At 45.9% G+C, this 144179-nt stretch overlaps 3 protein-coding genes and 1 long non-coding RNA gene across 4 annotated transcripts; 2 read left to right on the forward strand and 2 right to left on the reverse strand.

The window, feature by feature from the left end:
• Nucleotides 1-24496: 24496 nt before the first annotated feature.
• Nucleotides 24497-57105, reverse strand: LOC138666560 (gastrula zinc finger protein XlCGF53.1-like). The gene is made up of 10 exons (XM_069754765.1): nucleotides 56492-57105; nucleotides 52632-52735; nucleotides 51950-52099; nucleotides 36144-36196; nucleotides 35703-35852; nucleotides 35442-35573; nucleotides 35235-35358; nucleotides 35054-35151; nucleotides 34765-34855; nucleotides 24497-26615 (listed from the first exon to the last, which is right to left on the reverse strand). The coding sequence occupies exons 1-10, from the start codon at nucleotides 57103-57105 to the stop codon at nucleotides 25924-25926; spliced, it is 2208 nt and encodes a 735-aa protein (XP_069610866.1). The 3' UTR covers nucleotides 24497-25923.
• Nucleotides 57106-85696: 28591 nt separating this feature from the next.
• LOC138663773 (uncharacterized) lies at nucleotides 85697-86185 on the forward strand. The gene is made up of 3 exons (XR_011318235.1): nucleotides 85697-85812; nucleotides 85897-85983; nucleotides 86147-86185. It is a non-coding gene; the product is annotated as an uncharacterized lncRNA (long non-coding RNA).
• A 3697-nt stretch (nucleotides 86186-89882) lies between these two features.
• Nucleotides 89883-91644, reverse strand: LOC138663769 (uncharacterized). Its single transcript, XM_069750109.1, has 2 exons — nucleotides 91074-91644; nucleotides 89883-90922 (listed from the first exon to the last, which is right to left on the reverse strand). The coding sequence occupies exons 1-2, from the start codon at nucleotides 91418-91420 to the stop codon at nucleotides 90037-90039; spliced, it is 1233 nt and encodes a 410-aa protein (XP_069606210.1). The 5' UTR covers nucleotides 91421-91644; the 3' UTR covers nucleotides 89883-90036.
• A 576-nt stretch (nucleotides 91645-92220) lies between these two features.
• LOC138663768 (oocyte zinc finger protein XlCOF8.4-like) lies at nucleotides 92221-137412 on the forward strand. The gene is made up of 5 exons (XM_069750107.1): nucleotides 92221-92280; nucleotides 116727-116880; nucleotides 117010-117189; nucleotides 117273-117396; nucleotides 134019-137412. The coding sequence occupies exons 2-5, from the start codon at nucleotides 116752-116754 to the stop codon at nucleotides 134894-134896; spliced, it is 1311 nt and encodes a 436-aa protein (XP_069606208.1). The 5' UTR covers nucleotides 92221-92280; nucleotides 116727-116751; the 3' UTR covers nucleotides 134897-137412.
• The last annotated feature ends 6767 nt before the right edge of the window (nucleotides 137413-144179 follow it).

A 144179-nucleotide genomic window follows, 5' to 3' on the forward strand; every position in this document is an offset into this window, starting at 1 on the left:
TGCTCAGGTGTTATAAGAGTATCTGAGCATGCTCGGGTGTTATCAGAGTATCTGAGCATGCTCGGGTGTTATCAGAGTATCTGAGCATGCTCGGGTGTTATCAGAGTATCTGAGCATGCTTAGGTGTTATCAGAGTATCTGAGCATGCTCGGGTGTTATCAGAGTATCTGAGCATGCTCGGGTGTTATCAGAGTATCTGGGCATGCTCATTTGTTATCAGAGTATCTGAGCATGCTCGAGTGTTATCAGAGTATCTGAGCATGCTTGGGTGTTATCAGAGTATCTGAGCATGCTCGGGTGTTAGTATAGTATCTGAGCATGCTCGGGTGTTATCAGAGTATCTGAGCATGCTCGGGTGTTATCAGAGTATTTTAGCATGCTCGGGTGTTATCAGAGTATCTGAGCATGCTCAGGTGTTATCAGAGTATCTGAGCATGCTCGGGTGTTATCAGAGTATCTGGGCATGCTCATTTGTTATCAGAGTATCTGAGCATGCTCAGGTGTTATAAGAGTATCTGAGCATGCTCGGGTGTTATCAGAGTATCTGAGCATGCTCGGGTGTTATCAGAGTATCTGAGCATGTTCGGGTGTTATCAGAGTATCTGGGCATGCTCAGTTGTTATCAGAGTATCTGGGCATGCTCGGGTGTTATCAGAGTATCTGAGCATGCTCGGGTGTTATCAGAGTATCTGGGCATGCTCATTTGTTATCAGAGTATCTGGGCATGCTCGGGTGTTATCATAGTATCTGAGCATGCTCGGGTGTTATCAGAGTATCTGAGCATGTTCGGGTGTTATCAGAGTATCTGGGCATGCTCAGTTGTTATCAGAGTATCTGGGCATGCTCGGGTGTTATCAGAGTATCTGAGCATGCTCGGGTGTTATCAGAGTATCTGGGCATGCTCATTTGTTATCAGAGTATCTGAGCATGCTCGGGTGTTATCATAGTATCTGAGCATGCTCGGGTGTTATCAGAGTATCTGAGCATGCTCGGGTGTTATCAGAGTATTTTAGCATGCTTGGGTGTTATCAGAGTATCTGAGCATGCTCAGGTGTTATCAGAGTATCTGAGCATGCTCGGGTGTTATCAGAGTATCTGAGCATGCTCGGGTGTTATCAGAGTATCTGGGCATGCTCAGTTGTTATCAGAGTATCTGAGCATGCTCGGGTGTTATCAGAGTATCTGAGCATGCTCGGGTGTTATCAGAGTATCTGAGCATGCTCGGGTGTTATCAGAGTATCTGAGCATGCTCGGGTGTTATCAGAGTATCTGAGCATGCTCGGGTGTTATCAGAGTATCTGAGCATGCTCGGGTGTTATCAGAGTATCTGGGCATGCTCATTTGTTATCAGAGTATCTGAGCATGCTTGAGTGTTATCAGAGTATCTGAGCATGCTCGGGTGTTATCAGAGTATTTGAGCATGCTCGGGTGTTATCAGAGTATCTGGGCATGCTCATTTGTTATCAGAGTATCTGAGCATGCTCGGGTGTTATCAGAGTATCTGAGCATGCTCGGGTGTTATCAAAGTATCTGAGCATGCTTGGGTGTTATCAGAGTATCTGGGCATGCTCATTTGTTATCAGAGTATCTGAGGATGCTCGGGTGTTATCAGAGTATCTGAGCATGCTTGGGTGTTATCAGAGTATCTGGGCATGCTCGGGTGTTATCAGAGTATCTGAGCATGCTCGGGTGTTATCAGAGTATCTGGGCATGCTCAGGTGTTATCAGAGTATCTGGGCATGCTCTGGTGTTATCAGAGTATCTGAGCATGCTCGGGTGTTATCAAAGTATCTGAGCATGCTCGGGTGTTATCAGAGTATTTGAGCATGCTCAGGTGTTATCAGAGTATCTGAGCATGCTCGGGTGTTATCAGAGTATCTGGGCATGCTCATTTGTTATCAGAGTATCTGAGCATGCTCGGGTGTTATAAGAGTATCTGAGCATGCTCGGGTGTTATCAGAGTATCTGGGCATGCTCATTTGTTATCAGAGTATCTGAGCATGCTCGGGTGTTATCAGAGTATCTGGGCATGCTCAGTTGTTATCAGAGTATCTGAGCATGCTCGGGTGTTATCAGAGTATCTGAGCATGCTCGGGTGTTATCAGAGTATCTGAGCATGCTCGGGTGTTATCAGAGTATCTGAGCATGCTCGGGTGTTATCAGAGTATCTGAGCATGCTCGGGTGTTATCAGAGTATCTGGGCATGCTCATTTGTTATCAGAGTATCTGAGCATGCTCGGGTGTTATAAGAGTATCTGAGCATGCTCGGGTGTTATCAGAGTATCTGAGCATGCTCGGGTGTTATCAGAGTATCTGGGCATGCTCAGTTGTTATCAGAGTATCTGGGCATGCTCGGGTGTTATCAGAGTATCTGGGCATGCTCATTTGTTATCAGAGTATCTGGGCATGCTCATTTGTTATCAGAGTATCTGAGCATGCTCGGGTGTTATCAGAGTATCTGAGCATGCTCGGGTGTTATCAGAGTATCTGGGCATGCTCAGTTGTTATCAGAGTATCTGGGCATGCTCGGGTGTTATCAGAGTATCTGAGCATGCTCGGGTGTTATCAGAGTATCTGAGCATGCTCGGGTGTTATCAGAGTATCTGAGCATGCTCGGGTGTTATCAGAGTAAGTAAGGCCAGTAAGTCTAACCTCTATTGTTGGTAAAATATTTGAAGGGTTTCTGAGGGATGTTATTCTGGATTATCTCAATGAGAATAACTGTTTAACTCCATATCAGCATGGGTTTATGAGAAATCGCTCCTGTCAAACCAATCTAATCAGTTTTTATGAAGAGGTAAGCTATAGACTGGACCACGGTGAGTCATTGGACGTGGTATATCTCGATTTTTCCAAAGCGTTTGATACCGTGCCGCACAAGAGGTTGGTACACAAAATGAGAATGCTTGGTCTGGGGGAAAATGTGTGTAAATGGGTTAGTAACTGGCTTAGTGATAGAAAGCAGAGGGTGGTTATAAATGGTATAGTCTCTAACTGGGTCGCTGTGACCAGTGGGGTACCGCAGGGGTCAGTATTGGGACCTGTTCTCTTCAACATATTCATTAATGATCTGGTAGAAGGTTTACACAGTAAAATATCGATATTTGCAGATGATACAAAACTATGTAAAGCAGTTAATACAAGAGAAGATAGTATTCTGCTACAGATGGATCTGGATAAGTTGGAAACTTGGGCTGAAAGGTGGCAGATGAGGTTTAACAATGATAAATGTAAGGTTATACACATGGGAAGAAGGAATCAATGTCACCATTACACACTGAACGGGAAACCACTGGGTAAATCTGACAGGGAGAAGGACTTGGGGATCCTAGTTAATGATAAACTTACCTGGAGCAGCCAGTGCCAGGCAGCAGCTGCCAAGGCAAACAGGATCATGGGGTGCATTAAAAGAGGTCTGGATACACATGATGAGAGCATTATACTGCCTCTGTACAAATCCCTAGTTAGACCGCACATGGAGTACTGTGTCCAGTTTTGGGCACCGGTGCTCAGGAAGGATATAATGGAACTAGAGAGAGTACAAAGGAGGGCAACAAAATTAATAAAGGGGATGGGAGAACTACAATACCCAGATAGATTAGCGAAATTAGGATTATTTAGTCTAGAAAAAAGACGACTGAGGGGCGATCTAATAACCATGTATAAGTATATAAGGGGACAATACAAATATCTCGCTGAGGATCTGTTTATACCAAGGAAGGTGACGGGCACAAGGGGGCATTCTTTGCGTCTGGAGGAGAGAAGGTTTTTCCACCAACATAGAAGAGGATTCTTTACTGTTAGGGCAGTGAGAATCTGGAATTGCTTGCCTGAGGAGGTGGTGATGGCGAACTCAGTCGAGGGGTTCAAGAGAGGCCTGGATGTCTTCCTGGAGCAGAACAATATTGTATCATACAATTATTAGGTTCTGTAGAAGGACGTAGATCTGGGGATTTATTATGATGGAATATAGGCTGAACTGGATGGACAAATGTCTTTTTTCGGCCTTACTAACTATGTTACTATGTTACTATGTTACTAGTATCTGGGCATGCTCAGGTGTTATCAGAGTATCTGGGCATGCTCTGGTGTTATCAGAGTATCTGAGCATGCTCGGGTGTTATTAGAGTATCTGAGCATGCTCGGGTGTTATCAGAGTATCTGAGCATGCTCAGGTGTTATCAGAGTATCTGAGCATGCTCGGGTGTTATCAGAGTATCTGAGCATGCTCGGGTGTTATCAGAGTATCTGGGCATGCTCATTTGTTATCAGAGTATCTGAGCATGCTCGAGTGTTATCAGAGTATCTGAGCATGCTCGGGTGTTATCAGAGTATCTGGGCATGCTCATTTGTTATCAGAGTATCTGAGCATGCTCGGGTGTTATAAGAGTATCTGAGCATGCTCGGGTGTTATCAGAGTATCTGAGCATGCTCGGGTGTTATCAGAGTATCTGAGCATGCTCGGGTGTTATCAGAGTATCTGGGCATGCTCAGTTGTTATCAGAGTATCTGGGCATGCTCGGGTGTTATCAGAGTATCTGAGCATGCTCGGGTGTTATCAGAGTATCTGGGCATGCTCATTTGTTATCAGAGTATCTGGGCATGCTCATTTGTTATCAGAGTATCTGAGCATGCTCGGGTGTTATCAGAGTATCTGAGCATGCTCGGGTGTTATCAGAGTATCTGGGCATGCTCAGTTGTTATCAGAGTATCTGGGCATGCTCGGGTGTTATCAGAGTATCTGGGCATGCTCGGGTGTAATCAGAGTATCTGAGCATGCTCGGGTGTTATCAGAGTATCTGGGCATGCTCAGGTGTTATCAGAGTATCTGGGCATGCTCTGGTGTTATCAGAGTATCTGAGCATGCTCGGGTGTTATTAGTGTATCTGAGCATGCTCGGGTGTTATCAGAGCATCTGAGCATGCTCGGGTGTTATTAGAGTATCTGAGCATACTCGGGTGTTATCAGAGTATCTGGGCATGCTTATTTGTTATCAGAGTATCTGAGCATGCTCGGGTGTTATAAGAGTATCTGAGCATGCTCGGGTGTTATCAGAGTATCTGGGCATGCTCATTTGTTATCAGAGTATCTGAGCATGCTCGGGTGTTATCAGAGTATCTGAGCATGCTCGGGTGTTATCAGAGTATCTGGGCATGCTCAGTTGTTATCAGAGTATCTGGGCATGCTCGGGTGTTATCAGAGTATCTGGGCATGCTCGGGTGTAATCAGAGTATCTGAGCATGCTCGGGTGTTATCAGAGTATCTGGGCATGCTCAGGTGTTATCAGAGTATCTGGGCATGCTCTGGTGTTATCAGAGTATCTGAGCATGCTCAGGTGTTATTAGTGTATCTGAGCATGCTCGGGTGTTATCAGAGCATCTGAGCATGCTCGGGTGTTATTAGAGTATCTGAGCATACTCGGGTGTTATCAGAGTATCTGGGCATGCTTATTTGTTATCAGAGTATCTGAGCATGCTCGGGTGTTATAAGAGTATCTGAGCATGCTCGGGTGTTATCAGAGTATCTGGGCATGCTCATTTGTTATCAGAGTATCTGAGCATGCTCGGGTGTTATCAGAGTATCTGAGCATGCTCGGGTGTTATCAGAGTATCTGAGCATGCTCGGGTGTTATCAGAGTATCTGAGCATGCTCGGGTGTTATCAGAGTATCTGGACATGCTCATTTGTTATCAGAGTATCTGAGCATGCTCGGGTGTTATAAGAGTATCTGAGCATGCTCGGGTGTTATAAGAGTATCTGAGCATGCTCGGGTGTTATCAGAGTATCTGAGCATGCTCGGATGTTATCAGAGTATCTGAGCATGCTCTGGTGTTATCAGAGTATCTGAGCATGCTCTGGTGTTATCAGAGTATCTGGGCATGCTCATTTGTTATCAAAGTATCTGAGCATGCTCGGGTGTTATCAGAGTATCTGAGCATGCTCGGGTGTTATAAGAGTATCTGGGCATGCTTGGGTGTTATCAGAGTATCTGAGCATGCTCGGGTGTTATCAGAGTATCTGGGCATGCTCAGGTGTTATCAGAGTATCTGAGCATGCTCTGGTGTTATCAGAGTATCTGAGCATGCTCGGGTGTTATCAAAGTATCTGAGCATGCTCGGGTGTTGTCAGAGTATCTGAGCATGCTCGGGTTTTATCAGAGTATCTGAGCATGCTCGGGTGTTATCAGAGTATCTGGGCATGCTCATTTGTTATCAGAGTATCTGAGCATGCTCGGGTGTTATCAAAGTATCTGAGCATGCTCGGGTGTTGTCAGAGTATCTGAGCATGCTCGGGTTTTATCAGAGTATCTGAGCATGCTCGGGTGTTATCAGAGTATCTGGGCATGCTCATTTGTTATCAGAGTATCTGAGCATGCTCGGGTGTTATCAGAGTATCTGAGCATGCTCGGGTGTTATCAGAGTATCTGAGCATGCTTAGGTGTTATCAGAGTATCTGAGCATGCTCGGGTGTTATCAGAGTATCTGAGCATGCTCGGGTGTTATCAGAGTATCTGAGCATGCTCGGGTGTTATCAGAGTATCTGGGCATGCTCAGTTGTTATCAGAGTATCTGGGCATGCTCGGGTGTTATCAGAGTATCTGAGCATGCTCGGGTGTTATCAGAGTATCTGGGCATGCTCAGGTGTTATCAGAGTATCTGGGCATGCTCTGGTGTTATCAGAGTATCTGAGCATGCTCGGGTGTTATCAGAGTATCTGGGCATGCTCATTTGTTATCAGAGTATCTGAGCATGCTCGGGTGTTATAAGAGTATCTGAGCATGCTCGGGTGTTATCAGAGTATCTGGGCATGCTCATTTGTTATCAGAGTATCTGGGCATGCTCATTTGTTATCAGAGTATCTGAGCATGCTCGGGTGTTATAAGAGTATCTGAGCATGCTCGGGTGTTATCAGAGTATCTGAGCATGCTCGGGTGTTATCAGAGTATCTGAGCATGCTCGGGTGTTATCAGAGTATCTGAGCATGCTCATTTGTTATCAGAGTATCTGAGCATGCTCGGGTGTTATCAGAGTATCTGGACATGCTCATTTGTTATCAGAGTATCTGAGCATGCTCGGGTGTTATAAGAGTATCTGAGCATGCTCGGGTGTTATCAGAGTATCTGGGCATGCTCATTTGCTATCAGAGTATCTGATCATGCTCGGGTGTTATCGGAGTATCTGAGCATGCTCGGGTGTTATCAGAGTATCTGAGCATGCTCAGGTGTTATCAGAGTATCTGAGCATGCTCGGGTGTTATCAGAGTATCTGAGCGTGCTCGGGTGTTATCAGAGTATCTGAGCATGCTTGGGTGTTATCAGAGTATCTGAGCATGCTCGGGTGTTATCAGAGTATCTGAGCATGCTCTGGTGTTATCAGAGTATCTGAGCATGCTCAGGTGTTATCAGATTATCTGGGCATGCTCATTTGTTATCAGAGTATCTGAGCATGCTCGGGTGTTATCAGAGTATCTGAGCATGCTCGGGTGTTATCAGAGTATCTGAGCATGCTCGGGTGTTATCAGAGTATCTGAGCGTGCTCGGGTGTTATCAGAGTATCTGAGCGTGCTCGGGTGTTATCAGAGTATCTGAGCATGCTTGGGTGTTATCAGAGTATCTGAGCATGCTCGGGTGTTATCAGAGTATCTGAGCATGCTCTGGTGTTATCAGAGTATCTGAGCATGCTCAGGTGTTATCAGATTATCTGGGCATGCTCATTTGTTATCAGAGTATCTGAGCATGCTCGGGTGTTATCAGAGTATCTGAGCATGCTCGGGTGTTATCAGAGTATCTGAGCATGCTCAGGTGTTATCAGAGTATCTGAGCATGCTCGGGTGTTATCAGAGTATCTGAGCATGCTCGGGTGTTATCAGAGTATGTGAGCATGCTCGGGTGTTATCAGAGTATCTGAGCATGCTCGGGTGTTATCAGAGTATCTGAGCATGCTCGGGTGTTATCAGAGTATCTGAGCATGCTCGGGTGTTATCAGAGTATCTGAGCATGCTCGGGTGTTATCAGAGTATCTGAGCATGCTCGGGTGTTATAAGGGTATCTGAGCATGCTCGGGTGTTATCAGAGTATCTGGGCATGCTCGGGTGTTATCAGAGTATCTGAGCATGCTCGGGTGTTATCAGAGTATCTGGGCATGCTCGTATATTATGTCCGGGTCCCTGCAGCTGCATGATTTCTGGCTGATAGCCTCCACAAGTGGGAATTCCATAACAAACAGGCAATACAACAAAAGATATATATGTTTTCCAGCTTCAAACGGACAAATGAAGATGGACAGGAAAGAAGGACGTCTTCCGGCTTTAGGTGTCTTTTTATTAAATCTAAACCCTGTAGTGTTATATTTATTTCCTTCCAAATTTTTTGCATTAAAGGACAGGACCAATATATGTGTGTGATGTTTCCCACACGGGAGACGGATCTCCAGCATAACTTCATGTCAGAGAGACCCAGGCGATGTAGGAAGTTCAGGGTTCTGTTCCATTTAGCTTGAATTTTGTCTTTGCTGTGGAGGAGATGTATTTGTAAATTTTCGATAACATTTTGGGAGAAGGAAAAGGGAATTTGGTAAGGAGATCCAGCCAAGACCACTGTGTAGTGGATGGAAATTTTACTTTAAATTGTTTTATAATATCAAGCATCAAGCATGGGTAATCGTTGTAGGACACCTTTTTGGTGTTTTTTTTAGCCTCTTTTGGCCATGACTCAAGTTTCCCCCTAAAAGAATTAACTCTAAGTTGGTATTGCAGCGCCCCAGAGTCCTGGTCGTTGCAGTAATGTCGCTCTTCCACCTGGGGGAGTGATGTTACGTCTGATGGCACCAAAGGAGTTCACCTTACCAGGTATCACAGCCACACACACACTTCACACTCCAGTCCACCAGGGGGAGCTAAGGGTTCTATTCACTAGGCCACTCCGCCACTCCTCACATAGGGTAAAACTGGTGGGTTGGTTAGGAAGTTAGTTAGTTCAGTGGAGGAGAGGAGAGTTCCTGGCTGGGGACCGACGAGGAAAGGTCTCCAGGTCGAGCTGTCTGGGGTGATCCCTGGTCAGATCCAGACTGAAGTCTGAGGAAAAGAGAAAGAAGGATACGGAGATGCGCCTGCAACCCATGCGGCAGCATCCTAAGAAAGGACAAGAAAGGAATTGTGCTGTAGTGAGTGAGACAAGAAGTCGTAGCAACAGGAGTGAAATATCGGCGGAAGACCAGCTAGAAGCAGGCTGCCTCCTTCCGAAGTGCAGACCCAGTGGCCGGAACACCGAGGGAGTAATAGACTCTATGCTTTATTTCAGAGACCGGCAGGGCAGTGAATTCCAAGTTGGCTGTCCGACCTAAACACCTAAGCAGACACGGTGGCAATTGTGGAGGAGGGGCATCACTAGGGTCCCTATAAAATAGCCTCAGGCCACCACCGTCATACGGGTTTGTCCTATCCATCTGGGGGACAGAGAGAGAGAAGTAACAACAGTGAGGACCTTATGGTAGCTAATGCAAGTAGGGACCTACTACGTTACTGTGCGCAAGGGGAAGGCTACTGATTTCCACCTGGATAAGGGGACCCTGGAATTGCTATCAGACCGGCCGAACCCTGCCTACCATGTTATCCGGCACTCTGGACTGTGGATGCTGAAGCCTTCAGTAAAGTTAAAGAGACTGCACCCATTGTGTCCTCGTTATTTGCTGCGCCTTACATCATCCACCATCATCATCTACACTTCTGGGAAGCCCTGGGGAAATACTTCACCTGTGGGAAGGTATACCATCTAGCTGCCATAATACCACCCCAGCAGACACCTAAGCAGCGTCGGTCACTCTGACCGAATACCACAGGTGGCGTCACGAACACTATCGTTATCTACGAACTCTGCCTTTTAGTTGGGCGCCCCTCATAGGGCCACGGTCCGGGTCGGGCCACCGTGACATCCTCGCTGAGGGAACTGAAGGACCCGGTACCAAGTACCCCATTGCCCTTATGTGGGGGCGATCCAAACTTTTACGTCACAAACAGGATGGACTTAAGCCTGAAAAATCGGGTCATGTGCGCCTAAGACCTGTGAATTTCTTAAAGACTGTGTATTGCTGTTTGCCGCCAAGAGTCCCGCCAAAACCTCCGCCATTACCGCACCACGAGGAGCGCTGGAGAAGGAGGGCGTGCCATGGGAGACCGCGAAAGTGGCACCAAAAGTAGCGACCGCCCCCTCTGACTACGGCTGCAGGATGACGCGCTCTGGAATGCAGGAGCTCAAACCCGAGAAAATAGAGGAGCAGCATGCAAGAGCGAGCGAAGGTCCCGGAGCAGAGATGGCTACCGGCGGGGAGCTGGGAGAGAGCGACCTGATTCCTTGCAGCCTCAAGTCATCAGAGGAGGACTACTCGGACATGCCGCGGCTAGAGGAAATCGATTTCATACAGCTATGGGTAGAGCAGCTGCATCGACTGCCATGGCACAACAGCTTTATGGCACCGAGGGAAGAGGGACCTACCCTATACCGGGAGAACACCCAGGTGGGGCTGATGGCCGGGCAGTCAACGGTTCCAGCATTCCGGACGACGGAGCGGAACGGTGCCGAAGGGACCATATCCAGTGCAGGTATGGAGAGCGCCAGCACCCCAGGGACCAGGCCGACTCCAGCGGCTGCTTGTCGCCCCGCATCTGACCTGACACCTGCGCTTCCGGTGCGATGGGGGGTAGTGGTGGTCTCTCCCCACCAGACTGGCATGGGATATATACAGGAGATAGAGCCACCAATCGGGGCCCCCGCCACCGGCAAAGATCATCGCCCCTGGGGACAGACTGTACTGTCTATGAGGTGCAAAAGGGGGACCTAATCACGTACACCGGCTACTGGACAGATGGCGGTTGGCGTGCACGGGAAGTGAGGAAGAGTGCCCCCTTAATGTTGTCACCCAGTGCCTGGCAGCCTGACTTGACCACCCCCGCAGCCACGCAGGACGTGGCAGCACAAGGTGATGCGATGACTGGTCTGCGCACCCAGACCGTGTGTCACGCACACGCCCAGACTGGTTGGCGCGGGCATACGGGGGTGTGGCCCCACTGGACCACAGACCAAACTTCCCTGGAAGGGGCGTAACTAAGTAGCTTCCTAGGTGTTCGCTGGAGCCTCTGATGGTGAGGTCAGACTTGTACAATAGGAAGCTACCAGGTGCCACTCCAGGGTGATGTCTGGCTGTGGCTGCTGATCCCACTAAGGAACGGAGCGGGCACGGCTGGCACTCTGGCTGACAGGCGGGCACGGCTGGGACACAGGCAGGCAGACGGGTACAACAGAGACACTGGCGGGCAGGCGGACACGGCTGGCTCTCTGGTAGGCAGGCGGGTACGACTGGAACATAGGAAGAACCGGTAGGGACCGGTCTGCAGGCAGGTATGTGAAACAGGTTGGAACCTGTTCAGACAGGAGGACTAAGTAACAAGTAGAGAAAGACCGCAAGAGCGGATGCAGAGCGAAAGCACAAGAGCTAGAACCAAGAACAGAAACGCAGGAGGCTGAGTACGAGTAGAAGGTGGAGCAAAGAGAAGAGAAGGAGAAGGCAGAGCCAAGGGCGGAGCCGCAAGAGGCGGAGCCAAGGGCGTAGATGCTGGAGGCGGAGCCAAGAGCGGAGATGCTGGAGGCGGAGCCAAGAGCGGAGACGCTGGAGGCGGAGCCAAGAGCGGAGACGCTGGAGGCGGAGCCAAGAGCAGAGACGCTAGAGGCGGAGCCAAGAGCAGAGACGCTAGAGGCGGAGCCAAGAGCGGAGACGCTGGAGGCGGAGCCAAGAACGGAGACGCTGGAGGCGGAGCCAAGAACGGAGACGCTGGAGGCGGAGCCAAGAGCGGAGACGCTGGAGGCGGAGCCAAGAGCGGAGACGGAGCCAAGAGCGGAGACGCTGGAGGCGGAGCCAAGAGCGGATACGCTGGAGGCGGAGCCAAGAGCGGAGACGCTGGAGGCAGAGCCAAGAGCGGAGACGCTGGAGGTGGAGCCAAGAGCGGAGACGCTGGAGGCGGAGCCAAGAGCAGAGCCAGAGAGCAAAGCCAGAGAGTGCGAAGCAAGGACCGAGTGCAGAGCCGCAAGAGTGCGGAGTGAAAGCAGACTGAGAACACAAGGAAAGACACAGCAGGGAAGGAAGCCACAGACAAGGAGACCGAGAAAAGACAAAGTACAGACAAGGCAATGGGACAAGACACAGGGACAAAGACACAGGGACCATGATATTCTGCCTCCTGGAGGGCGGACTACAAGATCAAGGCAATAGCACATAGAAAAGCCTCCAGAGAGGGAGAAACTCAGAGCAAGGCCAGGCAAACTCAGAAGTTAAACACTAACTGAGCTAACACATTGCACAGGCCCAGACCACAGGGTGGAGCTGCACTATATACAGGAGGCCTCTTGATAATTGGTCAGGAACTGATTAGACAGATGCACCTGATTCCTATAAGAACCAGAGAGTTCAGGCGCCGGCCCCCTATACACATAGCCATGAGGCATGCAGAGAGCAGAGACACAGAACATGGAGCTGGCATTAAACAGAAACCACATCATGGCCTGGAGCAGTGGGTAAGATTGTGTGAGAGATGTGAGGCCATGCTGTGATGCCAGCAGAGTTGTTACAGTACCCCCCCCCCTTTACGGCCCCTCTTCTTCAAGCCCGCCAGAATAACTTGTTAAAGAAGGATAGGAGCACACATAGTCCAGGCCAACATGACATCTTCAGGGTAGAATAAGGTAGGCGGGTCACCAGGAATCTCATAAAACAAAGTCTCTTGGTGCTCAACAGGGTTAGCTTCCACAATAAGCTGGACCACCTCCTTCAGGTAGACAGGTAACAGGGAATTGAATGCTGCTGTCTTAACATCTTCACCAGCCGGACACATGGAAACTGGAAGCCTTCTCATAGGATTCAACGTTTGCCCGACAGGTAGCAGAGATGTTCTTAGATACGGAACACAAGAAAAGTAATTAGAGATGAGAGAGGAGAACAACAGCTCCACCGGGTCAGAGAAAAATTGAGGTGAACAAACTTCTGTTTTGAAATCTTCACCAGTCGGCCACAAGGACGCTGAAGGTATCCACATAGGAACCATCTTCTGCCCGTTATCCAGAAGAAATCGTCCAAACGGCGGGGATGTTCCTAGGAACAGATTACAGGAATAGTCGTGGGAGATGTGTGGAGAGATAGTCACCGCTTCCCCATCTTCAGTGACGTTAGCACACCTTGACTCGACGACTAACTGTTTACTGGTATAGTCGCTGGAGATGTGTGGAGACATCGTCACCGTTTCCCCATCTTCAGTGACGTCAGCACACCTTGACTCGACGACTAACTGTTTACTGGTATAGTCATTGGAGATGTGTGGAGACCTCGTCACCGTTTCCCCATCTTCAGTGACGTCAGCACACCTTGACTCGACGACTAGCAGACCAGCTGAAGAAGATGACACTGCTGAGTGTCTTTGACGCATGGGAACCAGACACTTCTCAAAACTGGGTAAGTTCAAACAAAGCACTTTACTGGAACTCTTGACCAGAGCGGGTGGTAGAGTCCTTGGCTCAGAATGACCCATGGGCATAACAGACAGCATACGGAAAACAAACTTCTTCATGCATAAGGCTCCAACTTGGAGCTGTAGTTGTCCTTGCAGGACTAGACTGCTCTTTAGCAGGGCTCGGCCATTATCAGGCAACGCCCACACCGGGTTCTGGAGCTGTAGAACGGAGACCATACACTGACTCCGAAAGATAGGCAGCTTAAACACACCAAAGCTCCCAGAAGGCAGAGAAACAGTCATTAACTTTGACGGAGAGGAAGTACTCTCGCCAGGGGCAGCCTCTCCTACTGGCCCAGGGTTTTGGAGTACAGGCTTCACAGGGCAAAGACCATCTGAATGTTCTTTACAACCACAGGGATACCGTATTTCAATCTCAGCACCAGATTCAGGCTGCAGATTTGCCAGACCCCTTTTATTAGACCTCTTGGATCTTGCTCGGGTGGCCGTTTTGGCGGGTTGTGGAACAGATGAGTCTTGGACGGTCATGGACGGAAGTGACGGTTTACCTACCAGTTTCTTTAGTCTGGACCATCTCTGTGAGTTTGAAGGGGAAGACTTTTCAGGAGATGCAGTACTTGGCTCATTGAAGGTTTTACAGAAGGCCACCAGGAAGACCGGCAGATTCGAGATGATGGGGTCCCCTGCTTCCCAAAGGGGGTCGCACCACATCAAAGCATCTCCTCTAAGGTAGGCCATTAAGAAACCTACTTTCAACCAGTCAGTGGGGAATTGGGTAGCATGCCACTTGAAATAACGCAAGTACCGCTCCAGGAACACACGACATTGCTTTGGGTCCCCATAGTAGCATGGAGGATCTGCTGGCTTGGATTCGTCATTAGGAGCGCAGGCTTGAAGTCGATCAAACAGCTCATTAGAGATGACAATAGGGGATGGAGCAGTGAAGGACTGGCTTTCAGACTGGGTAAACATTTTCCTCGGAGGCCAATACTGGCAAGAAGAGAGTTCATCTTGCTCCGAGAGCGAAGGCACATGGGACTCAGCGGGGACCATGGCCTGTGCAAACTGTCACGCACGCGCCCAGACTGGTTGGCGCGGGCATACGGGGGTGTGGCCCCACTGGACCACAGACCAAACTTCCCTGGAAGGGGCGTAACTAAGTAGCTTCCTAGGTGTTCGCTGGAGCCTCTGATGGTGAGGTCAGACTTGTACAATAGGAAGCTACCAGGTGCCACTCCAGGGTGATGTCTGGCTGTGGCTGCTGATCCCACTAAGGAACGGAGCGGGCACGGCTGGCACTCTGGCTGACAGGCGGGCACGGCTGGGACACAGGCAGGCAGACGGGTACAACAGAGACACTGGCGGGCAGGCGGACACGGCTGGCTCTCTGGTAGGCAGGCGGGTACGACTGGAACATAGGAAGAACCGGTAGGGACCGGTCTGCAGGCAGGTATGTGAAACAGGTTGGAACCTGTTCAGACAGGAGGACTAAGTAACAAGTAGAGAAAGACCGCAAGAGCGGATGCAGAGCGAAAGCACAAGAGCTAGAACCAAGAACAGAAACGCAGGAGGCTGAGTACGAGTAGAAGGTAGAGCAAAGAGAAGAGAAGGAGAAGGCAGAGCCAAGGGCGGAGCCAAGGGCGGATACGCTGGAGGCGGAGCCAAGAGCAGAGACGCTGGAGGCGGAGCCAAGAGCGGAGACGGAGCCAAGAGCGGAGACGCTGGAGGTGGAGCCAAGAGTGGAGACGCTAGAGGCGGAGCCAAGAGCGGAGACGCTGGAGGCGGAGCCAAGAGCGGAGACGGAGCCAAGAGCGGAGACGCTGGAGGTGGAGCCAAGAGTGGAGACGCTAGAGGCGGAGCCAAGAGCGGAGACGCTGGAGGCGGAGCCAAGAGCGGAGACGGAGCCAAGAGCGGAGACGCTGGAGGGGGAGCCAAGAGCGGAGACGCTAGAGGCGGAGCCAAGAGCGGAGACGCTGGAGGCGGAGCCAAGAGTGGAGACGCTAGAGGCGGAGCCAAGAGCGGAGACGCTGGAGGCGGAGCCAAGAGCGGAGATGCTGGAGGCAGAGCCAAGAGCGGAGACGCTGGAGGCGGAGCCAAGAGCGAAGACGCTGGAGGCGGAGCCAAGAGCGGAGACGCTGGAGGCAGAGCCAAGAGCGGAGACGCTAGAGGCGGAGCCAAGAGCGGAGACGCTGGAGGCGGAGCCAAGAGCGGAGACGCTGGAGGCGGAGCCAAATAGAACCGCAAAGAGCGGAGCCAGAGAGCAAAGCCAGAGAGTGCGAAGCAAGGACCGAGTGCAGAGCCGCAAGAGTGCGGAGTGAAAGCAGACTGAGAACACAAGGAAAGACACAGCAGGGAAGGAAGCCACAGACAAGGAGACCGAGAAAAGACAAAGTACAGACAAGGCAATGGGACAAGACACAGGGACAAAGACACAGGGACCAGGATATTCTGCCTCCTGGAGGGCGGACTACAAGATCAAGGCAATAGCACAGAGAAAAGCCTCCAGAGAGGGAGAAACTCAGAGCAAGGCCAGGCAAACTCAGCAGCTAAACACTAACTGAGCTAACACATTGCACAGGCCCAGACCACAGGGTGGAGCTGCACTATATACAGGAGGCCTCTTGATAATTGGTCAGGAACTGATTAAACAGATGCACCTGATTCCTATAAGAACCAGAGAGTTCAGGCGCCGGCCCCCTATACACATAGCCATGAGGCATGTAGAGAGCAGAGACACAGAACATGGAGCTGGCATTAAACAGAAACCACATCATGGCCTGAAGCAGTGGGTAAGATTGTGTGAGAGATGTGAGGCCATGCTGTGATGCCACCAGAGTTGTTACACCGTGATTGCAGCCCCTGACCTGACTGTGTCTGAACAACTGATTCATGGGGTCGACATAGACGAGGACATATACACAGATCATCCAAGGCCAAAGGTTACTAGATCTTGTACCGGGCCCTGGATGCAGTGGCATCACTAAACCTCGGAGCCCTGAAAAACTGTACATAGTTTAAAAACATTCTTTTTTGCTTCAAAACCAGTTCAGGGTTAACATTTCAAGGGATCCCTTCGTTTACCCGGGATCCCTATTGTTTCCAGTTTTATCATTGCTTGGAGAACATTGGAATCATGAACTGTGCATGATTAGAACTTGTTTTGTACATAGCTTGCACCTTCTTAAAGGTGCTCTCTACTGGTTTTACAAGAAAGAAGACTTTGCGAAGAAACTGTTCCTGATGACGACGTGAAAGTTTCTATTGTCTTAAAGTTTATAACTGACTTGTTGATTGTTTGCACTACCTCAGAAAAGACTTGAGTTTTCCTCTTAAAGGGAATGTTTACTTGTTGCACCTTTCCAAAAAAGTGATGTTGCCTTAAGAAGTTAGATAGTCATAATGTTTTTTATATTGATAGTATGTAGCCAGAAAGTTAGAAAGTGATAAAATGTTTAATGATGTACTTTAAATAAAATTGAGGTTTTAGGAAGAAAGATGCAGTGGGCCCGTAGGGGTAGACAGATAGTCCTGCATATGAAGAAGAAAAATAAGGAACATGTTGATTTGCACACTAAGGGTTAATGATAGTATACCCTTAGAGGGTAATTGCACTTAGCAGATAGAATACCTGTAAGGGTAATTGCGTTCCATAGTAAGTTAGTAATTGTTTCTTTTCTACTTTTGCCTTAAAGGGTAATATGCACAATGTAAATATGTTCTTGTTTGTAACGTTCAAGTGTTCTCACCTCCCATAAAGGGGAAGCACTGTTAAATTAATTTGTTTTAAAGCATTTCAAAAATGTTGCATGTCTTTTGCTAACCCGTAATTGTTGTGTTCTTTTCCCAGCCTTGGAGTGCTGGATTTAACGGTTGGGGGGGGGTTGGGGTTAGTGCAGCGCCCCAGAGTCCTGGTCGTTGCAGTAATGTCGCTCTTCCACCAGGGGGAGTGATGTTACGTCTGATGGCACCAAAGGAGTTCACCTTACCAGGTATCACAGCCACACATACACTTCACACTCCAGTCCACCAGGGGGAGCTAAGGGTTCTATTCACTAGGCCACTCCGCCACTCCTCACATAGGGTAAAACTGGTGGGTTGGTTAGGAAGTTAGTCAGTTCAGTGGAGGAGAGGAGAGTTCCTGGCTGGGGACCGACGAGGAAAGGTCTCCAGGTCGAGCTGTCTGGGGTGATCCCTGGTCAGATCCAGACTGAAGTCTGAGGAAGAGAGAAAGAAGGATACGGAGATGCGCCTGCAACCCATGCAACAGCATCCTAAGAAAGGAATTGTGCTGTAGTGAGTGAGACAAGAAGTCATAGCAACAGGAGTGAAATATCGGCGGGAGACCAGCTAGAAGCAGGCTGCCTCCTTCCGAAGAGCAGACCCGGTGGCCGGAACACCGAGGGAGTAATAGACTCTATGCTTTACTTCAGAGACCGGCAGGGCAGTGAATTCCAAGTTGGCTGTCCGACCTAAACACCTAAGCAGACACGGTGGCAATTGTGGAGGAGGGGCGTCACTAGGATCCCTATAAAATAGCCTCAGGCCACCACCATCATTCGGGTTTGTCCTATCCATCTGGGGGACAGAGAGGGAGAAGTAACAACAGTGAGGACCTTAAGGTAGCTAATGCAAGTAGGGACCTACTACGTTACTGTGCGCAAGGGGAAGGCTACTGATTTCCACCTGGATAAGGAGACTCTGGAATTGCTATCAGACCGGCCGAACCCTGCCTACCCTGTCATCCGGCACTCTGGACTGTGGATGCTAAAGCCTTCAGTAAAGGTAAAGAGACTGCATCCATTGTGTCCTCGTTATTTGCCGTGCCTTACATCATCCACCATCATCATCTACACTTGTGGGAAGCCCTGGGGAAATACTTCACCTGTGGGAAGGTATACTATCTAGCTGCCATAATACCACCCCAGCGGACCCCTAAGCAGCACCGGTCACTCTGACCGAATACCACAGGTGGCATCACGAACACTACCGTTATCTACGAACTCTGCCTTTTAGTTGGGCGCCCCTCATAGGGCCACGGTCCGGGTCGGGCCACCGTGACATCCTCGCTGAGGGAACTGAAGGACCCGGTACAGAGTACCCCATTGCCCTTACGTGGGGGCGATCCAGTATCACTTGCTGGTTTCGAGAATGGACTAGTTGGAACCATCTACTAATGTTTATGGCTTTGTAATACAAGTGTATATCTGGTAGACTCGGACAACCTAACGACTTAGGCCGGGGTCACACTTGCGAGTGTAATGCGAGAAAGTTACAAAAGTTTGTCGCATCAATTCCTGGCACTGCCCCTGCTCTTGGGACTGGAGAATGCGGCTACATGTATTTCTATGCAGCTGAACACTCCAGTGCCGAGTGCCAGTGGCAGTGCCGGGTACTGATGCGAGACACTCACGCGAGTTTCTCGCATTGTACTCGCAAATGTGACCCCGGCCTTAGGGTGAGTAAATACCGTATTTTCCAACTATATGACACACTTTTCCCCCTAAATTTGGAAGGAAAATGGGGGTGCATCTTATAGTCCAAATGTAGGCTTACTGGGGGTTGCGGCGGTGGTGGAGCAGGGTCCCTTCTTCAGGAAGCTGGGGGGGCAGAAGTGTGGAGATGCTGCCGACCCGGTGTTGGCGGTGAACCGAGCAGAGTTTATCATTGGTTTCCCGCTGGCCATTTTCCTGAAGCCGTGGTCCAGTGGAGATGGTGCGTGCTCAGATTGGGATCTCGGTCCAGCCAAGATCTCAATCTGTGCACGTGCCACAGAAGGCTGTCATTTTCCAGAGGCTATGGGCTTTAGGGAAATGGCCGTCAGAGGTCGCACATGCCCAGATTGAGTACAAAACTAAACTTCCGAAAGGGAAGAGCCATCTGTAGGCCAACTTGTTGGCCCTCACAGTATCCAGGAGGGGTTTTTATCATTCTTCTTTTAGCTACGGTTGAGCGAGCTATGTCTTGGTATATTTTAAAGGAGGAATTATCATATAAGAGAGCAGTCAATTCCTTTCCTTTGGTAAGAATAGGTTTGTCCACAACACTGAGTAGGTCACAGATGATGTCCCTTAGGAGGTCTGATGTTTTCGGTTTAGGCCTTAGAGCTTGGTGGACTCTATTGTTATCTTTTCAGCTCTTTTATGGCCTACAATAGAAGTGAATATTTATTTTGTGAACTTGTCTAAAACTTCGGGGGTGTAGGTCTCGGAAATCCCCTTAATCCTTATGTTTTCCTCCTGCTTCTGTTTTCTTGATCCTCTAGAGCAGGGGTGGGGAATCTTTTTTCTGTCAAGGGCCATTTGGATATTTATACCATCCTTCAGGGGCCGTATAACTCCTCCCACAAAGTACATCCTGACTCTGGCACTGGTTTCAGGATGTGATCTTTCATTGCATGCACTTCAATGTTCAGTAGTGAACACTGTGTGTGTGCTAACAGAGCAAGAAGAAATTAATGATTGATATACAAATATCACTGGCGCTCACCACTATAGTCCACTCGACAAGTGGAGATAAATGGAATTAGCCCCCAGCTGCTGGTATCTCCAGAAATTGTGCCACTCCTAAAAATTACTAAAACCAGAAACCGCGCTAGGGTGACTAAAATGCCAGCACCTCTGGTTACAGAAATACCATCTAAAAACCACACATGTATAAAGCAATATAGTGTGAAGCACCCGACCAGGAATGGTAAACCCAATTACGAGTTGATGTGTATGCTGCCAAAACTATTGCTGCCTTATAGTACAGGAACAAACATGCGTGGATGTGTAGCCCACAAACGCTGATGGTGCCGCACTTGCGTGCTAAAAAGGATAATCAATAAAGACTCTTACCGAGTTGCAGATATTACCGGCAAATGTCCTGTGCTGAGCTGTGTTCCCACAAGGCAGCTTGGTGTAAGGTGCCAAGGGTCTTACGCAGCGTTTCCCGGCCTCAGTGACGGGTATAGAGGCTGTATAATCCTTTAGAAGGTGGCGGTCAGGTGGACACACATATGTTGGTGCTGACCGCAACCAACGTGGGGTATTACTGTCAAGTGCAGAGCCAGGGAACGTCCCGGCCGGAGGCGTCCCTGGTTACACCGATGCAAATGGCCAACGCTTACAAGCAGCGTGTGACGTCACAGACCTACGGAGCCCTGCTAGGGACAAACAACTACCGACGCGTTTCGAAGGGATGCGCCCTTCTTCATCAGGGTTGTCATTTGAGTCCTATAGGTCTGACATACAGAACAGATGCCTCAGCCAAGATTCTCAGAATAACTCAGTCACTCACTAAAGACCAAAGTGCTTGCTTGTTAGACCCTAAGCATGATAAGTTATGTGAGGTGCCAAGGGGAGAAGTACTAGAAAACAGATATGTTTCTCCCCGTTTCATTTCATATGTATGCTTCTCTGCTCTGGCTGTGAGCACAGCGGCCGGAAAGCAGAGCGGTGACGGCTGCCCGGCGCTCACAGCCAGAGCAGAGAAGCAGAGCGCCGGGGACAGACAGCGGTAGGAAAGTATGTAGTGGTTGTTTTTTTTACTTTAACGATGGTAACCAGGGTAAACATCGGGTTACTAAGCGCGGCCCTGCGCTTAGTAACCCGATGTTTACCCTGGTTACCGGCATCGTTGGTCGCTGGAGAGCGGTCTGTGTGACAGCTCTTCAGCGACCAAACAGCGACGCTGCAGCGATCGACATCGTTGTCGGTATCGCTGCAGCGTCGCTTAGTGTAACGGTACCTTTAGGTTGCACAAACTTCTTTCTTGTTGTGTAGGTTTATTTTGCAGTTAGTATCTTGTTGTTAGTTAGTGGCCAGACGGCCTTAGACGTTTTATTTCATGTTTGGCACGTGTAACATTGTACGGCAAATGTGTACAATAAATACACCTGACACATACCTGTGTGGAACTCGCTAGCCTGCTATTGTTCGTTGTGACTCCATAGCCACCTGCTTGGGCCAAAGCAGAGATCCCTGCTGAGCTATACAGGTCCTTCTCAAAAAATTAGCATATAGTGTTAAATTTAATTATTTACCATAATGTAATGATTACAATTAAACTTTCATATATTATAGATTCATTATCCACCAACTGAAATTTGTGACGTCTTTTATTGTTTTAATACTGATGATTTTGGCATACAACTCCTGATAACCCAAAAAACCTGTCTCAATAAATTAGCATATCAAGAAAAGGTTCTCTAAACGACCTATTACCCTAATCTTCTGAATCAACTAATTAACTCTAAACACATGCAAAAGATACCTGAGGCTTTTATAAACTCCCTGCCTGGTTCATTACTCAAAACCCCCATCATGGGTAAGACTAGCGACCTGACAGATGTCAAGAAGGCCATCATTGACACCCTCAAGCAAGAGGGTAAGACCCAGAAAGAAATTTCTCAACAAATAGGCTGTTCCCAGAGTGCTGTATCAAGGCACCTCAATGGTAAGTCTGTTGGAAGGAAACAATGTGGCAGAAAACGCTGTACAACGAGAAGAGGAGATCGGACCCTGAGGAAGATTGTGGAGAAGGACCGATTCCAGACCTTGGGGAACCTGAGGAAGCAGTGGACTGAGTCTGGTGTGGAAACATCCAGAGCCACCGTGCACAGGCGTGTGCAGGAAATGGGCTACAGGTGCCGAAATGGGCTACAGAGAAGCAGCACTGGACTGTTGCTAAGTGGTCCCAAGTACTTTTTTCTGATGAAAGCAAATTTTGCATGTCATTCGGAAATCAAGGTGCCAGAGTCTGGAGGAAGACTGGGGAGAAGGAAATGCCAAAATGTCTGAAGTCCAGTGTCAAGTACCCACAGTCAGTGATGGTGTGGGGTGCCATGTCAGCTGCTGGTGTTGGTCCACTGTGTTTCATCAAGGGCAGGGTCAATGCAGCTAGCTATCAGGAGATTTTGGAGCACTTCATGCTTCCATCGGCTGAAATGCTTTATGGAGATGAAGATTTCATTTTTCAGCACGACCTGGCACCTGCTCACAGTGCCAAAACCACTGGTAAATGGTTTACTGACCATGGTATTACTGTGCTCAATTGGCCTGCCAACTCTCCTGACCTGAACCCCATAGAGAATCTGTGGGATATTGTGAAGAGAAAGTTGAGAGACGCAAGACCCAACACTCTGGATGAGCTTAAGGCCGCTATTGAAGCATCCTGGGCCTCCATAACATCTCAGCAGTGTCACAGGCTGATTGCCTCCATGCCACGCCGCATTGAAGCAGTCATTTCTGCCAAAAGATTCCCGACCAAGTATTGAGTGCATAACTGAACATTATTATTTCATGGTTTTTTTGTTTGTTATTAAAAAACACTTTTATTTGATTGGATGGGTGAAATATGCTAATTTATTGAGACAGGTTTTTTGGGTTATCAGGAGTTGTATGCCAAAATCATCAGTATTAAAACAATAAAAGACCTGACAAATTTCAGTTGGTGGATAATGAATCTATAATATATGAAAGTTTAATTGTAATCATTACATTATGGTAAATAATGAAATTTAACACTATATGCTAATTTTTTGAGAAGGACCTGTATCTCCACAAATGGTTTTGAGAATGCGGGCATAGTGGCTGTTGGACTGTGACTGCAGATAAAGTGCTCTGTGTATGTCCTGGCTGAAAGCTCATGTGCTTTTGAAGAGCCAAGAGTCCAGTAATATGGAGGAACTAGTGAAACAGTTATTGCAGGCAAATGTGCAAATGTGCAACAACAGCAGACCAATACTTACTTCCAGCAAGCCCTGGACCAGCAAAACCAGATTCAGCAAGAGCAGTTGAATGCAATAAAGCAGGCTTTGATTCGGCAGCCCCGAGATGAGAGGGATCATGCACAAAGTGTTGCTGGTGCACGGAAAGCAGTACAAAAAACCCTGCTTAAAATGACTGCTGACGATGATGTAGAAGCGTATCTCACCGTCTTTGAACGTATTGCAGAACGTGAGCATTTACCGGTGGACATGTGGGCTGAAGTGGTTGCGCTGGTTGCGCCATTTCTGAGTGGAGATCCACAAAAGGCCTATTACGATTTAAGTGGAGTGGATGCTATGGACTATACCAAATTAAAAAATGAACAATAGCAGGCTAGCGAGTTCCACACAGGTATGTGTCAGGTGTATTTATTGTACACATTTGCCGTACAATGTTACACATGCCAAACATGAAATAAAACGTCTAAGGCTGTCTGGCCACTAACTAACAACAAGATACTAACTGCAAAATAAACATACACAACAAGAAAGAAGTTTGTGCAACCTTACTGTGTCAGCTTCCCAGACCAGCAGATGAGAGAGTGAGATCCCAGCAGTTCCTGATTATATCAGCTGAATCAGTCAGGAGTCAAAAGCTGGATTGTATGTGTGGAAGGGAAGCACCAGAGCTTTCAGGCTGATCACTAAAGAAACCAGGACCGGATTACAGTGAAATAAACAGCTTCACAATCAATACCGTGATACATATGAAATGAAACGGGGAGAAACATATCTGTTTTCTAGTACTTCTCCCCTTGGCACCTCATAGTTAGATATATTTTTTTCATTAGAAATATTAATATTTTACACATCTGAATCACGTCATTCGGAGATTTAGATGGAAACACCAATATAAGTGCTCAGCAGGGAGCGCAGGATAATTGTGATCCCAAACGTTATGCAAAATGTTCCCAATAAAAACATCAACTCAATGCACAAAAAAGCAAGTCCCCACTTAGGTCCGTTATCTGTTATCGGAAATATAGGGGGCTTCCATGTTACTGGTAACACAAAGGAATGGAAGGGGAAAAAGACACAAAACTATCATACACATATGAATATAAGTAAAAATAAATAAATATACACATTTGTGGTATACAAATCTATCCCTATAGGGTTATAGGCAGTGTAATCCTAAAATTAAGATACTGTATACGTGCTGGACTAAAGATGTAACATGATCCTTGGTAAAGAATATGAACAAAGACAATAAGGAAGAAAACCACGATAGCAATCAGAAGATACAAAATCGTGTTTTTATTACTGAACAATTTAATCAAGGTATCTCACAATGAATCTGCAACTAGGAATGAGCGGACCCGTGGAAGTTCAGGCTCGTTGGGTTCAGCCAAACTTGAGTCCATAGTTCGGCTGGATACCAGAACATGACCCCAGACCCAAACCCAATAGAAGACAATGGTGACCTAAACTGTGGTGCTGTAAAATGGTTGTAGTAAGGGCTAGGGAACTGTAAAAGGAAGAAAAATAGGGGTAACAGCAGGACAATTACCCTGCAAACAAATGTGGATAGGAAAATGGCTTAAAATAACATACAAAAAAATAAAAAAATAATCTTGAACTAGGAGGCGGAGGTCCATGTGGAGCAGAGCCTTGCGTGTAGTTTACTGTACCTGTTAATAAATAAATGAAAAAAAATGGTGTGGGGTCCCTGCTATTTTTAATAACCAGTCAATGGAAATGAGACAGCTGTGAGCTGATCATTTTATGCTGGGAAGGGGACAATAACCATAGACTCTCCCAGCCTATTAATATCAGCCCCAGCAGTCTTCTTTGCTATTAAAAATGGAAGGACCCTAAAAAATGACTTGGGGCCCCCTCTAATTTTAATAAACAACTAAGGCAAAGCAGACAGCTGATATTAATAAGCTGGGAAGGGCCATGGATATTGACCCCCTTCATATCATAATAAGTCCAGCCCTAAGACATACCTAGAAATGGTGCATCCATTAGATGTGCCAGTTCTGGCTCTTAGCTTCAGCTCTTCCTGATTGCCCTGGTGCGATAGTAATCGGGGTAGTGGAATTGCGGGGTTTATGTCTACAGCTGGTGCTGATATCAAACACACGGGTTAGCAATGGGTAGGCGTCTGTCAGACAGCCCCATTACTAACCTGTGGGCTTGATGTCAGTGCCCATTCTCAGCATAATAAGACCAGATCACAGCTTTCCTTGGCTGGTTATTAAAAATAGGAGGAACCTCATGTCGTTTTTTTTTAAATTATTTATTTTACACTGTCAGGCCAGGAAACGTGGTGCACTGGCTAATCACAGGCATGCCATTACTTGGCATGGCTGTAACGGAGCCTGAAGTGCCCACACCTTTAAGGTTTGTTAATTGGCTGCACTGCAGCCTTTTAACAAGCTTTATTAGGCTGCTAAACCCAAACAGTAACACAGATGTACAATAAGAAGTCCGTGTTCACCTCTGGACACTAGGTGATCGGTACGAACTCCAAACTTTACAGTTCGAATTCACTCATCCGTATCTGCAACTAGCAAAAAGGAGACACATACAGAGTAAGAACATACAAAATACATAGCGTATATGTATTTCAAGACTTCATTACTGATAAACAGAATTTAATTTTCAAGTAAAACATTTCCCACACTCAGGGTATTAAAAATGCTTCTCACCCTTTAATGTTTAACAAAAGTTGTTTTTAAAGAAAATATATTTCTTCTTCCTTATGTGACTTTTTTGATGTCTAACCAAATACGATTTACACACAAAACATTTCCCACAGTCTGAACATGAATATGGCTTCTCCCCTGTGTGAGTTTTCTGATGTGCAACAAGATTTGATATGTGATTAAAATCTTTTCCACAGTCTGAACATGAATAAGGCTTCTCCCCTGTGTGGGTTCTCTGATGTGTAACAAGAGTTGATTTACTTGTAAAACATTTCCCACATTCCGAACATGAAAAAGGCTTTTCACCTGTGTGGGTTCTCAGATGGATAACAAGACTTGAACTCTTAGTAAAACATTTTCCACATTCTAGACATGCATAAGACTTCTTCTGTGTGTGACTTCTCATATGTCTATTGAGAGTTGATTTAGACCTACAATATTCCCCACAATCTGGACATGAAAATGTCTTCTTTCCTATGGTAGTTATAACATCCTTTCTGTGATTTTTATTTTCCTTAATAGTCTGTGATGAATCAGAAGATAGCACCTGTTTAAAAGAATCAAATTGTAGATCTTTGCTGTCAAGCACTGAAGATACAGCTGGGATGATGCAATGTTTTTCATATGCGTCTTGTGGCACACCAAGATCGTATGATTGAAAATCTGAAGATGACAGAAGTCCCTCTGATTCCCTAATAACGTCACCTGCCAAAAATAATACTTTTATTACTTTTTCAATAATATATGTAAAAAAAAATTTAAATTGGTGACAAAATAGTTCACATTCTAACCGAAGGCCACAGAGCAAGGACCGGTAGATAATGATATCAGGCAACCAGGATATTTTCTAGCAGTTTTTACTCTCATTGTTAAAATCAGCATTTTCCTAGGTTCATGTTTCAGAGTGTTGATCACCACTATTTTGTTGTAAGACACTCAGTGGACGATCATAAATGAGCCTTTCAGTCAGTACAATTAGGGGTTGCCTGTTTTGCACAATCCTTGACCATAACATGCATTTTAGTGCTGAATGGAGGAGCAGTACATTTGTGTATGAAGAAGCTCTGACTTTGTAGAATGTGTAAAACTTGAATGGCAAATTAATTTGCAAAGTGGTTTAGTCGGCTACCACTTTAGCACTCCTCTATAATCTTGGTCTACTTGGCTGCTGTGATAATGTGCTCTGTACCGCACATGACCGTTGCATCACATATAAAGTGAGGCCCAGGGCCAGACTGGCCATCGGGCACTTATGGAAAATGCCAGAAGGGCCGGTGCCAGTAGTGGTCTGCTCGATCCCTGCACGCTCTGCTACTTAGCCGACTCCCCCCCGCCAGCGCGACTCCCCCCGCCAGCGCGACTCCCCCCGCCAGCGCTGACTCACCCCCCGCCAGCGCCGCCGCATTCAACTATACCAGCGTCATAGACGCTCCCTCTCCCATCATTCCCCGCCCTGCCTCTGACACTGCGGGTGCGCGATGATATGACCTGCTGTGTGCCGGGCAGACTGCAGCTACTGAGACCGGAGCCAGGAGCAGCGCTGGGCACAAGGAGAGGTGAGGATTGTATGTTGTTTTTTTTTTTATATATATATCAATGAGTGATAACTGGATTGTGGGGCTATTGGGGGGCGCTACATTACATTCTATGGGGGTTGTATTATATTCTATGGGGAGCTGTATTACATTCTATGGGGGGCTGTATTACATACTATGGGGGGCTGTATTACATTCTATGGGGGGGCTGTATTACATACTATGGGGGGTTGTATTATATTCTATGGGGGGCTGTATTACATTCTATGGGGCGCTGTATTACATTCTATGGGGGGCTGTATTACATTCTATGAGGGAGGATTGCATCATAATCTTTTATGGGGCTACATTATGTTCTCTGGGGAGCTGCATTATACAATATGAGGAGGGCTGCATTGTATTCTATGGAGGGGCTACATTATATTCTATGGGGAGCTGCATTGTGCTCTGAGGGGGCTACCATATATTATATATGCAGGGGCTGCATTATACTATATGAGGGGGCTGCATTATATTCTCTGGGGGGTTACATTATACTCGGGACTACAATATATTCTGTGGGGTGGCTGCATTACACTCTGGGGTGGCATCATTATACTATATGTGGGCTGCATTATACTGTATCGAGGACTATGGGGAATACATTATACTATATGAAGAACTATGGGGTGCATTATACTAAGGGAAGTGAATTGTACTACATGGATGACTATAGCGGTGCATTATACTATATGGAGAACTATGAGGAGTGCATTATACTATATGGAGGACTGAGGAGTGTATTATACTATATGGAGGACTGGGGAGTGTATTATATTACATGGAGGACTGAGGAGTGTATTATACTATATGGAGGACTGAGGCGCACATTATAATATATGGAGGACTATGGGGTGTATTATATTAAACAAGCAAAATGCTGCCTATTCATCGAGTGATTGGATTGTTTATGTGGGAACAGAAATCCTTGTTCTCAGCAGCACATCGCTGGTGTAAACTGTAGTTGTGCTGCTGATAACATAATACTGTATGGGAACAGATTAATCTAATTGTTCTGTTCCCTTCATTCTTTCTGAGTTGGTGTAAAGAGGCCGGGAAACAAGCGAACGACTTCAGTATTGTCGATCACACTCGTTTAGAGGCCTGAGATCAGCGCACGTAAATACAACAGAAATGCTTCGCAGGGAGACCAGGCAAGGATGATGACAGTTGTAGTTAGAACCCGGCGCATGGGAATAGCGCTAACTTTACTGCTCTTCCCAGCCTCCAAAGCATTTAATTCTGGTATGTGTAATTATTTTTAGGGTTGATGTCAGCTGCGTAATGTCAGCTACTATCAATCCCTGGTGTAAGTAATGGAGAGGTGTCTATCAGACACCCCCACTACTAGCCCAGACCTGGCGAGACCCAGCGATTCTGAAGAGTGGTGACAGTAGTAACAATACCGCTCTTCACAGGCGCCGAGCTCAGCGCAAGACCCGGAATATCTGAAGAGCGGTGACGTTACTGATGTCACTGCTCTTCAGAGTCACCGGGTCTCGTGCTGCGCAGCGGAACCAAAAGTGGCTGTAGTCAAAGTTTATGGAGCATCAGAATGAGGTTTCACAGCCTTTGGTCGTCTCAATCCCTTCAATATCTACGAGATCCAGTTATGTAGCTAAAGTAGCGGCTTTCTTGGTACTGCAACTAAAAGCAGTAAATAGGACTGAGCTGTAATGAGGGATACAGCTGTGATTATATGTTATATAGTCGTGTTACACTCCTCTCACTTCTTGTAACCTACAAGTGTACAAAGATATTATACAGTCACCATGTGACAAGTGGACCTGTGTAACTTCAAATGCCAGGGCTGAATTTTAGTCCCAGTCCGGCCCTGGTGAGGCCATTTATGAACTGCAGTGCTCACATATTTTATTATGGCATGCAGTCCAGTTCAGAAAGGCCAGAGAAGAGCACTGAAGCATTAGGGGCTGTGACTGGTGAGTAATGCTTCTCTTATTTACTTTTCACATGCTTCCCCCCAGCCGAGGGAGGTAATGAAAGTAAATTCTGCACCTAACATATAAAAAGTCTCACTATTCTAATGGCCCATTAAGTCAAAGCTGGCAGCACAGTAAGAGCCCCCCCCCCTGCCCATTTGTAAAAAAGTCAGAAGTAAATCCACTATGTATGTACAGGTGCTTCTCGCAAAATTAGAATATCATCAAAAGGGTGATTTATTTCAGTACTTCAATACAAAAAGTGAAGCTCATAATTATATAGAGTCATTACAAACAGAGTGACCTATTTCAAGTGTTATTTCTCTTTATGTTGATGATTATGGCTTACAGTAAATGAAAAACCAAAAGATATTATCTCAGTAACTTAGAATAATTAACAAAAAACACCTGCAAATGCTTCCTAAGTGTTTAAAAAGGTCCCTTGGTCTGTTTCAGTAGGCTCCACAATCATGGGGAAGACTGTGACTTCACAGATGTCCAGAAGGCAGTCATTAACACACTCCACAAGGAGGGTAAGCCACAAAAGGTCATTGCTAAAGAAGTGATGTTTTGGGGAGCCATGTCATCTGCTGGTGTAGGTCCACTCTGCTTTATCAAGCCCAAAGACAGCACAGCCATCTGCCAGGAAATTTTAGAGCACTCCATGCTTCCCTCTGGCGACAAGTTTTTTGGAGATGGAAATTTCATTCTCCAGCAGGACTTGGCACCTGTCCACACTGCCAAAAGTACCGATACCTGGTTCAAAAACAACAGTATCACTGTGCTTGATTGGCCAGAAAACTTGCCTGACCTTAACCTCATAGAGAATCTATGGGGTATTGTCAAGAGAAAGATGAGAGACACCAAACCCAACAATGCAGGCCAGATGAAGGTTACTATCAAAGCAACCTGGGTTTCCATAACACCTCAGCAGAGCCACAGGCTGATCGCCTCCATGCCGTGCCGCAGAGATGCAGTAATTGATGCAATAGAAGCCCCGACCAAGTATTGAGTGCATTTACTGAACATACATTTCAGTAGGCCAACATTTCGGATTTTAAAATTTTTTTTCAAGCTGGTGTTATAAAGTATTCTAATTTACTGAGATAATGACTTTTGGGTTTTCATTGGCTGTAAGCCATAATCATCAACATTAACAGAAATAAACACTTGAAATAGATCACTCTGTTTGTAATGACTATATAATATATGAGATTCACTTTTTGTATTGAAGAACTGAAATAAATGAAATTTTTGATGATATTCTAATTTTGTGAAAAGCGCCTGTACAGAAGTAATTTATTTAGCGGTGTTTGGCACGACCTCGAGTCATGGCAACTTAATGGATGAACGTTCTGGAAGAAGATTGATCTTGTACAAGCCTAGATAGGTCCACCAGGGTCTTCTCTCTGCTATTATCTTGATAGTATAAAGCCATCGGGTTGCTGCTCTTCCTCTTCGCCTTCTTCCTTCAAATCTCCCGACCATAATGTCCTTCTCCAGTGATTGCTCTCTTCGTATGATGTGTCCAAAGCAGGTAAATGGCAGCCCTGCTTCAAGTAACATTTTTGGTTTGATTTGTCCCAAAATTGGTTTGTTTGTTCTTCTTGCCATCCATGATATTGATAACATCCTTCTCCAGCACCACATTTCATTTTGAAGGCGTTTAATCTTCTTCTGTCTTGTTTCTTTATCGTCAAGGTTTCGCTACCAATTGTTACCACAGAAAAGACCAGACTATGTATGAGTTATACCTTTACTACCAGTGAAATGCTCCTCTATTTCAAGACTTTGTCCAGTGCCTTTATTGTTGATTTGCCCATAGCTATTCTCCTATTGACTTCTGGTGTTGTAATTGACATATCACAATTAACTTCTTGAAAAAATGTCAGTTACTTACTCATTCACCCTAATGGGTGGTTAGTTTTTAATATACATCCAAAAACGTTGGATATTTATTTTATACATTATGGCTATCTGAATTTAATGCTATTGGGGGCGAATGTTGAATGTATGAGTTATTAATATATCACAGAATATATATATGAATATCTTTTGCTGAATATATATCTATTTCATTATTAAAAGGAGATCATACTGTGTTTAATATATTCTTTGTCTGATAGCATTATGTAATCTACACCCCATAGTGTTTGGATTGTTAGTGCCTACTTGCCGAATCTTACATGCATTAATATGTAGAGCCTGTGTTTGCTGTGGAACGCATATTCAAGCATTTCCACAGTGGAACGCATGCCTGGAACGATAAATGAAGAAATAGTCCATCTTCACAAACAGATTCTTAATTATAGAGATGAAATCCATACACAGGACATAAAGAATCACGATGACAGGTGATCTAGCCTTAATATAATGCTCACCTCTACGCGTTTCAGGTGAACACTCAACCTTAATCATGATGGAACGCACAAGAGTCTGGCAGGGGATCAGCGTGGTGCGTGCTCTCTAGGGGATTATCAACACTCCGCATGTGCCCTGGAGTACATCAACAAGCATTCCAGTATAACTACTCTTAAGGTAAGTGATAAGGTTTATCTCACAACCCCAAACAGTTGTTCAACACCTTTAACTCCCTCCTCTGCCCCCCACCACTGCCCCCTCCGACTTCCTTAATCTCTGCTAAAGGATTTTGCCACACACTTCAAAAATAAGATAGACCAAACAAGGCAAGTTTTTGTTGTCCGACCACCACAACCCCATTGTATGCCAGACCAATGCCCTAACCCCATAACTTCCCTCCCCAAAATCACTGAAGGACAGCTTGCTCATCTTCTCTCCACATCACACCTCACCACTTGACCCCATCCCATCCCACCTCCTCCCCAACCTCACCACTACACTAATCCCATCCCTAAGCCATCTCTTCAATCTATCACTAACTCCTGGTACCTTCCCCTCTGCTTTTAAACATGCCACAATCACACCTATCCTCAAAAAGCCTTCCCATGACCCGAGCACTATGTCCAGCTACTGCCCCATATCTTTACTCCCATTTGCTTCCAAACTACTTGAGCAGCACGTCCACGCTGAACTTTCCTCTCACCTTGCATCTGACTCTCTCTTCGACAGCCTACAATCTGTCCCCACCATTCCACTGAGACTGCCCTGACCAAACTTACGAACGACTTACTTACAGTCAAAGCTAACAGACAATTCTCTATACTCCTCCTTCTAGACCTGTCCTCTGCCTTCGACACAGTTGACCACTGCCTCCTACTACAGATCCTCTCTTTCTTTGGTGTCAAAGACCTCGCCCTATCCTGGATCTCCTCATACCTCACCAACCGCACATTTAGCGTTTCCTACTCCCATACTACCTCTTCATCTTGCCCTCTCTTTGTTGGTGTCCCTCAAGGCTTTGTCCCAGGACCTCCTCTCTTCTCAATCTATACACTCGGCCTGGGACAACTCATAAAGTCCTATGGCTTCCAGTACCATCTATATGCCGATGACACTCAGATCTAAAGACATACTGATAGGGAATTTAGATTGTGAGCTCCATTGGGGACAGCGATGATAATGTGTGCAAACTGTAAAGCGCTGCAAAATATGTTAGCGCTATATAAAAATAAAGATTATTATTATTATTATCTACCTCTCTGGCCTAACTGTCACCTCTCTGCTGTCCAGAATCCCAAAGTGTCTATCAGCCATATCCTCCTTCTTCTCCTCTCGCTTCCTCAAACTCAGTGTGGACAAAACCGCACTAATTATCTTTCCTCCATCTCGCACACCTTCCCTACCTGATCTATCTATCATAATAAATGAAATCACACTTTCCCCTGTCCCGGTAATCCGCTGCCTCGAAGTAACTCTAGACTCTGCCCTGTCCTTTAAACCACACATCCAAGCTCTCGCCACCTCCTGTCGCCTCCAGCTCAAAAATATCCGTCCTTTCCTCAACCCTCACTCTACCAAAATGCTTGGGCATGCCCTAATCATCTCTCGCCTCAACTACTGCAACATCTTCCTTTATGGCCTCCCTGCTAACACCCTTGCACCTCTCCAGTCCGTCCTTAACTCTGCTGCCCGACTAATTAATCTCTCTCCTCGCTACACTCCTGCTTCCCCTCTTTGCAAATCCCTTCACTGGCTCTCAATTTCCCAGTGTATCCAGTTTAAACTACTAACACTGACCTACAAAGCCATCCATCACCTTTCTCCTCCGTATATTTCCAAACTAATCTCTCAATATCTTCCCTCACGTAATCTCCGGTCCTCCCAAGACCTCCTTCTCCCCTCCACTCTTATTCGCACCTCACCCAAGCGCCTTCAAGACTTCTCTCAAATATCCCCCAGCCTCTGGAATTCTGTGCCCCAACACGTCTGGTTATCCACCACATTTGGATCCTTCAAACGGAACCTGTAAACCCATCTCTTCAAAGAAGCTTACAGTCTGTAATGACCACACAGCCACCTCAACACAATCAGAGCTACTGCAACCCCCGACCTACTGACTCCTTCCCCATAATCATGTAGAATGTCAGCCCCCAAGGGCAGGGTTTCCTCCCCTCTGTATCAATTTGTCATTATTAGTTTCTTTACTGTAAGTGATATTTGTATTTTGATGTAACCCCGTCTCATGTACAGCACCATGGAATTAATGGTGCTATATAAATAAATAATAATAATAAGTTACCATTGAAATAGTTCTCCTGGTGAACCTATTTAAAAGAGAAACCTGTCGAGTGTGTAAATGCTGTTTGCCTACTCTATATCTGCTTCTAATCTCATTATGGTCAGTGAATATTAAGCACTACACTTATTCATTGTGCACCTATTTACTTGACACCTGATGCATTTTGACACAATAAAATTTGTAAAGATTGGTGGTGTGATACCTGATGCATATTGACACAAAGATTGGTGGTGTATAATATATGTGCCTACTTTACTTTAACCAATGGTTGACCAATATACTGAATGTTATATTTTAAGGGTAGTTTTACATTGCGTATAGGCATCTGTTCGGTGGCCCCATAGGGATTTAAGTCTGAAACTCCCACAAAACGGGATTTGTACATATGCACTGATGGGGCCATAGACCTCCTGTAGGAGTATATGCCTGAAATTTATGCACGGCAGAGCACACATTGGCTCTGTCAGCACCATTGTAGTCTGTCCCCATCTGTACATATGCCCGAATTCCTGTTTGCTGGAGGTTTGGACATAAGCCCCAACAGGAGCCACTGATTGGGTGCTTGAATGCAGTGTGAAAACACCCTTACAATGTTCATTCTTTTTAGTACACCCCACATTGTAGCAGCTGCTGAATGAGAAGAATCTATAATTTCTCTATATTTATAGGTTAATACTCACCTGGGTAATCATATGTAGGAATCTCCACTTTACACCATTCATCATCATTCACATATGTCTCTGCAATATTAATATGGGTCAGATCTTCACCCTGAAACAAATATTGTAAAAGTCACTGACAGATGGAGAAGTCACGTCTATGATCAGCTCTAATCCTGCCATCTCCACCATTCTCATTACACAAGTATAAAACATATAATACTGGGGGATAAAACAAGACTGAGTACAAGACCTTCACAGCCATCTACACATCATAGGGGAGATCTCATGACACCTTCTCTCCATCTACCTGATGATCCTGAGGAACATCAAGATCTTCTTGTTTACAGTCCTGTGGAAGGAGAGGATGGGGACATCTCTCTGGTGTTGTCATCTTACTGGATAGATCTGGAGGAAACACATACAAGGACTGAATTCATTCTTTACATACAGATAATTATAGGCCGTGTGTATTTAGTTCTGTCTATTACCTGGTGATGTGAGGGGCTGGGGAGCCTCCATTATGACGTCCTTGTACAGATCTTTGTGTCCTTCTAAATACTCCCACTCCTCCATGGAGAAATAGACGGAGACATCCTGACACCTTATAGGAACCTGACACATACAGAGATACTGTCATCCCCTCCATCCCTTCATAGGGTTACTATATAATGTCCCAGCATTCCCAGCAGTGTCACCTCCCCAGTCAGCAGCTCAATCATCTTGTAGGTGAGTTCTAGGATCTTCTGGTCATTGATGTCCTCTTGTATCAGGGGGTGAGGGGGTGAGGTGGAGCGATCACTAGAGGTCTTCGTCACTACTGTGTAATCCTGGTTATGGAGAGACACATTGATAAATCTCACTACAGACATTTCCAGAGTCCTCACCTCTCCAGTTCTGTCCATCTGTTATTCCCATAGATAAGAATGATGTAATGTGACATCATCAGAATCTCTCACCTCTCCAGTAAGCCGGAAGAGGATCTCTAGGGTGAGGTGTAATATACTCTCTGCAATCTTTTCTTTGTCCAGCTCCATCCTTGACGGGTCAATTAGGGTAATTCTCTTACGTAGAAGATCTCCACTGAGAGGATCCAATATTGTAGGGACCTGAAGAAAACACAGGAGCATCATCCAGAGAAAATCACAACCAGACTTATATAACACCGCCTGTGTATAGACTTGTGTACTCTCGGGGGAGAGAAGTTTTCAACCTGTAAGATTTTCAATAAAAATAAACAACAGCCAGATGATTCAATCAATAGCTCTGATTAGAGAACACAGGAGCACAGCCGAGCATTACAGTATGTGGAGGGGAGAGCTATCGACTGAACGACTGTTCTCTTCCCGCTGCCTAATGTGTATGGTCCCTGAGCCCAGTAACGGGGAGTCACCACCTACCTCCACCTGCAGAGCCGCACACCAGATATATGGCTGCTCTGTGTGCACAGGACCTGTGATGAGGTCACAGGAGGGGAGGAGTCAGGGGTCACATGATCAGGGGCCTCAGTGTATGCAGGACTCTGCTGTGCTGGTTGTCATGGTGCTGGACAAGAAGATTTCGTGTGGGGTTAGGAGTAGTTATTAGAGATGAGCGAACTTTTCAAGATTTGGTTTGGCTTGGCGAACGTCCCGATGCCGAATGGTTTGACGAACATACCCGGACGACATTGAATTCAATAGGAGGCAAAACCAAAAGCAGCCAAAACAGCTAAAATTAGGGGGAGACACCAGGAAAAGTGGCATCAATTAACCTAGAGCAAGAGGAGAGGTGGGTGGACAGTTCAAAATGGACTTGTTGTTCCAATAGTTAGAGAAGAGAGACGGGGTGATAGCTAGATACAGAGGATGGGTCAATGGAGGGCTTTTTAAGGATGGGTGTGATCGAGGTATTTTTGAAGCATGAGGGGAGGGCGCCAGGTGTTAGTGACAGGTTGAAAAGGTGAGTTAGGGTTTGGATGAAGACTGGTAAGGTTTGGAATGAGGCGGGACGGGATGGTGTCAAGTGCACAGGTGGTGAGATGTGATATGGAGAGTAGTAGAAGTTGGTTTTGGAGGAGGAGAGTCGAGCAGTCATGAGGGGCTGTGGGGACTTTAGGCAAAATCTTTGTTTTATGTTGTGGAGATGATCCTGATGACACTCAGATACCTGAGGGGCACTCAGACTGTACTGTACTGTCAGGGCAGGAAGAGGAGGAGGGAGATTCTCAGGGGAGGTCTAGGAGAACAGAGAGGATGAGGATGAGGTTGTAGATCTCACTTGGTGTGAATCCAGAGGAATGCAGCTGAGTAGCTCATCATCATCATCAGAGGAAGACGAGTAGGTTACGTTGCGGCTTCCCGCACAGAAACTGAGTGATGCAACCATGAAAAGCACTGCCTCCTCAGCCAGAACTCTGGCTGTGGTAAGCAGTGATCGTGGCTCTGCAGTTTGCAGGGGTGGCAAGGGTTGGCAAGCCTGGCCTTTTTATGAGACTGCAAAGGATGACTCAACTCACGTTATCTGCCAACTTTGAAAAAATCGACTGAGTAGATGCCAAAAATCCATAAATTTGACTATTACATGCATTAACCAGCACATGTGCAATCAATATGCATTAGTCTAAGAATCTCACTGCATTAAAATACTGACTAGTGGGCCTCGCCAACCACCAGCCACTGCATCTGCTGCTTCTTTCTCCTCCGTCACTGTGGCAAGTGTTCTCGCACATGTGTCTGTCCACAGAACCTCCACTTGCTTACCTATTACGTCAGGGTGAGTGAGAGCCCGTCAACTGTTATGGAAGTGGACATGCCTGCTCTTTTTGACCGACTCAGATGCTGAACACATCACATCTTTCTCAATCCATAACATCCCCGCCTGCACCTCACTCACAGTACAGCAGTTTGTTGTGTTCAACCTATTCCACTCTCTGTCAGCAAAGCAGCCAGCCCTCGTTTGCGCAGTTGTGGTCACATGAAAGATTGTTTCATCCTACACATGGTAAAGCTAAGAGCTTAAACTTCACCATTTCCAATCTGTTGGCCACGGAAATGGTGCTTTTTCGCCTGGTGTATATAGACGCTTTCCAAAAGCTGATGCCCGTCGCAGTCCTCCAGTACCAGTTGCCCAGTTACCATTACTTATCTAAGAAAGCTGAGCATGCACTACACCAGCATGTCTATAAAGGCACGGATGATTGACCTCGTGGAGACCAAAACATCCAACACTGCGGAGACACCATCACGTGTTTCTCAACGCAGTGATCCAGAATGGATACCATGCTTGGCATAGGTGGTTTTCCTTTATTGGATGTTTTCCTTTATTGGATGCTGCCCTTCCCTTGGTTGTTCCTTCCCGGGGAAAGGCCTGGCTATTCACTGCCTGCATTGAGAAACACGTGATGGTGTCTCCGCAGCTCCTCTACATGCATTTGCATATTTGGGGGCAGTGTTCTGGATCACTGCGTTGAGAAACACGTGACGGTGTCTCCGCGGTGTTGGATGTTTTGGTCTCCACGAGGTCAATCATCCGTGCCTTTATAGACTTTCTACTAGGCACTGCTCCTGATAGCCAGTTTCCTGCTCCACACTGATGAGGGGCAAAAACCCCGAAACAGCTGTCTGTGGATGGATACCATGCTTGGCATAGGTGGTTTTCCTTTATTGGATGTTTTCCTTTATTAGATGCTGCCCTTCCCTTGGTTGTTCCTTCCCAGGGAAAGGCCTGGCTATTCACTGCCTGCGTTGAGAAACACGTGATGGTGTCTCCGCAGCTCCTCTACATGCATCTACAACAGCATGTTGCAGACAACATCACACGTTCCCTGAAAAAATCTATGTCTGCCAAGGTGCATTTCACCACTGACACCTGTGCTGGCAAGCATGGCCAGGGGTGTTACATCTAGCTGAATGGGTGACTGGTGGCTGTGGGGGTAGGCCGGGGAAGGGGCTGCTCCACAAATCTTGGAATCCCCAAGGCTTGCAGGGCACTTGGGGATGGAGAGGTAAATCACTACACACCATAAGACAGAGAACTAAAGTACTAATCAACAGGGGTTGGAGAACTAAACTACTAAACTCCTAGGGTCGGAGAACTAAACCACATCACACCAGAAGTTGGAGAACTAAACTACTAGACAACAGGGGATGGATAGCTAAACTACTAAATGCCTAGGGTTGGAGAACTAAACCACTACACACCAGGGGATGGAGAACTAAACCACTACACCTCAAGGGATGGTGAACTAAAACACCAAGGTGTCACTAGACAGCAGATCTTGTAATCCCCAATGATTGCGGGACAAACCTCTGTATTTAACACTTTCTCCACTGCTTCTGTCTCCTCCGCCTCCACCTGTGACCTCAACCTCTCTCTTAATGAGACATGCTTTCCAACAGTGCAAAGAGAGTCCTGCCCACCTCCGTACAGGCCGCATGCAGACCGCATGCACAAATAGGCGGAGCTAGCGGCAGAGGTGCGGCCGAGGATGGGGCTTCACGGAGGAAGTCCGCAGCCCTCCGCAGCTCCTCAAAACGCTAATGTGAAACCGGCCTTAAGAGGACAATACGCCAATTTATGTCCACTGGCAATTCAACAAGATCACTCACCACCTATGAGACCTTATGTTCTCAGATAAAAGCTCCAAAAAAGTGCTCTCTACCTTTTATAACATCCTGCTTACAAGAGATTCTCCTCCGAGAAGGGCATTTTTTATGAAATTGGAAAAGGACTTAGGCTATTCCTTTACCACATCCCAAACCAAACACCTATACAAATTCTCACATGGCCCTTCACAATGTGTTAGAGCGCAAGAAAACAGCTACGAAATAATCACTCACTGGTACACATCACCTCTCCAAACACATAAATGGTCCCCACTACACCAGATGTGTGTTGGAGGTGTGAAATAGAAAGGGGTTGTGAGGCACTGACCCCTGTTGCAGGTAGGGGGTGCTGTTTGTGCTCCCCAGAATGCACACAGAGGCGTATGAAGGTCATAGGTGTGCATGGCAGTCGCAGGTGTAGCTGTGATTGCAATGTGAGGTAATGACTCGTGTCACAGGTAGGGGTCGCTGTGTGTTTTCCCCAGGTTGTGCATGGAGACGGATTTCCAGTCCAGGTTTTCCATATGGCTGAAGGCCACAGGTTTGTGTGTTAAAACCCTGCAGTAATGGGTATGGGTGTGTCAGGTGTGAGGTGCAATGTCAGTGTCAGTCTAGTGTGTGCTGGTGTGCATGGAGGCACAGGCCAGCAGAGCCAGCACCCAGGGCTGCTGAATAGCCTGGCACCCGCAGCACATACAGCGATGCAAGTCGTCCATGGTACTGGTCTTGAATGTGGACAGTCCTGTGCCCGGAGGTGGATGTCCTGTGCCCGAAAAAGGACTGGCATGGGTACCGATTGCAAACAGGTGGATATGGTGCCCAGCTGCTATCCGGAGGTTATCCTGGGCTGTGTACAGCTGTGTGAGTAGAGAGACTGTGATACAGTGATGCAGGACACCCACGGGAACTAGTCAGTGGAGGGCTGGCATGTGTAGTATCTGCAACATATGAGGCTGTGTATGGAGACTGTAATATGGTGTGCGGTCTCCCCACGGATACTGGACAAGGAGAGGTCTGGCGTGTTTAGGGACTGCAATCTAAAAGCCATATGATATGTAGTGCTATGAAGTGGTGTGAACTGAACACTGATAATATACACTGAAGTTATATGCACAGAAACGATATGCACGTGTGTGTGAATTGGACTTTAATGCTGTGAGGAAACACATTAAAGAGACTTTATGTTGGAACTTTGTGGGTCACTGTCTCTTCACGGCTACGGTTGCTACCGCATCATTACATGGTACATACCTTCATGTTGGTGGTCTTTGCAAAGTATACAAAAATTTTGGGAGGTTGTGATCCACACTCTGACTGAAGTGTTAAATGCCCGCTTTTCTTTAAAACCTGAGCATATTTTCTTAACTATGCCTAAAGCTCCAGACAATAAATGCATATCTAAGCTTGCTTCTTTTATTTTAACAGCGGGCAAGCTCCTGATGTTATGTGATCTTATGGTGTTCACCCAATATTCCAAGCAAAAATCAGTTGGTCTTAAAGAATGATCAATTGTACCATATTGAGGAATTGGCAGCACTCTCTACATATAACCTTCCCTCTTTTCTCCGTGTCGGGAAACCTTGGAAATCCTATAGAGATTCCTACAAATTTATTTCCTTGTCTATGTAAGACCTTACATATAAGCATACGAATTAGCCGACCTACCAACGGACCTGTAACCCCCCTCATCCTCCCTTCTCTTTACACCAGTCCTTCCCCCTTTTTTTCTCTTTTTTCGTTCTTTTTCCTTTTCTCTTACGTTCCTACTGTAGCTATACCGAAATTGTCTAATGTTGTGACATCTGTTATATTGCTTCCATTTATATAAAGAATGACACTCTTCCTTTTTTCTTACATTAATGATGTATTGACCAACGTTCGATTCATTGTATTGGTGATTTCTTTTTTTTGTTTGTTTTCCAAACAACTTTATTAACATTTTCAACCAAAACAAGACATAGAGAGAGCAGGGTTAACATAAATGCAATGACATAAAACATTCATGAAGCTTAAAAGTAAAAATAGAATAAAATAAAATAGCAAAACAATAAATACAGTAAATTCTTATGGAAATATTTCCAGCCAGCAAGACCATTTTTTCAAAAAGGAAGGAAAGCAGCCATTCAGTAACGCAAATTTTTGCTCATAGGATTTATGCAAAGCCAGCTTGTCAATAATTTCTTGTGAAGAGGGTACTTTAGGAGATTTCCAAAAAAAAAGCAATAGCATTCTTAGAAACTAAAAGCAGATGTATGACAAGTTTCCTAAAAGGTGCAATCAATTGATCTGCATTCAACGAGAGCAGGAGACAGAGAAAAATCTGAACATTTTAATATAATAGAAATAAGAAGAGATTTCATCCCAAAACGGTCTAATACGTGGACAAAACCAAAACAAATGGGAAAGGCTACCATGATGTCCACAATCCCTCCAGCAGAGAGGGGAATTGGAAGGATTAATAAATGCTAAGCGAGACGGTGAATAATACCACCTACAGATAAGCTTAAAATAAGACTCATGGTAGACTGGGACAATATCCTCAGAAATAAGAATACACCATTGAAGCTCTAAAAAACTATAGGGAGAAAAATACTTTATCTAAAAAACTAATTAAAGCTGCCAAAAAGGAAACAGAGAAGCACATTGCTAAGGAGAGTAGAACTAATCCCAAACTGTTCTTCAACTATATCAATAGTAAAAGAATAAAAACTGAAAATGTAGGCCCCTTAAAAAATAGTGAGGAAAGAATGGTTGTAGATGACAAGGAAAAAGCTAACATATTAAACACCTTCTTCTCCACGGTATTCACGGTGGAAAATGAAATGCTAGGTGAAATCCCAAGAAACAATGAAAACCCTATATTAACGGTCACCAATCTAACCCAAGAAGAGGTGCGAAACCGGCTAAATAAGATTAAAATAGATAAATCTCCGGGTCCGGATGGCATACACCCACGAGTACTAAGAGAACTAAGTAATGTAATAGATAAACCATTATTTCTTATTTTTATGGACTCTATAGCGACGGGGTCTGTTTCGCAGGACTGGCGCATAGCAAATGTGGTGCCAATATTCAAAAAGGGCTCTAAAAGTGAACCTGAAAATTATAGGCCAGTAAGTCTAACCTCTATTGTTGGTAAAATATTTCAAGGGTTTCTGAGGGATGTTATTCTGGATTATCTCAATGAGAATAACTGTTTAACTCCATATCAGCATGGGTTTATGAGAAATCGCTCCTGTCAAACCAATCTAATCAGTTTTTATGAAGAGGTAAGCTATAGGCTGGACCACGGTGAGTCATTGGACGTGGTATATCTCGATTTTTCCAAAGCGTTTGATACCGTGCCGCACAAGAGGTTGGTACACAAAATGAGAATGTTTGGTCTGGGGGAAAATGTGTGTAAATGGGTTAGTAACTGGCTTAGTGATAGAAAGCAGAGGGTGGTTATAAATGGTATAGTCTCTAACTGGGTCACTGTGACCAGTGGGGTACCGCAGGGGTCGGTATTGGGACCTGTTCTCTTCAACATATTCATTAATGATCTGGTAGAAGGTTTACACAGTAAAATATCGATATTTGCAGATGATACAAAACTATGTAAAGCAGTTAATACAAGAGAAGATAGTATTCTGCTACAGATGGATCTGGATAAGTTGGAAACTTGGGCTGAAAGGTGGCAGATGAGGTTTAACAATGATAAATGTAAGGTTATACACATGGGAAGAAGGAATCAATATCACCATTACACACTGAATGGGAAACCACTGGGTAAATCTGACAGGGAGAAGGACTTGGGGATCCTAGTTAATGATAAACTTACCTGGAGCAGCCAGTGCCAGGCAGCAGCTGCCAAGGCAAACAGGATCATGGGGTGCATTAAATGAGGTCTGGATACACATGATGAGAGCATTATACTGCCTCTGTACAAATCCCTAGTTAGACCGCACATGGAGTACTGTGTCCAGTTTTGGGCACCGGTGCTCAGGAAGGATATAATGGAACTAGAGAGAGTACAAAGGAGGGCAACAAAATTAATAAAGGGGATGGGAGATCTACAATACCCAGATAGATTAGCGAAATTAGGATTATTTAGTCTAGAAAAAAGACGACTGAGGGGCGATCTAATAACCATGTATAAGTATATAAGGGGACAATACAAATATCTCACTGAGGATCTGTTTATACCAAGGAAGGTGACGGGCACAAGGGGGCATTCTTTGCGTCTGGAGGAGAGAAGGTTTTTCCACCAACATAGAAGAGGATTCTTTACTGTTATGGCAGTGAGAATCTAGAATTGCTTGCCTGAGGAGTTGGTGATGGCGAACTCAATCGAGGGGTTCAAGAGAGGCCTGGATGTCTTCCTGGAGCAGAACAATATTGTATCATACAATTATTAGGTTCTGTAGAAGGACGTAGATCTGGGGATTTATTATGATGGAATATAGGCTGAACTGGATGGACAAATGTCTTTTTTCGGCCTTACTAACTATGTTACTATGTTACTATGAAGAGCCATGGACATGGTGGCAGAATAAGTCAAGGACATGGCTGGTTCCCAATCATCTAGAGCTACAGAAATATTTAAAGTAGATTCCCATTTGCTCATGTACGGGGATTTTATAATTTTGAAATCATTATTAAACCACTGGTAGATATATTGAGTAGACCAAAATATGCTATGACCGGAGTTGCATAAAATATTAATCGCCGGCTCCGATAAAGGAGGGCGACCAGTCACCAGTGGCCTTAAAAAATTCTTTAACCCCTTTCTGACATCGGACGTACTATCCCGTCGAGATGGGGTGGGCCCCCATGACCATGGACGGGATAGTACGTCCAGCGCGATCGGCGGCGCTCACGGGGGGAGCGCCGCCGATCGCGGCCGGGTGTCAGCTGCCTATCGCAGCTGACATCTGGCACTATGTGCCAGGAGCGGTCACGGACCGCCCCCGGCACATTAACCCCTGGCGCACCGCGATCAAAGATGATCGCGATGTGCCGGAGGTGCAGGGAAGCATCGCGCAGGGAGGGGGCTCCCTGCGGGCTTCCCTGAGCCCCCCGCAGCAACGCGATGTGATCGCGTTGCTGCGAGGGTCTTACCTCCCTCCCTGCCTGCTCGAGCCCCGGATCCGTGGCCATCTTGGATCCGGGGCTCGAGCATGCAGGGAGGGAGGTGGCTTTACAGAGCCTGCTCAGAGCAGGCACTGTGAAGCAGCCTGCACTGCTATCAGATCTGTGATCTGACAGGGTGCTGTGCAAACTGTCAGATCGCCAATCTGTGATGTCCCCCCCGGGACAAAGTAAAAAAGTAAAAAAAAATTTTTTCAAATGTGTAAAAAAAAATAAAAAAAAATATTCCAAAATAATGAAAAAAAAAATATTATTCCCATAAATACATTTCTTTATCTAAATAAAAAAAAAAAAACAATAAAAGTACATATATTTAGTATCGCCGCGTCCGTAACGGCCCGACCTATAAAACTGGCCCACTAGTTAACCCCTTCAGTAAACACCGTAAGAAAAAAAAAAAAAAACGAGGCAAAAAACAACGCTTTATTATCATACCGCCGAACAAAAAGTGGAATAACACGCGATCAAAAAGACAGATATAAATAACCATGGTACCGCTGAAAACGCCATCTTGTCCCGCAAAAAACGAGCTGCCATACAGCATCATCAGCAAAAAAATAAAAAAGTTATAGTCCTGAGAATAAAGCGATGCAAAAATAATTATTTTTTCTATAAAATAGTTTTTATCGTATAAAAGCGCCAAAACATAAAAAAATGATATAAATGAGGTGTCGCTGTAATCGTACTGACCCGAAGAATAAAACTGTTTTATCAATTTTACCAAACGCGGAACGGTATAAACGCCTCCCCCAAAAGAAATTCATGAATAGCTGGTTTTTGGTCATTCTGCCTCACAAAAATCGGAATAAAAATCGATCAAAAAAGTCACGTGCCTGAAAATGTTACCAATAAAAACGTCAACTTGTCCCGCAAAAAACAAGACCTCACATGACTCTGTGGACCAAAATATGGAAAAATTATAGCTCTCAAAATGTGGTAACGCAAAAAATATTTTTTGCAATAAAAAGCGTCTTTCAGTGTGTGACGGCTGCCAATCATAAAAATCCGCTAAATAACCCGCTATAAAAGTAAATCAACCCCCCTTCATCACCCCCTTAGTTAGGGAAAAATAAAAAAAATGTATTTATTTCCATTTTCCCATTAGGGTTAGGGCTAGGGTTAGGGCTAGGGTTAGGGCTAGGGTTAGGGCTAGGGTTAGGGTTAGGGCTAGGGTTAGGGCTAGGGTTAGGGCTAGGGTTAGGGCTAGGGTTAGGGTTAGGGGTAGGGTTAGGGCTACAGTTTGGGTTGGGGCTACAGTTAGGGTTCGGGTTGGGGCTAAAGTTACAGTTAGGGTTTAGATTACATTTACAGTTGGGAATAGGGTTGGGATTAGGGTTAGGGGTGTGTCAGGGTTAGAGGTGTGGTTAGGGTTACTGTTGGGATTAGGGTTAGGGGTGTGTTTGGATTAGGTTTTCAGTTATAATTGGGGGGTTTCCACTGTTTAGGCACATCAGGGGCTCTCCAAACGCGACATGGCGTCCGATCTCAATTCCAGCCAATTCTACGTTGAAAAAGTAAAACAGTGCTTCTTCCCTTCCGAGCTCTCCCGTGTGCCCAAACAGGGGTTTACCCCAACATATGGGGTATCAGCGTACTCAGGACAAATAGGACAACAACTTTTGGGGTCCAATTTCTCCTGTTACCCTTGGGAAAATACAAAACTGGGGGCTAAAAAATAATTTTTGTGGGAAAAAAAAAGATTTTTTATTTTCACGGCTCTGCGTTATAAACTGTAGTGAAACACTTGAGGGTTCAAAGTTCTCACAACACATCTAGATTAGTTCCCTGGGGGGTCTAGTTTCCAATATGGGGTCACTTGTGGGGGGTTTCTACTGTTTAGGTACATTAGGGGTTCTGCAAATGCAATGTGACGCCTGCAGACCATTCCATCTAAGTCTGCATTCCAAATGGCGCTTCTTGCCTTCCGAGCTCTGCCATGCGCTCAAACGGTGGTTTCCCCCAACATACGGGGGACAACAACTTTTGGGGTCGAATTTCTCCTCTTACCCTCGGGAAAATACAAAACTGGGGGCTAAAAAATAATTTTGGGGGGAAAGATTTCTTTTTTAAATTTTCACGGCTCTGCGTTACAAACTGTAGTGAAACACTTGGGGGTTCAAAGCTATCACAACACATCTAGATGAGTTCCTTAGGGGGTCTAGTTTCCAAAATGGTGTCACTTGTGGGAGGTTTCTACTGTTTAGGTACATTAGGGGCTCTGCAAATGCAATGTGACACCTGCAGACCATTCCATCTAAGTCCTCATTCCAAATGGAGCTCCTTCCCTTCCGAGCCCTCCCATGCGCCCAAACAGTGGTTCCCCCCACATATGGGGTATCAGCGCACTCAGGACAAATTGGACAACAAATTGTGGGGTCCAATTTCTCATGTTACCTTCCGAAAAATACAAAACTGGGGGCTAAAAAATAATTTTTGTGGGAAAAAATTTTTGTTTTATTTTTACAGCTCTCCATTATAAACTTCTGTGAAGCCCTTGGTGGGTCAAAGCGCTCAGCACACATCTAGATAAGTTCCTACGGGGGTCTACTTTCCAAAATGGTGTCACTTGTGGGGGGTTTCTACTGTTTAGGTACATTAGGGGCTCTGCAAACGCAATGTGACACCTGCAGACCATTCCATCTAAGTCTGCATTCAAATGGCACTCCTTCCCTTCCGAGCCCTCCCATGTGCCCAAACAGTGGTTCCCCCCACATATGGTGTATCATCGCACTCAGGACAAATTGGGCAACAAATTTTGGGGTCCAATTTCTCCTGTTACCCTCGGGAAAATACAAAACTGGGGGCTAAAAAAATAATTTTTGTGGGAAAAAATTTTGTTTTATTTTTACGGCTCTGCATTATAAACTTCTGTGAAGCACTTGGTGGGTCAAAGTGCTCACCACACCTCTAGATAAGTTCCTTAGGGGGTCTACTTTCCAAAATGGTGTCACTTGTGGGGGTTTCAATGTTTAGGCACATCAGTGGCTCTTCAAACGCAACATGGCGTCCCATCTCAATTCCTGTCAATTTTGCATTGAAAAGTCAAACGGCGCTCCTTCCCTTCCGAGCTCTCCCATCCGCCCAAACAGTGGTTTACCCCCACATATGGGCTATCAGCGTACTCAGGACAAATTGTACAACAACTTTTGGGGTCCAATTTCTTCTCTTACCCTTGGGAAAATAAAAAATTGGGGGCGAAAAGAATTTTTGTGAAAAAATATGATTTTTTATTTTTACGGTTCTACATTATAAACTTCTGTGAAGCACTTGGTGGGTCAAAGTGCTCACCAAACCTCTAGATAAGTTCCTTAGGGGGTCTACTTTCCAAAATGGTGTCACTTGTGGGGGGTTTCAATGTTTAGGCACATCAGTGGCTCTTCAAACGCAACATGGCGTCCCATCTCAATTCCTGTCAATTTTGCATTGAAAAGTCAAACGGCGCTCCTTCCCTTCCGAGCTCTCCCATCCGCCCAAACAGTGGTTTACCCCCACATATGGGCTATCAGCGTACTCAGGACAAATTGTACAACAACTTTTGGGGTCCATTTTCTCCTGTTACCCTTGGTAAAATAAAACAAATTGGAGCTGAATTAAATTTTTTGTGAAAAAAAGTTAAATGTTCATTTTTATTTAAACATTCAAAAAATTCCTGTGAAGCACCAGAAGGGTTAATAAACTTCTTGAATATGGTTTTGAGCACCTTGAGGGGTGTAGCTTTGGGTATTTTCTATCATATAGACCCCTCAAAATGACTTCAAATGAGATGTGGTCCCTAACAAAAAATGGTGTTGTAGAAATGAGAAATTGCTGGTCAACTTTTAACCCTTATAACTCCCTAACAAAAAAAAATTTTGGTTCCAAAATTGTGCTGATGTAAAGTAGACATGTGGGAAATATTACTTATTAAGTATTTTGTGTGACATATCTCTGTGATTTAATTGCATAAAAATTCAAAGTTGGAAAATTGCGAAATTTTCATAATTTTCGCCAAATTTCCATTTTTTCACAAATAAACGCAGGTACTATCAAATAATTTTTACCATTGTCATGAAGTACAATATGTCACGAGAAAACAATGTCAGAATCACTGGGATCCGTTGAAGCGTTCCAGAGTTATAACCTCATAAAGGGACAGTGGTCAGAATTGTAAAAATTGGCCCGGTCATTAACGTGCAAACCACCCTTGGGGGTAAAGGGGTTAAAATAGTAAACTACATAAAAGCCGATGAGGGAACACCAAACCTATCTTTAAGGTGGGTAAATGACACAAACTTGTTACCATCAAAGATGTCATGTAGTTTAGAGATTCACCAGTCAGCCCAATTTGAATAACCCCAAATATAACAGAAACCATGGAAAGTCTACTTCTAAAGCAGATAGATGAAGCTGCAACCCATAATGAGGTCCTGGTTATGGGGGACTTTAACTACCCGGATATTAACTGGGAAACAGAAACCTGTGAAACCCATAAAGGCAACAGGTTTCTGCTAATAACCAAGAAAAATTATCTTTCACAATTGGTGCAGAATCCAACCAGAGGAGCAGCACTTTTAGACCTAATACTATCTAATAGACCTGACAGAATAACAAATCTGCAGGTGGTCGGGCATCACCTGTCTTTCACTAGGGGGACTTGTCAGGGAGTCACAAAAACACTGAACTTTAGAAAGGCAAAGTTTGACCAGCTTAGAGATGCCCTTAATCTGGTAGACTGGGACAATATCCTCAGAACTAATAATACAGATAATAAATGGGAAATGTTTAAGAACATCCTAAATAGGCAGTGTAAGCGGTTTATACCTTGTGGGAATAAAAGGACTAGAAATAGGAAAAACCCAATGTGGCTAAACAAAGAAGTAAGACAGGCAATTAACAGTAAAAAGAAAGCATTTGCACTACTAAAGCAGGATGGCACCATTGAAGCTCTAAAAAACTATAGGGAGAAAAATACTTTATCTAAAAAACTAATTAAAGCTGCCAAAAAGGAAACAGAGAAGCACATTGCTAAGGAGAGTAAAACTAATCCCAAACTGTTCTTCAACTATATCAATAGTAAAAGAATAAAAACTGAAAATGTAGGCCCCTTAAAAAATAGTGAGGAAAGAATGGTTGTAGATGACGAGGAAAAAGCTAACATATTAAACACCTTCTTCTCCACGGTATTCACGGTGGAAAATGAAATGCTAGGTGAAATCCCAAGAAACAATGAAAACCCTATATTAAGGGTCACCAATCTAACCCAAGAAGAGGTGCAAAACCGGCTAAATAAGATTAAAATAGATAAATCTATCCTAGTTAATGATAAACTTACCTGGAGCAGCCAGTGCCAGGCAGCAGCTGCCAAGGCAAACAGGATCATGGGGTGCATTAAAAGAGGTCTGGATACACATGATGAGAGCATTATACTGCCTCTGTACAAATCCCTAGTTAGACCGCACATGGAGTACTGTGTCCAGTTTTGGGCTCAGGAAGGATATAATGGAACTAGAGAGAGTACAAAGGAGGGCAACAAAATTAATAAAGGGGATGGGAGAACTACAATACCCAGATAGATTAGCGAAATTAGGATTATTTAGTCTAGAAAAAAGACGAATGAGGGGCGATCTAATAACCATGTATAAGTATATAAGGGGACAATACAAATATCTCGCTGAGGATCTGTTTATACCAAGGAAGGTGACGGGCACAAGGGGGCATTCTTTGCGTCTGGAGGAGAGAAGGTTTTTCCACCAACATAGAAGAGGATTCTTTACTGTTAGGGCAGTGAGAATCTGGAATTGCTTGCCTGAGGAGGTGGTGATGGCGAACTCAGTCGAGGGGTTCAAGAGAGGCCTGGATGTCTTCCTGGAGCAGAACAATATTGTATCATACAATTAGGTTCTGTAGAAGAACGTAGATCTGGGGATTTATTATGATGGAATATAGGCTGAACTGGATGGACAAATGTCTTTTTTCGGCCTTACTAACTATGTTACTATGTTACTATGTTACTATGAATGCAGATCAAACGAGAAAACAGTAGCCAAAAAAGAGAGGGGAAGCCTCAGCATAAGCTCCATCTTGGCAAAACCGCTTTTAATTTTGAGAAATTACCGCCATGCCACAAAAACAGCTACAAATATTGGATGATCAGACCGAAGCAAAGACTTAGAGGTGAATATATTCATAATAATATTACAATGTGGAGAATTTCTATTAAAATATAATTCCAATTCCACCCATGAAGGTGTATGATCCGCAGACCACCCATATAGACTCTGTTTAATTAAATTAGAGAAATAATAGGCCGAAACATTAGGAAGACCCATACCTCCACACAATTTATGTTTATACAGTTAACTAGAGGCTATACGAGCTCTTTTGTTGCCCCAAACAAACAGATTGAGGTGTGCCTGCAAACTGGTCAAATAGGAAGTAGAAACAAGTAAAGAAAGGGACCTGAAGACATAGAGAATCTTGGGAAGAATTATTGATTTTACATTAAGGCACTTTCCCCACCACGATAATACTTTATCATCATCAAATCTAAACTCTTTAGAAATGGAAGCAATAAGAGAATCCAAATTGCTGGGAATCAAGGAGCTAAGGTTTCTAGAAAATCTCAGACCCAAATAAACAATATCCCTCTCCGCCCAACTCCAGGGTGAAATATCCATTGTACTCCGGATTTGAGAATCAGTGAGATTAAATTGAAAAATTTTCGACTTGGACTTGTTTATTTTAAAATGTGAAAAAAATGAAAATCTTTTAAGAAGGGTTTGCAAATGTGGAATAGAACGACAAGGATTGGTAAGGGACAGGAGAATCTCATCAGCATATAAACCGATTTTTAATTCCTTACAATCCGTGCAAACTCCCTCTATGGAGGGATTATCTCTAATGAGCTGGGCTAATGGCTCTATGGCAAGGGCACAAAGCAATGGAGAAAGAGGGCAACCTTGCCGGGTACCAATAGAGATTGGAAATGGGGAAGAAAAGTGATTATTAATATAAATTTTTGCCTGAGAATCGCAATATAAAGACATAATTTTATTTATAAAGTCCAAATCAAAGCCACATTTTTGTAGGAAACATTTGAGAAAAGTCCAATTTAAGTGATCAAATGATTTCTCTGCATCAAGGGAAATTAAAGTGGAGTTAATTTTTTGGGAATTAATTAATTTAATAATATTTATCAGCCTCCTGCTACCTTCAATGGATTGCCGGTGCTTGATAGATCCAATCTGGTCTGTGGAAATTAATTTGGTCAAAATAAGGTTAAGGTGGTTATCTAAGACATTGGAATAAATTTTGAGATCAGTATTAATTAATGAAATGGGACAGTAATTAAGTATCAGATCAGGACTAGTATGAGGCTTTGGGAATAAGAATAATTGTGGCATCCAAATTTTCCCTAGGGAAAGAACAAACGGATGCAGCGGCATTGAAAATTTGAACTAAATGGGGGACAAGAATTTCACGGAATGATTTATAATAATTATTGCTATAACCATCAGGACCAGGGGCTTTATAAGATTTCAATTGTTTTATTGTGTCACTAATCTCTTCTGCAGTAAAAGGAGCAGCCAAAAAGTCTGCATCCATGGAATCAAGTTGTGGAAGATTGAGAGAAGACAAAAAGTCATCAACAGATCTCGCACCTGTAATGGGAAGAGAGGGATCAGACCGCAAATTATATAATTGATTGAAATATTGTGCAAATTCATTTGCAATGTCCTGTGGGTGGGTGAGAGAAATGCCCTTAGGAGAAATGATCTTGTCGATTCGGTATTCTAACCTTTTTAATTTTATTGAACATAAAACGAGTGGGATTGTTAAGGGACATATAATGATTGAGCTTTGACCGCAGAGTCATAAAATTAAAAAATTGTGGCCCTCAATTCATTCCTAAGATGGGATAAATCAGTCAAAGTTTTGGAACAAGGAGTTGGGCTATTGGCCAATGCCAGCTCCAACTCCTTCTCTTTAATCAAGGCTTGTAAACGTTTAATCTTTTGGCGGTTAAAATTTTTAATGCGGGAATATGAATGAGAGTGCCACGTAGAACCGCCTTGTGCGCGTTCCACTGGAGGAATGGCTTGGAAGGGTCATACACATTCTCAGAAAAATAAAGGTTAAGAGATCTAGAAACTTCCTCATTGTATGTAGGATTTTGAAAAATAGAAGCATTACACTTCCACAACGGATGATTATTAATAGAGTGACCTTCAATCAATTTGGCAATGATAGGGGCATGATCCGAAATGGATTTATTACCAATGGATATAGAGGAAAATCTAGGGAGGGAGAACACATCTGATAATATCAGATCAATGCGAGAAGCTGACAAATGGGAGTCAGAAAAATACGTGTATTATATAATATAATATAATAATATAAATTATTTAAGGAGGGGAAGTTAAGCCTATTTGAGGATGAGGCATCAAGTATATTATCAGTGACCAAATTAAAGTCTCCTAAGGGTATGTGCCCACGTTACAGATTCTCTGCGGATCTGCAGCGTTTTTTGAGGTGCAGAAACGCTGCAGATCCGCAATTGATTTACAGTACAATGTAAATCAATGAGAAAAAAAAAACGCTGTGCACACTTCGCGGAAAATCCGCTGTGGAAACTCTGCGGTTTAAAAGAAGTAGCATGTCACTTCTTTTTTGTGAATCTGCAGCGTTTTTGTACCCATTCCATTATAGAAAACCGCAGGGGTAAAAAACGCAGCAAATCCGCAAGAAAACCGCAGCAAAAACGCACAAAAAAACGCTGCGGAACCACATAAAAAACGCGACAAGTCCGCAGGTGCGTTTTCTGCCAGGAGAGGCAGAATCTGCACCAGAAATTCCTAAGCCTAAGCAACTTATCTAAAAATTTAATTTGACCCTTATCTACTATATAATTGTCTAAGGGTCACTTCCGTCTTTCTATCTGTCTGTCACACGATATTCATTGGTCGCGCCTCTGTCTGTCATGGAATTCCAAGTCGCTGATTGGTCGTGGCAAAACAGCCACGACCAATCAGCGACTGGCACAGTCCGGAAGAAAATGGCCGCTCCTTCCTCCCCGCAGTCACTGCCGGGCGCCCGCATACTCCCCTCCAGTCACCGCTCACATAGGGTTAATGCTGGCGGTAACGGACCGCGTTATGCCGCGGGTAACTCACTCCGTTACCGCCGCTATTAACCTTGTGTGACCAAGTTTTTACTATTGATGCTGCCTATGCAGCCTCAATAGTAAAAACATCTAATGTTAAAAATAATTAAAAAAATAAAAAATCATTATATACTCACCTTCCGCTGCCTTTCCCGCTCCTCAAGACGCTCAGGTGGCCGCTCTATGCAACCGGAAGGTTCCGGTGGCAATGATGGTATGCGACAAGGACCTGCTGGAGCGCCCCCAGAGGCAGGGCCGCGGGTTACTCGGTTCTAGTGTTGTCACGGTGGCTGGACCCAGTCCGTGACCCTGCTAAGAGGCTTCCAATGAAGAGGTGATGAAAGTTTGTCAAGGGTTCGTGACGCCACCTGTGGTATTCAGTCAGGGTGACCGACGCTGCTTGGGAGTCCACTGGGGTGATGTAATGGCAGCTAGATGGAATACCTTCCCACAGGTGAAGTGCTTCCCCAGGGCTTCCCAGTAGTATAGGTGGCGATGATGTGAGGCGCCGTTAATAACGAGGACACAGGGTTGCAGACTCTTTACCTTGTTACTGAAGACTTCAGGATCCGCAATCCAGAGCACTGCTAACAGGGCTGGCTGAGACCGGCCAGTCCGAAGGCACATCCAGAGTTCCCTTTGCAGGTGGAAATCAGTGCCTACCACTAGCACCTGTGTGTTGTAGTCCTTCCCTGCTGAGCACCACGGGATAGTCCTCACAACTCTCGTATCAGTTCTTTCTCTTCTCCGTCCCCCAAGTTTATCTGGCTAGGACGCACCCGTTTGACAGGAAGGCTCGGAGCTATTCTGGGACCCTAGAGACGCCCCTCTCCACGTTTGCCCCCTATGTCTGCTTAGGTGATTTAAGGTAGAGAGCAAACCTGTAATCAACTGTCCTGCCACTGTTTGAAGTAATGCTTGGAGTCAGTTACTTCCTCGGCGTTCCGGCCACCGCCTACGCGCCTCAGTAGTATGTTGCCGATCTCGGGGCACGACTCCTACTGGTTCTCCTTTGTGCTGTGATCTCGTTTCTCACTTCTCCACAATATCCTTCACTTTGTGTTCTTTCTTAGGATGCCGCCGCAAGGTAGTGCAGGCGCGGCTCCGTCATGTTCTGTTCTTTCTGCTAGGTACCTGCCAGGAACCCACCCCTGACACTTCCTCCCTGGAGCTCTGCCAGGCTGCGTTCTCTCCAACTTCCTATACAACCCCCAGTTTTACCAGAGTGTGAGGAGTGGCCTAATACATAGTGCCTTTTGCTCCCCCTGGTGGCCGGAGTGTGAAGTGTAATGTGTGACTGTGATACCTGGTCAGGTGAACTCCTTTAGTGCAATCAGGCATAACAACACTCCCCTTAGTGGCAGAGTGACATTACTGCAACGACAAGGACTCTGGGGCGCTGCACCTGCCATGAAGTCACGGTCATGTGACCGCAACGTCATCACAGGTCCTGCGCGCCTGCGCGAGAAGGACCTGCCATGACGTCACGGTCAGGTGACCGCGACATCATCACACCCTGGGACCGGAAGCTGCCGCGCGGTGACAGAACTACAAGGGGCCCTCGGATCGGAAGGTGAATATGTTTATTTTTTAACTTGTGACATACGTGGCTGGGCAATATACTACGTGGCTGGTCAATATACTACGTAGCTGGGCAATATACTATGTGGTTCTGTGCTGTATACTACGTCGCTGTGCAATATACTACGTGGCTCTGTGCTGTATATTACGCCACTGGGCAATATACTACATGGCTGGGCAATATACTATGTGGTTCTGTGCTGTATACTACGTCACTGGGCAATATATTACGTGGCTCTGTGCTGTATACTACGTAACTGGGCAATATATTACGTCACTGGGCAATATACTACGTGGCTCTGTGCTGTATACTACGTAACTGGGCAATATACTTCGTAATTGGGCAATATACTACGTCACTGGGCAATATACTTCGTAATTGGGCAATATACTACATGGCTGGGCAATATACTACATGGCTGGGCAATATACTACGTGGGCTGTGCAATATACTAGGTGGACATGCATATTCTAGAATACCCAATGCGTTAGAATCGGGCCACCATCTAGTTAGGAGCATAAATATTTACAATTGTGTAAATTTGGGAATTTAACTTGCAAACAAGGACATGAAAATGCCCATTCACATCAACCAATTCCTCCAATAGTTCAAATGACAAGGAGTCTCTGATCAGGGTTATAACGCCTGCCCCTTTAGAGGGACCCGAGGCTTCAAAAACATGTGGGTAATTTTTTAGGGCAAATGCAGGATGATTATGTATCTTAAATTTAGTCTCTTGCAGGCACATCTGATCCGCAATAGATTTATTAATTTCCCTCTGAGAGGAAAAACGTCTATCCGGGCTATTAAGACCTCTCACATTATAGGTATCCAAAAAAAGCACCATGAGAGAAAAAAAAATTGGCGTCAGTAGGCAATCACTGGCTGGAAAGTAACAAGAAAAAGAAATAACTGCCAAGACTAAATAGACAAAGAAAAGTACAAACTTTAAACTTTACAGTACTAGAGCATTAGCGGGAAACCAAGAAAATGGCTCTCCTTCTTGTACCTGGGGAAAAGTCCGTGCAGCGCAAGGCCAAGGAGACCCTCATTAGTACCAATAACAAATATTTAAGATTGAACAAATGAATTAGAAGCACAATATCATACAATATTAGAAAACCCAGGTACGCAAATCAAAAAAGGACAAATTGAGCTCAAGTGACATGGCCTGAACCTGTGGAAATAGATGCAGGAACAGAAGAAATAACACCGTGGGATTTCAAGAATAGGAGACCCTCCTCAGGTGTAAGAAACACTGCATTTTTCCCCCTATAATTAAAGATGAGCCTCAGAGGAAAACCCCACCTGTAAGGAAGGCCTTTCTCTCTCAGAACGGAGGTAAGTGATCTAAAGTGCCTACGACCCTCAATAGTTGCTTTGGACAGGTCAGCAAACAACTTAAGATGGTGATAGGGTTCCAGGAATCCTCCTTTAATTTTGACCAGGTTTTGTATTTCCTCTTTAATATGATAAAAGTGAATTTTCATGATAACATCTCTAGGGAGGTCTTTAGGGACAGAAGGAGGCATAGGAAGACGATGGATACAATCTATAATGATATCCGTATCCGAAAGATTGGGAATCATCCTCCTAAAAATTCCCTTAACAAACTCAGGGAGCTTAATGGGCGAGATATCTTCAGATATACCTCTAATTTTAACGTTGTTACGACGGGATCTGTCCTCTAGATCTGCCAACTTAAGCTTCAACTGACTAATCTCTGACTTAGAGTCAGACTGTTCCTTTAGGGAAAATGCATGTGCCTTTTCCAATTCTCCCAGTCTAACTTCATGGTTATCCAACTGAGAAGTGAAAAATTCGAGAGTCTCCTGAAATATTTTTGTCTGGTTGTCCATATCAAGACGCAATCTGGCGCTAAGTTTATCAACCAGAGTATTCATACACGCCTCAAGCGACATTGCATCATGAAAGGTACAAGACAGGGAAGACACAGATGGTTCCTCGGTCCTTGGCTTGGACTTTTTTGGACTAGGATTGGGAGAGTAATTAGTAAAGTCCTCTTCCGAAGAATTGGTAATAGAGGACCGCGTCCCCCCCAACTCGAGGAACCCTTCCTCTTTGAAGAGGAAGAGAGGTCCATGGTCTCAATAGGAATGAGTGAAGAGGGAAGTTCCACACCGAGCTCTGCTAAGCAAGCTTTAGGTGTGGACGCGGAATGAGAGAGGGCCTTGATAGAGGACTGTGAGAGCTCTCTCTCAATAGGAGAATGAGACTTAACTGGACTCAGCAAATTAACCAAGTCCCTTGAAGAACTACAATTAGCCTGTGGGTCCTTATTTTGTTTTTGAGCTCTAGAGGAACCGGAAGATCTAGCCATAGGCAATTTAGAGGTGAGGTGACTCATGGTGTCTAGAGGTATTATAAAAAAGTGATTGAAGGTAAGACAAGGTCCCATCACAATGTGCTCAGATGAGTACCAATTGACTAGACAATTACAGCCACACCCCCAAAAGGAGAATTGAGGGAGCATAAGCCGACCCGAGTATAAGCTGACCCCCCTTAATTTTGCCACAAAAAACCTGGGAAAACTTAATGACTCGAGTATAAGCCTAGGGTGGAAAATGCAGCAGCTACCGGTAAATGTCAAAAGTAAAAATAGATACCAATAAAAGTAAAATTAATTGAGACATCAGTAGGTTAAGTGTTTTTGAATATCCATACTGAATCAGGAGCCCCATATAATGCTCCATAAAGTTTGATGGGCTCCATAAGATGCTCCATATTAAAATATGCCCCATATAATCCTGCATAAAGGGTAATAAGGGCCCCATAAGATGCTCCATAGACACATTTGCCCAATATAATGCTGCACAAACGTTATGGCCCCATAAGATGCTCCGTACAGTCACTTGCCCCATATAATGCTGCACAAACATTATGGCCCCATAAGATGCTCCATACAGACACTTGCCCCATTATAGTGCTGCACAATCGTAATGGCCCCATAAGATGCTCCATACAGTCACTTGCCCCTTATAGTGCTGCACAATCGTTATGGCCCCATAAGATGCCCCATACAGTGACTTGCCCTTTATAGTGCTGCACAAATGTTATGGCCCCATAAGATGATCCATACAGTCACTTTCCCCATATGCTGTGGCTGCGATAAAAAAAATCACATACTCACCTCTCCGTCGCTCAGGACCCCGGCACTTTCACCTGCTCCTCGTTCGGGTGCGGTTCCGTCTAGCACTGACGTTCAGCAGAGGGCGCGCACTGACCACGTCATCGCGCCCTCTGACCTGAGCGTCACAGCCAGAGGACGCTGAAGATGGAGCCGCACCGAAACGAGGAGAGGTAAATATCACGCAGCGCTGCGCTCCCCCTCCCTGTATACTTACCAGCTCCTGGCGCGGTGCAGTCCCTGCTTCCCCGGCGCTGCATATTCTTCCTGTACTGAGCGGTCACCGTTACCGCTCATTACAGTAATGAATATGCCGCTCCACCCCTATGGGAGGTGGAGCCCCGCATATTCATTACTGTAATGAGTGATACCATGTGACCGCTCAGTACAGGAAGAATATGCAGCACTGGAAGAAGCAGGGACGTGCAGGGACTGCGCCAGGAGTAGGTAAGTATAATTAGATAGCCCCCGCTCCCCGTCCCCTGCCGACCCCTGGGTATGATTCGAGTATAAGCCGAGAGGGGGACTTTCAGCCCAAAAAAATGGGCTGAAAATCTCGGCTTATACTCGAGTATATACGGTAAATAGGTAGATATATAAATATACAATACAAATTTGTTATAAGCTTTATATAATTATTATTATTATTATTTATGTGTATTGAATTTAATATATTCAGTTATTCTATTATTTTTATAAATATTTTATAATTATTACATTAATCACAACCAACTCCCACTTTATTAAAAGTAACTGCTAAAAAGAAATGTACCAAAAAGATCTGTTCCCCAACCTTAATGAAACCAAGCAAGCAATCAATCAATATTATGTAAAGACAGAGCAGCCTCCAGTAGATGGAAACAATGGTCCTTGACAGGATCTACCCAGGCGGTGTGCCCAATTAAAACAGAAGCAAAATAGATCCCAGACCCCCCGATTCACAAGGGGCAACCCCAAGGAAGTCTTCTGAAGTGGTTCCGAAGCAATTTGAGCACTTACTAGAATATCGCAAGCAGCGATGACATCACTGAAGGGGAGGAAGATGGTGCCTGGAGCGGTCTGTGGTAGAAGCTTCACCCCGGTATGCTAGGTGCAAATACAGTTAAAAGGGGGCAAAACCCCCGATAGGGTAGGGGCTCACCCAGGGAAGGTTCAGGGAGGTGTTCCGTTGTAGTTTATGACACCGCCTGATTAGCGGTAACGTCACTGAGATGAAGGAAGATGGCGCCTGGAGCGGACCATGACAGAATCCTCACCCCCGGCGTGCCAGGTCCAAACGTAGTCAAAAGGGGGCGAAAAAACCCAGGTTGTGTAGGGGCACACCTAAGGAAGGTCCAGGGAGGTGTTTCTTGGTAGTCTGTCACAGCGCCCGATTAGCGGTGACGTCACTGAAGGAAATAAATGCCAGACCACCATCCCACCATCGTTTATGACAGGCCATGACAGGCTAACCAAGGCTCCTCCTCCCCCTCCACTGATGATACTACGGAGTGGGAGAGAGCGTCGGCATGGATGTTCTTCTCCCCGGAAATATAATGGAGAGTGAAGTGGAAATGGGAGAAGAACAAGGACCATCTAGCCTGGCGAGAATTTAGCCGCTGGGCAGTCTGCAAGTAAACCAAATTTTTGTGGTCGGTATAGACTTGGAAGGGAAAACGAGCCCCCTCCAGGAGGTGTCTCCACTCCGAAAAAGCCAACTTCATAGCTAACAACTCCCTGTCCCTGATGGAATAATTCCTCTCCACTGGTGTGAAGATCTTAGAGAAAAAGAAGCAAGGATGCGTCTGACCTTGAGCATCCTTTTGGAATAGGACTGCTCCAGCACTGACAGATGAGGCATCCACCTCCATTATGAAAGGATTATCTACATCGGGGCGATGTAGAATGGGAGCGCTAGCAAAGTGGGACTTAATAGAGAGGAAGGCCTTGGAGACCTCCTCCGACCACAATTTGGGATTTGCTCCCTTATTGGTGAGGGCTACCAAGGGAGCTACCAGAGTAGAGAAGTGGGGAATGAACAGGCGATAATAGTTAATTAACCCTATAAAGCGCTGCACCGCTTTGAGAGAATGGGGTTCTTGCCAGTCCATCACAGCCTGTAGCTTGGCAGGATCCGTAGTCAATCCCTGGGCGGAGATGATATAGCCCAAGAAAGGCAAGGACTCCTGCTCAAACACACACTTCTCCAACATGGCATAGAAGGAGTATGCCCGTAGGAGGTCTTAGACTTTGCAAACATCTCTCCGGTGGGAGTCTATATCTGGAGAGTAGATGAGAATATCATCCAGATAGACTACGACCGAGGTGGATAACAGATCCCAGAAGATGTCGTTCACAAAGTCTTGGAAAATGGCAGGAGTATTATAAAGCCCAAAGGGCATCACCAGGTATTAATAGTGCCCGTCCCTGGTGTTAAATGCCGTCTTCCATTCGTCCCCCTCACGGATGCGAATCAAGTTGTAAGCAACCCGCAGATCAAGCTTAGTAAATACTCTTGCTCCCCGCAAACTATCGAAGAACTCAGATATCAGGGGCAGAGGACTCTTGTTCTTAACGGTGATAGCGTTAAGACCTCTGTAATCTAGGCATGGACGTAATTCTCTGTTCTTTTTCTGCACCAATAAGAACCCCGCCCCTGCAGGTGACACTGACTTCCAAATGAATCCTCTTGCCAGATTCTCCAGGACATCGCCTCAGTCTCCGGGAGAGATAAGGTATAGACTCGACCCCGGGGAGGCTCTGCACCAGGCAAGAGGTCAATAGGACAGTCATAGGGGCGGTGGGGCGGAAGGGTCTCCGCAGCCCTCTTGGAGAACACGTCCGCATAGGGCCAATAGTGCTTGGGGAGAGAGGAAAGATCTGCGGGTACTTCAGTAGTAGCAACCTGAACGCACTCCCTCTGATATCTACCCTCACAGGATTCACTCCATCCCAGAATTCTCCCAGAGGACCACTCTATATGAGGGGAGTGGTAGCATAGCAATGGTATCCCTAACAGGACCTCATCAATTACCTTGGGAATGACTAGCAGGGAGATAATTTCCTGATGGGATGGCGACATAGAAAGAGTAAATCGGATGGTCTGGTCTGTTATCTGTGAGGGCAGTGTCGACCCATTCACCACTCGTACGGTCACTTGTTTGGCGAGCATCACCAGAGGTATTGTGCAGTGCCCCAGAGACCTGGTCGTTGCAGTAACGTCGCTCTGCCACTAAGGGGAGTGATGGTACGTCTGATGGCATTAAAGGAGTTGATCTGACCAGGTATCACCAGCACACATTACACTTCACACTCCGGCCACTAGGGGGAGCAAAACGTTTTATTTATTAGGCCACTCCTCACACTGGTAAAACTAGGGGTTGGATAGGAAGTTAGTCAGAAGCTGACTGGGTTGGATTCAGGCAACATCCCGTGGCAGGGGGTGTTGCAGGGAGAAGATTCAGGGGGGTCCCTGTCAGGCGTGGGAACCTGGCAGGTACCTAGCGACAAGAACAGAACGTTGCGGAACTGCGCCTGCACTACCCGTGGCGGTATCCTAAGAAAGAGACACGAAGTGAAGGATATTGTGGACAGTGAGAAACGAGATCAAGCACAAAGGAGAGCCAGTAGGAGTCATGCCCGGAGAACGGCAACATCCTACTGAGGCGCGTAGCCGGTGCCCGGAACATCGAGGAAGTGACTGACTTTATGCCTTACTTCAAATACCGCAGGACAGTTAATTATAGGTTAGCTGTCTACCTTACATCACCTAAGCAGACATAGGGGGCAACGCGTGGAGAGGGGCGTCTCTAGGGTCCCAGAATAGCTCCGAGCCTTCCCGACAAACGGGTGCGTCCTATCCATATTATCTGGGGGACGGAGAGAGAGAGAGAGAGAGAAAGAACGAACACGAGAGTTGTGAGGACTATCCCGAATGCTCAGCAGGGAACAACTACAACACACAGGCACTAGTGGTAGGCACTGATTTCCATCTGCAAAGGGAACTCTGGATGTGCCTTCGGACCGGCCGGTCTCATACAGCCCTGTTAACAGTGCTCTGGATTGAGGATCCTGAAGACTTCAGTAAAAAGGTAAAGAGACTGCAACCCTGTGTCCTCGTTATTAACTGCGCCTCACATCATCGCCACCTACACTACTGGGAAGCCCTGGGGACACACTTCACCTGTGGGAAGGTTTACCATCTAGCTGCCATCACATCACCCCAGTGGGCCCCAAGCAGCGTCGGTCACCCTGACCGAATACCACAGGTGGCGTCACAAAACCTTGACAAACTCGTATCACCTTTCATTGGACGCCCCTTAGCAGGGTCACGGACCAGGTCCAGCCATCGTGACATCCCCAGAACTGAGTCAGCAGAGGACCGGCACCGAGTAACCCACGGCCCTGCGTCTGGGGGCGCTCCAATTGCATGCCGTTAAGGGAAGGCAGAAGACATGAAGTTGCCCTCTGCCCCGGAATCCACGCAAAGCTCTACCGTATGAGTGGATGGGCCTAAGGTAATTGTCCCTTTGAAGGACAATTTGGAGGAAAACGTTGCCGTGCTAGTGTACCTCCTCCTACAACCACTAGTTAACTGCCACCTGAAGAAGACGGAACTATTCCGTTGAAATGCGTTGTGGAAATATTAAATGAAGACTTTTTAATACCAGCTAAACTGTGTCGCTTGCAATCAATATGGCCGGAATACTTTTACTTCATCCTACTTAGGGACAGGTAAGCGCACTGGTTGCGCACGGTGCGGCACTGGCTAACGCTGCTGTTAGATGCTATAGATTGTGCCTGGTGCTGGATGGCACTAACTGGCACTAGACCACTCCAACATTTGCGAGCATTCATCAACACTAAGGATGGAAATGATTCGGAGCTTTCACCAGAACAGGCACACATACACATACACACACACAATAACTGATTTATACTAGCACATGGCCGAGCAGCCATGCGAACCTTTTATATCTGTAGCCTTCCAGGACCTTCCTAGTGCTCCAATTGGAGCCGCTACAGGACCTGAGCATGTGACCTGTTGTGAATTCTGTTGTCGAACTCCCTCCTGTAGTCGTGAATGGTACTTCGGCGAGTTCTGTCTATGGGCTCCCTCTGGTGGCTATGAGTGAAGCTGCTGCTTCTGAGGTTCCTTACACAGGTGACGTGGTTTATCCTTTGGTTGGCTTCTCTATTTAACTCCACTCAGATCATTACTCCATGCCAGCTGTCAATGTTTTAGCATTGGTTCAGTTCGCTCCTGGATCTGCCTGGTGACCTGTCTTCTCCTGCAGAAGCTAAGTTCCTTATTGTTATTTTTGCTCATTGTTTCTTTGTCCAGCTGGTTATCCTGATTTTGTCTTGCTAGCTGGAAGCTCTGGGATGCAGAGTGGCACCCCGCACCGTGAGTCGGTGCGGAGGACCCTTTTGCACACTCTGCGTGGTCTTTTGTAGGTTTTTGTGCTGACCGCAAAGATTCCTTTCCTATCCTCTGTCTATTTTGTAAGTCTGGCCTCCCTTTGCTGAAACCTATTTCATTTCTGCGTTTGTGACTCATCTTTACTCACAGTCATTATATGTGGGGGGCTTCCTTTACCTTTGGGGAATTTCTCTGAGGCAAGGTAGGCTTTATTTTCTATCTCTAGGGCTAGCTAGCTCTGAGGCTGTGACGAGGCGCCTAGGGAGCGTCAGGAGCGCTCCACGGCTATTTTTAGTGTGTGCAATAGGATTAGGGCTTGCGGTCAGCAGAGCTCCCACATCCCAGAGCTCGTCCTGTGTGAGTTTAACCATCAGGTCGTTCCTGGTGCTCCTAACCACCAGGTCATAACAGTACAGCTGGCCCAAAGTATTAATGCATCTCAATAGAGGGATAAGAGGACTTCTGAGACCATTTTTTTTTCTTGCACTGTGTTTTGTCTTTCTTTTCCCTTAGACCTTTGGGTGGTTCAGGACACAGGTGTAGAGATGGACCCTGTTAAAGTTCAGGCCATTTACGATTGGACTCAGCCGACATCTGTGAAGAGCTTGCAGAAGTTCCTGGGCTTTGCTAATTTTTATCGTCGCTTCATCGCTAACTTTTCCAGTATTGCTTAACCGTTGACTGATTTGACCAAGAAAGGTGCTGATGTGGTCAATTGGTCCTCTGCGGCTGTAGCGGCTTTTCAGGAGTTGAAGCGTCGTTTTGCTTCTGCCCCTGTGTTGTGCCAGCCAGATGTTTCGCTCCCTTTTCAGGTGGAGGTTGATGCTTCTGAAATTGGAGCAGGGGCTGTTTTGTCGCAAAGAAGTTCTGATGGCTCGGTGATGAAACCCTGTGCCTTCTTTTCTAGAAAATTCTCGCCTGCTGAGCGCAATTATGATGTGGGCAATCGGGAGTTGTTGGCCATGAAGTGGGCATTCGAGGAGTGGCGACATTGGCTTGAAGGAGCTAAACATCGCGTGGTGGTCTTGACGGATCACAAGAATTTGACTTATCTCGAGTCTGCCAAACGGTTGAATCCTAGACAGGCTCGATGGTCGCTCTTTTTCTCCCGTTTTGATTTTGTGGTTTCATACCTTCCGGGATCTAAGAATGTGAAGGCTGATGCCCTGTCAAGGAGTTTTGTGCCTGACTCTCCGGGTGTTCCGGAGCCGGCGGGTATTCTTAAAGAAGGGGTAAGTTTGTCTGCCATTTCCCCTGATTTGCGGCGTGTGCTGCAAAAGTTTCAGGCTGATAGACCTGACCGTTGTCCTACGGAGAAACTGTTTGTCCCTGATAGATGGACTGGTAGAGTTATCTCTGAGATTCATTGTTCAGTATTGGCTGGTCATCCTGGAATCTTTGGTACCAGAGATTTGGTGGCTAGATCTTTTTGGTGGCCTTTTTTGTCACGGGATGTGCGTTCTTTTGTGCAGTCCTGTGGGATTTGTGCTCGGGCTAAGCCCTGCTGTTCTCGTGCCAGTGGGTTGCTTTTGCCCTTGCCGATTCCGAAGAGGCCCTGGATGCATATTTCCATGGATTTTATTTCTGATCTCCCTGTTTCTCAAAAGATGTCGGTCATTTGGGTGGTTTGTGATCGCTTCTCTAAGATGGTCCATTTGGTACCCTTATCTAAACTGCCTTCCTCCTCTGATTTGGTGCCATTGTTTTTCCAGCATGTGGTTCGTTTGCATGGCATTCCGGAGAACATCGTCTCGGACAGAGGTTCCCAGTTTGTTTCGAGGTTTTGGCGGTCCTTTTGCGCTAAGATGGGCATTGATTTGTCTTTTTCTTTGGCTTTCCATCCTCAGACTAATGGCCAAACCGAACGAACTAATCAGACTTTGGAGACATATCTGAGATGCTTTGTTTCTGCTGATCAGGATGATTGAGTGTCCTTCTTGCCTTTGGCTGAGTTCGCCCTTAATAATCGGGCCAGCTCGGCTACTTTAGTTTCTCCTTTTTTGTGCAATTCTGGTTTCCATCCTCGTTTCTCTTCAGGGCAGGTTGAGCCTTCGGACTGTCCTGGTGTGGATGCGGTGGTGGACAGGTTGCAGCAGATTTGGACTCATGTGGTGCACAATTTGACATTGTCCCAGGAGAAGGCTCAACGTTTCGCTAACCGCCGGCGTTGTGTTGGTCCCCGACTTTGTGTTGGGGATTTGGTTTGGTTGTCATCTCGTCACGTTCCTATGAAGGTTTCCTCTCCTAAGTTTAAGCCTCGTTTCATTGGACCATATAAGATTTCTGATGTTCTTAATTCTGTCTCATTTCTTGTACTTGTTTATTATGTATACCCCTCCTCACATGTAAAGCGCCATGGAATAAATGGCGCTATAATAATAAATAATAATAATAATAATTTCGTTTGGACCTTCCAGCTTCTTTTGCCATCCATAATGTGTTCCATAGGTCGTTGTTGCGGAGATACGTGGCGCCTATGGTTCCCTCCGTTGATCCTCCTGCCCCGGTGTTGGTCGAGGGGGAGTTGGAGTATGTGGTGGAGAAGATTTTGGATTCTCGTGTTTCGAGACGGAAACTCCAGTACCTGGTCAAGTGGAAGGGTTATGGTCAAGAAGATAATTCCTGGGTTTTTGCCTCTGATGTTCATGCTGCTGATCTTGTTCGTGCCTTTCATTTGGCTCATCCTGATCAGCCTAGGGGCTCTGGTGAGGGTTCGGTGACCCCTCCTCAATGGGGGGGTACTGTTGTGAATTCTGTTGTCGAACTCCCTCCTGTGGTCGTGAATGGTACTTCGGCGAGTTCTATCTATGGGCTCCCTCTGGTGGCTATGAGTAAAGCTGCTGCTTCTGAGGTTCCTTACACAGGTGACGTGGTTTATCCTTTGGTTGGCTTCTCTATTTAACTCCACTCAGATCGTTACTCCATGCCAGCTGTCAATGTTTTAGCATTGGTTCAGTTCGCTCCTGGATCTGCCTGGTGACCTGTCTTCTCCTGCAGAAGCTAAGTTCCTTATTGTTATTTTTGCTCATTGTTTCTTTGTCCAGCTGGTTATCCTGATTTTGTCTTGCTAGCTGGAAGCTCTGGGATGCAGAGTGGCACCCCGCACCGTGAGTCGGTGCGGAGGACCCTTTTGCACACTCTGCGTGGTCTTTTGTAGGTTTTTGTGCTGACCGCAAAGATTCCTTTCCTATCCTCTGTCTATTTAGTAAGTCTGGCCTCCCTTTGCTGAAACCTATTTCATTTCTGCGTTTGTGACTTTCATCTTTACTCACAGTCATTATATGTGGGGGGCTTCCTTTACCTTTGGGGAATTTCTCTGAGGCAAGGTAGGCTTTATTTTCTATCTCTAGGGCTAGCTAGCTCTGAGGCTGTGACGAGGCGCCTAGGGAGCGTCAGGAGCGCTCCACGGCTATTTTTAGTGTGTGTGATAGGATTAGGGCTTGCGGTCAGCAGAGCTCCCACATCCCAGAGCTCGTCCTGTGTGAGTTTAACCATCAGGTCGTTCCTGGTGCTCCTAACCACCAGGTCATAACAGTGACCCCTGACCACCAATGAGAGGTCGTCCCGTGGGCGTGCTCAGTAGAAGAAAAGCAGGACTTAGTCCCTGGAACGTCTGCTCGCCTCTGATCAATGCTGGTTACAAAGGCTGAGCCTGGAATGGTATCTGTAACCAAATGCACAGTATCTGCTTGAGCTAGATGCTGGGACTGATGTCTCTGCTGGCCAGGCTCCATTGCAGCTGAAGGAGAATGGGAGACTGCAGCGGACATGGTTCGAGATTCCCCTTGTGCAGCGGTGGGAGCTTGACACCTAACACACTTCTCAATAAATTCATCTAGGAGTGCAGTGATGATATTTACACCACAGGTGGGTCACGTGATTTTATACCATTGGGCTGTGAATTAAAAAATAATTACATTTTTTACCACCAAAATGTAGTTTTAGCCCCAGATTTCACATTTCCACACAAGGAAATGAGTAAAAATGGCACTAAAATTTGTCGCACAATTTATGCTGAATGTGGTAATACCCCATATATGGCTGTACAGTACTGCCTAGCCATATGGCGAGACTCTTTAGGGACTGAAAGCTATTTGCCTCCTGGTGCGCAGATTTTCCTGGAATAGTTTGCGGACTCCATATACAGAGCCCCTTTTTGGAAATTATACCATGTTTGGGAACTTATCTACAGATGCAGTGACGATTTTGACTCCATGGGTGTTTTCCATAAATAAGCAGCAGTGGATGTTGCTAAGTGAAAATTGCAAACTGCCGTTGTAGTGACCAGTACGTTGCAGTCACCAGTACATTATGCCCAGCCTTTGCTTCTGGAGACACGCATCTGTAAATTAGACGGACTCTCATCACTACAGAAATCCCAAACATGTGGGCACTAAATGTGGTTTACTCACAGTGTGAGGTTCAGAGGGAGGGTGCATATGGATTAAGGAGTGGAGAATTTGCTGAATTTCTTTTGGGGGCGAGGAGCAATTTCGCTTTTACAGAGGCTTTGTACTACCAGTAACGTGGAAGCCCCCTATATTTCCATTGACAAGTGATGGACCTGAGTGAGGACTTGTTTTTTTGTGGATTGATTTGAAGCTTTTATTGGGAACGTTTTACATAACATTTGGGATCACATTTATCCGGCGCTCTACGCTGACCACTTACATTGGAGTTTCCATCTAAATCTCTGAGTGACATGACAGATGAAACCCCGAGGGATACATTCATTATAATGAGGCAGCAGAGTTAGGCCGGCATCACACTACCGTGTTTTACGGACGTAAGAGAGGTGCTGAAAATACGGATTGCATACGGTACAATGCTTCTCTATGCCCCAGCTCCTATCAGCCGTATTTTACTGATCCGTATTATACGGTGTTCTACGGCTGTAGAAAATCGCAGCATGCTGCATTTGTCACCGTATTGCACAAAAAATATGCCAATGAAAGTCTATGGGGGCCAGAAAAATACGGATTACACACCGACCAGCAGTGTGACTTGTGAGAAATACGCACCGGTGTTCTATAGAAAAGCCGGTAATTCAGTGCGGTGTACAGTAAAATCACACTGACAGGTTAGAATAGAATAGCTAAGATAAATGTATACACATAGTATAGGGGTATATATATGTTAGTGAGACACATACAGTGGGGCAAAAAAGTATTTAGTCAGTCAGCAATAGTGCAAGTTCCACCACTTAAAAAGATGAGAGGCGTCTGTAATTTACATCATAGGTAGACCTCAACTATGGGAGACAAACTGAGAAAAAAAAATCCAGAAAATCACATTGTCTGTTTTTTTAACATTTTATTTGCATATTATGGTGGAAAATAAGTATTTGGTCAGAAACAAAATTTCATCTCAATACTTTGTAATATATCCTTTGCTGGCAATGACAGAGGTCAAACGTTTTCTGTAAGTCTTCACAAGGTTGCCACACACTGTTGTTGGTATGTTGGCCCATTCCTACATGCAGAACTCCTCTAGAGCAGTGATGTTTTTGGCTTTTCACTTGGCAACACGGACTTTCAACTCCCTCCAAAGGTTTTCTATAGGGTTGAGATCTGGAGACTGGCTAGGCCACTCCAGGACCTTGAAATGCTTCTTACGAAGCCACTCCTTCGTTGCCCATGTGGTGTGCTTTGGATCATTGTCATGTTGAAAGACCCAGCCACGTTTCATCTTCAATGCTCTTGCTGATGTAAGGAGGTTTGCACTCAAAATCTCACGATACATGGCCCCATTCATTCTTTCATGTACCCGGATCAGTCGTCCTGGCCCCTTTGCAGAGAAACAGCCCCAAAGCATGATGTTTCCACCACCATGCTTTACAGTAGGTATGGTGTTTGATGGATGCAACTCAGTATTCTTTTTCCTCCAAACACGACAAGTTGTGTTTCTACCAAACAGTTCCAGTTTGGTTTCATCAGACCATAGGACATTCTCCCAAAACTCCTCTGGATCATCCAAATGCTCTCTAGCAAACTTCAGACGGGCCCGGACATGTACTGGCTTAAGCAGTGGGACACGTCTGGCACTGTAGGATCTGAGTCCATGGTGACGTAGTGTGTTACTTATGGTAGGCCTTGTTACATTGGTCCCAGCTCTCTGCAGTTCATTCACTAGGTCCCCCCGCGTGGTTCTGGGATTTTTGCTCACCGTTCTTGTGATCATTCTGACCCCACAGGGTGGGATTTTGCGTGGAGCCCCAGATCGAGGGAGATTATGAATTGTCTTGTATGTCTTCCATTTTCTAATTATTGCTCCCACTGTTGATTTCTTCACTCCAATCTGGTTGGATATTGCAGAATCAGACTTCCCAGCATGGTGCAGGGCTACAATTTTGTTTCTGGTGTCCTTTGACAGCTCTTTGGTCTTCACCATAGTGGAGTTTGGAGTCAGACTGTTTGAGGGTGTGCACAGGTGTCTTTTTATACTGATAACAAGTTTAAACAGGTGCCATTACTACAGGTAATGAGTGGAGGAAAGAGGAGACTCTTAAAGAAGAAGTTACAGGTCTGTGAGAGCCAGAAATCTTGATTGTTTGTTTCTGACCAAATACTTATTTTCCACCATAATATGCAAAAAAAATGTTAAAAAAACAGACAATGTGATTTTCCGGATTTTTTTTTCTCAGTTTGTCTCCCATAGTTGAGGTCTATTTATGATGTAAATTACAGACGCCTCTCATCTTTTTAAGTGGTGGAACTTGCACTATTGCTGACTGACTAAATACTTTTTTGCCCCACTGTATATGTATATATATTAATATTTCATACAGCGTTAGATAGCTTAAAAACCGGTAATTCAATTGCCAGCTTTTGCTATCTCCTTCCTAAACCCGACATGATATGAGACATGGTTTACATACAGTAAACCATCTCATATCCTTTTTTTTTGCATATTCCACACTACTAATGTTAGTAGTGTGTATGTGCAAAATTTGGGCGCTCTAGCTATTAATTTAAAGAGTTAAATCGCGGAAAAAATTGGCGTGGGCTCCCGTGCAATTTTCTCCGCCAGAATGGTAAAGCCAGTGACCGAGGGCAGATATTAAGAGCCTGGAGAGGGTCCATGGTTATTGGCTCCCCCTGGCTAAAAACACCTGCCCCCAGCCACCCCAGAAAAGGCACATCTGGAAGATGCGCCTATTCTGGCACTTGGCCACTCTCTTTCCATTCCCGTGTAGCGGTGGGATATGGGGTAATGAAAGGTTAATGTCACCTTGCTATTGTAAGGTGACATTAAGCCAGATTAATAATGGAGAGTAGGGTTGAGTGACCTTCACTTTTATAGGATCGGGTCGGGTTTCACGAAACCCGACTTTTGGAAAAGTCGGGTCGAGTGAAATCGGCCGATCCTATAAAAAAGTCGGGGTCGGGGTCGGCCGAAACTCGAAACCCAATGCAGTGCATTGGGTTTCCATGGTTCCCAGGGTCTGAAGGAGCGGAAACTCTCCTTCAGGCCCTGGGATCCATATTTAAGTGTAAAATATAGAATTAAAATAAAAAATATCCTTATACTTACCCTCTGACGCGCCCTGGTACTAACCGGGAACCTTCCTTCCTTAGAATCAGCCTTCCAGGACCTTCGGTGACGTCGCGGGTGACGTCGCGGCTTGTGATTGGCCGCGCGGCCACCCATGTGACCATCCGCGCGGCCAATCACAAGCCGCGACGTCACCGCGACGTCACGGCAAGGTCCTAGAAGCGCGGATTCGAAGGAGGAAGGCTGCCGGTTAGTACCAGGGCGCGTCAGAGGGTAAGTATTGCAATATTTTTTATTTTAATTCTATATTTTACACTTTAATCTGAATTCCGATACCAATTCCCGATATCTTAAACATATCGGGAATCGGGATCGGAATTCCGATTCCAGATTCAAAAGATCGCCGACTTCATGGCCGACCCCCCACTGGGGTCGGGTCGGGTTTCATGAAACCCGACCTTGCCAAAAGTCGGCGACTTTTGAACAATTTCGACCCGTTTCGCTCAACCCTAATGGAGAGGCGTCAATTATGAGTATCAATAGTATGAAATGGTTAAAAAACACACACACACATTATTACAAAGTATTTTAACCCCTTCATGACCCAGCCTATTTTGACCTTAAAGACCTTGCCGTTTTTTGCAATTCTGACCAGTGTCCCTTTATGAGGTAATAACTCAGGAACGCTTCAACGGATCCTAGCGGTTCTGAGATTGTTTTTTTGTGACATATTGGGCTTCATGTTAGTGGTAAATTTAGGTCAATAAATTCTGCGTTTATTTGTGATAAAAACGGAAATTTGGCGAAAATTTTGAAAATTTCGCAATTTTCACATTTTGAATTTTTATTCTGTTAAACCAGAGAGTTATGTGACACAAAATAGTTAATAAATAACATTTCCCACATGTTTACTTTACATCAGCACAATTTTGGAAACAAAATTTTTTTTTGCTAGGAAGTTATAAGGGTTAAAATTTGACCAGCGATTTCTCATTTTTACATCGAAATTTACAAAACCATTTTTTTTAGGGAACACCTCACATTTGAAGTCAGTTTGAGGGGTCTATATGGCTGAAAATACCCAAAAGTGACACCATTCTAAAAACTGCACCCCTCAAGGTACTCAAAACCACATTCAAGAAATTTATTAACCCTTCAGGTGCTTCACAGCAGCAGAAGCAACATGGAAGGAAAAAATGAACATTTAACTTTTTAGTCACAAAAATTATCTTTTAGCAACAATTTTTTTTATTTTCCCAATGGTAAAACTGAACCACGAAAGTTGTTGTCCAATTTGTCCTGAGTACGCTGATACCTCATATGTGGGGGTAAACCACTGTTTGGGCGCACGGCAGGGCTTGGAAGGGAAGGAGCGCCATTTGACTTTTTGAATCAAAAATTGGCTCCACTCTTTAGCGGACACCATGTCACATTTGGAGAGCTCCTGTGTGCCTAAACATTGGCGCTCCCCCACAAGTGATCCAATTTTGGAAACTAGACCCCCCAAGGAACTTATTTAGATGCCTAGTGAGCACTTTAAACCCTCAGGTGCTTCACAAATTGATCTGTAAAAATGAAAAAGTACTTTTTTTTCACAAAAAAATTATTTTCGCCTCAATTTTTTCATTTTCACATGGGCAATAGGATAAAATGGATCATAAAATTTGTTGGGCAATTTCTCCCGAGTACGCTGATACCTCATATGTGGGGGTAAACCACTGTTTGGGCACTCGGCAGGGCTCGGAAGGGAATACGCGCCATTTGACTTTTTGAATGGAAAATTAGCTCCAATTGTTAGCGGACACCATGTCGCGTTTGGAGAGCCCCTGTGTGCCTAAACATTGGAGCTCCCCCACAAGTGACCCCATTTTGGAAACTAGACCCCCCAAGGAACTTATCTAGATGAATATTGAGCACTTTAAACCCCCAGGTGCTTCACAGAAGTTTATAACGCAGAGCCATGAAAATAAAAAATAATTTTTCTTTCCTCAAAAATGATTTTTTAGCCTGGAATTTCCTATTTTGCCAAGGGTAATAGGAGAAATTGGACCCCAAATGTTGTTGTCCAGTTTGTCCTGAGTACGCTGATACCCCATATGTGGGGGTAAACCACTGTTTGGGCGCACGGCAGGGCTCGGAAGGGAAGGCACGCCATTTGGCTTTTTAAATGGAAAATTAGCTCCAATCATTAGCGGACACCATGTCACGTTTGGAGAGCCCCTGTGTGCCTAAACATTGGAGATCCCCCAGAAATGACCCCATTTTGGAAACTAGTCCACCAAAAGGAACTAATCTAGATGTGTGGTGAGGACTTTGAACCCCCAAGTGCTTCACAGAAGTTTATAACGCAGAGCCATGAAAATAAAAAAAAAAAATTATTTTCTCAAAAATGATCTTTTAGCCTGCAATTTTTTATTTTCCCAAGGGTAACAGGAGAAATTTGACCCCAAAAGTTGTTGTCCAGTTTGTCCTGAGTACGCTGATACCCCATATGTGGGGGTAAACCACTGTTTGGGCACATGCCGGGGCTCGGAAGTGAAGTAGTGACGTTTTGAAATGCAGACTTTGATGGAATGCTCTGCGGGCGTCACGTTGGGTTTGCAGACCCCCTGATGTGGCTAAACAGTAGAAACCCCCCACAAGTTACCCCATTTTGGAAACTAGACCCCCCAAGGAACTTATCTAGATATGTGGTGAGCACTTTGAACCCCAAAGTGCTTCATAGAAGTTTATAATGCAGAGCCGTGAAAATAATAAATACGTTTTCTTTCCTCAAAAATAATTATTTAGCCCAGAATTTTTTATTTTCCCAAGGGTTACAGGAGAAATTGGACCCCAAAAGTTGTTGTCCAGTTTGTCCTGAGTACGCTGATGCCCCATATGTGGGGGTAAACCACTGTTTGGGCACATGCCGGGGCTCGGAAGTGAAGTAGTGACGTTTTGAAATGCAGACTTTGATGGAATGCTCTGCGGGCGTCACGTTGGGTTTGCAGACCCCCTGATGTGGCTAAACAGTAGAAACCCCCCACAAGTTACCCCATTTTGGAAACTAGACCCCCCAAGGAACTTATCTAGATATGTGGTGAGCACTTTGAACCCCAAAGTGCTTCATAGAAGTTTATAATGCAGAGCCGTGAAAATAATAAATACGTTTTCTTTCCTCAAAAATAATTATTTAGCCCAGAATTTTTTATTTTCCCAAGGGTTACAGGAGAAATTGGACCCCAAAAGTTGTTGTCCAGTTTCTCCTGAGTACGCTGATACCCCATGTGTGGAGGTAAACCACTGTTTGGGCACACGTCGGGGCTCAGAAGGGAAGTAGTGACTTTTGAAATGCAGACTTTGATGGAATGGTCTGCGGGCGTCACGTTGCGTTTGCAGAGCCCCTGGGGTGCCTAAACAGTAGAAACCCCCCACAAGTGACCCCATTTTAGAAACTAAACCCCCCCAAGGAACTTATCTAGATATGTGGTGAGCACTTTGAACCCCCAAGTGCTTCACAGACGTTTACAACGCAGAGCCGTGAAAATAAAAAATAATTTTTCTTTCCTCAAAAATGATGTTTTAGAAAGCATTTTTTTATTTTCACAAGGGTAACAGGAGAAATTGGACCTCAGTAATTGTTGCGCAGTTTATCCTGAGTATGCTGGTACCCCATATGTGGGGGTAAACCACTGTTTGGGCACATGTCAGGGCTCGGAATTGAGGGAGCACCATTTGACTTTTTGAATACGAGATTGGCTGGAATCAATGGTGGCGCCATGTTGCGTTTGGAGACCCCTGATGTGCCTAAACAGTGGTAACCCCTCAATTCTACCTCCAACACTAACCCCAACACACCCCTAACTCTAATCCCAACTGTAGCCATAACCCTAATCACAACCCTAACCGCAACACACCCCTAACCACAACCCTAATTCCAACCCTAACCCTAAGGCTATGTGCCCACGTTGCGGATTCGTGTGAGATTTTTCAGCATCATTTTTGAAAAATCCGCGGGTAAAAGGCACTGCGTTTTACCTGCGGATTTTCCGCGGATTTCCAGTGTTTTTTGTGCGGATTTCACCTGCGGATTCCTATTGAGGAACAGGTGTAAAACGCTGCGGAATCCGCACAAAGAATTGACATGCTGCGGAAAATACAACGCAGCGTTTCCGCGCGGTATTTTCCGCACCATGGGCACAGCGGATTTGGTTTCCATATGTTTACATGGTATTGTAAACCTGATGGAACACTGCAGCGAATCCGCAGCCAAATCCGCACCGTGTGCACATAGCCTAATTCTAAAGGTATGTGCACACGCTGCGGAAAACGCTGCGGATCCGCAGCAGTTTCCCATGAGTTTACAGTTCAATGTGAACCTATGGGAAACAAAAATCGCTGTACACATGCTGCGGAAAAACTGCACGGAAACGCAGCGGTTTACATTCCGCAGCATGTCACTTCTTTGTGCGGATTCCACAGCGGTTTTACAACTGCTCAAATAGAAAATCCCAGTTGTAAAACCGCAGTGAAATGCGCAGAAAAAACGCGGTAAGGCTATGTTCACACGTTCCTGATTTCCCTCCTTTTTTTTCAGGACTAAAAACCGCAGCTCTTGGCAGAAAACGCAGGTCCTTTTTTTGGTGCTTTTTTGGTGCGTTTTTTGATGCGTTTTTTTATGCAGTTTTCTATGCAGAGTCTGTGTGTTTTCTAGGAAGTTTTTTAGGGTTAAAATGGCTGAAAATACCCTAACCCTACCCCTAACCCTAACCCTACCCCTAACCCTACCCCTAACCCTACCCCTAACCCTACACCTAACCCTACCCCTAACCCTAACCCTATTCTAACCTTAGTGGGGAAAAAAAAAAATTCTTAATTTTTTTTATTGTCCCTACCTATGGGGGTGACAAAGGGGGGGGGGTCATTTACTATTTTTTTTATTTTGATCACTGAGATAGGTTATATCTCAGTGATCAAAATGCACTTTGGAACGAATCTGCCGGCCGGCAGATTCGGCGGGCGCACTGCGCATGCGCCCGCAATTTTGCAAGATGGCGGCGCCCAGGGAGAAGATGGCCGGACGGACACCGGGAGGCCGGGTATGTATAAGGGGGGGGAGATGAGGGCACGGGGGGGCGTCGGAGCACGGGGGGGGTGGCATCGGAGCATGGGGGGGTGGGATTGGGGCACGGGGGGCAGCCACACTGCAGCGGTTCTGCACCACAAACCGCAGTAAAACCCGCAGATATATTTTTCATCTGCGGGTTTTACTGCGGGTTTGACCTCACAATGGGGGTCAATGGGTGCAGAACCGCTGCATTGGAAACAGCTGCGGACCCGCAGCGGGAAAATCGCGGCGATTCCGCATGAAAAAAAGGATGGTGTGAACATGGCCTAAATCCGCCATAAATCCGCAGCGGTTTAGCACTGCGGATTTATCAAATCCGCAGCGGAAAAATCCGCAGAGGACCAGAATACGTGTGCACATACCGAAACCCTAACCCTAGCCCTAACCCTACCCCTAACCCTACCCCTAACCCTACCCCTAGCCCTAACCCTAACCCTAGCCCTAACCCTAGCCCTACCTCTAACCCAACCCCAGCCCTAACCCTAGCCCTAACCCTACCCCTAACCCTACCCCTAACCCTATTCTAACATTAGTGGAAAAAAAAAATTCTTTATTTTTTATTGTCTCTACCTATGGGGGTGACAAGGGGGGGGGGGGGTCATTTATTATTTTTGTATTTTGATCACTGAGATATAATCTATCTCAGTGATCAAAATGCACTTTGGAACGAATCTGCCGGCCGGCAGATTCGGCGGGCGCACTGCGCATGCGCCCGCCATTTTGGAAGATGGCGGCGCCTGTTATGGCTGGCAATCAGGCAACACAGCGTGCAGTAATCAGCGCACATACAGAGATCTGGCAATAACCAAAAACAATAGGACGAGCTCTGAGACGTGGAATCTCTGTAGACTGCAGTACCTGATCTATCCTCACACAACTATAAGCAGCAGTGGATTGCGCCTATAACTACCTATGCAACTCGGCACTGCCTGAGGAGCTGACTAGCCTGAAGATAGAAATACAAGCCTGACTTACCTCAGAGAAATACCCCAAAGGAATAGGCAGCCCCCCACATATAATGACTGTTAGCAAGATGAAAAGACAAACGTAGGAATGAAATAGATTCAGCAAAGTGAGGCCCGATATTCTAGACAGAGCGAGGATAGCAAAGAGAACTATGCAGTCTACAAAAAACCCTAAAACGAAAACCACGCAAAGGGGCAAAAAGACCCACCGTGCCGAACTAACAGCACGGCGGTGCACCCCTTTGCTTCTCAGAGCTTCCAGCAAAAGTTAATAGCAAGCTGGACAGAAAAAACAGAAAACAAACTAGAAGCACTTATCTAGCAGAGCAGCAGGCCCAAGGAAAGATGCAGTAGCTCAGATCCAACACTGGAACATTGACAAGGAGCAAGGAAGACAGACTCAGGTGGAGCTAAATAGCAAGGCAGCCAACGAGCTCACCAAAACACCTGAGGGAGGAAGCCCAGAGACTGCAATACCACTTGTGACCACAGAAGTGAACTCAGCCACAGAATTCACAACAGTACCCCCCCTTGAGGAGGGGTCACCGAACCCTCACCAGAACCCCCAGGCCGACCAGGATGAGCCACATGAAAGGCACGAACAAGATCTGGGGCATGGACATCAGAGGCAAAAACCCAGGAATTATCTTCCTGAGCATAACCCTTCCATTTGACCAGATACTGGAGTTTCCGTCTAGAGACACGAGAATCCAAAATCTTCTCCACAATATACTCCAATTCCCCCTCCACCAAAACAGGGGCAGGAGGCTCCACAGATGGAACCATAGGTGCCACGTATCTCCTCAACAACGACCTATGGAATACATTATGTATGGAAAAGGAGTCTGGGAGGGTCAGACGAAAAGACACCGGATTGAGAATCTCAGAAATCCTATACGGACCAATAAAACGAGGTTTAAATTTAGGAGAGGAAACCTTCATAGGAATATGATGAGAAGATAACCAAACCAGATCCCCAACACGAAGTCGGGGTCCCACACGGCGTCTGCGATTAGCGAAAAGCTGAGCCTTCTCCTGGGACAAGGTCAAATTTTCCACTACCTGAGTCCAGATCTGCTGCAACCTGTCCACCACAGAATCCACACCAGGACAGTCTGAAGACTCAACCTGTCCTGAAGAGAAACGAGGATGGAACCCAGAATTGCAGAAAAATGGAGAGACCAAGGTAGCCGAGCTGGCCCGATTATTAAGGGCGAACTCAGCCAACGGCAAAAATGACACCCAATCATCCTGGTCAGCGGAAACAAAACATCTCAGATATGTTTCCAAGGTCTGATTGGTTCGTTCGGTCTGGCCATTAGTCTGAGGATGGAAGGCCGAGGAAAAAGATAGGTCAATGCCCATCCTACCACAAAAGGCTCGCCAGAACCTCGAGACAAACTGGGAACCTCTGTCAGAAACAATATTCTCAGGAATGCCATGTAAACGAACCACATGCTGGAAGAACAAAGGCACCAAATCAGAGGAGGAAGGCAATTTAACCAAGGGCACCAGATGGACCATTTTAGAAAAGCGATCACAGACCACCCAAATGACCGACATTTTTTGAGAAACGGGAAGGTCAGAAATGAAATCCATCGAAATATGTGTCCAAGGCCTCTTCGGGACCGGCAAGGGCAAAAGCAACCCACTGGCACGTGAACAGCAGGGCTTAGCCCTAGCACAAATTCCACAGGACTGCACAAAAGCACGCACATCCCGTGACAGAGATGGCCACCAGAAGGATCTAGCAACCAACTCCCTGGTACCAAAGATTCCTGGATGACCGGCCAGCACCGAACAATGAAGTTCAGAGATAACTTTACTAGTCCACCTATCAGGGACGAACAGTTTCTCGGCCGGACAACGATCAGGTTTATTAGCCTGAAATTTCTGCAACACTCTCCGCAAATCAGGGGAGATGGCAGACACAATGACTCCTTCCTTGAGGATACTCGCCGGCTCAGATAACCCCGGAGAGTCGGGCACAAAACTCCTAGACAGAGCATCCGCCTTCACATTTTTAGAGCCCGGAAGGTATGAAATCACAAAATCAAAACGAGCAAAAAATAACGACCAACGGGCCTGTCTAGGATTCAAGCGCTTGGCAGACTCAAGATAAGTAAGGTTCTTATGATCAGTCAAAACCACCACGCGATGCTTAGCACCCTCAAGCCAATGACGCCACTCCTCGAATGCCCACTTCATGGCCAGCAACTCTCGGTTGCCCACATCATAATTACGCTCAGCAGCAGAAAATTTCCTGGAAAAGAAAGCACATGGTTTGAACACTGAGCAACCAGAACCTCTCTGTGACAAAACCGCCCCTGCACCAATCTCAGAAGCATCAACCTCGACCTGGAACGGAAGAGAAACATCAGGTTGACACAACACAGGGGCACAGCAAAAACGACGCTTCAACTCCTGAAAAGCTTCCACGGCAGCAGAAGACCAATTAACCAAATCAGCACCCTTCTTGGTCAAATCGGTCAATGGTCTGGCAATGCTAGAAAAATTACAGATGAAGCGACGATAAAAATTAGCAAAGCCCAGGAATTTCTGCAGACTTTTTAGAGATGTCGGCTGAGTCCAATCCTGGATGGCCTGAACCTTAACCGGATCCATCTCGATAGTAGAAGGGGAAAAGATGAACCCCAAAAATGAAACTTTCTGCACACCGAAGAGACACTTTGATCTCTTCACGAACAAGGAATTAGCACGCAGTACCTGGAAAACCATTCTGACTTGCTTCACATGAGACTCCCAATCATCTGAGAAGATCAAAATGTCATCCAAGTAAACAATCAAGAATTTATCCAGATACTCACGGAAAATGTCATGCATAAAAGACTGAAAAACAGATGGAGCATTGGCAAGTCCGAACGGCATCACCAGATACTCAAAATGACCCTCGGGCGTATTAAATGCCGTTTTCCATTCATCTCCCTGCCTGATTCTCACCAGATTATACGCACCACGAAGATCAATCTTAGTAAACCAACTAGCCCCCTTAATCCGAGCAAACAAGTCAGAAATCAATGGCAAGGGATACTGAAACTTAACAGTGATCTTATTAAGAAGGCGGTAATCAATACACGGTCTTAGCGAACCATCCTTCTTGGCTACAAAAAAGAACCCTGCTCCCAATGGTGACGACGATGGGCGAATATGTCCCTTCTCCAGGGACTCCTTCACATAACTGCGCATAGCGGTGTGTTCAGGTACGGACAAATTAAATAAACGACCCTTAGGGAATTTACTACCAGGAATCAAATCGATAGCACAATCACAATTCCTATGCGGAGGTAGGGCATCAGACTTGGACTCTTCAAATACATCCTGAAAGTCCGACAAGAACTCTGGGATGTCAGAAGGAATGGATGACGAAATAGACAAAAATGGAACATCACCATGTACTCCCTGACAACCCCAGCTGGTTACCGACATAGAGTTCCAATCCAATACTGGATTATGGGTTTGTAGCCATGGCAACCCCAACACGACCACATCATGCAAATTATGCAGTACCAGAAAGCGAATAACTTCCTGATGTGCAGGAGCCATGCACATGGTCAGCTGGGCCCAGTACTGAGGTTTATTCTTGGCCAAAGGTGTAGCATCAATTCCTCTCAACGGAATAGGACACCGCAAAGGCTCCAAGAAAAATCCACAACGTTTAGCATAATCCAAATCCATCAGATTCAGGGCAGCGCCTGAATCCACAAACGCCATGACAGAATACGATGACAAAGAGCACATTAAGGTAATGGACAAAAGGAATTTGGACTGTACAGTACCAATAACGGCAGAGCTATCGAACCGCCTAGTGCGTTTAGGACAATTAGAAATAGCATGAGTAGAATCACCACAATAGAAACACAGTCTGTTCAGACGTCTGTGTTCTTGCCGTTCTACTTTAGTCATAGTCCTGTCGCACTGCATAGGCTCAGGTTTACTCTCAGACAATACCGCCAGATGGTGCACAGATTTACGCTCGCGCAAGCGACGACCGATCTGAATGGCCAAGGACATAGACTCATTCAAACCAGCAGGCATAGGAAATCCCACCATTACATCCTTAAGAGCTTCAGAGAGACCCTTTCTGAACAAAGCCGCTAGTGCAGATTCATTCCACAGAGTGAGTACTGACCACTTCCTAAATTTCTGACAATATACTTCTACATCATCCTGACCCTGGCATAAAGCCAGCAGATTTTTCTCAGCCTGATCCACTGAATTAGGCTCATCGTAAAGCAATCCCAGCGCCTGGAAAAATGCATAAACATTACTCAATGCAGAATCTCCTGGTGCAAGAGAAAACGCCCAGTCCTGTGGGTCGCCGCGCAAAAAAGAAATAATAATCAAAACCTGTTGAATAGGATTACCAGAAGAATGAGGTTTCAAGGCCAAAAATAGCTTACAATTATTTCTGAAGCTCAGGAACTTAGTTCTGTCACCAAAAAACAAATCAGGAATCGGAATTCTTGGTTCTAGCATCGATTTCTGATCAATAGTATCTTGAATCTTTTGTACATTTACAACGAGATTATCCATTGAGGAGCACAGAGCCTGAATATCCATGTCCACAGCTGTGTCCTGAAGCACTCTAATGTCTAGGGGAAAAAAAAGACTGAAGATAGAGCTAAGAAAAAAAAATGATGTCAGGATTTCTTTTTTCCCTCTATTGGGAATCATTGGTGTGGCTCCTTGTACTGTTATGGCTGGCAATCAGGCAACACAGCGTGCAGTAATCAGCGCACATACAGAGATCTGGCAATAACCAAAAACAATAGGACGAGCTCTGAGACGTGGAATCTCTGTAGACTGCAGTACCTGATCTATCCTCACACAACTATAAGCAGCAGTGGATTGCGCCTATAACTACCTATGCAACTCGGCACTGCCTGAGGAGCTGACTAGCCTGAAGATAGAAATACAAGCCTGACTTACCTCAGAGAAATACCCCAAAGGAATAGGCAGCCCCCCACATATAATGACTGTTAGCAAGATGAAAAGACAAACGTAGGAATGAAATAGATTCAGCAAAGTGAGGCCCGATATTCTAGACAGAGCGAGGATAGCAAAGAGAACTATGCAGTCTACAAAAAACCCTAAAACGAAAACCACGCAAAGGGGCAAAAAGACCCACCGTGCCGAACTAACAGCACGGCGGTGCACCCCTTTGCTTCTCAGAGCTTCCAGCAAAAGTTAATAGCAAGCTGGACAGAAAAAACAGAAAACAAACTAGAAGCACTTATCCAGCAGAGCAGCAGGCCCAAGGAAAGATGCAGTAGCTCAGATCCAACACTGGAACATTGACAAGGAGCAAGGAAGACAGACTCAGGTGGAGCTAAATAGCAAGGCAGCCAACGAGCTCACCAAAACACCTGAGGGAGGAAGCCCAGAGACTGCAATACCACTTGTGACCACAGAAGTGAACTCAGCCACAGAATTGACAACAGGCGCCCGGGGAGAAGACGGACGGACACCGGCAGGATCGGTAAGTATGATGGGGTGGGGGGGAACACGGGGGGGGGAATCGGAGCATGGGGGGGTGGATCGGAGCGTGGGAGGGGTGGAACGGAGCACGGGGGGGTGGAACGGAGCACGGGGGGTGTAACGGAGCACGGGGGGTGTAACGGAGCACGGAGGGGGGTGGATCGGAGTGCAGGGGGGGTGATTGGAGCACGGGGAGGGTGATTGGAGCACGGGGGGAGCGGACAAGAGCACGGGGGAGCGGAGCACAGGACGGAGGGGAACCGGAGCAGTGTACCGGACAGATCGGAGGGCTGGGGGGGCGATCGGTGGGGTGGGGTGGGGGCACATTAGTGTTTCCAGCCATGCCCGATGATATTGCAGCATCGGCCATGGCTGGATTGTAATATTTCACCAGTTATAATAGGTGAAATATTACAAATCGCTCTGATTGGCAGTTTCACTTTCAACAGCCAATCAGAGCGATCGTAGCCACGGGGGGGTGAAGCCACCCCCCCTGGGCTAAACTACCACTCCCCCTGTCCCTGCAGATCGGGTGAAATGGGAGTTAACCCTTTCACCGGATCTGCAGGGACTCGATCTTTCCATGACGCCTCATAGGCGTCATGGGTCGGATTGGCACCGACTTTCATGACGCCTACGTGGCGTCAAAGGTCGGGAAGGGGTTAATTAAATAAAAACACAGGTTGTTGGGATAGTTTATTAGACAGGTAATCCACCTGAAGACCCTCGCTCTGTAAAAAAGGTAAAATAAAAAAAACAACAATATCCCATACCTTCCGATGATCAGTCTCGTCCCATGCTGTAAATCCATCTGAAGGGGTTAACTAATTTTACAAGCAGGAGCTCTGCTAATGCAGCTGTGCTCATGCCAGTAAAACCCCAGCGAATGAATGGAAAGTAGGTCAATGACCTGTAGTTACCTTCAGTTGCGGTGAGGCGCCCTCTGCTGGATGTCCTCATATGAACTCGAGCCTGGGAACTTTTCAGAATATTTTCCCACGCTCAATGCACGATAAGTGTGTGCCAAGCCTTACTGCAATCTTTGGGAGGCAGAATGAACAAATCAACCACATGGCTCCACTCCATACACGTCACACACATGACTCCGCTCTGTACACCTTGTACAAATGCGGCTCCGCTCCATACACCTCTTACACACATGGCTCCGCTCCGTACACCTCGTACACTTGCAGCTCCGCTCCATACACCTCGTACACTCGTGGCTCCGCTCCGTACACCTCGTACACACATGGCTTCGCTCCGTACACCTCGTACACACACGGCTCTGCTCCATACATGTCACACACATGGCTCCGCTCCGTACACCTCGAACACACACGGCTCCGCTCTGTACACCTTGCACACACGGCTCCGCTCCGTACACCTCGTACACACACGGCTCCGCTCCATACACGTCACACACATGGCTCCGCTCCGTACACCTCGTACACACACACGGCTCTGCTCCATACACGTCACACACATGGCTCCGCTACGTAACCTCGTACACACAGGGCTCCGTTACGTACACCTTGCATACACGCGGCTCCGCTCTGTACACCTCGTACACACGCTGCTCCGCTCCGTACACCTAAGGCTACGTTCACATTAGCGTCATGCGACGCTGCGTCGTCGACGCACGGCAACGCATGCGTCATGCGCCCCTATCTCTATCATTGGGGACGCATGCGTTGCGTTGTCGTGCGTTTTCGGTAAAACGCACGACGCATGCGTCGTTTCACCGCACCTGGGTGGCGTCGGAGACGCTACATGTAGCATTTTTGTAGCGTCAAAAAAACGCGCGCGTCGCACTTGCGTCGCTCGTGCGTCGTCAATGCGTTACAATTTCCCATTGAAACGTATTGACGACACACTTGCGTCGCGGGTGTGCGTTTTGTGTGCGTTGTGCGACGCATGCGTCGTTAGATGAAAAGAAACAAAAAAGTGTCTAGACAGTGTCTAGACAGTGCAAACAGTGAGAAAAACATCCCCCATATATAAAGAAAATGTTGGATTGTTTGTCACTTCTGCTGCAGGCTACACTACAGAGTACATCTACTCCTACTACAGTCTTCTCATCCGCTGTCCAGAGATGTAAGTATAGAATGATTCTCTGCATTTTCTAGATGTTTTTTAAAATTATTTTTGCAAGTTGGGTTTTTATATTCTGCACTGTGGTTAAAGATATTGTGGTATTTTTAGTCTGGTTGTGATGTATGGCGTTGTATAGGATGGCGTTTCATTGCCTGCGGCCTAGATTATTGTTCTTTCTAGGATAGATTTTTCGTTTCCATTTTTTGGTTTGGTGGTGTTTTTTTAATTCAGTTGTGATGTTTTATTCTTGCGTTATATGATGGCGTTTAATAGTCTCCGGCCCTGTCGGTTTTATATTAAAGTATGGTAGTATAGAATGATTCTGCGCCCTTTTATTACATTTATTAATTTTTTATTGCAAGATGTGTATTATGTTCTGCACTGTGGTTGTGTAAAGACATCGTTGTATGTTTATGGTTGTGATGTATGGCGTTGTATGGCCTTTTATTGTCTCCGTCCCTGTCGGTTTTATTGTAAAGTACGGTGTGTTATTAATGTTTATGCCCTTACTTTTTGTGTGTTGTTACTTAAAAAAAAAATATTGTGTTTTTTGTGTTGCTCCGTTCATTCTGTACTTTAAAAAAAAAAAAAAAAAAAACCTTTTTTGGGATTACTACATAGGGTCTGTTGTAGATTAGTTTTCTTATCTTTAGGCTTTTGTACTCTGCCATTGGGTTGTCTCTGCCATTGTTTCTTTAATCTAATCAATGTGGCAGTGTTGTTTGCTCAGCGTTAGTTCAGTTGGAGTGCAATGTTCTTGGTGGTTTAAATGAATATTTTTTTTTTTTTTTTTTATATATTGCTGGATTGTGCATAGGAGCATAGGATCAATGTTATTTTGTTCTTTATTTCAGATTTGCATTATTAGTCATGGCCAGCGGCACTGATTCCAGCAATACCCCACCGCTGAGGAGTCCGGTGAGTACATGATCTACTATTGCTTACTATATTCGCTGTCATTTGTAGATGGGTCACTCAACTTTTTGGTAAACTATTTTGCAGGCTTCTTCAAGTGAGGAGGAGAACCAGGAGGAAGAGAGGGAGCAGCAGCAGGGACCACGGGGCCAAGCTGTGGTTGCAGGACGGAGCGTAAGTATTTCTTTCAAACCTATAATTTTTTTATTTTTTTTTATTTTTTGCGGGTATGGGGGGTGGTGGGAGGTTGTGGTGTTGTGTGTAGTAGGTGGCGGTGGAGGAGGTAGGGACAATTTTTTTTATCTTTCAAACATTAATATTTTCTATTTTTTTTTAGGTTTCACAACGGGCCCTGGATGAGCCACTTAATATCGACCTTATGGTGGCATCAATAGAAACACGGGGCCCGTTGTGGGACAGCCGTGACCCCCAGCACGCGGACCAGGGCATATTGCGGCGTCTGTGGTTGGAGGTGGCACAATCGCTGTGGGATGGCTTCGACAGCGCTTCCTCCAAGGCTAAAGCTAGTTTCCGTAAGTATTTCCAAAATGCTGCTGTGACCCATCATGCCAGGATTACACAACCGTCTGTGATGTCTTCTATTGGGATTTCACACGGTTGCGTAATCGTTTTCAATATATTATCTAAAACCTTTTTTATTTTTTATCTTTATACACAGTTAAACAATTGAAGACCAGATGGCGCTCCATGAAGGACCGCTTCCGGAGGGGCCTGAAAAAGGAGGGACAGACTCGTAGTGGTGCTGCCGCTTCAAGGACCTCGGTGTACAAGTATAACCGTATACTGCAGTTCTTGCGACCGGTCCTTGAAAGCAGAGAGTAAGTATAGTACCTATGCACACACCTAGTTTTTACAACATAGATATTCACATACTACATTCCAGCCACGTAGCTTCTTGCCCAGCCATTTATTTTGGCAAGTCCCAAGTATAGAAATGAAGAAAAAAAGGCAAGTTCACCGAGGTGTGAAAAGTAAAAAATACATACTTTTATCCACTTCAATCATAAGCAGAGGATGAAACATCAGCACAATGCAATAGACACTATGTACGCGTTTCAGGTGACAGGGAACATCAGACCTGAAACGCGTAGATAGTGTTTTTATTGTATTGTGCAGATGTTTCATCCTCTGCTTTTGATTAAAGTGAATTTTGTTTTTACTTTTCACACCTCGTTGACCTTGAATTTGTAATTCATTTCTGGTCTTCTCACACTTGACACAGCGGCTCCCTTCTGGGATTACTACAATGGTGAGCTTGACTTGTAGCAATTTCACTAAAATCTGAAGTATACATAAAAATAGTAGATTGTCCAAGCCCAGCCAATATTTCATAGTGGAGTAGTATATTGCCCATCCAGGTGTATCCACGATTTTTTATACACAAAAAAGAAAAATATAATAGATACGGCATACATTCTACTGCAAGGCAGGTTATGTTCCCATGGTTGCTCAGCTCGCAGGACCTGTGATGACGCCTCGGTCACATGACCGTGACGTCATGGCAGTTCCAACGTAAGCATAATTGTCTGGCGTTGCAAACCACAACCTTGGTTGACTATTTAGAAATACCTTTTTTTTAATATTGATGGTGCATATGCAGTGTCAATATTAAAAATAGTTTAATATTTATGGCGGCAATGGATACCTGGCGGTAAAGTTTAATGACGCATGTGAAATGTGATATTTTGTATACTAATGGTTTCCTTATGTTTTCACAGAACACACAGCAGCACCCGCGAGACTGTCCGACCCTCTGGAGCGGTCCTTTGTGAAGCGCCATCTGAACTGTCGCAGCCATCCCACAGCGAGAGCAGGTCTGCACCAACACAATCTGGCGAACCGGCAGCCGGTCCATCAGATGTTCCCCTGGCCGAGGCCTCTGGCGTTCCTTCCTTTGGGTCTTCCCGACAGCGTCAGCGGGCCTCGGACAGGGCGCCCATGTCCGAATTTTTACATCTGAGCACCGTATTTCAGAATGGTTTCAAGGCGCTGTACGATAAAATGTGCAATATCGAACGGCGTCTTGAAAACATCGAAACGGATCTCTCGAGGCCGGCCAAACATTTTTTTAGTGCCATTCACAACGGCATGGTTGAACATCTTACGCCGGAACTCCAGATTTCATTCATGCAGGGCTGCAACAATTTATATGTCAGTGCTCTGCAGCAGGCTCGGGTCATGCAGTCAGCGACAAATATGCCCGCAGTACTATCGCTGGCTGCCATGACTCCGACTCCTGCTGCAGAGCACCACCACAGAGCTCCGCGTGCTGAGGGCCACCACCACCGCCACCACCACCACAGAACAGAGCCCCAAAGTTCTGAGCCTGACAGGCCTTCAAGGGGACACAGACGGGGTGCCGACCCACACCCAGAGGGAGAGAGGAGGAAAAAGAAGAAGAAGCGAACGACGACAACAACAACCAGTACGTCCTTGGCTATGGCTGCTCCCCTAAGTACCACCAGAAAACACCCCGGGTCGACCCGGAGCACACCAAGTACCCAGGCTGGGTCTACACGGAGCACACCCAGTACCCAGCCTGGGTCAACGAGGAGTACACCATCAACACAGCCTGGGTCGACCCGGAGCCGGAGTAGCCAGCCAAGGACACTGGTCGTCCCTCCTCCTCCCTCACCTGCTACTTTCCACGTCTCACCACCATCCACTTCCTGGATTGATGTCGGCATCCCGTCTAGTGTGATAGAGTATGCTGCTTCCTCCCCCTCGTCCTCCTCCTCCTCCTCGGTCTCCTTTACACCCCAAAAAACTGTGGGATATGAATCCCCTTTAGTTGCAGATATTGGTACCCCATAAAAACATTTTCCCCAATTTTATTTCTGTACCCTAAATAAATTTGTTATATTTTTTCAAAAAAAATTTTGTTTTTATTGTCTCAAATAAAGTTTGCACCAAATCACACCTTGCGCCGTACACACAAATCTTGTCTTTGTAACACCTGATGTGCAATGTGTGACAATATTGTATCACTTTGTTATTTCCTTTTTTTATAGGGCTGTCGCTCATTGTACTCAGATGTTACAAACACAAACAGCATTGCTCAATATGTCAAGTTTTTTACAATGTACCATCACACAACGATTTCAGTATAGATAAAGTTGGTTTCTTCTGTGTAACCAACGTTATCTTTTCTGAAATCGTAAAACGATTGAGCCCCTGCTGTGAGTTTTTTGGTGTCAGCGAATGATTTGGAATTTTTTTTGGACTGATCACACGCTGTCATTGTTGGATCGGCGAGTTTAGACCGATCCAGCGATGTCTTTGTTTTAAACAAGGGAATATTGGGTTACTAGCGCACTGTTTTAAACACTCAAATAAAAAGTGAACAATACCCCTCAAATATAAAAAGGTGTCTACCACGTCCCTCGCCGTCATCTTTCCGCACTGACACTGTGATTAACGCCCGTAAAGCTGAGCACACCGTTGACTTAATAATAAACGCTGTGCTGTGCTTTAGGGCTGCCACAGTACGGGAAGTTGACGGCGATGGACGTTTCACACACCGGAGTGTAAGGGTTTTTGGTAATTTTTAAAATTACATTTACAATGGTAAACATCGTGAGTGTGGCAAAGCGCTTTTACCCAGATTACACGGGACTTGCTCTTTTTTGGTCGCTGGAGAGCTGTCTGTGTGACAGCTCTCCAGCAACCACGCGACAACTAAACAACGATCTCGATCCAGTCGTATCACTGGTCGGTATCGTTGGATAATACTTTTATTAATGTACCTTAAGATTATTGGTCAGGTGAGGTGGAAGCAATGTTCACAGTGTCGCCACTATTTGACTCAGGACGATTTCTACCATCCTGAGTACAATAGTGTTAACTCTGTAGAGTTTTGCAAACATGATCGTCTCCCTCCTTGTCAAGCCAGGTTCCATATGCAAATAGTCTGCAGGATTAAAAATGCTTGACAAGGTGGGAGCCAATCATGTTATTATACGTCAAAACTATGGAACACACAAATTTTGTGTGACACACATTACTTTCAATATTGGATTTTACAATTCTATTATTACTATGAAAAAACGTATAGGAGATTTGTTTGGTGAAAACGGAAAGGCACAAGAACTTTATTTCAAAACACAACGCATTAGAAAATCAGGGGACATTATAACAATAACCAAACATAGGATGGTTAAATGACATGGACTACACGGTGTTTACATGACATCATAACACGAAGAATTAAACCATTTGATCTTGCCATGAAACACGCCCAACATCTGAAACAAAGTATGCAGCAAATTGGTCCCTCATATGAGCAATCTCCACAGTTGTCCGCAGAGGATGAGCTTGGTAATCAGGCAATGGATTTGGAATGGGTTCATCAAGTTCCACGTTGACTCTCTCTTTATCAATAATAAAATTGTGGAGAACCACACACGCCTTCACCACCTCATCCACTGTCTCAATTTTCAAATTTATGGCGGATCCTAAGATACGCCATTTGGAGACCAGGATGCCAAAGGCGCACTCCACAGTTCTTCTGGCCCTGGACAGTCTGTAATTAAATATAGTTTTGGTGTGGTCCAACCCACGACTTGAGTAAGGTTTAAGTAGGTTGCCACTCATTTGAAAAGCCTCATCACCAACAACAACAAATGGCAGGGCCGGGCCGTCGGTGTTGGGAAGAGGTCGTGGCTGGGGGAAATTAAAATTGTTATTGTACAATCTTCGGCCCATATCAGACTCCTTAAATGTCCGTGAATCATTTGCACGACCAAAAGCTCCAATGTCCACAGCGATAAACCTGCAGTCCGCACCTGCAATTGCCATCAGCACGGTGGAAAAGTATTTTTTATAATTAAAAAAAAGAGATCCACTTCTTGAAGGCTTGGTAATCCTAATGTGCTTCCCGTCCACGGCTCCAATACAGTTAGGGAAAGAACACACTTGTTCAAATTTTTGGGCGTTGGCAAGCCAGATTTCTCTTGTAGGGATGGGTAAAAATTCCTCCCGGAGGTTGTCCCACAATGCGCGGCAAGTGTCGGCAATAATCCCAGACAGTGTGGAGACTCCAATCCGAAACTGGAAATGCAGTGATCTCAATGTCTCTCCGGTAGCCAGGAAACTGACAAGAAGATAAATAAATAAATATAATTAATTAAATTGGTATGAAAGAATTTTTCATTTTTAATTACAATCCCCCACCCCACAAAAACAAAACACGTTACTTTAAAAAATGGCAAGAACATATAAATCCTTCACATTCCATTACGTACCGTAGAGTCACCAGCAGACGTTCCTCAGGGGAAATCGATTTACGGAGCTGCGTGTCCTGCCTGGAAATGGTTCCTTCCACCAGACGCAGCAGATATCGGAAGCTGTCTTTTGACATCCTGGTGTATTCGAAGTATTTGTCCTGGTTCTCATTTAATTCGCCAAACAGACACTGGTAGGCTCCACGACTCTCTCGGACTTCCACTATAGGGTGTAGCCAAAAACGCCGACGAATCCTTCTCCGTAGTTTGTCTCTTCTCCTCTGTTCATGACAGGCAAAAGCATAAGCTATAGCAAGGGCTAATTCCAGCTGAAAAGTGAGGTAGATACTCTCCATGGGACGATCCATCTTGATGCTCTATGGTTGGAAATAATGTATGCCGGGGTATATATACCACTATTACATTAATACCCACCCCCATCTACCCATTGGTGGCATTATCGATTGTCTAGACACTAAACCCACCCTCTTCTATTCATTGGTGGTGTTATCTAGTGTCTAGACACTAAATTGTGTGTAAAGATCTAATCAGTGTTTGACAACGCATGCGTCGTAAAACGCTGCGTTTTTTGTATAAACGCACCAAAAACGCACCAAAAACGCTGCGTTTTACGACGCATCCGTCCGACGCTTGCGTCAAAAAAGGTGCGTTTTTGCGTGCGTTTCCAAAGCGTTGTGCGTTGCGTCGGCGACGCTGCGTCGCATGACGCTAATGTGAACGTAGCCTAATACACACGCAGCCCCACTCCATACACCTCGTACGTACACGGCTCCGCTCCATACACCTCGTACACACACGGCTCCGCTCCATACACCTCGTACACACACGGCTCTGCTCCGTACACCTCATACACACGCGGCTCTGCTCCGTACACCGTGTACACACAAGGCTCTGCTCCGTACACCTCGTACACACGCGGCTCTGCTCCGTACACCTTGTACACACACGGCTCCGCTCCATATAACTGATACACGTGGCTTCACTCCGTACACCTCGTACACATACGGCTCTGCTACATCCACACTGTAAACCCCTCTGAGTCCTGACCCCACACATAAACTTCCCCTCATCCAGCACCATGACAACCAGCACAGTACACTGAGGCCCCTGATCATGTGACCCCTGACTCCTCCCCTCCTATGACCTCATCACAGGTCCTGTGCACACAGAGCAGCCATATATGTGGTGTGCGGCTCTGCAGGTGGAGGTAGGTGCTTAGTGACCACTAGTACATCTTTATACTGACCTGAGATACAGGAGAATGACATCCCACCACAGGTGACAATCCTGTAGCTGGCAGATATACACTTTAGCTGACAACTTGCTGCATCAGCCATGATTATTATTATTTATATAGCACCATTAATTCCATGGTGCTGTACATGAGAAAGGAGTTACGTACAGGGTTATAGATATCGTTTACAGTAAACACGTTTACAATGACAGACTGGTACAGAGGGGAGAGGACCCTGTCCTTGCGGACTTACATTCTAAGGGATAATGACAGAAGGTCGGGGGTGTGGCAGCTCTGGTGGTGGTGAGGCGGCAGCTCTGGTGGTGGTGAGGCGACAACTCGGGTGGTGGTGAGGCGGCAGAATGGTTATTGCAGGCTGTAGGCTTTCCTGCAGAGATGGGTTTTCAGGTTCCGTCTGAAGGGTCCGAGGGTGATGGATAATCGGACATGTTGAGAAGAGGAATTCCAGAGGATGGGGGATATTCAGGAGAAATCTTGGAGGTGGTTGTGTGAGGGAGAGTAGGAGGTCTTGGGAGGATCAGAGATTATGTGAGGGAAGGTTTTGGGAGATTAGTTCAGAGATATAGGGAGGGGACAGGTTGTGGATGGCTTTGTAGATCAATGTTAGTAGTTTGAACATGCAAATTGCCTCTTCAGAGAAAAAGAGGACTTAAACTCTATAGCACCACCTGTTGCAAGTAGCGATCCTACAAGTCTCAATCAACTCTTTAACGAGTCGTGCAATATGACTTAAGGTACCGTCACACTATGCGACGCTGCAGCGATACCGACAACGATGTCGATAGCTGCAGCGTTGCTGTTTGGTCGCTGGAGAGCTGTCACACAGACAGCTCTCCAGCGACCAACGATCCTGAAGTCCCCGGGTAACCAGGGTAAACATCGGGTTACTAAGCGCAGGGCCGCGCTTAGTAACCCGATGTTTACCCTGGTTACCGTTGTAAATGTAAAAAAACAAACACTACATACTTACATTCCCGGTGTCTGGTCAGGTCCCTCGCCTTCAGCTTCTAGCACTGACTGAGCGCCGGCCATAAAGTACAGCGGTGACGTCACCGCTGCACAGCGTGCTTTACGGCTGACCGGCGCTCACCAGTCAGTGCGGGAAGCTGAAGGCGAGGGACATGACCAGACACCGGGAATGTAAGTATGTAGTGTTTGTTTTTTTACATTTACAACGGTAACCAGGGTAAACATCGGGTTACTAAGCGCGGCCCTGCGCTTAGTAACCCGATGTTTACCCTGGTTACCAGTGACGACATCGCTGAATCGGCGTCACACACGCCGATTCAGCGATGTCAGCGGGAGATCCAGCGACAAAATAAAGTGCTGGACTTTCCCCAGCGACCAACGATCTCCCAGCAGGGGCCTGATCGTTGGTCGCTGTCACACATAACGATTTAGTTAACGATATCGTTGCTACGTCACAAAAAGCAACGATATCGTTAACGATATCGTTATGTGTGACGGTACCCTTAGGATAAAAGCCAAATTAGTATCTCAATTCGCAGACACGGTGTTTCGGGCTGTTGGCCCTCATCAGTGCGAAGCATGAGAACTAATTTGGCTAGGTGAGAGGCTCTGGACTGAGGTCTAAGGGGTATCGTTTCTCCTTATGGAGAGTGACATACCATCTCTGGCTTGTCAAGGTAAGGAGGCTTATTCGCCGTGAAATGCTCCTCTGGGAAATATAATATGCAAATTGCCTCTTCAGAGAAAAAGAGTAGTTTGAACTGAATTTGTTGGGGAATTGGGAGCCAGTGGAGGGATTTGCAGAGAGGAGAAGCAGGGGAGTAGCAAGGAGAGAGGTGGATTAGCCGAGCAGCAGAGTTGAGGACAGACTGGAGTGGTGCAAGAGAGTTAGCGAGGAGGCCACAGAGGAGGGTGTTGCAGTAATTGAGGCGGGAGATGATGAGGGCATGCACAAGAGTTTTGGTAGATTGTGGGCTGAGGAAGGGACGGATTCTGGCAATATTTTTGAGTTGGAGGTGACAGGAGGTGGCAAGAATTTGGACGTCCGATTTTAAGGACAGGGCAGAGTCGAGAGTTACCCCGAAGCAGCGGATTTCAGGTGCGGGAGAGACCGTGATGCCGTTTACCAAAATAGACAGATCAGGTAGGGGGGATACGCGAGATAGGGGAAAGATGATGAGTTCGGTTTTGTCTACATTGAGCTTTAGGAAGCGAGAGGTGAAGAAGGAGGATATAGCTGACAGACACTCCAAGATTCTGGCCAGCAGAGAGGTGACATTTAGGCCAGAGAGGTAGATCTGAGTGTCGTCCGCATACAGGTGGTACTGGAAGCCATGGGACTTTGAGTTGTCCTAGGCCAAGGGTATAGATAGGAAAAAAGTAGGTGCAGTAGGACGGAGCCTTGAGGGACTCCAACAGAGAGAGGGTGGGATGAGGAGGTAGTGTGGGAGTGGGAAACGCTAAGGCCGGCGTCACACTAGCGAGTTTTATGGACGTATGAGCGCAGAAAATACGTCCAGAAAATACGCATTGCACATGGCCCAATGATTCTCTATGGAGCAGCTCCTATCTCCCGTATATTACGCATCCATAATATACGGTATGTTACGGGCGTAGAAAATCGCAGCATGCTGCGTTTGTCACCGTATTGCGCAAAAAATACGCTAATGAAAGTCTATGGGGGCGAGAAAATTATGGATTACACACGGACCATGCGTGTGATTTGCGAGAAATACGCAGCGGTGTTCTATAGAAAAGCCAGCAATTCAGCGCGGTGTACAGTAAAATCACACTGATAGAATAGGAAGAATAAATGTGTACACATGGTATATATATATATATATATACACATACAGTATATGTCAGTGAGACATATATATATATATATATTGTGACAAAACACTCTGGGATCGCCTTTGCTGGGGTCAAAGGCCACGTGGTTTGTGCATTGAATCTGAGGCGTACAGCAGGTTTTCTGAGCAGGCTGACCTCAGGTCAGATTTATTAATGTGAAAGCAACATGAACAAAACAAAACATAAAAATAAATCCTAGCCTGTCCGGCACTAACTAAACAAATACGTTGCTATCTCAACAACTGGGGGGCTTCTCCCACCCAGCTAACATCACACAGATCTTGAGCACAGCTCTCACTCACGTTTGTCACACACAGGCAGGCAATCTGTGTGCCCCAGGCTGACGCTGGAAACCCCCAGCTGGTCATCTTTTATTCCTGCAATCATTAACCCATTAGCACCCTGAAGATACTGAGTGGCCTAATTCACATAGGACAAACACCTGGGCGAGATATACCTGCCTCCAACTACCACACCAGCATGAGTCTTACATATCCCCCCCCCCTTGCTCAGACCACTCCGGTCAAGCAAGAACACTCTTGAAACAGTGCACTCGGGATAGTGCATCGGCGTTCCCCATCTGCACCCCAGGTCGGTGCTCCACCGTAAAAGAGTAAGCCTGCAGGGCAAGGAACCACCGGGTTACCCGACTATTACGGTCTTTGTGGAGGTGCATCCACTTGAGAGGGGCATGGTCTGTGACCAGCCTAAACTTCCTACCGGCCAGGTAATAGTTGAGAGAGTCGAGAGCCCATTTAATGGCTAGGCACTCTTTTTCAACCACCGCATACCTCTGCTCATGTACATTCAGTTTCCGACTGAGATAGAGGACCGGGTGTTCGACTCCGTCCCTCACCTGGGAAAGTACAGCTCCGACACCAGTATCAGAGGCATCAGTTTGTACCACAAACTCGCTGCTGAAATCAGGAGTCACTAGTACGGGCTGAGAGCACAAAGCCCGTTTCAGGCTGTGGAAGGCCTCTTCAGCAGCTGAGGTCCATTTTACCATGACGGAACCCTTCCCCTTGGTAAGATCCGTCAAGGGAGTAGCCATGGCTGCAAAATTGGGTATGAACCGGCGATAATAGCCGGCAATCCCCAGGAAAGCCTGTACTTGTTTTTTGTTCACTGGTTGTGGCCAGCCCTGAATTGCCTGTATTTTGTCGATCTGGGGTTTAACCACTCCTCGGCCAATCACGTAGCCCAAGTATCGGGCTTCTTCAAGCCCGATGTGGCATTTCTTGGGGTTTGCCGTTAAACCTGCATCTCGCAGGTCATCAATCACCGCTTGTACCTTCTGGAGATGAGTTTCCCAGTCCATGCTGTAAATTACGATGTCATCCAGGTAGGCAGAAGCGTACTGTCTGTGAGGCCTCAAGACTCGATCCATCAATCTCTGGAACGTTGCGGGAGCTCCGTGAAGTCCAAACGGCATATAGACATACTGGAACAGACCTTCCGGTGTAGCAAATGCCGTCTTCTCTCTGGCCGCCTCGGCCAGAGGAATCTGCCAGTACCCCTTTGTTAAATCCAGGGTCGTAATGTATCGGGCTTTACCAAGCCGGTCGATCAACTCATCGACCCGGGGCATAGGGTACGCATCAAATTTAGAAACTGCATTCAGTTTCCTAAAGTCATTACAAAACCGGATGGAGCCATCCGGTTTAGGTATCAACACAATTGGACTGGAGCAGGCGCTGTGCGACTCCTAAGTCCAACATTGCCATCACTTCCCGGGAGACGGCTTCACGGCGGGCTTCCGGAATCCGGTAGGGCTTCACATGAACAGTGACGCCAGGCTCTGTGACAATCTCATGTTTCACCAACTTAGTCCGGCCAGGTTTTTCGGAGAAAAACTGTCGGTTCTGTAACAAAAATTGCTTAACCTCAGATTTTTGTCGTTCTGAGAAAGTCTCGGCAACCTGCACTTCCGGTACAGTAGGTGAACAAACCGGACGGGGCAGATCCGCCGTTAGGGCAGAGCGGTCTTTCCAGGATTTTATCAGATTCACATGATAAATCTGTTCCGGTTTTCTCTTACCCGGCTGGTACACTTTATAGTTCACTTCACCAACTCTTTCTCGGACCTCAAATGGGCCCTGCCATTTCGCCAGGAATTTACTATCCACGGTAGGGATTAGGACCAACACCCTATCGCCGGGTGCAAATGTACGGACCTTAGCGCCTCTATCATAACTTTGCCTCTGGGCTCCCTGGGCCTGTAACATATGGTCCCTAACAATGGGCATGACAGCGGCAATACGATCCTGCATTTGTGTTACATGGTCGATCACTGTTTTAAAGGGAGTGACTTGACCTTCCCAGGTTTCTTTTGCGACGTCCAGCAGTCCCCGGGGACGACGGGCGTACAACAGTTCGAAAGGCGAAAACCCTGTGGAAGTCTGGGGAACTTCCCTAATGGCAAACAGCAAATAGGGTAACAAGTAATCCCAGTTCTTCCCATCTTTGTCTATCGCCTTCCGGAGCATCTGTTTTAAGGTTTTGTTGAAGCGCTCAACCAGGCCATCTGTTTGAGGGTGATAGACAGACGTACGCAACGGGTCTATTTGTAAGAGCCTGCAGAGCTCCTTCATTACCCTCGACATAAAGGGAGTCCCCTGGTCGGTGAGTATCTGTTTTGGAATTCCCACCCGACTAAACACTTGTACCAATTCCTTGGCGATCGTCTTGGTAGCTGTGTTACGCAAAGGGACGGCTTCCGGGTAACGAGTGGCATAGTCCACAATGACGAGGATATGTTGGTGCCCACGTGCGGATCGGGGAAGGGGCCCAACCAAATCCATCCCAATTCTCTCAAAATGGACCCCGATGATAGGAAGGGGTACCAAAGGGCTACGGAACTGAGATTTAGGGGCCGCGATTTGGCACTCTGGACAGGACTCACAATAGTTACGCACATCATAATGTATTCCAGGCCACACAAAACAATGCAATATCCTTTCTGTGGTTTTCTGTACCCCCAGATGTCCGTGGGCCAAATCCAGTACCTTCCGCCGATAAGGTTTGGGTACCACTAACCGTTGCACTGTGTCTTCCCCTTTTTTTTTCTACCTGGTAGAGCAAATCATTTTCAAGAACCATATACGGGTACGCTAGCCTAGTGTCAGGTTCTACGGGTACCCCATCTATCATTTTTACATTTTTCCTAGCCGGAGTCGGGGTAGGATCTTTCATTTGCTCGCTGTGGAAGTCATCCACCTGGACTCCCAATTCTGGCAGGCAGGGTGCCGGATGGCTGTCTGCCTCCGCCTCTCGCTGAGGTTCCTCAGTTTCCTCCGTTTCCCCCGCCATGACGGAGAAGGGGTACTGAAGGTTAGATTCACTAACCTCCCCAGCAACATCTTCCTGTGGGGTCTCCTCTAGGGACTCGGGACCTCCAGATGGCATGGGAGAAGATTCACGGGTACAGCTACCGTGAAGGAGCAACTGATTCTCCCACAACTGCCAGAAATAGGGAAAATCCCTGCCCAAGATTACATCCTGTAACAATGTGGGAACGAGTCCCACTTTGTGCTGCACTGACCCATAGGGAGTAGAAATCCATATGACAGCTGTTAAGTACGAGCGGGTGTCACCATGCACACACGTCACAGAAAACTTGTCAGACGGACCAGACGGAAGTGCCACCAGACTAGCTTTCACCAGAGTCACCACACTTCCAGAGTCTAGTAATGCCACAACATTTTTCCCATCAACAGATAATTCACACAGGTGTTTCGCTGTATCATTTTGACCCGCATTCACACTCACTAGCTGTGTAACCAAAGACATGCGTTTTCTAGAGTCTATAACGTCGCACTGCATGGGTTCAGCGGTAACAGGACAGTTCTCAGAAACATGACCCTTCTCATGGCAGCGGAAACACCTAACAGGTCCCCTACTAAGACCACCGTCCCATACTCTTGGTCTCGGAGTGCGAGCAGTCCCGGACTCCTCCCCCACAGTTTTAAGCGATTTTCCTTCACCCGTGGTCCCTGGAACAGTCTTACCGGTTCCACGAGGAGGAGGCACAGACCGGGGGTTGGCGGTGTCGTCAGGAAGTCCTTCTGCCACGGAATAACGCTCGACCAACTCCACAAGTTGATCCGCTGTCGTGGGATTTCCTTGGCTTACCCATCTTTTCAGCGCTGGGGGTAGTACTCTCAGGTACTTGTCCAGGACAACCCACTGGATTATTTCGGGTATTGTCAGTACCTCAGGTTGCAGCCATTTCTTTAAGTAGATCAGGTCGAACATCTGAGACCGCGCCGGTTTATCTTGCTGGTATGTCCACTGATGTACCCTCTGTGCCCGGACAGCCGTCGTCACACCCAGCCGGGCCAGGATCTCAGCTTTCAGTTTCTCAAAGTCCTGAGCGACCTCCGGGTCCAAATCATGGTAAGCTTTTTGGGCCTCGCCGAAGAGAAACGGGGCAATCAAATCGGCCCATCGTGCCTTCGGCCACTTCTCTCTCAATGCCGTCCGCTCAAACGTTGTCAGGTATGCCTCGACGTCATCTTCTGTAGTCAGCTTTTGCCAGTATCGACTCACATGGATCCTTCTGGACTCTGCTTCCGGGTCAGCGTCAGGCATGCTCACCAGGCGCTGCGCCACCTGTTGGAGAAGTTGGTGGTCTGCAACCGTCATGTCCACTAACTCCTTCAGCTGTGCGGCCATCAAGCGATTAGCTTTGTGCTGTGCGGCAGTGGCCTGCTGCTGTACGGCAGTGGACTGTACTAAGGCTTTCACCACGTCTTCCATGCTGTCGCCTGTGCCACGGTATGCCCGCATTCTCCACCACAATGTGACAAAACACTCTGGGATCGCCTTTGCTGGGGTCAAAGGTCACATGGTTTGTGCATTGAATCTGAGGCGTACAGCAGGTTTTCTGAGCAGGCTGACCTCAGGTCAGATTTATTAATGTGAAAGCAACATGAACAAAACAAAACATAAAAATAAATCCTAGCCTGTCCGGCACTAACTAAACAAATACGTTGCTATCTCAACAACTGGGGGGCTTCTCCCACCCAGCTAACATCACACAGATCTTGAGCACAGCTCTCACTCACGTTTGTCACACACAGGCAGGCAATCTGTGTGCCCCAGGCTGACGCTGGAAACCCCCAGCTGGTCATCTTTTATTCCTGCAATCATTAACCCATTAGCACCCTGAAGATACTGAGTGGCCTAATTCACATAGGACAAACACCTGGGCGAGATATACCTGCCTCCAACTACCACACCAGCATGAGTCTTACAATATATATATATATATCATGGGCGAACATACCGCCGGTTCAACCGGTGCAGCTGCACCGGGGCCCGGAGGCTCTGGGGGGCCCCTGCAGGGCAGCCAGGGACGCTGCTACCATTAGGCGATTTGACTATCAGGCGGCAGAAGAGAGGGCGGCAGACTCTATAGTAAGTGAATTTGCGCTGCTAGTTTTTTTTTTTTTTTTTTATAAAACTCCGGGGTCAAGTGCCCGCCCCCCCTCCTCCTCCCTCCCTCCTTCCCGCCCCCCCTCCCTGAAGACGTAATACTCACCTTCCTCCAGCGGTGGCTGCAACTGCGTCCCAGCGCCGGCAGCGCGTCCTGTCTTCAGCGGTCACATGGTACCGCTAATTTAAGGTCATGAATATGCGCATATTCATGACCTTAATTAGCGCTATCATGTGACCGCTGAAGACCGGAAGGAAGACGCTGCAGAAGAGATGCCAGGAAGGAAGTTCTGTTCTGTGCTGCGCGGTGAGAGGTAAGTATGACAGGGAAAAAGGATTTGGAGCCATGCACGCAGGGAAAAAGGATGTGGAGCCATGCACGCAGGGAAAAAGGATGTGGAGCCATGCACGCAGGGAAAAAGGATTTGGAGCCATGCACGCAGGGAAAAAGGATGTGGAGCTATGCACGCAGGGAAAAAGGATGTGGAGCCATGCACGCAGGGAAAAAGGATGTGGAGCCATGCACGCAGGGAAAAAGGATGTGGAGCCATGCACGCAGGGAAAAAGGATGTGGAGCCATGCACGCAGGGAAAAAGGATGTGGAGCCATGCACGCAGGGAAAAAGGATGTGGAGCCATGCACGCAGGGAAAAAGGATGTGGAGCCATGCACGCAGGGAAAAAGGATGTGGAGCCATGCACGCAGGGAAAAAGGATGTGGAGCCATGCACGCAGGGAAAAAGGATGTGGAGCCATGCACACAGGGGAGAAGAATGGGGGAGCCATGCACGCAGGGTGGGAGGATAGGGGAGGCATGCACGCAGGGTGGGAGGATAGGGGAGGCATGCACGCAGGGGAGAACGAATGGGGGAGCCGTGAACGCAGGGGAGAAGAATGGGGGAGTCGTGAACGCAGGGGAGAAGGATGGGGGAGCCGTGAACGCAGGGGAGAAGGATGGGGGAGCCGTGAATGCAGGGGAGAAGGATGGGGGAGCCCAGCACGCAGGGGAGAAGGATGGGGGAGCCGTGAACGCAGGGGAGAAGGATGGGGGAGCCCAGCACGCAGGGGAGAAGGATGGGGGAGCTGTGAACACAGGGGAGAAGGATGGGGGAGCCCAGCACGCAGGGGAGAAGGATGGGGGAGCCGTGAACGCAGGGGAGAAGGATGGGGGAGCCCAGCACGCAGGGGAGAAGGATGGGGGAGCCATGCACACAGGGTGGGAGGATGGAGTATAAATATGGAGTATAAATATTGGGCCCTATAGGGGGGACACAATGTGAGTGGACAGTGTGAAGAGGGGGCCGGTATAGAAAGGAGAGGTCAGTGTGAAGAGCATGTACCATAAGAGGGACAGTGTGGGGGTCATATTTTGTGCAGACAATATAGTGAGGGGCAATTTTTTATTCCGGAGCATTATAATGACACTTGTATCTTTAAGGGCATCTTGTGGAGACTTTCTGCAAAAGAGCGGAAAAGATGGAAGTCTGCAGAGACTAGCTGTGGATGAGAAAACTCATCATGGGGTCTGGACAAGATGAAGAAAAGAAGAACAGCTCCAGAGACGACGTTATCTATAAGGTACCTGGATGTAAATGTTATTTGTGATACTAACTAATTCTCATGTTTTTATTTATGTTAGGAGCCATTTTTCCGTTCGCCTCAGGCAGCAGAGAGGCTAGGTTCACCCCTGAGGGCGGCTAATATAGAGGGCAATCTGGCCAGTCTATCCGGCCCCGAGGTTCCGGGGGCCCCCTGGCCAGATTGCCCTCATGTGCGGCAGGCATGGAGCAATCCCTGCAGCTCCGCTGCCTGCAAGAGAAAATGGCAACGGATCTGTAGGGAATGGATGCTTCCTGCTTCCTTTCTCACACAGACAGCAGAGGCTCAGCTGAATGACATCATCATTCCGCGCTGCGGCTGTGCGAGACAGGAAGCTGCCGCACACTGGCTTCTGCACACTCATGCCTGGAAGGAAGCTGCAGCTGTGCAGGACCTCAATCACCCCCTGAACAGGAGGTAAAGAACGGTCTGAATGTGACGGATTGTTTGCAGAGTAAAGAGGGGAGACAGGGGCAGCAGTCAGAGACTAGAAGCAGTGATTTACTGACTGTGACCCCCGGAGCTTTGTGTTCTCTGGTCAGTGCAGGATTTTCATCCACACACAGCAGGGACCGGAGAGCTCAGAACTTGGGAACACAGTCACTAAATCACTGGGTCTATTCTCTGACGGGACTCCAGTCATCACTGCAGTATCAGATCCAGGCTGGGACCGACCCCTGAGCCCATCCCCCAGTGAAGACTTTTTCACATATACTGTATCTGTTGCATTAAACACACATATAAGGGTATGTTTCCACTGTCAGTAAACTCTGCGGATTGGACGCTGTGTACATCCGCAGCATCCAGTCCGCAGCTCCTGATGTAACAGCATAGTGCATGAGATTTCAAGGAATCCAATGTCCACTATGTATGCAGCGGCACCCGCAGCTTCCCTGCAGAGACGGACATGCGGCACATCTTTCTAGACTGTAGCATGTCTATTTATCTTGCGGAGACGCTCAGTCTCCACAAGATAAATATCACAGTCCAATGTGTAGGATGCGGTGATTCAATGAACACATGCGGAAGCATCACTCGTACAAAAGCCGGCAGCGCTTTGGACCGAGCGGACATGTGCTGCATCCAAAGCGCTGCCGATTCCTGACCGTGGAACCATACCCTTATACATTAATGTATACTATGTCACATATGCAGTAGACACAGGTGTTTATTATACATGGGCATATTCTACAGTATATATATATATATATTATATATATATATATATATATATATATATATATATATATATATATATATTAGCTTTGTCGCCTTTAAAGAAGGGGGGGCCCAAACACATTTCCTGCACAGGGGCCCCAAGCTGTCTGTGTCCGCCCCTGATATATATATATATATATATATATATATATATATATATATATATATATATATATATATATATATATATATATATATATATATATTATTTTATTTAATTCTGCGCTAGATGGCAGAAAAGCCGGTAATTCAATTGCCGGATTTTCCTATCTCCTTCACAAACCCGACAGGATATGAGACATGGTTTACATACAGTAAACCGTCTCATATCCCTTCTTTTATTACATATTCCTCTTTAGTAATGTAAGAAGTGTCTTTGTGTCAAATTTGAGGTCTCTAGCTATTAAATTAAAGGGTTAAATCCTGGAAAAAATTGGCAGAAAGTCGGAAGTGACCCTTAGACAATTATATAGTAGATAGACTGTATATATGTTTTTAAGAATATTTGAGCCGATGGATCCATGATATGTCCATTTTGCAAGCCTGCGAGAAAATAATTGCCATACGGATGACACACGGATAAATTTGTGCGTAAAAATCGCATTGAATACGGAACAGTGTTTTGGAACAATTACTGGGTATTACCGCCATAAAAACGGACCGTATTTACTTACGCCTAGTGTGACGCCGGCTTTAATGTGCGGTCGGAAAGGTATGAGGCAATCCTGGACAGGGCAAGGTCTTTGATGCCAAGGGAAGAAAGAATCTCTAGCAGTAGGCAGTGGTCTACTGTGTAGAAGGCAGAGGACAGGTCAAGAAAGAGGAGGATGGAGAACTGTCTGTTAGCTTTGGCTGTGAGTAAGTCATTAGTAATTTTAGTCATAACAGTTTTGGTGGAGTGGTGGGGGCGGAAGCCAGATTGGAGGTTGTCAAAGAGAGATAGTTAGATAAGAAGTGGGAGGAAAGTTGAGCATGGACATCCTGCTCAAGGAGTTTTGAAGCAAACGGGAGCAGTGATATGGGGCGATAGCTGGGCATAGCAGTTGGGTCAAGGTTATTTTTTTTGAGGATGGGTGTGATGGTGGCATGTTTGAAGGCAGAGGGGAAGGTACCAGAAGATAGCGATAGGTTGAAGAGATGGGTTAGGCTGGTTTCACACTTGCGTTTCAAAACGCATGGGTTTTAAAAAAGAAACGCATGGTGAAAAAACGCATGTAAACGCGTGCAAACGCTGCATTTTTTGACGCATGCGTTTTTGCATGTGGTGAAAAAAACGCAGCGTTTTGACGTGTTTACATGCATTTTTTCATGCGTTTGCGTTTTTTAAACGCATGCAGATAAATGTGTGACAGCTGCCAATCATCAAAATAAAGTTAAAAACCCACTATGAACAGAAAGAGCTAGGGTTAGGGGTAGGTTAGGGGTAGGGATCCTAACCCTAACCCTAAAGGGATCCTAACCCTACCCCTAACCCTAAAGGGATCCTAACCCTACCCCTAACCCTAAAGGGATCCTAACCCTACCCCTAACCCTACCCCTAACCCTAACACTACCCTTAAAGGGATTAGGGTTAGGGGTAGGGTTAGGGGTAGGATCCCTTTATCAATTTTTATGGTGTGGGGTGGTTTATCAGTGTGTTTTTATGTTTAAAAAAAAAACGCATGCGTTTTTAACGCATGCAAACGCATGCACCAAAAAACGCATGCGTTCCCATTGACGCCAATGTGTTTTTTTACCCCAAAAAAACGCATGAAAACGCATGCGTTTTTTTGTGTCCAAAAAACGCCTCTCAAAAATACTACAAGTTGCATTTTTGAAAATGAACGCATGCAGTAAAAAAACGCATGCGATTGAAAACGCGACCAAACGCGTACACAAAAAAACGCATGCGTTTTCAATGTTAAATATAGGGAAAAAACGCATGCGTTTTTTTGTGCAAAAAACGCTGCAGACAAAAACGCAAGTGTGAAACCACCCTTAGGGCTTGAATGAGCGTGTTAGTGAGGTTGGGGAGCAGGTGGGAAGGGATGGGGTCAAGTTCACAGGTGGTGAGGTGTGATTTGGAAAGGAGGTGAGTAAGCTCTCCTTCAGTGATCACAGTTAGCGCCGACCATGGCTGTTTAACCCCTTAGATGCTGTTGTCTGTAGTGACTACAACATCTAGATGGTTAACAGTGTGGTGGCTCCCTAATTGGCACCCTGAGATCATGATTGTGTGACCCTGATGGTTGCCATGGCAATCCACAGCCAAATAACTGCCATAGGTTCTACCAGCTAGGACACATATGTCAACCTCTGGCCCACTGGGTGAGTATATTTGGCCCAGCACACCGGGTGGAGGACCGCCCGTCATCGCATAGAGGTGACAGCAATGATGGAGAAGCGAGCGTCAGGTGACACTCCCTTTCCCATCATTCCTCCTCTGCATCTGACGTCTCAGCACAGTGGGCGCAATCAGCGTCGGACTGGAGCACCTTGGGCCCACCAGAGAAAATCATTCTTGGGGCCCACTATGTAGCTACATAGAAATAGATACAAGACCACCAACTGTGCGGTAAAAAGCGCTAATATCAGGGTATAATATAAGGTAGTTCACGTCTTAATTATGTAGCAAGGGTTGGGGTAGCCCCCTCACAAAATAAAATGCAACCCCCTCAGGTATAATGCAGTCCCCACCATAGAATATAATGTAGCACCCTCATAGGGTATAATGCAGCCCCCCTCATATAGTATAATGTAGCCCACCACAGAATAGATTGCAGCCCCACCACAGAATATAATGCACCCCCCATAGAGTATACTGTAGCCCCCCATAATATAATGTAGTGTAGTCCCCTGAGAATAAAGCAGTCCCCCCACAGAATATAATGTAGCCCCCTCATAAAGTATAATGCTGCCCCTCTCCACCCCCATCAATGTCCTCATCACCACCTCCATCATTGCCTTCTCCCCCTCCACCCCTATCATTCTCCCCCACCACCTCCATCACTGCCCATTCCACCACCTCCATCATTGCCTCCTCCCCCAATCATTGTCCATTTCATCACCTCCATCATCACCTCCATCATTGCCTCCCCCTACCACCATCATTGCCCATCACCTCCATCATTGCCTCCCACCACCACCATCATTGCCCATCTCATCACCTCCATCATTGCCTCCCACCACCAACATTGCCAATCATCTCCATCATTGCCCCCCTCCACCATCATTGCCCATCACCTCCATCATTGCCTCCCCACCATCATACCTGTTATGATTAGGTAATTCAGTACCACAATGGACATAGAAGTCAGAGCACATACAGTGACCTGACAATAACCCAAAAACATAGAACGAGCTCTGAGACGTGGGAACTCTGCTGACCGCAATCCCTAATCCTCTCCAACCACACGAAAGGCAGCCGTGGATTGCGCCTAACGCTCCCTATGCAACTTGGCAAAGCCTGAGAAACTAGCTAGCCTAAAGATAGAAAATAAGCCTACCTTGTCTCAGAGAAATACCCCAAAGGAAAAGGCAGCCCCCCACATATAATGACTGTGAGTAAGATGAAAAGACAAACGCAGAGATGAAATAGATTTAGCAAAGTGAGGCCCGACTTTCTGAACAGAGCGAGGATAGGAAAGGTAACTTTGCGGTCAACACAAAACCCTACAAACAACCACGCAAAGGGGGCAAAAAGACCCTCCGTACTGACTAACGGTACGGAGGTACACCCTCTGCGTCCCAGAGCTTCCAGCAAGCAAGAAAAAACCAAATAAGCAAGCTGGACAGAAAAAACAGCAAACAAAAATAACAAAAGCGGAACTTAGCTATGCAGAGCAGCAGGCCACAGGAACGATCCAGGAGGAAGCAAGTCCAATACTAGAACATTGACTGTAAGCCAGGATCAAAGCACTAGGTGGAGTTAAATAGAGCAGCACCTAATGACTTCACCACATCACCTGAGGAAGGAAACTCAGAAGCCGCAGTACCACTTTCCTCCACCAATGGAAGCTCATAGAGAGAATCAGCCGAAGTACCACTTGTGACCACAGGAGGGAGCTCTGCCACAGAATTCACAACAGTACCCCCCTCCTTGAGGAGGGGTCACCGAACCCTCACCAGAGCCCCCAGGACGACCAGGATGAGCCATATGAAAGGCACGAACAAGATCGGGAGCATGGACATCAGAGGCAAAGACCCAGGAATTATCTTCCTGAGCATAACCCTTCCACTTAACCAGATACTGGAGTTTCCGTCTTGAAACACGAGAATCCAAAATCTTCTCCACAATATACTCCAACTCCCCCTCCACCAAAACCGGAGCAGGAGGATCAACAGATGGAACCATAGGTGCCACGTATCTCCGCAACAATGACCTATAGAATACGTTATGGATGGAAAAAGAATCTGGAAGGGTCAAACGAAAAGACACAGGATTAAGAACCTCAGAAATCCTATACGGACCAATGAAACGAGGTTTAAACTTAGGAGAGGAAACCTTCATAGGAATATGACGAGAAGACAACCAAACCAAATCCCCAACACGAAGTCGGGGACCCACACAGCGTCTGCGATTAGCGAAACATTGAGCCTTCTCCTGGGACAAGGTCAAATTGTCCACTACATGAGTCCAAATCTGCTGCAACCTGTCCACCACAGCATCCACACCAGGACAGTCCGAAGACTCAACCTGCCCTGAAGAGAAACGAGGATGGAACCCAGAGTTGCAGAAAAACGGCGAAACCAAGGTAGCCGAGCTGGCCCGATTATTAAGGGCGAACTCAGCCAAAGGCAAAAAGGACACCCAGTCATCCTGATCAGCAGAAACAAAGCATCTCAGATATGTTTCCAAGGTCTGATTGGTTCGTTCGGTCTGGCCATTGGTCTGAGGATGGAAAGCCGAGGAAAAAGACAAGTCAATGCCCATCCTAGCACAAAAAGCTCGCCAAAACCTCGAAACAAACTGGGAACCTCTGTCAGAAATGATATTCTCTGGAATGCCATGTAAACGAACCACATGCTGGAAGAACAATGGCACCAAATCAGAGGAGGAAGGTAATTTAGACAAGGGTACCAAATGGACCATCTTAGAGAAGCGATCACAAACCACCCAAATGACTGACATTTTTTGAGAGACGGGAAGATCTGAAATAAAATCCATAGAGATATGTGTCCAAGGCCTCTTCGGGACCGGCAAGGGCAAAAGCAACCCACTGGCACGAGAACAGCAGGGCTTAGCCCGAGCACAAATCCCACAGGACTGCACAAAAGAACGCACATCCCGCGACAGAGATGGCCACCAAAAGGATCTAGCCACTAACTCTCTGGTACCAAAGATTCCAGGATGACCAGCCAACACCGAAGAATGAACCTCAGAGATAACTTTATTTGTCCACCTATCAGGGACAAACTGTTTCTCCGCTGGGCAACGATCAGGTTTATTAGCCTGAAATTTTTGCAGCACCCGCCGCAAATCAGGGGAGATGGCAGACACAATTACTCCCTCTTTGAGAATACCCGCCGGCTCAGATAAACCCGGAGAGTCGGGCACAAAACTCCTAGACAGGGCATCCGCCTTCACATTTTTAGAGCCCGGAAGGTACGAAACCACAAAGTCAAAACGGGCAATAAACAGCGACCAACGAGCCTGTCTAAGATTCAACCGCTTGGCAGACTCGAGATAAGTCAAGTTCTTATGATCAGTCAAGACCACCACGCGATGCTTAGCTCCTTCAAGCCAATGACGCCACTCCTCGAATGCCCACTTCATGGCCAGCAACTCTCGATTGCCAACATCATAATTTCGCTCAGCAGGCGAAAACTTCCTGGAAAAGAAGGCGCATGGTTTCATCACCGAGCAATCAGAACTTCTCTGCGACAAAACAGCCCCCGCTCCAATCTCAGAAGCATCAACCTCGACCTGGAATGGAAGCGCAACATCTGGTTGACACAACACAGGGGCAGAAGAAAAACGACGCTTTAACTCTTGAAAAGCTTCCACAGCAGCAGAAGACCAATTGACCACATCGCACCCTTCTTGGTCAAATCGGTCAATGGTTTAGCAATACTAGAAAAATTGCAGATGAAGCGACGATAAAAATTAGCAAAGCCCAGGAACTTTTGCAGACTTTTCAGAGATGTCGGCTGAGTCCAATCATGGATGGCTTGGACCTTAACAGGGTCCATCTCGATAACAGAAGGGGAAAAAATGAACCCCAAAAATGAAATCTTCTGAACACCAAAGAGACACTTTGATCCCTTCACAAACAAAGAATTAGCACGCAGGACCTGAAACACCGTTCTGACCTGCTTCACATGAGATTCCCAATCATCCGAGAAGACCAAAATATCATCCAAGTATACAATCAGGAATTTATCCAGGTACTCTCGGAAGATGTCATGCATAAAGGACTGAAACACTGATGGAGCATTGGCAAGTCCGAATGGCATTACTAGGTACTCAAAATGGCCCTCGGGCATATTAAATGCAGTTTTCCATTCATCGCCTCGCTTAATACGCACAAGATTATACGCACCACGAAGATCTATCTTGGTGAACCAACTAGCCCCCTTAATCCGAGCAAACAAATCAGATAACAGCGGCAAGAGGTACTGAAATTTAACCGTGATCTTATTTAGAAGGCGGTAATCTATACAAGGTCTCAGCGAACCATCCTTCTTGGCCACAAAAAAGAACCCCGCTCCTAATGGCGACAATGACGGGCGAATGTGCCCCTTCTCCAAGGACTCCTTCACGTAACTCCGCATAGCGGCGTGCTCAGGCACAGATAAATTAAACAGTCGACCTTTTGGGAATTTACTACCAGGAATCAAATCGATAGCACAATCACAATCCCTATGCGGAGGTAGGGTATCGGACTTGGGCTCATCAAATACATCCCGGTAATCAGACAAGAACTCTGGGACCTCAGAAGGGGTGGATGACGAAATAAACAGAAATGGGACATCAGCATGTACCCCCTGACAACCCCAGCTGGACACAGACATGGATTTCCAATCTAATACTGGATTATGGACTTGTAGCCATGGCAACCCCAACACGACCACATCATGCAGATTATGCAACACCAGAAAGCGAATAACCTCCTGATGTGCAGGAGCCATGCACATGGTCAGCTGGGTCCAGTACTGAGGCTTATTCTTGGCCAAAGGCGTAGCATCAATTCCTCTCAATGGAATAGGACACTGCAAGGGCTCCAAGAAAAAACCACAGCGCCTAGCATACTCCAAGTCCATCAAATTCAGGGCAGCGCCTGAATCCACAAATGCCATGACAGAATAAGATGACAAAGAGAAGATCAAGGTAACGGACAAAAGAAATTTTGACTGTACCGTACCAATGGTGGCAGACCTAGCGAACCGCTTAGTGCGCTTAGGACAATCAGAGATAGCATGAGTGGAATCACCACAGTAGAAACACAGCCCATTCTGATGTCTGTGTTCTTGCCGTTCAACTCTGGTCAAAGTCCTATCGCACTGCATAGGCTCAGGTTTATGCTCAAATAATACCGCCAAATGGTGCACAGATTTACGCTCACGCAAGCGTCGACCGATCTGAATGGCCAAAGACATAGACTCATTCAGACCAGCAGGCATAGGAAATCCCACCATGACATCCTTAAGGGCTTCAGAGAGACCCTTTCTGAAAATAGCTGCGAGCGCACCTTCATTCCATTGAGTGAGTACGGACCACTTTCTAAATTTCTGACAATATACCTCTATCTCATCCTGACCCTGACACAGAGCCAGCAAATTTTTCTTTGCCTGATCCACTGAGTTAGGTTCATCGTACAGCAATCCGAGCGCCAGGAAAAACGCATCAATATTACACAATGCAGGATCTCCTGGTGCAAGAGAAAATGCCCAGTCCTGAGGGTCGCCACGTAAAAAAGAAATTATGATCCTAACTTGTTGAACTGGGTCACCAGAGGAGCGAGGTTTCAAAGCCAGAAATAGTTTACAATTATTTTTGAAACTCAGAAATTTAGTTCTATCTCCAAAAAACAAATCAGGAATAGGAATTCTTGGTTCCAACATAGAGTTCTGAACCACAAAGTCTTGAATATTTTGTACTCTTGCCGTGAGCTGATCCACACATGAAGACAGACCTTTAATGTCCATCGCTACACCTGTGTCCTGAACCACCCAAATGTCTAGGGGAAAAAAAAAGGCAAAACACAGTGCAGAGAAAAAAAAATGGTCTCAGAACTTCTTTTTTCCCTCTATTGAGAATCATTAGTACTTATGGCTTCCAGTACTGTTATGATTAGGTAATTCAGTACCACAATGGACATAGAAGTCAGAGCACATACAGTGACCTGACAATAACCCAAAAACATAGAACGAGCTCTGAGACGTGGGAACTCTGCTGACCGCAATCCCTAATCCTCTCCAACCACACGAAAGGCAGCCGTGGATTGCGCCTAACGCTCCCTATGCAACTCGGCACAACCTGAGAAACTAGCTAGCCTAAAGATAGAAAATAAGCCTACCTTGCCTCAGAGAAATACCCCAAAGGAAAAGGCAGCCCCCCACATATAATGACTGTGAGTAAGATGAAAAGACAAACGCAGAGATGAAATAGATTTAGCAAAGTGAGGCCCGACTTTCTGAACAGAGCGAGGATAGGAAAGGTAACTTTGCGGTCAACACAAAACCCTACAAACAACCACGCAAAGGGGGCAAAAAGACCCTCCGTACCGACTAACGGTACGGAGGTACACCCTCTGCGTCCCAGAGCTTCCAGCAAGCAAGAAAAAACCAAATAAGCAAGCTGGACAGAAAAAACGGCAAACAAAAATAACAAAAGCGGAACTTAGCTATGCAGAGCAGCAGGCCACAGGAACGATCCAGGAGGAAGCAAGTCCAATACTAGAACATTGACTGGAAGCCAGGATCAAAGCACTAGGTGGAGTTAAATAGAGCAGCACCTAACGACTTCACCACATCACCTGAGGAAGGAAACTCAGAAGCCGCAGTACCACTTTCCTCCACCAATGGAAGCTCATAGAGAGAATCAGCCGAAGTACCACTTGTGACCACAGGAGGGAGCTCTGCCACAGAATTCACAACACATACCTATCACCTCCATCATTGCCTCCGCCCCACCATCATTGCCAATAACGTCCATCATTGCCCATCACCTCCATCATTGCCTCCCCACCATCATTGCCTATCACCTCCATCGTCTCCCCCCACCAATATCATTGTCCTTCACCACCACACACACACACCTCACCGCAGCTCATCATACACGCAGGCACACTCTCACACACGCAGGCACACTCTCACACACGCAGGCACACTCACACATGCAGGCACACAAACACTCTCACATACACACACACACGCAGGCACACACACACACACACGCAGGCACCTAGCACAGCTCACCTCCCCGCAGCAACAGCTCATCCCAGCAGCCTCTTCCTCGCTGGAAGCTTTCTGTCTGAGACAGCTGGATGATGATGTCATCCAGCTGGGTTGTCTGAGACAGGAAGCAGGACTCCGGGAGGTGAGCTGCTCTGTGTGAGTCTGTGTGCCTGCATGTGTGTGTATGTGTATGGTGGTGGGGCTTTACATGTGGGCAGTGTTAGCTGCAGCCTGCGGCTAACACTGCCCACTGTTAAAGAGAAATGGTATTCACGCCTCTCCATGCCCATAGGGGTGTGGGGGAGCGTGAATATTAATTTTACTTTAGCAGCGGGGACAGGATCCTGTCTCCAGCTGCTGCTATGCTGGCACAGGGCAGGCCCCCTTGACTCAGGGGCCCCCAGGAGCAGTGGGGCCCTAGGCAGCTGCTGGCCAGTATGCTAGGTGTCAGTGCCTGGGCCCACCAGAGAATTCTCCGGTTCTCCGGTGGGCCAGTCCGAGCCTGGGCTCAATGATGTTGTTACAATGCCCGCTATATCTAGGTGTGCAGAGGAAGTGAAGACACCATGAAGAGACTGAAGAAGCAAAGGAATGAGGAGAGGTGAGTATTTTTTGTATTTTTTTTTTTTTTGAATGTGAGGCTGTTATACTAAATGGAACACTATGTGGGGCCATTATACTGTATGGAGGACTATGTTACGCCCCTTTGTACTGTATTGAGCTCTCTGTGAGGTCCATTATACTGTATGGAGCAATATATGAGGCCAAATATACTGTATGGAGCACTATGTGAGGCCCATTATACTGTATGGAGCACTATATGGGGTTCATTATACTGTATGGAGCACTATGTGGGGCTCATTATACTATATAGAGCACTATATGGGGCTCATTATACTGTATGGAGCACTATATGGGGCTCATTATACTGTATGGAGCACTATATGGGGCTCATTATACTGTATGGAGCACTATATGGGGCTCGTTATACTGTATGAAACACTACGTGGAGCTCATTATTCTATATGCAGCACTATGTGGGGCAAATATACTATATGGAGCACTATGTGGGGCCATTATACTGTATGAATCATTATGTGAGCACATTATACTGTAAGGAGCACTATGTGAGCCATTATACTGTATGGAGGACTAGATGGTGCCCATTATTCTGTATGGAGCACTTTTTTGGCCATTATACTGTATACTGTAGGGATGTGTGTGGATTATAGTTGAAGAATCATATTGTGATGGGTCACCATTCTTTGTCAAGGTGGTGCAGTAGGGTCATACCATGCGTGTGGAGGAAATGACTGCGGGGTATCTTAATGTGTTTGTGGGGAACTTTTGTTAGCATCATACTTTATTATCTGTATTATTCAAGGTTTTTTATCCTTTCTTAATACACTTTTAAATTAGGCCATTGGGCCATATGCTTTTCACTGCTCTTATATATAACACATTATAATAATCCATATATTTTATTCTAAGATCTATTACCATATATACTCGAGTATAAGCCGAGTATACGTATGTGGCAGCTGGGCCAGGATTTTGTGAATCATCTTACTCCGCTCTAACATGCCATTCATCCACTTGTACACTGAAGCCAAGACACATAATGGTTGCAAGCTGTGCGACTGCACAGGGGTATATACCTTAAGTGCAGATTAAATCACTTAAATGCAGGTGTGTGTGTGTATATACCACTCTGAAAACTTGCAGCTGATAACTAGTGCAGTGTGAAAGAGCTTTCATAGAAGGGGAAAAAAACATCACTGTCCAATTGTTCACCTTACTTCAGCATTGTCTTTGGTTCTGACTCATAGAAGAGGTGATAACCTATGTGCAGTTCTGCTCCACTCAATGAATGTCCGTCTTGCAGCAGTTACAGCCCCCATTCTTCCCCCCACTAAAGTCGTACTACTCCTAACATATGCATAATGCACCCATACATTTACCTCCTTTGCATTTAAACAATATACCTGCTAATTTCTGGATCTTTGTAGACTGTAGCAGGACTTCACTGGAGGAGGATGAGGGGATGGGGGACGCTGTGGCTCCTGCAGGATGGGCATACATTGTGTGGAGCAGACATTATTTCCTCTTCATTTCTGTACGTCACTACTTATCAGCTCCATTTTGATTTACAGGTCGCTTGCTCCACTGCTCGCAGCCAGACTGGGTGTCGACACTTCATGTCAGCAGCGTCGAGCTGACCTGAGCTTAGGCTTTCTTCGGCGTGACAGACTCTATACTAAAGTCCTACCCCCTCTTTTCCTGCTGTTGTCGTATAGTAAACAAGTTGGCGGCAATGCTTATGTGTTAAAAGGAAAATGCATTATTTATTCCCTTTAAAGAGCCGCCCCATCCTCACTGCCGCCCTAGGCACGTGCCCTCATATGCCTAGTTATAAATATGGCCCTGCTCTTTGGGGAGGTTAACATTGCTTTCCATCGAATTTAAAATTCTTGGAGGTCCACATTTCACTCTGCAATAACATTCTAAAATGTTGATGCAGAAGGAGCAGCCGTTTGTCGGAAATAGCCGGACTCCTGGTTACCATCTCTGCCTACAGGGCACTGAAGGATCTCCATATATACAGATTGGTTGAGGCTGACAGCTCTACCTTTTCTCGTCACGTAAACACCATGTTCCCAGGAGGCAGCAGAAGCTGCTGGGTCCTACACACGTAGATCAGCTCTGCAGTGCATGGCTGCTAGATCAGCCCCTCAGTTACAGGGCAAATCGAATAGTAAAACAGGGAATTAAAGGGCTCACTCACACGGCCATCTATTCTCTCAAGCGAGAGAATCGGGCTGATTATGCAAATATTCTGGGATCAAACTCTGTCAGGTTTTGAACCAAGTGTCAGCGCACTGTGCTATGATTCTCTCTCAAGAGAGAATCGCATCGCAGGTGCAGAGGAGACAGAGAAAGTAATTTCTCCATCATCTCCATTGCCTGTGTCCACGGTAATCACACTGCACTTGGATGACATCTGAGTGCAGTGCGATGTTTCTCATGCACCCATAGACTTGTATGGGTGCATGTGACCCAAGTCTCGCAGCCACTCGATTGCTTTCTCCGAATTGGCATGACAAAATAATCGCAGATCTGAGCTGTCCCATAGAATTACACTGGCCCGCGTGCTATCTGATAAAACATCACATAGCGCTCGGCTGTGTTACATGGCAGTGTGAGAGAACCCATAATGTAAGTTACCCAAAGGCCTTCTGAGAGGGATTATATGTGAAATAAATAAAGTGAAGAAAGCTAGTAGAAAGGTAATAAATTAAAAAAAAAAAAAAAAAGTCACTGCCAGTCCGAATCGCTTTTTCCATCCTCACCCCTATCAAAAATAAAACATGCTGACTAGTGATGAGCGAGTATACTCGTTGCTCGTGGTCTCCGAGTATATGTGAGTGCTCTGAGATATAGTTTTTGTTGACCCAGCTGCATGATTTACAGCTGCTAGCCAGCCTGAGTACATGTGGGGGTTGCCTGGTTGCTAGGGAATCCCCACATGTAATCAAGCTGTCTAGTAGCCGCAAATCATGCAGCTGCTGCAAGGAAAACTAAATCTCCGAGCGGTCATAAATACTCGGAGACCACCCGAGCAACGAGTATACTCGCTCATCACTAATGCCGACCAATATATAAAAATAAATGTTAGAGAAAGCAGCAGCAAACACATTTATTCATCCCCTCTTCACTACAATCTATCTGACCCCCAAACCTGACCCTACATTATACATCGTCCCCATTATGTGGCCACCTATTAAACCTTCTCTATTTGCCTGCCAACCCACAGGTGAGACCCTCCCCACCAAAAACCTTTCTAGAATGTATAGAGACACTGATAACGTGAAAGCCACCATATTACCTTATTATTTTCAGTAATTTTATTATTGCACAGGATACTTTATTCCTTCATATTTAGGTCCCACAATATCGGATCCTTGATAATGAATGGAGATAGTCTATATAAGAAAATTTTCCTGATTGACCAGTCAAGGATGGATATGGACAGAGACAAGATGATGGACAGGATATTACACCTCACCCTAGAGATCCTCTTCCGGCTTACTGGAGAGGTGAGAGATTCTGGTGACATCACATTACATCATTCTTATCTATGGGAATTACAGACGGACAGAACTGGAGAGGTGAGGACTCTGGAAATATCTGTAGTGAGATTTATTAATGTGTCTCTCCATAACCAGGATTACACAGTAGTGAAGAAGACCTCTAGTGAGCGCTGTCAGGACCCTGTGCCTGAGGAATGGGGAAGACCCGGGAGCCCAATCATGAGGCTTCCACCTCACCCCCAGATACATGAGGACATCAATGACCAGAAGATCCTAGAACTCGCCTACAAGATGATTGAGCTTCTGTCTGGAGAGGTGACACTGCTGGGAATGCTGGGATATTATACAGTAATTCTATGAAGGGATCGAGGGGATGACTGTATCATTGTATTTGTCAGGTTCCTATAAGGTGTCAGGATGTCACCGTCTATTTCTCAATGGAGGAGTGGGAGTATTTGGAAGGACACAAAGATCTGTACAAGGACGTCATGATGGAGGTTCCCCGTCCACTCACGTTACCAGGTAGTAGACTGGACTAATACACACAGCCTAAAATTATCTGTATGAAAAGAATGAATACATTTTTTTTTTCAAAGCCGTGACTGATGCATTGACATGGCTTGCAACCCTGGCTACGTGGCATGACTCCATGTTAAAACTCAGGAGTTCCAATGGTCTATAATAAATGACCGCAACTCAGGTTTAGTGTTAGAACTCCCTCCCCCATACATATGTTATATTTAGGGATATGGTTTGTTTTAACAACATACTGTATTTGTCTTTGAGGAAAGACAGAAAATAATGCATTTTTGTGATTGTTCTAGCGTATATTGTGAAACTCAGAGAGAGTATTTCAGGAGCTTCAAAGCTTTGAAGAATGAACGCTGTTATAGCTTTAAAGTGTTGACCACCTTTATCTTAACACCTATAGATTTAGAATTGGATTGTCACAGGATTACTGCGACAGAGAGGAGCTAGAAGCCGCAGTGTCTGGTTTCTTGAACTCCTTCACTGGTTAGAAGTACTTCACCATCAAATTAAACAGTGCAGGTTTCTCCCTTGCTGGCAGCGCAAGGGTTAATCTGTTAAGTGGAGGCTGCTATAGCTTTCCTACTTGGACTATCAAAGCTGTTCAGTGTTGGCCACTCTCCTCTGCTATATAAGCTCGCCTCTGGCACTTATTGATTGCCAGTGTTGGTTCATACGGCCAGGTTTTGGAGTTGGAGTTAGTGTTTGGAGATTGTTCAGGAGATTGTTGCTGGGAGTTTTGTCTGGGTGCAAATCCCAATTCTCTACTATTTGATTTCTTCCTTTAACTACCCTGTCTCCCACTCTGTTGTTTTGCTTGAGCATTTTGTTTGGTTGCTATTTTCATTTATCCCTGTCCATCTTCCCTTGTTTGTCTGGTTTGTTTGTATTAACCTTTATCTTCACACTACCCAGGGTGGGGGAGGGGACAGATCAGGGTCGATTATAAGAGCATAGTAAGGAATGTGAACCTGACCTCTCCACCTTCAGGAGTAATCTTGGGGACAGGGATAGAATTAGGGCGCTCCCTAGTTCTAGCGACCTGGTTAGCAATTAAAGTCCCAACACCATCATGATATGGATGCCATAAAAGTGTATGTACATGGATGTGGAGGGGAAACAATACTTTTTCTGACATTGTGTAGTTAAGTTTTGTTTGCCAAAGTCTAACATAACACTTGTATAATTACCCAGAGATATTTCACCACTAGTTACTAAACCATTGACGATGAAGACTGTGGACGTGGAGCGCAATCAGTGCAGTAGTTAATTTATTGTCTATAGTCAATTTTTATATTTAGCACCCAGGATGTAAGTTCAATACAATGTTTGTATGATCTTATGATAAAGTTTCACATTTCTGGACAATTATACTATTAGAGTATTCAGTTTGATTTTTGTAGATTTTTCTCTGTCTCCTCGGTAAAATAATCATTCTAGACTTCATCACATACAAGAGGTTTTTTTATTTTCTATTCGCCACGACAGCACCCACTAGAGAGAGGGGATCTGCCCCCTAGGAACAGGAAACCTACAAAGAGATAAAAGGGGCCGCCCCCCTCGCTCCTCAGTTGGTTTCCTGTTCCTAGATAGGAACCCACAGACAAGACTCTCTGAAGACTGTTAATGAAGAGGAACACACGCCTGGACTGCCGCCTGTACGACTCTGCTGAGCGGCAGGGGCTCCAGAGCGGGTAAAAGAGTCGGGGGAATGATCCTGCTGGCTCCCCCCTCCTCTGATTTAGTTACGGTGAGTCCCAGAGTTTTAAACAGTCTCCCTGCTGGGACACTGTTGTACGGTCCACCGCACGACAGACACAAAGCCGGTAAGTGCATGGATGCGCGCGGCGCAGTGTGGCTGCAGGTGCAGTGCTTACCCCCTCAGTACCGATACCTTCCAGCCGTGCCATGGTGGAAGGAGCAGAGATGTGTGCGGTGGTTGTAGTGTGGCTCCAGGTGCAGCGCTTACTGTTATGATCTGGTGACCTTGGAGCTGCATGAGAACTTTCACTGGAGAAAGTGGCCACTATACTGACCGCAATCCTGAACTTAACACCGCAACTAGAAGTAGCCGTGGAGTGTACCTAACACACCTAGACACCTCGTCACAGCCGGAGGATTAAATACCCCTAAAGATGGAAATCGGAATACTATCTTGCCTCAGAGAAAATCCCCAAAGGATAGACAGCCCCCCACAAATATTGGCGGTGAGTCGGAAAGGGAAAAACATACACAGGCAGAAAAACAGGATCTAGCACTGGAGGCCACTCTAGCTAGAAAGGACAGGATAGGACAGAGTTCTGTGCGGTCAGTATTAAAACCCTTCAAAAAATCCACAGCAGAATATACAAAAAACTTCCTACATCTAACTAAAGATGTAGGAGCGTATATCTGCAACTCCAGTGAATCCTACAAACAGAGCAGGAATAAAACTGAAACAAGCACACAGCAGTGTGCCACAGATGCAAAAACAAAACACTTATCTTTGCTGAATTTGGCAGCAAGCAGGAGAAGCCAGAAAGTGATCCAATACTTCACAAGGAACATTGACAACTGGCAAGGGCTAAAGGATCCTGCACACCTAAATATCCCAGTCAGAATTGTAATCATCCGATACACCTGGCCAGGACTGCGAGTCAGAGACAACTGCATTCCCACCTACAACCACTGGAGGGAACCCAAGAGCAGAATTCACAACAGTACCCCATCCTTGAGGAGGGGTCACCGAACCCTCACCAGGGCCCCCAGGACGATCAGGACGAGCCAGATGAAAGGCACGGACCAAATCAGCAGCATGGACATCAGAGGCAAAAACCCAAGAATTATCCTCCTGGCCATAACCCTTCCATTTGACCAGGTACTGAAGTTTCTGCCTCGAAAAACGGGAATCCAAAATCTTCTCAACAACATATTCCAACTCCCCATCAACCAACACAGGGGCCGGAGGATCAACAAAGGGAACAACGGGCTCCACATATTTCCGCAACAAAGATTTATGGAAGACATTATGGATAGCAAAAGAGGCCGGAAGCGCCAGTCGAAAAGACACCGGATTAATAATCTCAGAAATCCTATAAGGACCAATAAACCGAGGCTTAAACTTAGGAGAAGAAACCTTCATAGGAACATGACGGGAAGACAACCAGACCAGATCCCCAACCCGAAGCCGGGAACCAACACACCGACGACGATTAGCAAAACGTTGAGCCTCCTCTTGAGACAACACCAACTTGTCCACCACATGAGCCCAAATCTGCTGCAACCTGTCCACCACAGAATCCACACCAGAACAGTCAGAAGGCTCAACCTGCCCAGAAGAAAAACAAGGATGAAAACCAAAATTACAAAAGAAAGGCAAAACCAAGGTAGCAGAACTAGCCCGATTATTAAGGGCAAACTTGGCCAATGGCAAGAAGCCACCCAATCATCCTGATCAGCAGACACAAAGCATCTCAAATAAGTCTCCAAGGTCTCATTAGTACGCTCGGTCTGGCCACTTGTCTGAGGATGAGATGCAGAAGAAAAAGACAAATCAATGCCCAGTCTAGCACAAATGGCCCGCCAAAACCTAGAAACAAACTGGGAACCTCTGTCGGAAACAATATTCTCCGGAATACCATGCAAACGAACCACATGCTGAAAGAACAACGGAACCAAATCAGAAGAGGAAGGCAATTTAGGTAAGGGCACCAAATGAACCATCTTAGAGAACCGGTCACAAACAACCCAGATAACAGACATCTTCTGGGAGACCGGAAGATCAGAAATAAAATTCATCGAAATATGCGTCCAGGGCCTCTCAGGGACTGGCAATGGCAAAAGCAACCCACTAGTACGGGAACAACAAGGCTTGGCCCGCGCACAAGTCCCACAGGACTGCACAAAAGAACGCACATCATGTGACAATGAAGGCCACCAAAAGGACCTACCAACCAAATCTCTGGTACCAAAAATGCCAGAATGACCGACTAACACAGAACAGTGAACCTCAGAAATCACTCTACTAGTCCATCTGTCAGGAACAAACAATTTCCCCACAGGACAGCGGTCAGGTTTGTCAACCTGAAATTCCTGAAGAACCTGTCGTAAATCAGGGGAAATGGCAGAAAGGACCACCCCCTCTTTCAGAATACCGACCGGCTCTAAGGGTACCGTCACACTATAACATTTTGATCGCTACGACGGTACGATTCGTGACGTTCCAGCGATATCGTTACGATATCGCTGTGTCTGACACGCAGCAGCGATCAGGGATCCTGCTGAGAATCGTACGTCGTAGCAGATCGTTTAGAACTTTCTTTCATCACTGGATCTCCCGCTGTCATCGCTAGATCGGTGTGTGTGACACCGATCTAGCGATGCGATCCAGCGATGCGTTCGCTTGTAACCAGGGTAAACATCGGGTAACTAAGCGCAGGACCGCGCTTAGTTACCCGATGTTTACCCTGGTTACAAGCGTTAAACTAAAAAAAAAAAAACAGCACATACTTACATTCTGGTGTCCGTCAGGTCCCTTGCAGTCTGCTTCCAGCACTGTGACTGCCGGCCGTAAAGTGAAAGCAGAGCACAGCGGCTGTGCTTTCACTTTCACTTTACGGCCGGCAGTCACTGAGTGCGGGAAGCAGACTGCAAGGGACCTGACGGACACCAGATGTAAGTATGTGCTGTTTTTTTTTTTTTAGTTTAACGCTTGTAACCAGGGTAAACATCGGGTAACTAAGCGCGGTCCTGCGCTTAGTTACCCGATGTTTACCCTGGTTACCCAGGGACCTCGGCATCTTGGTCGCTGGAGAGCTGTCTGTGTGACAGCTCCCAGCGACCACACTACGATTTACCTACGATCACGGCCAGGTCATATCGCTGGTCGTGATCGTAGGTAAATCGTATAGTGTGACGGTACCCTAAGACCTCAGGAGAATCAGGCAAAAAACTCCCAGAGAGGGCATCAGCCTTAATGTTCTTAGAACCCGGAAGGTACGAGACCACGAAATCAAAACGGGAAAAAAACAAGGACCATCGAGCCTGTCTAGGATTCAGCCGTTTAGCAGACTCGAGGTAAATCAAATTCTTATGATCGGTCAAGACCACAATACGGTGCTTAGCTCCCTCAAGCCAATGTCGCCACTCCTCAAACGCCCACTTCATAGCCAGCAACTCCCGATTGCCGACATCATAATTGCGTTCAGCAGGCGAAAACTTATGGGAAAAGAAGGCACACGGTTTCATTAAGGAACCAACAGGATCCCTCTGAGACAAAACAGCCCCTGCCCAATCTCAGAAGCGTCAACCTCAACCTGAAACGGAAGAGAAACATCCGGTTGGCGCAACACTGGAGCAGAAGTAAATCGACATTTAAGCTCCTGAAAGGCAGAGACAGCCGCAGAGGACCAATTCGCCACATCAGCGCCTTTCTTCGTCAAATCGGTCAAGGGTTTAACCACGCTGGAAAAATTAGCAATGAAACGGCGATAAAAATTTGCACAACCCAAAAATTTCTGAAGGCTCTTCACGGATGTGGGCTGAATCCAATCATGAATGGCCTGAACCTTAACCGGATCCATCTCTATAGACGAAGGAGAAAAAATGAAGCCCAAAAAAGAGACTTTCTGCACCCCAAAGAGACACTTAGACCCTTTCACAAACAGGGCATTGTCACGAAGGATCTGAAATACCATCCTGACCTGTTGCACATGAGACTCCCAATCATCGGAAAAAGTCAAAATATCGTCCAAATATACAATCAGGAATTTATCAAGATAAGTCTGGAAGATATCATGCATGAAGGACTGAAAAACAGATGGAGCATTAGAGAGTCCAAATGGCATCACAAGGTATTCAAAATGGCCTTCGGGCGTGTTAAACGCAGTTTTCCATTCATCACCCTGCTTAATACGAACAAGATTATATGCCCCTCGAAGGTCAATCTTGGTAAACCAACTAGCTCCCTTAATCCTAGCAAACAAATCGGAAAGCAAAGGTAAAGGGTATTGAAACTTGACCGTGATTTTATTCAAGAGGCGATAATCTATACAGGGTCTCAAGGAACCATCTTTTTTAGCAACAGAAAAGAACCCCACTCCCAACGGTGAAGAAGATGGCCGAATATGCCTTTTCTCCAAAGACTCCTTAATATAGCTCCGCATGGCGGTATGTTCAGGCACAGATAGATTAAAAAGTCGACCCTTAGGAAACTTACAGCCTGGAATCAAGTCAATAGCACAATCACAGTCCCTGTGCGGTGGAAGAAAACTGGACTTGGGCTCATCGAATACATCCTGAAAATCAGACAAAAACTCTGGAATTTCAGAAGGTGAAGAAGAGGAGATTGACATCAAAGGAACATCATTATGAACCCCCTGACAACCCCAACTAGTCACAGACATAGACTTCCAGTCCAACACAGGATTATGTACCTGCAACCATGGAAAACCCAGCACGATAACATCATGCAAGTTATGCAACACCAGAAATCGACAATCTTCCTGATGGGCTGGCGCCATGCGCATGGTTACCTGTGTCCAAAACTGGGGTTTATTTCTAGCCAAGGGTGTAGCATCAATGCCCCTTAAAGGAATAGGGTTCTGCAAAGGCTGCAAGGGAAAACCACAACGCTTGGCAAACTCAAAATCCATTAAATTCAAGGCGGCGCCAGAATCCACAAACGCCATGACAGAAAATGATGACAGGGAGCAGATCAAGGACATAGATAACAGAAATTTAGGTTGTACAGTACTGATGGTAATTGAACTGGCGATCCTCTTTGTCCGCTTAGGGCAGACAGAAATGACATGAGAAGCGTCGCCACAATAATAACACAACCTATTTTGACGTCTGAAACCTTGTCGTTCCATTCTAGACAGAATTCTATCACATTGCATAGGCTCAGAAATTTTCTCTGAGGATAACGCCACAGCGCGCACAGTTCTGCGCTACAGCAGGCGTCGGTCAATCTGAATGGCCAGAGACATAGAATCACTCAGACCGGAAGGCGTGGGAAACCCCACCATAACATCTTTAACGGATTCAGAAAGCCCCCTTCTGAAAATTGCCGCCAAAGCATCATTATTCCATTTAGTCAACACAGACCATTTTCTGAATTTCTGACAATACAATTCTGCCACCTCTTGACCCTGAGACAGGGCCAACAAGGTCTTCTCAGCTTGATCCACAGAATTAGGTTCATCATATAATGGTCCTAAAGCCTGAAAAAAGGAGTCAATATTAATCAAAACCGGATTCCCAGATTCCAGGGAAAACGCCCAATCCTGCGGGTCGCCACGCAGCAGGGAGATTACGATTTTTACCTGCTGATTGGAATCACCAGATGATTGAGGTCTCAGGTCAAAAAACAGTTTACAGTTGTTTTTAAAACTCAAAAATTTAGACCTTTCACCAGAAAACAAATCAGGAGTAGGAATCTTCGGTTCTAAAGCAGGAGTTTGAACAATATAATCAGAAATACCTTGCACCCTAGCAGCAAGCTGGTCTACACGAGAAGCTAATTCCTGAACATTCATGCTTGCACCAGGCTCCTCAGCCACCCAGATATTAAGAGGGAAGAGAACACAAAACAGACTGGAGAAAAAAAAATGGCTCAAGCGCTTCCTTCCCTTCTTCTGAGATGCATTTAACTCATTGTTGGCCAGTTGTACTGTTATGATCCGGTGACCTTGGAGCTGCATGAGAACTATCACTGGAGAAAGTGGCCACAATACTGACCGCAATCCTGAACTTAACACCGCAACTAGAAGTAGCCGTGGAGTGTACCTAACACACCTAGACACCTCGTCACAGCCGGAGGACTAAATACCCCTAAAGATGGAAATCGGAATACTATCTTGCCTCAGAGAAAATCCCCAAAGGATAGATAGCCCCCCACAAAAAGTGGCGGTGAGTCGGAGAGGGAAAAACATACACAGGCAGAAAAACAGGATCTAGCACAGGAGGCCACTCTAGCTAGATAGGACAGGATAGGACAGAGTTCTGTGTGGTCAGTATTAAAACCCTTCAAAAAATCCACTAGCAGAATATACAAAAAACTTCCTACATCTAACTAAAGATGTAGGAGCGTATAGCTGCAACTCCAGTGAATCCTACAAACAGAGCAGGAAAAAAACTGAAACAAGCACAAAGCAGTGTGCCACAGATACAAAAACAAAACACTTATCTTTGCTGAATTTGGCAGCAAGCAGGAGAAGCCAGAAAGTGATCCAATACTTCACGAGGAACATTGACAACTGGCAAGGGCTAAAGGATCCTGCACACCTAAATATCCCAGTCAGAATTGTAATCATCCGATACACCTGGCCAGGACTGCGAGTCAGAGACAACTGCATTCCCACCTACAACCACTGGAGGGAACCCAAGAGCAGAATGCACAACAGCTTACCCCCTCAGTAGCGGTGTCTTCAGCCGCGCCACGGAGCATGGATGTGCCGCATGCGCGGTAGCATTGGCGTCCTGGAAGTTGTTGATTGAACTTTCGGGGGTGCAGGGTTAGGATAGCGTTTCCTGTGTGGACGCCATGTTTTTCTGTGCGTTGGGTCCGGTGTATCCTGGCGGCAAGGCCTTTTTCCCATGGATAGGTAAAAAAAGAAAAAAAAAAAAAGTGGGAGAAAGGGTGTGTTTGAAATGGTTGCCTACACTATATAAAGCATGTCCGTGTGGTGGAGTGTGCGCAAACATGTCGTCTCAGGAGGATATTGCTGAGCGCCCACTGGAGGAGTTAATATTACCTATTGGTGATGCCAGGAGGAAAGGTAGTGGACACTCGAAAGTGAGTGATTCCACTGAGAAATCGGGGAAGAACAGAGGATCAACCCGTTCTACACCCCAGGCCAGCCAAACAACCCTACAGCCGGTATATGATGATAATTCCGGGTGAGTTTAAAGACAGCTTCATTGAGGCTTATGGTAGTCTCTTCTGCTTTTATTTCTTATAGGCAAAAAAGACTGGGAAAACTAAACATAGGCAGTGTGCGTTATGTGCTTGAACCCCTGCCTGACTCCTATACAAAAAGGTTATTTCAGATTTGTATAAGTAATCCCTTACAACAGGAGGGATCGGTCAACATGGATGATATTCGTCTTATGATCCGTGAGGAGCTTCAGTCCTTAAGTTGTGGCCCTTCTATGAATGTTGAGAGGAGAAGCATAAGAGCACCCTCACCTAGAGAAGACACATCTGCAGAAAGTGGGGAAATTGATTCCGACGTCTCTCAGGCTTCGGGTTCCTCAGAGGAAGAGGACTATGTGTATTTTCCTACTGACGGTATAAATAATTTGGTAAAATCTGTAAGAAACACAATGGGGTTATCAGAATCCAAGGAACCTCAAACGCCGCAAGAGGTTATGTTTGCAGGTCTCTCCCAGCAAAAAGGTCATGTATTTCCTGTAATTCAGACCATGAAGGACCTTGTTAAAAGGGAATGGAATAAGCAGGGGCAGAAGGGGTTTGTACCCGCATCTTGTAAAAGGCGTTACCCCTTTGACGATGAAGACTTGGCCACCGGGGCTAAGGTGCCTAAAGTAGATGTGGCGGTGGCATCCACTTCTCGTCGCTCCTCTTTGCCTGTAGAGGACGCAGGATCTCTATCTGATCCAATGGATAGGAAATCAGATGCGCTTCTAATAAGGTAATGGGAAGCTTGTATCACGGCATTTAAGCCAGCGATTTCGGCTACGTGCACTGGCAGGTCTATGCTGGTTTGGCTAGACCAGCTGGATCGGAACATTAAGAATGGTATGTCTATAGAAAAATTGCGTACCTCTATTCTCTTGATTAAGGGTGCTGCGGCCTTTTTATCAGATGCCTCAATAGACTCTCTCCTCTTAGCAGCCAGAACTGCTAATCTAACTATTACAGTTCAACGAGTGTTGTGGTTAAACAATTGGAAGGGGGATGCTTAGTCTAGATCTAAGCTGTGTGCCATACCCTGTCAGGGTGAGTACCTTTTCGGGACTGTTTTGGATGATATCTTGACCAAAACGGGTGAGAGGAAAAAAGGGTTTCCTAACCCTTTTATTCCTTCTTACAGAATGGCGTTCAGAAAGCCACCATTTGGCAAGAGAAAAGACTTTAAGGACCGCTGGAATAACAAAAGAGTTCAGACAGAAGGGAAACCTATTCAATAAGCGTCCATTCAAATCGGCTGATAGATCCCGTTATTCTTATTCTGCCAGTAGGAGGTAGATTGCTACAATTCACAAATCAATAGAAGGAAATAACAACTAATTCTTGAGCCATAGATCTAGTATCCTCAGGCCTGACCTTAGACCTTATCCGGACACCTCCGGATTCTTTCCTTTTGACTTCCCTAAAACCTAAACCACAGCAGGATGCGTTAGAACTTGAAGTTAAGTCTCTTTTAGCCAAACGGGTGTTAATAGAAGTTCCGTCATCTCAAATAGGGAAGGGATTTTACTCCCCCTTGTTCCTGATCACCAAACCTGATGGATCCTTCAGAACTATAATACATTTTTAAAAATTAAACACCTTTTTAAGATCCAAGACATTTAAGATGGAGTCCATACGTTCAGCTATAAAAAATCTCTTTCCTGGTTGCTATATGGTGGTCTTGGATCTTAAAGATGCTTATTATCATCTTCCTATACACCAATCACACCAGCAATTCCTCAGGGTGGCGGTAGTAATAAATGTCCAGATTTGTCATCTGCAGTTTAGAGCAATGCCCTTTGGGTTGTCTATGGCTCCGAGAGTTTTTACCAAATTATTATTAGAGATGATGTCCTTTCTACGGGTAAAAGATACACTGGTCATTCCGTACCTAGACGACCTACTAATTGTAGGGAAATCCCCCCCCCCCCCTTCAGTGTGAACAAAGGTTGGAGGAAGTTGTTGTTTCTCTGCAAAGACTTGCCTGGATTATCAATTGGGAAAAATCCAGACTCCAGCCGGTAACATAGTTACATAGTTATTAAGGTTGAAGGAAGACTATATGTCCATCTAGTTCAACCCATAGCCTAACCTAACATGCCCTAACATGTTGATCCAGAGGAAGGCAAAAAAAACCCATGTGGCAAAGAGTAAGCTCCACATTGGGGAAAAAAATTCCTTCCCGACTCCACATACGGCAATCAGACTAGTTCCCTGGATCAACGCCCTATCAAGGAATCTAGTGTATATACCCTGTAACATTATACTTTTCCAGAAAGGTATCCAGTCCCCTCTTAAATTTAAGTAATGAATCACTCATTACAACATCATACGGCAGAGAGTTCCATAGTCTCACTGCTCTTACGGTAAAGAATCCGCGTCTGTTATTATGCTTAAACCTTTTTTCCTCCAACCGCAGAGGATGCCCCCTTGTCCCATGTCAAAAGTTTCTTGGACTTCTTCTAGACTCAGTGAGCCAGGAATGTTTGCTTCCTGAGGATAAGAAGACATCCATAATTAATAAGGTGAACCTAGCGATTGAGAAACGTAGTATGTCATTAAGAAGTGCTATGGCCTTGTTAGGATCATTAACTTCATGTATTCCTGCGGTACAATGGGCACAGTTTCATACTAGACAGCTGCAGAGTTTCGTATTAGAAGAGGATATTAATAACGGGGACATTTAGATCGGACAGTATCTCTAACATTAGATGTAGTTCGCTCCCTTACATGGTGGTTGGACCGAAAAAATCTCTCGGGCGGAGTTCTTTGGGTAATAACTCCTTCAAACATAGTGACCACAGACGCTAGTCCAGAGGGCTGGGCTGCAAATTTTCAGAAGCAGATGGTTCAGGGTCTTTGGTCCAGAAAAGAATCTTGCGACTCTTCTAATGTAAAAGAATTAAGAGCAATATATTATTCCATACTCCACTTTCTTCCGCAGCTGCAGGACTCCCATACAAGGGTTCTTTCCGACAACACCACCGCGGTGGCATACCTAAACCATTAGGGAGGTACGCGGTCGGACACTCTCATGAAAGTTTCATCAAACATCATGATTCTAGCCGAAAATCATCTTTTGTCCCTATCGGCAGTACACATCAGGGGTATAGACAATTTTTATGCGGATTTTCCCAGCCGCCACACCCTTCATCAAAGAGAATGGATGCTCAACAGACGAATATTCAAACTGATAACTGCCCGATGGGGGGAGCCTCAGCTAGACTTATTTTCAACAAGGTCCAACCGACAGGTCAGAACATTCGCTTTGTTGTGCAGACAGGACAATCCGGACATATTCGATGCCCTACAGGTTCCATGGACATTCAGTCTAGGTTATGCCTTTCCCCCATGGAATCTTCTACCCATAGTTATCAGAAAAATAAGGGAAGAAGGGGCATGAGTGCTGTTGGTTTTCATGGCTCAGGGCAATGTCGATTACAGACCCTTGGATTCTTCCTCAGACCAAAGACCTGCTGTCTCAAGGGCCCTTCTTCCACCCTCAGGTAAAGGGCATGAACTTGACAGTCTGGAATTTGAGAGGCAGTTATTGAATCTTAGAGGATTCTCTAAAGGGTTGATAGATACCCTCATGAAAAGTAGAAAACCATCTACTACAAGAATTTATGTCAGAGTCTGGAGAAAATTTCTCGAGTTCCACACAGCATAGTTTTCTTCTGAAATACCCATATTTCCAATATTAGAGTTTCTGCAGAAGGGACTTGAGTTAGGTCTCTCTGCAAGCACTCTAAAAGTTCAAATTTCAGCTCTAGGAGCTCTCTTCAATTATGATATTGCAGGCAGTAGGTGGATATCCCGTTTTATATCTGCATGTGAACGGTCAAAACCGATCCATATACCATAGGTCCCACAATGGGATCTAAGTTTGGTCCTGGACGCATTAACAGAGAGCCCTTTCGAGCATCTTCATTCAGCCTCATTGAAAAATATCTAATTAAAGACAGTATTACTAGTAGCATTGGTATCTGCTAGGAGAGTGAGCGATCTCCAAGCCTTGTCAATAGACACTCCGTTTTTATCAGTAACATCTGACAGAATAATTTTAAAGACGGACCCGTCGTATCTTTCTAAAGTTGCTACTAAGTTTCATAGATCCCAAGAGATCTTCCTGCCTACTTTTTATGAAGACCACTCAGCTTCAGAGGAGGAGAAACTTCATACCCTAAATGTTAAGAGGACTGTCCTAGCCTACTTAGAAAGAACTAGGGACTGGAGAAAGAGTAGGGCTCTCTTTGTGTCTTTCCAGGGTAAAAACAAAGGCTCCAAAGTCACAAAGAATATGTTGTCACGCTGGATCAGAGATGCCATAATCCTGGCATATAAAGCTAAAGGAAGAGATCCACCACTACATGTGGGTGCACACTCTACAAGGGCGTTGTCGACTTCCTGGGCAGAGAAGGCAGAAGTACCAATAGACCTTATATGTAAGGCTGCAACCTGGTCTTCACTTAGTACTTTTTATAAGCACTATAGATTAGACCTGTCTTCCTCCTCTGATCTAACCTTTGGACCTTGGGAATATCGGTCCTTGACACGGTGAACCCACCCAAATAATAGTCTCTGTAAATCTCTCTAGTGGGTGCTGTCGTGGCGAATAGAAAATACCGGATCACTTACCGGTAATGCTCTTTTATAGAGCCCAAGACAGCACCCACTCACTTCCCTCCCTTTTTATAGTAGCACGAGGTGCCTTGGTGGTGAGGTGTTTAATAGTAGAATATAGTTTAAATTTGTAAATATGTACATATTACTGAGCCTATTAACTGAAGCCTGGCGGCGGTTCTTCCTATTCTCTGTAATGCAACTGAGGAGCGAGGGGCGGCCGCCCCTTTTATCTCTCTGTAGGCTTCCTGTTCCTAGGGGCGGATCCCCTCTCTCTAGTGCGTGCTGTCATGGGCTCTATAAAAGAGCATTACCGGTAAGTAATCCGGTATTTCCTGACCATGAAACATTAACATCATGTCTTGGAAGACCCCTGTCTCTTCATGGATACCACTAAACCGCACCCTAATTCTACATGTATCTCTTTTAACTTGTAGCATACTTTTCAATAATTCTCTTGCTTTTGTTGTCTGTTGTCCATTGAAATAAGAGAAAAAAGCCTTTGAAATTTCTGAAACTTTTAATATTCAATTGAACAATAACAGAACCTGAATATTCTCCATCTTTCCTCAAAGACTGTCAGGATTAAAAGACAAAATCAAATGGTAAAACTGGAGAAACTAAATGCGCAAATAGGGTCTTATCTGATAACCAAGTGGTAGAAAATATTATAGGTACTTTCACCTGATGAGGCTGTGACAGTCACATCTCCTACAGAAGCACCACAAAGGAGATACGTTGGAATACTGTGGTTCAGAATCCGCACTGCCGAAGGTTCAAAGATACAATCACACACGCATGTGAAACATTTATGCGGTTTACTTTGTCAACGTGTTTCAAGGTTTTCAAACCTCTCCATTAGGACCAAACCTTATTGTGGTTTGGTTTTGATGAAGAGGTTTGAAAACCTTGAAATGCGCACCTTCAGGATTAATAGTGAATAACATATACCAGCCTCTTCGGCCCATCTGTAGTTTCAGGATGACCAATGCAAGGAATCAAAATTTTATTACTATTCACAGTTCACCAACGTTACTTTCATGCTCAATCTTCAACCTCAAGGTGTATGATAGGTGGAAACTAGGAGTAGCATGACCGTTACCAGGTAAGAACAAGGCTAAGGTCCGAATTCAGATCAGAATACTCATGTCCTCCAACACTTTTGAATTTTAAAGTATGCATTATGAACCAGATTCTGGGCATTTATTTGATAATATAATGCCTGAAAAGATAAGGTTATTGGAAGTAGAAGACAGAAAGAAAGGTTTTACAGTTACAGCACCATAATTATTAGAAAATGCGTTAATAACCGCTTTCAAACAAGTTACAATTGCCTTCAAATTGGCCCTCACCTCTGCTAAACAGACCTATTTCACAAACCTTGTATCTTCATTATCCTACAACCCAAAACAACTGTTCAGCACATTCAATTCTCTACTTTGCCCACCACTGCCTCCTCCAACTCTCCTAATCTCTGCCGAGGACTTTGCTGCTTACTTCAAAAATAAGATTGACCAAGCAAGGCAAACCTTTACTGTTCCACTACCCCAACCACTCCATATACCAGACCTCTGCCCTTCCCTAATAACCTCCCTCTCCAACATCACTGAAGAAGAGCTTACTCACCTCCTTTCCAAATCACACCTCACCACCTGTGCACTTGACCCCATCCCTTTCCACCTGCTCCCTAACCTCACTAACACGCTCATTCCAGTCCTAACCTATCTCTTCAACCTATCGCTATCTTCTGGTACCTTTCCCTCTGCCTTCAAACATGCCACCATCACACACATCCTCAAAAAACCTAACCTTGAGGCAACTGTTTTGCTCAGCTATCGCCCCATATCACTGCTCCCTTTTGCTTCCAAACTCCTTGAGCAACTTGTCCGTGCTCAACTTTCCTCCCACCTCTCTTCTAACTCTCTTCTTGACAACCTCCAATCTGGCTTCCGCCCCCACCACTCCACCGAAACTGCTTTAACCAAAATTACTAATGACTTACTCACAGCCAAAGCTAACAGACAGTTCACCATCCTCCTCCTTCTCGACCTGTCCTCTGCCTTCGACACAGTCGACCACTGCCTACTGCTACAGATTTTTTCTTCCCTTGGCATCAAAGATCTTGCCCTATCCTGAATTGCCTCATACCTTTCCCACTGCACATTTAGCATTTCCCACTCCAACACTGCCTCCTCAGCCCACCCTCTCTCTGTTGGAGTCCCTCAAGGCCCCCTACTCTTTTTCATCTATACCCTTGGCCTAGGACAACTCAAAGTCCCATGGCTTCCAGTACCACCTGTATGCAGACGACACTCAGATCCACCTCTCTGGCCCAGATATCACCTATGCTTCACTATGCTACTGATCCACTTACACATATAACATTTTTGGATTTATATGAAATGGGCTTACACAGTGGTCAAAGCATTCTTGCTTGCCATTCAACTTATCTCCTTACATAGCGGGAGTGAAATGTGATGAAATAATAAGAGAAACATTACTTATCTCTTTGAATGCTGCGCCAGTGCTTCTCTCCAAACTCTCTGTACTACACTGTAGCTACAATGCTCATGTGGTCCCTGCAGCACATCACTGGACTGAGGATACAAGATGCAATAGTCACATGTGATACACATGCACTTTCTCCAAAGTCATTACTTTTTCGAACATTACCACAGAGCTCCTCTGTTCTTCACTATAAGGCATTTACCTATCATTGACTGAGCAAGAGAGACACCACATAATGGTACTAACATGTCCCTTAATGATTCTCCAATTAAACATTTCTCGACAAATATTGGTGACAGGAAAAGTGAATCATGAAAATATGAAGATGCTGGCTTCAACTCTGAATTGGAAAACTAATAGAGACTAACTCGCCTGGTGGTCTTACATTATGACCTACTGGTCCTTGCTCAGAAGTCAGATCTTAGAATGTGAACTTTTTTTTGTCACCGATGTCTTAGCTAGTGAACAATTTAATTTTTTTCTATACAACTTGTACTTGATGTAGACATTTATTAGAAAAAAATGTTGTAAGGAATATAATGTTTAAGGTTATTTTATTCTAAATAATAATTAGTTTTATTTTTATCAGATGAATATACCAGAAGATCAGAGAAACAACTTACATCTTCAATTTTTAAATCGGATAACTTTGGCATCACACCAGATATATATGAAAAGAATGTAATTATCGAAGATATACCCTCAACCTTTTATAGCCAAGATCTGCCATATGACCCGTTTAAATCGGTCCCATCTTCTGACTCATTACAGACTGATAACAAATTTAAAAAAGATGATAATCTAAATATTTACACAAGAAAGAAGTCATTTTCATGTTCAGACTGTGGAAAATGTTTTAACCTGAAATCCGATCTTGTTAGACATCAAAGGATTCACACAGGAGAGAAACCGTTTTCATGTTCAGAGTGTGGGAAATGTTTTAAGCAGAAATCACATCTTCTTATACATGAAAGGACTCACACAGGGGAGAAGCCATATTCATGTTCAGAATGTGGGAAATGTTTTACAAATAAGTCAAATCTTGTTGCACATCGGAGAAGTCACACAGTGGAGAAGCCATTTCCATGTTTAGAATGTGGGAATTGTTTTAATAAGAAATCAGTTCTTCTTAGACATCAGAGACAACACACAGAGGAGAAGCCATTTTCATGTTCTGAATGTGGGAAATATTTTAAGCAGAAATCAAATCTTGTTACACATGAAAGAACTCATACTGGGGAGAAACCATATTCATGTTTAGAATGTGAGAAATGCTTTAATCAGAAATCACATCTTGTTATACATCAGAGAGTTCACACAGGCGAGAAGCCGTATTCATGTTCAGACTGTGAGAAATGTTATAGGGCTAAAATAGATCTTATTATGCATCAGAGAAGTCATACTGAGGAGAAAAAAGCAAAGCCAGCTCACCAACAACCACCACAGGTGCGCGGATCTCCATATTGATGTAACACAGATTGAGGGGGCACCACAGGAAAATCTTAGTGGGATCCTACCACGGCCTATAGTCTTAGTGACACCAAATCATCCAAGAAAAAGATATAGGCCAAAAGGCGAGGATCACCACAAAAGCATGGATATTATGTAGAAATTTTATTGGATACAAAAAGACACAAAAAACATTAAAATAGTCACACATGTGACATAACAAGACAATACATAAGCTCATAATAAAGCTTTAAACCTTAAGGTACCATCATACTCAGCGACGCTGCAGCGATATAGACGAGCCGATTGCTGCAGCTTCGCTGTTTAGGTCGCTGTAGAGAAGTCAAACACAGCAGCTCCAGAACGATGCAGGAGCGATCCAGTGACGTAACGGCGACTCACTTATCGTTGTAGCTGGTTGTTAGCTCCATGTAAAACATTGCTGGCATCGTTGCTTTTGCTGTCAAACACGACGATACACGCCGACCTGACGACCAAATAAAGTTCGGGACTTCTATCTCCGACCAGCGATATCACAGCGGGATCCAGATCGCTGCTGCGTGTCAAACAACGAGATCGCTATCCAGGACGCTGCTGTGACGGGGTGTACGGCAGAGCAAGAAGGGACAACAGGCCAAGGGATGATTCAACAGATTTATTATCAAGAACGCTGGAACAACACATGCAGGTAGATCTACAGAGTCCACAATTAGTCCAATGGAACAGGTTCGGGGGCACCTCCCGATAATCCTTGTGCCAGGTAACAAAGCAATAGTCCACAATTAGTCCAATGGATCCCAAAACAATCTCACGAACGACGAGATATGTCCTCAGCTCAAGTCTCGCCCCGTTCGCTTCCGCAGTCCCAGATGGGCGTGGGGTCTTGCCTCAGCTAAGAATCCCCACTCCTTCTCCTTCAAGGATCAACTCACATCTGATCTCAAAATAAGAATGGATTGTCTGAGCTCCAGGGATCCGCCCAAGAAGGGGGGTAGAGGTCACACCTTCTATTCAATGGTTGGGTCCACCAGAAGATTCTAGACTGGTGGGCTCCAGGTAGTCTATGTAGTATGTACATTTGACTAGCCACCTGCTGTGAGGAAGAATGGCTATTCCTCCACTAGTGATGTTGACAAAGCTTAATTACATTAGAGGAAGGGGGAAGGAGACATTGTTGCAGGTGAACTCCCAGCCAAGAAAATACATAAATTACAGCTAATAGAAACCAGAGAACAGTTACATACATCAAATGGCATATTATTCAAATACAGGACAGGGCAAAAGTACATATCATGACAGCTGCAACGTCACGGATCGTTGTCGTTCTCGTTGTAAAGTTGCTGAGTGTGAAGGTACCTTTAAACCAGACTCAGATGGCTTCAGTGGCTATACATACCATTACTAACAAATGACTAATCTCTCACACAATGAGAATGCAAGAGACACCCACATAATAACCCTCAATGAAACAGACCTGCCGTGCTTGAATGAAAAAACAATAGGTAGCTTACCAAATACAAGCTCCAGAATATGAACAGTAGATCCTACATAAGTGAGTAGGCCCAAAAGGGGCAAAAGGTCATTGAGGGCGCAAAATAGGACCTAAGTCCTAAGTCACAGTCCGAAGTCAGAATTCCAGGAAGGTAACAGATCAAGACAAAAGGGCTAGGCAAACGGATGATCAAAGCTAAGGGGGTGCAGCAAAACATCAGAAACCAAGCACTGGAAAGCAAGGCGCACACACACCACCAAGCTAAAGCTGTGACTGGCAAAAATTACTGACAGCCACTAAATAGCCAGGTAATCACCCAGAGCTGGAGACACCTGGAAGAAACTCAGCACGCCCATGCCCTCATTGGCAGCTGGACTATCACTCACAATACTGAAAGCTCAGCACACCCCTGCCTCAGATTGGATGGGTGAGCTGTCACTCACAATATTGACAGCTTAGTGTGACCCGGATTCTATAGGGAGGCTGAGCTGTCACTCACTGGAATTGTGACAGTTTCCATTTATAAGCATGTCTGCCTCTGTTTGTGCCCATCTTTCATTATATATATTTTTTTTATACCTGTACATTTATTAGATTTTTCAGTATGCATCCAGATAATCTTAAAAACAAGTTAAATTAAACGTAATCCAGTTCAATAATATGGAGTACAATCAAAATTAAGAAATAACAGTATGAAAAAGCTTAACCAAAAACGTAATACATTAAAGACGTACACATAAGACAGGATTCAGACACAAAGGGGAGATTATTCTAATAAATATGTACGAAGCCTGATATAGCTTATTAGCCTGTTGCAAAAAACAAAATGACCATCTTTCATTGATATTTTTTGTGTCCAATAAACATCCCATGGACCCCAGATTGAGCAAATTGTAAAAGAGAACCTGTCAGCAGAATTTTACTAAGTAAACTACAGGCAATGTCATGTTAGAGCTATTACACTGATTAAAATGATACTGGCAGAGAGGAAATCCATTTTCTGTTTTTTTTGTAATCAGTGTTAGAAGTTTTCAGGTAATGAGACGCTCGTGCTCCGGGACGGTACTGTAGGCAAAGTCTTATCTTCCTGCCCTAGGCCAGAGAAACCAAGGAAAGACCTGCCCACAGGCCGCCCCAAAGCACAAACATGCTCCTCATCATAGAGATAGAGAGCTAGCAAGAGAGATTCAGCCAGAGAGAGAGAAAAGTATGTTCCAGCTTCTTTCTTAAAATCCAAAATTTATTAGAACATCTTTTAAAAATTGCTGGCAGAAAGAATTGTTCACATAAGGCATGCGGCAACAAATGTTTCAAACGCCCATAGGCGTCCTTTTTCAGAGTCTCTTCATATAGAGAGAGAGACAACCATAGTGTAAGAGACAGCCAAAGAGAGAGACAGAGAAAGAGACGGCTAGATAGAGATACAGCCAGAGTGTGAGAGAAAGAGACAGCCAGCTAGAGAGAGACAGACTGTCTCTGGGTGTCTTTCGCACTGGCTGGCTTTCTCCATGGCTGCCTCCCTGTCTCTGACTGGCTGGCTCCCAGGCTTGCGCTCTGTCTCTATGATGAGGAACATGCTCCTGCTTCTGGGTGGACCTGTGGGCAGGTCTTTTCCTGGTTTCTTTGGCCTAGAGCATCAATACTCTACCTACATTCCCGCCCAAAAGCACAAACTAAAAACTTCAAACACTAATTACACAAGAAGCACAAAATGGTATTCTTCATAGCAGGTATAATTTTAAATCAGTGTAACAGCCCCAACATGACATGTAGTTTATTTAGCAAAATCCTGCTGACACATTCTCTTTAAGGGAGAATTAGTAGACATTTTGGCTATGAATAGTGAGAGATTTACACTATGGATCTTGGTCTGTGAAATTTGTTAGGCAACTTTACTACAATATTTACCTTAGTTAGAGTCTTAAAATAAACCTACCAGGAGAATGATGCTGTCTGAACTATGGGTAGCATAAATCGGAGACAGACTCCATCATTAAAAATACTGTTTGCTGTTTAAGTGTTTTTTGATCTTTTAGTCTGATGTTTCTATTACTGAAGTACATATCAGCATTTCATCAGTTTACACTTTCATTAACAAATGTCATGATCCGTTCCGGAGTTTAGTCCTGTCTGCTCTTTCTCTGGGTGGATCACGTCAAGGGTTAACTTTGATCTGCCTCATTCTGGGCTCGGCTTTGCTATTTAGCTCCCAGGTATCCTGAGGGTGGTGTCAGCTATAGCTCTGTCTTTGGCGTGTGAACCTGACTCTGGAAGCCCTTGGTTTGTCCTATTGTGAACCCTGACTTGTCCTGTGTCTGTTTTCTCCCCCTGCCTGCCCTTTCCCAGTGTCTCTTTGTTTGTATATCTGCTTGACTCCCTGGTTCTGATCTTGGCTTGGCTCTTTGACTCTGTTTCAGTTTGTCGCTATTGTACTGTATTTTGCCCGTCCTGGTTTACTTATCCCTTGCTATGTCCTGACTATTCATTCTGTCTAACTCCATTTGTACTATTGTGCTGTCTTGTAATCTGACTCGGCTTTCGACTTTGGTGATGTGTTCTCCGAAAAAGAGGCTGAGGTCTTACCACCCCATCGTCCTTATGATTGTACCATCAACCTTATTCCGGGTTCTAAATTACCCAAAGTCTGTTTGTACAATCTTTCTGGCCCGGAACGTACTGCTATGAAAAACTATATCTCTGATAGCCTACGCAAAGGTCACATCCGTCCCTCTGTCTCACCTGTGGCCGCGGGGTTTTTTTTGTCAAGAAAAAAGATGGTGGTTTACGCCCATGCCTTGATTTCCGGGAACTAAATCAAATTACGGTGAGAAATACCTACCCTCTCCCACTCATTCCTGATCTCTATAACCAATTGTCTGGGGCTAAGTGGTTTTCCAAACTCGATCTTAGGGGAGCATATAACCTTATCCGCATTCAGGAAGGGGATGAGTGGAAAACGGCATTTCTCACCTCCGAGGGCCTGTTTGAAAATTTGGTCATGCCCTTTGGTCTAACAAACGCGCCCGCGGTGTTTCAGAACTTCATGAATGATGTGTTTTCTGATTTTATCGGGCGCTTTATGGTTGTATACCTGGATGATATCCTTGTTTTCTCGCCTGACAAGGAATCTCACATTGATCATTTACATGCTGTTCTTCATCGGTTATGGGGAAATTCTTTGTTTGCTAAACCAGAGAAATGTTTGTTTTGTGTCCAGGAGCTTTCTTTTCTGGGGATCATCCTTTCTGCGAATGGGTTTCAGATGGATCCCGGAAAGGTACAGGCCATTTTTGATTGGGTGCAACCCAGAGACCTCCAAGAGGTTGCAGTGTTTTCTTGGTTTTGCCAATTATTACCGAAAATTCATCAAAGGGTTTTCTCAGGTAGTCAAGCCACTCACCGATCTCACTTGCAAAGGGGCTGATCTCAAAGTTTGGTCATCCTTGGCAGTTGAAGCATTTATTACATTAAAAAAATGTTTTATGTCTGCTCCTGTATTAGTTCAGCCCGATCCATCTAAACCATTCATTGTAGAGGTGGACGCATCAGAGGTGGGAGAAGGGGCGGTGTTGTCTCAGGGACCCGTTACTTTGACCAACTTGAGACCATGTGCCTTTTTCTCCTGTAAGTTTTTTTCTGCTGAGAGGAACTATGATGTTGGGAACCGGGAGTTATTGGCTTTTGAATAATGGAGGCATTTTTTGGAGGGGGCGGTTCATCAGATCACCGTGATTACTGACCACAAGAATTTGTCTTATATTGAAACCGCCAAACGGTTAACTCCTAGACAGGCTAGGTGGCCGCTCGCTGTTTTTCTCTCGTTTTCATTTTTCAATCACTTTTCGGCCTGGTTCCAAGAATGTCAAGGCTGATGCCTTATCTCGCAGTTTTGATCCGATATCACCCCCCGAACCTCCTTCCTCCATTCTTCAGCATGGGGTGGTTGTTGCGGGGGTATCCTCTGAATTGGAGCAGGAGATTCGAAAGGCTCCGTCTCTTGCTCCTCCCTCTTTGCCTGACAATAAGCATTTTGTCCCAGTTCAGTACCGATTGAGGATTCTCCGGGAGTTCCACGATTCTGCTCTTAGTGGTCACCCGGGGATCTCTGCCACCCGGAAAGCTATTGCTAGGCTGTTTTGGTGGCGCTCCATGAATTCTGATATTATTGAGTTTGTGTCTGCTTGTGATACCTGTGCCCGTGCTAAGAGCTCCCATAACCGGCCGGCCGGGGAATTGGTGCCATTGCCAATTCCAGATAGACCTTGGACTCATTTGTCCATGGATTTTATCACTGATCTCCCTCCTTCCAATGGCAAAACTGTAATCTGGGTAGTGGTTGACAGATTCAGTAAGCAAGCGCATTTTGTACCTCTGGCAAGATTGTCTAATGCTGAGACACTATCTAGATTGTTTGTAGAGCACGTTGTACGACTGCATGGCGTGCCTTTGAGTGTGGTTTCTGATAGAGGAGTACAATTTGTGTCCAAATTTTGGAGGGCATTTTGTAAAAGATTTGGTATTTGTTTGACCTTCTCCTCTGCTTACCATCCTGAGACCAACGGGCAGATGGAGAGGACCAATCAGTCACTTGAACAGATTTTGAGGTGTCTTGCTACATCTCAGCAGGATGATTGGTGTTCTTCATTGCCCGTGGCTGAATTTGCATTTAATAAACGGATTAACCAGTCCACGGGCACCTCTCCATTCTTCTGTAACTACGGTTTTCATCCCCATTTTGGTGAATTTTCTAGGCTGGATTCAGGATGTCCAGGGGCTGATACGGCAGTGCAACGGTTGGGGGAGGTGTGGAAGGAGGTCCAGAAGAACATTGGGAAGGCTCAGGGCAAACATAAACTTTTTGCTGATAAGCGACGGTCTGTAGGACCTATATTCCTGGTAGGAGATAAAGTGTGGTTGTCTACCAAGAACATTCATCTAAAGATTTCTTCTGCTAAGTTTGGTCCCAGGTTTATTGGTCCTTACGAGATCATTGAGGTGGTCAATCCAGTTGCCTTTCATTTACGCCTTCCTCAGTCGCTTCGGATCCCCAATGTTTTACATAAATCCCTTCTTAAGTCCTTTGTACCATCTTCCGCTGGATCTCCATCCCCTCCGCCTCCTGTCTCTGTGGATGGTCAGACCGAGTTTGAAGTAGAACGGATTATGGATTCTCGCATGGTCCGTAGTTCTCTTCAGTATTTGGTCCATTGGAGGGGTTATGGTCCTGAGGATCGATCTTGGGTCCCGGCGCGATCTGTCCATGCTGATCGATTGGTCCGGGCATTTCATGCACATTATCCTGGGGGTCTGGTGGCCCCCCCCCCCTTGAGAGGAGGGTACTGTCATGATCCGTTCCGGAGTTTAGTCCTGTCTGCTCTTTCTCTGGGTGGATCATGTCAAGGGTTAACTTTGATCTGCCTCATTCTGGGCTCGGGTTTGCTATTTAGCTCCCAGGTTTCCTGAGGGTGGTGTCAGCTATAGCTCTGTCTTTGGCATGTGAACCTGACTCTGGAAGCCCTTGGTTTGTCCTACTGTGAACCCTGACTTGTCCTGTGTCTGTTTTCTCGCCCTGCCTGCCCTTTCTAAGTGTCTCTTTGTTTGTTTGTATATCTGCTTGACTCCCTGGCTATGATCTTAGCTTGGCTCTTTGACTCTACTTCAGTTTGTCGCTATTGTACCGTATTTTGCCCGTCCTGGTTTACTTATCTCTTGCTATGTCCTGACTATTCATTCTGTCTAACTCCATTTGTACTATTGTGCTGTCTTGTAATCTGACTCGGCTTTCCTGACCTCGCTCTCGCCACTAGGTGGCGTCTGTTCAGTTGCTCTGTGTGTGCAGTCTGGCTTTCCTACCAAGCTACCCCTGGTGGAGGTTGCACTGTACTGCACTGCAGCTGCATGACACAAATACATTAAGTTTATGCCTTATTATTTCCAGTGTTGACCCTTATTTTTCCAGACTTCTGCCCATCGACCTGGCAGCTGGATATCAATTTCTTGGCCAAATCCTGACTGATGACTCATTTATGTCTAATCAGTGCTTGGAATTTATCACATTTTCTGAGTTTTCTGTCCGCTTGCTTTTTGAGGAATGACCTCAGGTTCTCAAAAAAGATCGAGAGCTTGTGAATTTCCTGGTCTTTGACTCAAAATTCAACATTATGTTCACTGAGTCACTTATGTCACAATTCCTCAAAATTCAGCAATTCAGTCTAGGACAGGAGTGTGCTGAGTTTTCAGTATATTGATGGACAGTTCAGCCGTCTAATCGGAGGCTGGGGAGTGCTGAGGTGTCAGTGGCAAGAACATGCCTGAGCTTCCTCCAAGTGTCTGATATTCGTGTGATTACCTGGCTATTTAGCTTGTACTGTTTTCTGTGTTTGATCTTTGTTACCTGACCTTCCCTTGATTTTCCGCTTGATTTGCCCTTTTGTCTTGATCCACTAACTTGCTGGAATTCTGACCTCGAACTGTTATCTGACTACGTCTTTCCCTTATACCTTTATGACAAGCTCTCTTGGTATCTGACCCTGGACCTATTGACTACCCAGTCTCACCGCTAGTTATAACTTTTCCCAGAGTCAGACGTTCTAATAATTCTAGTCAATTCAGGAATCTCGTAAGATATATATCTCCCTTTAAACCACCATGGATAGGTGTCATCGTTTCCTTAGTACAGGAAAAACACTGAAGTGTCTTTCTCTGGCAAAACTCTGTGGCTACATCGGTGTCTAGAAGATGACATGTGAACATGACCTAGGGACTGATTTATTAGGTCCAATGTGTTTTACTCACATAGATAAAACAAAAGTCCATTACTAGGTCAGTAAAATTCAGGACAGGGCACTGCCCCAACAGAGTTATGCTGCAACTATCAATTCACAGCAGCTTTCTCTAACTTTGCTATAAAAGACCGCACTTGTCTTGTCGTCCAATCAGGGCTTTGCTCTTTCCTTCCTTTTCTCCGTTAAGGAGGCCCAAGTAGTGGAAGATGGTGGTCTCTTCCATCTCCATGGCTGTTCAGGAAATTTCTCTGCACTGGGGTCTTCCTCCACAGCGGCTGCATTTCCACAGACCAATTGGGTGGGCCCATAGCTCACCACATGAAATTCCTAGATTAACTGTCCGGTGTTGGCTCTGGTTCTCAGATCTTAGGGGCAAGTCGGCAGCTTGCACTCCTCCAGTAATTGAGATGGGGTCCCGTCCTCTGATTGGCCTGTCCCCAGCTTCTCATTTAGCTAGTCAGGCTCCATAGCTTCCCAGCCAAAATTGCTACCTCTTGCAGCAGTCACGAACCCTTTTGGGTCATCCCTGGCCCATTTCTGTTTGGCTTCCTCGGCCTGTTTCTGCTGGGCTTCTAGCTGAGCCCTCCAGGCGGAGGCTTCCCAATCCCTCTCCAGAATATCCTCCCAGGCATAGGGCCGCTCCACCGTGGCGGCATACCACCCCCACCTGCACTCACACTTCACAAGGCGCACTACCTCTCTGGGGTACAAGTTGTGCAGGCAGGATGGCAAGGACTTCTGTTTCACCATCTCGCGGATAATGTAAATTTCATTGCCCGTGAATTCCCCTCTCACACATACCAAAGCTCGCAAAATCAACAGACAACCCTGGCACACCAGCCTGACCAAAGAACTGAGATGGGCTACCAGGGTTGCTGAGCAGAGATGCAAAAGATCCCACTCCAACGAGCACTTCATCGCATTCAAACAGTCCGTCACTACTTACAAGGCCACACTCCCCACAGCAAAACAAACCTACTTCTCATCTCTCATATCCTTACTATCTCACAACCCTAAACAGCTA

The sequence above is a fragment of the Ranitomeya imitator genome, chromosome 2, assembly GCF_032444005.1.
Source record: "Ranitomeya imitator isolate aRanImi1 chromosome 2, aRanImi1.pri, whole genome shotgun sequence".
NCBI classification, from domain to species: Eukaryota; Metazoa; Chordata; class Amphibia; order Anura; family Dendrobatidae; genus Ranitomeya; species Ranitomeya imitator.

Excerpts from the sequence above, each read along its gene's own strand:
- LOC138663769 (XM_069750109.1), bottom strand. The coding sequence starts at position 91,420 with ATGGATCGTCCCATGGAGAGTATCTACCTCACTTTTCAGCTGGAATTA. Across the intron at positions 90,923-91,073 it reads CGTCTGCTGGTGACTCTACG|TTTCCTGGCTACCGGAGAGA; the intron begins GTACGTAATGGA and ends TCTTCTTGTCAG.
- LOC138663768 (XM_069750107.1), top strand. The coding sequence starts at position 116,752 with ATGAATGGAGATAGTCTATATAAGAAAATTTTCCTGATTGACCAGTCA. Across the intron at positions 116,881-117,009 it reads TCTTCCGGCTTACTGGAGAG|GATTACACAGTAGTGAAGAA; the intron begins GTGAGAGATTCT and ends CTCCATAACCAG. Across the intron at positions 117,190-117,272 it reads TTGAGCTTCTGTCTGGAGAG|GTTCCTATAAGGTGTCAGGA; the intron begins GTGACACTGCTG and ends TGTATTTGTCAG.
- LOC138666560 (XM_069754765.1), bottom strand. The coding sequence starts at position 57,105 with ATGTCGCTTGAGGCGTGTATGAATACTCTGGTTGATAAACTTAGCGCC. Across the intron at positions 35,574-35,702 it reads TCTTCCGGCTTACTGGAGAG|GATTACACAGTAGTGACGAA; the intron begins GTGAGAGATTCT and ends CTCCATAACCAG. Across the intron at positions 34,856-35,053 it reads ATGTTCCTCAGGATCATCAG|GGTGAAGATCTGACCCATAT; the intron begins GTAGATGGAGAG and ends TATTTGTTTCAG.